Genomic DNA, 121,896 nt, shown 5'->3' with positions numbered 1-121,896 from the left:
TGCATTCTACTGGAATAATGTACATGAGTTATGTTCTGATCAGATTTCCATTTGATGTGGTCCCAGACATGAAGAAACGCCCATTTGCACTGCCCCACATTTATAGAGTTGTGCATCTTGAGTCGACATTTAGGCAGAGTAATTTGACCCAAGCCCTGAATGTGATGAACAGTGACCTTTGTCCTGTCCCAGAATCCACCTCATTTAAAGCTAGGCCATTTCTGCAACTGAGGCATGTGTAGTAAATTTGATCATTGCTCATGGGAAAAAATACAGAGAGTAGATGGGCTCATATGTGTCCTCAGTTAATGGGGATAAAGAGTTTGCTTAAACTGGGTTTGCAGAGTCTGGTGATGCCTAATAATGTTTATCCGAGCTGCTCTTAGCATTAAAAATGTCACGCCGAACTGGACAGATAACACGGCCATGTGACAGGTCTTTTCTTAGTAGCCACGTAGGTTCTTTCATCTACACGTCCTCATTTGCACATGAGGAATGATCGTAGGTAGTGATTAAAAGCAGGGTTTTCAGAGCGCTTCGCGAAGGGTCCGCTGGCAGCACACAGCGGACCTTTTCTGACCTCTCAGTTCTCTCTGCAGAGGAACAGGCAGGTGAATTCGGTCTCTGCCTCTCTTGCTATTACTCTCTTTTAATCATTATCTGATTGTATTAATTTTTCATATATAATAAATCTGTATGTTATTGATTTAAACTTCAAAGTTTGATTCCGTGTGAAATCTCTGCCGTGGTTGAAGCAACGAAAATACACGACACATGCAAACAGGAAGACATAGTAACTGAGCCTCAATGAACTAAAAGTATAATTTACCAGGTCCGGAAGTTTGTCTCTTTAAACGGAAGCTCTGTACCGGATTACACCACGATTACAGATATAATCTAATTGCATCATTTAAACCATTTGCCCAAGAATGAAGTCCACAAAAGCCGTGTCCTCTGGAACAGCTACTGTCACAGACGCTTTTCTTTGTTCACTCCTTTCTCTCACAGCTCATTACTTAATATCTTCACTTTCAACCTTATCAATCTTTCTCTTTCGCTTGTTCTCCCGCCCGAAATGCTCTGTGTTGACCTCCCAGAATCCTTCCCCTTTGTTTTCCGGGGAGGGCTGGACTGAGCAAAAAGCCAGCGCAGCCGCTGGGGGAGGGATGAGACTGGGAGCGTCTGCGGCCGAGGACACAGCTGTGGTGGATGAGTGGAGATGAGCGGGTTCTGACGGCGTTCTGTAGGAATTCATTTTCTCATCAGCTGGTTCTTGTTGAACGTGACATGTTTCCCATTTGCTCCCGTGATCATTGTTAGTGTTTTGTCTATTGATCTTCCAAGTGTGGAGATGCGGTTTGGATGAAGCAGTGCGCTGTCGTGGTAAGAGATGCCTCAATTCCTTCTTAGCCCTGCACTCTTTATTTAAACCATAGATGTTTATGATCATGTAAATATACTTGAATAACAATTATAAAGTGTAAATGGTGAACTCATCCATCATTCATCAGTTATCAGTTTGTGCCTCAGTCGTGGGTGAGACTTTGAGAGTTTAGTGATGATTAGACTGGATGATGACGATGCATACTGTATAGTACGTTAAGACTGTGTATCTACCTGTGCCAAACTCTTGCTTTGTTGGAAACAAAAACTGAAACTTTTGGAAGATAATGTTGGTCTGTGTTTTCACACCGACTCAAACAATGCCTCCCTGTTTTTAAAACTCAGTGAGGCCCAGCGGCAGTGTGTCGCTGCTCCAGCCGCTTAAGCACGAAAACCAAACACAGACTCAGAAATGGATTTAGTTCTAAGTGAAAAAGAGCAATATTTATCAGGTTCTGGTGAGAATAATGATAGTTAATAACAAGGCCTAATTAAATCTTCCCATGTGTGTTTAGGATTTATTCCTGCTGTTATCGTTTGTGTATTTAGACTTCTGCCTTGATAATACAAACACAGAAAACTGAGGTCCACAACTTCTGAAGCCCCTAGAGGTAATGGGGGAGAGTTGGGATAATTATTTGTTTTTTGATTGTTTTTTTTTTACCTCAAAATGATTTGCATCACTAGTAATTTTAATGGCACTTTTACAAGCGCTGGTGCTGAGCATCGTCGGCCTCGTGGTGGCATTCTCCCAGGGATGAAGGGACCTGGTAATAGCGAGGTTAGCTTTTAGCATCAGAGGCACTGTGAAGAAACAAACAGCTATTTGGCTAATGGCTATAATGAACCATTTACTGAATATCCCCTTTCGAGTGCAGCCCCTGCAGAAATGAAGAAAATTGATCATCAGTCATGCTAAAACATATTACCTTGGAGCCGTGAGTGGGAGCTAACCGTGCCAGTAACACTTTATTTCCTGTCATTTCCTGCTAAGATATGCCAGCGAAGCTCCTCTGTCTGTTTCAGTCTCTGTGCGACCCCTCTGCTATCACTGCATGTGTTGTCCATGCTTTGTCTGTTTTATAGGGTCGATCAACCTAAAACTGATGCTTTTGGTTTCATTCTAGTGTCACCATGAATCTCACAGCCAGCAACAGCAGCATATGCTACTCCATCAACAGCCCTCCCTTCAAGTACAACCACACCGTCACCTCCATCAAGTATTCAGTCACCTTCAGCACTCTGGGTCTCATCTCCAACCTCTTCGCCTTCATAGTTCTCCTCAAGTCCTTCCAGCGCACACACAGCCGCTCACGCTCCTTCTTCATGGTCTTCCTGGGCGGCCTGGTGGTCACCGACTTCATGGGACTCCTGGTCACGGGCTCCATCGTGGTCAGCTTTTACGCCACTCAGTTCAATTGGCGCAAAATTGACCCCGACTGCCACTTCTGCAACTTCATGGGCATGTCCATGGTCTTCTATGGACTCTGCCCCCTGCTGCTTGGTGCGGCCATGGCCCTGGAGCGCTTCATAGGCATCAACTGTCCCTTCGTGCACTCGGCCAGCGTGCCCAGGTGCCGCTCCATCTCCATGGTGCTGGCGGTGTGGCTGTTCGCCGGCTGCATTGCGCTGCTGCCGCTGACTGGCGTTGGGAGCTACCACATCCAGATGCCTGGCTCCTGGTGCTTTTTCAACATCAGCCACCGGGGGAAGGACCTGGCGTTCTCGCTGATCTTCTCGCTGGTCGGCCTGACGTGCATCTTTGTGTCGTTTCTGTTAAACACGGTGAGCGTGGTGACGCTGATCAAGGTGTGCTGCGGACCACAAAAGCACCAGCGACGACGAGACCACGAAGTGGAGATGATGGTTCAGCTCATTTTGATAATGGCCATCGCTTCTGTTTGCTGGTGCCCCCTACTGGTGAGTGTGCATTTAACACGGTGTTTTTCACTTGTAATTCACTATTATATACTAAAATATTTGAATGGTTGCTCTGATTGCTTTGAGCAAAAACTCCTAGGGGGATCGATTGCCTTGTTTTTAGCCGTATAGACGCCTTCATTCCATTAAAGCTTCACACCTTTAAATGGTGCTGTGTGATCGTATGTGCTGCATGGTAATAAGATTGTTACTCTGAATACATTCTCCACATTGTTAATAGTTGGCGGATGCCTGAATCCCCAGCTGTCCTTAAAGATATCTACAAAGAAAACTACCAATGTTGCCTTCAAATGTTTGAACCATAATGAAGCATCACAAGGTCCTAAGCTTCTTTTCCACATATGCTTCATTTCTCCTTAGCAATGCAGCCTCTTGGGCAACTGATGTGAACCCTTAAATCACTTAGTTTCGTCCAGATGAAACGCTGTCTCACGCATGAGTAAAACAGGGCCTTTAATGGAAAGCTACTGCAAGGTGGGTTTTGCAGTGTTCTCTGCAGCATGTGGTTACGACGATAATAACTGTAAATCACTGGCAAGTGTTATTGGTAAACATGTTGAACATCAGGTCCAACTAAACACAAAAGACGTTAGCTATATTTGTAAGATGAAGTTTAAAACAAAGAATAAGGTTAAAGTACATTTGCTGGGTAAAAATAGTCATATAGAGTTAAAATAGTCAAATATAGTCAAAGTAACTGGTCAAACTTTAGTAGAGAAATACAGTCGTAAACAACATGCGAGGCCACATTTCTCATTCTGTTTGAACCTGCTGCTAAAAATATTTCTAATCAAAGTATCGTGTCAATTCAATGCAGTTTAGAATAAATCACTCTGCTTCTATAACAGATGCCCTCACACACTGACTTTCAGCCTCTAAGTCAGATATTAACTATCTGATCGCTTGATTGTTTCTCTCCTCCTCCTCACGAGGGCCCTAATAAATAAGTTCAAACTCAAAAAGTGAGCAGGCCACCAGATGCAAGCGACCACGTGAGTCCCATCACTCCTAACCTCACTTGTGTGACACCCTGCACAGATCTATACTCTGACGAGCGTGCTGACTGATGTCCGTGTTCGAGCTGAAACTCTTTTGTTCTACATACGAATGGCCACCTGCAATCAGATATTTGACCCCTGGATATACATCGTGTTCCAAGAGTCTCGACTAAGGCGAGTAAAGTGGAAAACTCCCATGTTTCTGACAGTGACACGGCTTCCCTGCAGCGAGCGCTCGCCCCCATCACCTCGGTCGGCTGCATCAGCATGTCCTACGCGTCTGATCTGTACATCAGCTCAAAGCCTTGAAGCATCTCATTCATAAGCTTGTGGTGTCACTGTACATGTGTCCATTTATAGCAGCCGGCGCCTTCTGGGTCCTGCTGCTGTGTTTCATTCCACCACTAGTAACAAATATTTCTCAGTTGTTTGTTTATTGTCCTTGTGTCTGCTTTCATTCATTCTGTAGAACTAACATACATGGTTTCACGGTTTGTCATCAGTGTCTGATAAGCTAACGTTCTGTAGACGTAAGTTAAGCATAAGGGAGGGTGTTCATTAGTTACAATGGTCCTAAAGAATGCAGTCTGTCCACAGTGAGCTCCAACCTCGTGGTGCAGAGCTTGAAGCGCTAGAATTTGCCCAGTTGCTTCTCCTCCCTCACTCATGTTCTCTCCAATTTCTCCTCCACCACCAGGTCTTTACTGCAGAAACTGTGCTGTCAGAAGCCAGCCTCCGGATCAGATACCTCCTGCTGTACATACGCTTCGCCACCTGGAACCAGATTCTCGATCCGTGGGTGTACATTTTGTTCCGCCGAGCAGTTCTAAAGAGACTCTTCCCCCGCCTCAACTGGTCCCGAGAGTCCATCATGAAAAAGTACCCGTCTTTCAGCGACTCTGTCCGCAGATTCACGCGCTCCTCCCTCGGGAGCACACACGCAGGCAAACCTGAAGAGCCTGGCAGAGCACCTCCATCCTCCCTAATGCCAGCGCCCGACGCTCCGTGAGTCCTTGGATTGGAGTTGAAGGGGTGTAAGTCACAGTTACAGTGCGTGTGGAACCTTTCTCCACTCTGTTATTAAGCTAATCACAGACTGAACCTTGTTTCACGACATTATAGCACTAAAGTGTCTTGTTGTGACACGAGCATCAGTAAGTCAACGCTTCCCTATAGAGCTATACTTAGAACAGAAGTCAGCTCATAGAGATGAGTGAGAATATTGGATTTATCAATCATTTATATTAATATGACACTTCAGTGTGCACTTTGCTCAGATATCACAGGACACAAGTTTGAGGCTTATGATGAGCACCTTACAAACACAGATTTGTGTGCAAATGCTTAGGATCTGTTTCTATCTCTTTTTCTTCAGTATCTGTCTTATATAAACATTAAGAAAATCCTGATTATTCATGTCAAGTGTATATATCTGAGATGGTAGTGAAGGTGTATTACTTTTATTCTTATGTGTAAGGCATGGATGTTAATTCTCCATTTTAGAGAATAATCAAATATTTCTGACCAAATACATTTCAACTAAATTTCAAAAATGTTTTATCTTTAATTCGGTAATTATTTGGCTGGACCAACAAGGAGGGGTTTATGATAACAGAAAGCAGTTGTTGATATCTTTGTGATACATTTATTGTTACTTTTAGTTGATGTTTGCTTATCTAATCTAATACGCGATGTGCTTCGATCCAGAGTCACGCAGTTGTGTTTAAAATAAAGGTCCGTAAAATTCTGATCCTCTCTTCTGTTCACATTAAGTCACACACAACCCACAGCTATGATTTCAACCGCTTTACTTACAAGATCAAAATATTCAATAAACAGCAAATGCGCCATACAATTTTCAGGTCTTCATGCACATACAGTTCAGAACAAATTCTTGTAAGTTAGCTAGTTACTTCATTGAAAGTATGGAAAGTAGGCAATTTATTACTTTTGAAACACATGCAGTTGTTTCCGTTTCCTTCTTTCCTCTGCAAAATAATGCAGAGACACAGACACACTGTACAACTATAAATGAAGAACTGCGCTAGTACATTTACATGTTCTCTTGTGATATTTTGCTATAAGTTATTGTGAAGACCTTCATTTTTCAGGCAATATCAATCCAAGGAACTCCAGCAATATGGTTTATTTCAGTGTTTTTCATTGTGGGAGGTATGGTTTGAATATTTAAGAGTTAAGATTAACCACCAGCGAGGTTGTGTTTACTTACAATCGATTGTTCTCTCACTATTAGCAGCATCCTTTGTTTTTCACTCTGCGGTTTCATCAGAGGAAAAGAGGAAAAGCTGTTTACTGTTGCTTATCTTCCTTCCTGGATTCTTAAGATGAACGACTGATTCATTGTTGCTTTGCGTGCAAGCTTCAGAACAAACGCTGTGAATTTCCTTCAGACAATGATCTAAATGTCTTGGGTGGAACTATGAAAGACATCTGTGATTTCAGTATGGATGAAATAAAATTGAAAGTTATACAGCTTATTATAAAAACTTGTCAGAATGGAAAATATTGTGTGATGATCTGTTTCCACCTCCTTATCGAACAATGGGACTTCACGTCCATTACCTGCTTTCTAATTCGGTGCATAAATTAATGGTGGGAAGGCAACTTTAAAAGCAACTGCACACTTCTGTTTTAGTTGGATGCACAGAGCTCTCTACTCCTAATTTGTCCCCACAGAAAATGTCTACATTCGCCCATTTTTTACATCTACAATAGCTCCCCATACATCAAACAAAAAGACGTCAGGGAATGCGAAGTCTCCCAGAACTGTGTCCAAGGCCTCTGCAAAGTCGTCAGGGCTCTTCTTGTCTTTGCCCGCTTCGACAATGGTGGATGCTGCAGAGATATAAAACATAAAGTGTAAGTTATGAGTAACTAAAGGCAAATGCTGTGCTGGCTGAGTTCCTTCACCGTAAGCCATCAGCATAGCAACCGTCAGACATTCATTTAGATAAACCAGTCAGTTCATTTTTTGCTTTATAGGGTCTGAGGCAAATAAACGTCTTTGTGCTTGAAGGAAAATATTCCCTTTTATGGTTTTAGCTCTAATCCAAAGTCACACACTGAAGTGGGACAACACAGTGCAGCCCTGGTTACTTTGAATCCCTCCTTCAAGGATTGCTGACACTGCAAGAAGATAATGAGATACTGAGTGATAAATCTGATACAGACAAACTTTATTTTATGTCTATTCAATGCATTCCCAAAAGTAGGGTCTCCTATTTTTTTAAATACAAACAACTGTTTATTTTCTATAATCTTTTAGCATGAAGATCGGAAGATCACTCCCTGCACTTTGGCGGTGAGCTGGTATGACATGGGCTTTATAAAACGGCTACGGCATCTACAACAATGCATCCACCTAAATGGTGATTATGTAGAAAAATTAATAATAATAATTTAACCTTTTATATGACGCATTGTCCCGGTTCTTTGTTCGTCGTGAATTTCAGTACGAGCGGCTGTAAAGTTTCTACACCACTTCATGCATCCATGCATCCATGCATCCATGCATCCATGCATGATGTGGCGATGAGCTGGTGTGACATGGGCAAAAAACTAAAAAAACATGGGTTTGTATTTCTAAAGGAATGGGAAACCTTACTTTTGGGATTGCCCTTGTATATAAATTTGCACATACTGTATCAGTATGTTTGCCTAATGCAATGTCTCAATCCCACAGAGTCAGAGCAGCTGCATTTACAATGAAAAAATAAATAAATCGCACATTTTCAAGTTCTTCCTTTATAAACGAAAGAACTTGTTTTCATAGGATCCCTTCCAAGCAAACAACAGGATCAGCTCAAGTCTTGAATCCACTTCTATCGGGTCATTGACCTTGGCCATGAGCGAGAATTTGAAGTATGTGGTCCCCAGATCTCCTCCTTCTCCTTTTAAAATCTGTTTAAATCTGAGGGTCTGCTGGCCTTTCCTTTCATGGATGTACAGTGTGAACGGTCTTACCCAGGTCCAGGTCTCTGATTCCCATGTAGCTCTCCAGCAGATCATCCACCTTCTTAGTGGCGCGTTCTTCAAACTCGTTCTGTTGGTGCAGCAGACAAGACAACACAGAGATGTTACTGGATGCTAGTCTATGTTTATTTCTTTAGCTATGATCAGTCTGCTGTCATCATGTTATACATACGAAGGCACACTATGGCCTGTGTATGTACAGTAATGTCTCTGTAAACCATCAACAGAGCGCTTTGTAAAACAAAAGATCATTTCTACAGCTGAGTGTTTCCAGGAGTCTCACAGAAATATGCCTCGAAGTTGAAATAACATTCAAGTCTATGTTTTTTCTCTCAACATAATTAGTCTCAGATTGGTGCACTCAAATCCCAGACAGAGATGGGTAAACCATCAGGGGCCAGATTTTAAAAGGTCCTGGAGATGAATTAAAAGGCTTACGGAGATGAAGCCTTTAATATTTAATTTAACATGTTTAATTATTTCATTTAATTTTCTGAATATTAGAAATTATATTTTCACTCTGTGAATCAGGGCTGGGCTGAGAATCGATGGCTGCGCTTGGGCGTTCACATCAAACATCAGTGCACATCCTGCACTGAAGTGTAGGAAGTTAGAAGGACATTGTTGCTAAGGTGACTTCTAACACTCCAATACTCCGCCAATAATGGCTATTGTTGGGCCAAGTGTGTGCCTTTTAGTTTCTATCTGATTGGAATCATTTGAGGAGCGTCGCCTTTGACGTCTTTCATGACCCTCATTGATGATTTGAAGATCAAAGATCAAAATGAGTCAAGGGCACAGAGGTCGGTCGACTTGTTGTCCTGTCGAGCAGCAGATCGTGTGAAACTCACCACTTCCTGAACTGTAGCAGCGCCTTTGGAGCGAAGACGCAGCGTTTCCCTCCCATTCACCATCTTGCCCTCATTGGATTTTGGCGCTCTGGTCCTCATTCCAATCATGTCTAATCACACAGACAATAAACACATGGCTAATAATAACGTTTTTACAAGGAATCTTCTTCTTCTTCCCATTTAACTTGTGTGTACTGTATATTTTAGGGGGGAAAACACATACTTTAGTTGATAATCCTACTCTCAACTGCAGTTTTCTTGACAAGCACAAGGAATCAGTGTTTGAGAAAGAGGTTTCTGTGTTGATGGTGTAGCACATTGTGATGTTTTATTTCATACACTTAAGCATCTTCTTTGCATCTTCTTCATTCCTCTTGGATGAGCATCTAACGGACGTCTGGTCCGTCTGCAGCCCATGTAGCTTAGGTTGTTTGTTTTTACAGCTAAGTTGCTGACTTCTACAGGCGTTCACCGCGTCACCACCGGTGATCGCAGGCAGCTGGGAAGCAACTTTGGTGTATAAAACATCCAAACACATTTTGTAAAGATGTTCCTGATCCTGAAGAGAATTTGTCATGTTTCCTTAGTGACACAGTGCAACCGTGAAACTGAGCTTGCTCAGTCAAAAGCCCCTGAAAACAGCTCAAGTGTTACTGAAAGTTCAGTTGAAATGATTGTGTTGAAATGATCTGTTGTTCTGCTGTTTCCCAGCGTACGTTCTGGCAACAATGTACTTCTGACATGCTAACAGGATGTCAGCCTGTGGACCATGGCCTTAGGTTCCTGTCTGATAAGAGAGGCAGCTGGGCACACGCCAACACCCACCACTTTGCTCTTTCCTTTGCATGTCGCAAATCAAATGCAATAAAATAGCAACTTGTACTTTTGACAGGAAATAGATTTCTGAAATATGTGAAACAACGACCTCCTGGTGACTGTCCCTAAAAGCTGCACAGATATTTTGTTAATACAAAAGCAGATTCAGGCCATGAAACTGAAACCATCCAATCTATGTACAATCCTGGATTTAAGGTGTTTAAGAAATATTATTTGTGATGGTTTGTGTTCTATGAAGGAAACCAAAGACAAACAAGTCTTAGAGTAAATTTGAAGCTTTTTAGATTCTTGTGTCACACTGGATCCTTCACACTTCCTGTTTGGACGATGACATATGGAAGTACTAACGCACAAAAATCCATCAACCTGAGGCCAAATGAGGACAACAGCCTATTGGGAATCAACTATTAGCGCTAATACAACACAGTGATGTGCGTTTGATCCCAGCCAAAAACCTTTGAGTCAGAAGTCTGTGTTTACAACTTCCACTCTCCGTCTGTTTTGCAGCAGAAAACATGCTTCACTCACCAAAGGCTTTCTTGGGCTCGACCAGGCGCAGAGTGAAGGGAATGCCTCTGGGTTGCTCCTTCAGCATCTTGGCCACCTCATAGTGTCTACACCCAACAATACTCTGGTCGTTGATGGCCTCGATGTGATCACCAATGCATACAGTCTTCAGACGGTCGATGGTGCTGGCTTCCTTTATCCTCTAGAAAAGAAACACATGGCCTTGAACTACTGCAATCAAATTAGGATGGGGCTGAAAGCCACAGCAGCTTGTTATTCAGCCCATTGTTAGTGATGTTAAAGACATATTCACCTTGATGAAAGCGTATCCTGCGCCATTGTCTGTGATGGTGAGGCCTAGTGCGTCTTCCGTCTTTGTTACCTCCACCTCTTTGGTCTCTCCTCTAACATGAGCGAAGATGAAGTCCTCCAGTCCGATCTGCCCCCCCAGTAGCTTCTGCATGTCCACTTTATGAGAGTTGAGTGTGCAAAACAAGATCTGAGGCGGGGAAAAATGTCAGGCGATGAAATTAAGTGGAAGAACAATAGAGTTTATCATTGTTTTGTATTGTTTATCACACAATTTTCGTTTTCAGTTGTATTATATTAGAATTAAAACATAAGACACACCAATAAGGCTGGCTGTACGTTTTGCATGGGCGGAAACCTTTTTCCACTCTCTTTCTTTATTTTTCTACGAAACAACTGGGACTCTTTCTGTGCCGTATACAGATTAAACAGCAGGGGGCAGTGCAGTCAAGCTCTTCGATTTAATGTTTGGCATGTTAAGCCATAACCTTGAAACTACAGTCATGGCCAGACACTTTCCTCGTTGTCTTTAAGATTTTATGCTTCTATTTGCGGTTTGAGAATAAAATAATTAGACGCTGTTTTTCTCTACAATAGTCAATAGTAGTCAAAAGTATTTTGTGTTTGAGCAAACGAAAATTTTTATTACTCTAAAATCAGTGATTAACTTTACAACCCATATCGTAAATTCAAAAAAACTTGACTGAACCGTTATCACGCTTGAGGCAGTTGCTTGCTTCTCCAGGCAGCTGCAGGCTGACTGCAGTCCAAGGTCTCCGCTGGCATCTAGCTGGGCTGTAACCTTACACTGATGCTTGTCAGTCCACAGCAGGTCAAGGAAACTGCTGTTCTTCTCGCTATCACTAAGTAATGGGCTAACTGTTCTTACAGAATGTCCCACATGTATGAATTCGGTTCAGGTCCTGTTTGTACGGGACAGAAATTGTTAACTATCATTATTATTATTATCATTATCAGAATTACTTAGATTTGTGTCTGAAGAAAATGTCCCCAATGTGTGAACTTGCAACAGATTAAGAGAGACTTATCATATGTTCGTTTATAGTGAACTGAAGGCCTTTGGACCTTGGGTTTCTCAAGCAAGCTTTGCTTGGATGCTGTTGAAGGCATCTGCTCGTGCATCAGCGTTGTTGGTTCCATTAACAACCAGACACAACTACACAAAAGCTTCTACACAGATCAAACATGCAGCTGCCAGAAAATACAAAAAAGACAGGCTCACACTCATATTTCTTACTGTTAATAGTAAATGAGGGGGTTTAAAGAATTGACTATATATATATTGTAATTGATCTGTTTGACAGAGTTTGTAAATGGAAACGTGCAGCACACTTGGTTAGAGATAGACACAATCACAGATAGCGCAGTTACCTGATAAGATTTACAAGGTTACATTCTGTGGATTTGACATCAGCCCACGTCTTTATCACACCATCACTAGCTTTTCGTGTCCAACAGGTAGCAGATAGGAAAACCTTCACAAAGGTCTTCATGAGACTGCTGATAAGTGCTAGATAAAGTCAATGTCAAGTATGCATTCTTCTCTTACTGAGTGTGTTAACATAATATAGTGAAAAATGCTGCACAACATCGGTTTACAGTCTCCTTAAAATAATTCAGATGTTAATATGTTGTTCTAGTTTTTTATGCACTAAAGGCACCTTGCAAATAAACAGTATTACTGTTGAACCACTACTGGATACGAGCAAATACTCAAATGTGCTTTAATGTGTAACGTGTTTAGTGTTTAGTAAAACCAATTCTGACGACAGAAAGAGAATAGTGTTGCCACTTCTGGAGAGGTGTCAGGCTGCGGTGGTTAGGCCACAAGGGTTCAATAAAGATGTCACATGTATGTATACACACACACACATATGTATATATGTATATGTATATATACATATACACACACACCTAGCTCTGCAAGACTTGCGTGAGAGAATCACCACAGTGACGTAATCAGGGTATTATGTTGGATTAGCCTTTATAGAAAGCATGTGTTTCAGTTTGAGGTGTGGCCTGTATAATACGTTCTCATTATTTACAGTGTGAGGAGTGCAGGATGCAGTAATCTAAGAACCCACGGAGACTTTGTTGCACCTACATTAAGCTTTCCTTTTTTATGCTTCTGACGAATCACCTTTTTAATAAGATATCTAAAACACTGACTAGATGGAAAAAGCTTTATTCCAGTTGTTTGTTCGTTCTGTGCAATCATCAGTCAGCTTATTTCCAGTGAATGGCAAAGTGTGTGAAGTTTTCCCTTTCATCCCTATATCTCGTGGCAAACAGTATGTGTAGTGTTTACTCTCTATAGATAGCATTAGATTATTTGTTTCCTATATTGATCCTGGAAAAGGCACAGATGAGCACAAAGTCTGGCAGACGGCACAAGCATCTATTGTGCATCATGGAAAAACCCTAGGATGGAAACCTAACACGTATTTGTAGCTGACCTGTCAGACAGGAAATGCAGGAAGGTAACACAGACATGGTTTTCAGCAAAACGAGGAAAGTTTCCTGATTGTGTCCATTAGCTGGGCTTGTTTTGTACCTCTGATGGAGATATGTTGAACACCTCTGCGATCTTGGCGTACAGCTCCTTGACATTGGTGAATCCGTGGATGCGGCCTGTCGGACTGCCGTGAGCCAGCTGGGTGTGGAAGATGAGCTTGGGTCGCGGGTACTCTGGCGGCCCTGGAGGCGGCGGAGAAGGAGGAGGAAGTGGAGGCGCTGTGGGCTCTGCACATGCATGAGTCTGCTGTTGAGTCTGATCCTTCTTCGGCTCCATTTCCTCGGCCCCCGTGGCCTTGGGGTCCTGCGGGCTCATAGCCTCGCCGTTGTGCATTGGGCCCAGCTCGGGTGTGCAGCTCCTCTGGAGCTCCTCTATGCTGGCACGACAGACAAACACTGTCTTTCCCCAGGTTAAACCAAGCAACCACCAAACCACCCAGAGGTATGAGGTGAAGAGCACGCATGAATTAGTGATGAGAGCAGCCTGGTAATTGTAGCTGAGGAAGGCCAGCCAGACCCTACCAGGTAGAAACCCAATACCCTTTGAGTTGGGAATCGCATGAGTTACACCTGAGCCTCTGGCTGCTCACACATAGAGAACACAAACAAAAAGCATCGGACGAAGGTTTCTTCATAGACGTAACAGGATTAAGGCTCTATTTCCCTAGTCAGTCTGGCATTGGGACATGCTGCACGAGCCTCATACTAAATGTGTGAGCATCCTTGAGTAACTTTTCTGCAAAATGGCTTCCAACTTGGACTGAGATGCAGGTGGCTGCAGACAATGTTCCAATGTCAGCTGTAAGATGATATAATAGGGAGTAAGGCGCCCCCCCCCCCCTTTCTTTGGCCTCGTTGAATGAAACGTGGCTCTTTTGTGATGCATTGACCTTTTTGACCCACAAACACACAAGACCACTGTTTGAGCAGGTAAACAGATGTTTGAGACACATCACTGCTATAACCATAGATATAGTGTATTCTATGTACGTATGAAGACATAATATTGTATATCTTGATATTAGCCTGAGCCCTGTAACCACTCACTATAGTGAGACACGAGCCGCATACTCCAATTTTGCTCCATCGTGATGTTTCTTAGGCCAAAACTATTTCCTGAATTGACTGGTGCAAATCAGGGAAATTCCACAAAAATCCCATTTTAGCGCTTCCCTTCAACTGGGATTTTCCTCAGTGTGATTCAAAATGAATTTTATATATATTCAGGGCATTCGTCCTAATGTGTTTATATAGTTTCCTTTAATTTAAAGGTAAAATATCATTGGTGTGTGAGCAGTGCTGCTCGCTTGGCCCACTACCTATCCTGTCATTATATTGTGTAGGTGCACAGGCAGCCTTGCAATGCTCATGCTTTATAAGCATTTTTGTACACCTGTGCTATATATGCATGCTGCTGCTCTGTGCGTCACAGCCTAGTTTTTCAGGCCAAGGTGCTGCAGTGCTCTCAAGGTGCGAATGTTTACTCCAGCAGCTGATAACAGGGATCGGTCTAGTAAAACTTTCCTTTGACGATGGATAAAAAAAAATAGCCTTTCCTTTCCTTTCTTACTTGGACCCTGAGCTATCTATTAAAACAGATAGACATAGTATGTTATGCAATGATACCGCGATAACACACAGGAAATTACTTCCTAGATGTCAGTGTAAGTGTGAGAGAAAGACAGACAGACAGACAGACAGACAGACAGACAGACAGACAGGCAGGCAGGCAGGCAAAAAGGCAGACAGACAGACAGACAGACAGACAGACAGGCAGGCAGGCAGGCAGGCAGGCAGACAGAAAGGCAGACAGACAGACAGACAGACAGGCAGGCAGGCAGGCAGGCAGGCAGGCAGACAGACAGACAGACAGACAGGCAGGCAGGCAGGCAGGCAGGCAGGCAGGCAGACAGACAGACAGACAGACAGACAGACAGACAGACAGGCAGACAGGCAGGCAGGCAGGCAGGCAGGCAGGCAGGCAGAGAGACAGACAGGCTGGGTTCATGAATCACACATTCAACATTAAAGATCAAATGATGTGAAGCATTAACCATCGTGATCATGTTATTTATCATTTTATTGTGTAGATGTAGCAAATATGATTTAAGTGTATTTCGTATATTCCCTAAATACTTATTGTATCTAAGATACCGTTCATCATTCACATTACCAAACTAACCTGGGAGTAATCAGATTACCTGAAACCAGATAACACATGAAGTACATATTTAGTAAATCCTGTTTCTTGAGTAGGTTGGCAGATTCATCACCACACAATATTGTCATTACCTACACCCACAACTACCGTTACCTCATATTCTTCATCATAAAGCGTGATTTCCTCCGCTCTGTCTGCTTTGTTTCCTAGCAGAGGAGGCGGAAGGGAGGACCGGGGATGGCTGGTGTAGGCCAGATTGTATGAGGGTGGCGTGTTTGCTGTGTCATGCGGCACTACACTGCCTCGTCTGTTCCTGGTGCTGTGGTCTGCCTGGTGACAAAATAGGGCTTTCATTGCTGAGTTTTGTGCGCTGTTCTCTAAAGTGATTGGCTTTTTGTTTGTGAAGCGTGTTCAAGGTCTTCTGATCTCATCAAAGCTTAAAGGAGATAAGAGAATGTATGTATTATGTGAAACATGAGTGACATCAAATGTTCTCCCAAATGTAAAATGTAGTAAAACATAACTATATCTATCACTGTCTGACCAAATACCCTCCATATTTATGAGGTATGTGTTATAATTGTGGAAACTGCACAATACCTTAGCACTGTTCTCTTAAGATCACTTCAAATACGGGATGTTGAGAAGTCACATGTCAAATAAATCATCCTGTGTGACTACAATGTGACTTAGATGACAGTCGTAAAGCTGGGCCTTATGGCCTTGCGCTGCTGATTGTACAGTATGTGACTTTTCCATTTGTTCCTGCAGTTGTGTTTCCGTTTTCTGTGGTGGGGGGAGGGTGACAGAACAGGTCCTTTATCAGCTGGCTGAAAAGATGAGATGTTTCATGCTGTGTCGGCCACCAGCTAAGTAAGTGACTTGCCTTGTGAGTCACTGGCCTCTGCTCCCACTCATAATAATAGGAAAACATGCACATTGATTTCTCAGCTCATTGATATAAAACAATTAGAGTACTTTTTCTTTTCAACTTTATAGATTTTATTAGTATAATCTAAACATGATATTGACAGCTGACAGTGTTTTATTTGGTTGAATGCCTGCTGTTTAATATAATATATTATTTTATTATATATTCCAATATATTATAAAATATTAGATCGCAGGATTTTCTGTTTTACTTTCAGCTAGTGGATCTGAAGCAACTAGCAACCGCCCCACCCTGCTGTGCTGCCACAGTTATACGCCTGTCACATCAAAACCAGCGTGAAGTGACGGTTTGAACACTGTTGTTAAAGCTCACTGGCCATTTACTCTTTTGTTTTTGCCTAAAATGTCAACATTACATTGAAATAATAATAAAGGGCTCACTAGCAGCATAACAACACCGGCCATATACCTTGTGGTAAAGGGAGGCAATGCCCACTACCATAGAAGGTAATGGGCGGTCGTTGAAAGCCAACTACTCAATTCTGATTGGAGGGCCGGTCTGATATGACCATTTTTCCCAAGTCGTTCGCCGACGCTCATTGGTCAGCGCACTTGGTCCGATTTAAGCTCATTATCTTAAGCAGCCCTCGGAGAAGTAGAGAAAAAAAGCAGAAGCCAAACAGGAGCGGTGGAAGCTGGCGTGGAGCGTCGTTTCTACACGAACCGACCACCACTGGCTGAGGGAAGGATGCTTGAAAACAAGCGAGAGAGGCTGAAGACCTTTCTCAGGAAGATCGACGAGAAGGCCATCGTCAGAATCAAGCATTTCATGAGGGAGAGGTGAGCGGAATGAATGTAACTAGCTAAACCGCTATCTGCCGGCGAGCATCATCAGCGGGGTGGATGCTAGCGGCTAGCTGCCCTGCTGACAACAGCCTTTTCTATAAGATTGTCTTGTCGGTGCCTTAGCTAACACAGCACAAACACAGGGGTGTGATCATATAAATGTGTGTAAACGAAATGTTGGTACCGGGTGTCGTATTGTGTCGGCGGGTAACGTTAGCGAGCATCCAGTAGCCTGGCCGAACTTGGTGGCGTTTTCTTCAATTAGCGTTGCAGCCACATTCGGACATTTAAAGCATTTTCATCGTTGTCCTCATATTAAAGCACACCCATTCATTAAAAGCCTCGTTGTGCCGTTGGAAATAATAGTGTCACCACTCTAAATGGCACAGTTCTATTTTAAATTGCGGGAGATTATCGCGACGTCACTGATTGACCGCTGGCCACTAGCACCTGGCACTGATGTGTTTGGAGGCAACAGTGGTAGTGAATGGGATGTCCTCTTTGAATAATGTTGATAATGTGATTATAAAGACACTGGCAAGAGTTTAAATTGACAATATTTCTAGGAACTAAGTGATTGACCCAGTTAAATCCTACGAGCCGACTGCTGCGTGTTTTATTTACCTCTGTGCTTCTATTCCAGGCAGTAAATGAATGGCATTGCTTGAGGAAGAGCAGTAAGGAGAATTAGTCCAGATCTGGTCGGGTTCTAATCTCTCTTTTGCCTGTCTAGAATTCCTGACTTCATCATCCGCTGGCCTGCTGTATGTGGGTCACGTTGGCATTGCTGGCTGTTCTTCTACAGCCGTGTTCACTTGCACACTACCTTCCCAGTATCCCAAGGGAAAGACGTGCACATTTGTCACACATGGCACTAGGAAGTGTGTTTTCTAAGAAAATGCTATATTTAGCTCCCATGAGTTGCCCACAGGTGGTGTGTGGTGTCATATGAGCGTAGCCTGTATCTTGTTATTTCTCCTAGTCCTCAGAGCTTCGCCCTTCACTTTCCTCCCCATAGATAGCCATTTGGTGGAGCACAAGAGTCCTGCTAATCAGTCACGGCTGACTGATTGTAAGCATAGCTATGGTGTTCTGTTGTATGGTATGTGGGGTGACCTATTAGTTTCCACAACACCATCAAGCTTCAAGGGCTAATTGTCTGGCCATATAAATGCAACATCCAACCATACATAATTTGTTCAAACTATAATTTTGTGTATGTTTCATCTTTGTTTATTTTAGTAATCTTAAAGCAGGAAAAAATGAAGTAAATGTATCAAAGTAGTTAGATTTATAGAAGTGCTTTGTAAGTTGCCCTGCTCACAGTCATAATACATTTTCCCAATGTAAAAATGGTTTAAACTGGTGTCGCTGCAGTGCTTGTTGATCTGAGGAGCTTGGAATAGGCTGGGTGGGGCTCTTCTGTAGGCGTCCTGTTGGCTCCAGGAAGATACTCCGCGCACAGTGTTTTCTCTCTGCTGTGGGCAGTGACGGCTGGGTTTCTGTCAGTGCATATAGCATATTTAGTAGTTTAGACCTATGCAAACAACATCACTAATCAAGTGTTGCACCCTAACCAGATGGTCACAGTTTAATCCATGTGTTATACTTCAATGCCCTTGTCACAAAGCCAATAGAAAAAGCTGTATTTAGTTTAGCAGTTTAGTTAGTATTTTAGTTTAACAGCAGCCTGGTGGATTTCACCTGAAGTGGTGCCACAGGTTAGTCTAATTTTAGACACAAGGCTTTATTTGACCATGTCTAAATGCACAATTTATAGCTCATCACTCATGCCTTTCTAGCAAAATGTTTGGAATAAAATATTCTAAAACAATGAAAATGACTAAATTGGGAAGCTACAGAGTGTTTTGAAAAGTGGGAACTTTGTGATTGCATCAGTGTGTGTCAGGGTATATTGCTGCAGGGTGAATATCTGTTGGAAAAGAATAGAAATGGGCTGAAGCAAAAATGTACTTTTCTCTTCTGAAAAGTTTCCAGCCTCAGGAGAGTTATTCTGTCTAACACAGCACTATGCTATTCTGCTATCTATACAATGCATTAGCCATTTTTACAGAAAGAATGCAGTGGGAAATTTTTGAAGTTCTCCAGCTCACTAACAAAAGGCCAATGAAATCTTTATTTACCAGACCTAATATCTGGATGACTCGGTTATTTGAACAAGCATACAGACTCTCACCGGTTATAATGTTACTATTTTGGAGACTGTTGACACCTATTGAACTGAACCAAGGCCCTTTTTGTGATTTGGGAGGCGTACATGAAGGTTTTCAAGCGAGAAGGTTGGTCACTGACATTTTTTAAAATCAAGACCACCTTTGTCCCTGGTCAGTTCGTGTGAAGGAATATACCGGGCCTTGTGATTTCTGTCTAAAACAAATTCTCTCTCAAATGACTATAGCAACACTCTCGCTCCACTTGACAAGCTTACACATTAAATTTTTAGGGCCTTTCACTTCTCATTCTATCCTTTCATTTTTCACTTCTTGTTCTTCACTTTCTGTTGAACATTGAACTTAAAAAAAACTATGTACTTGCAAGTGTGAGATTAAAAATATGGGTCTTATTTGTTTGGTGCTGAAATCCAATTAGCATAGATGTTGTGGCTGTTTTTGTAGTCTGAGTTAAATTTCTAACTGCTGTTTTGCTCACAAGGTGCAGCTGCAGGAATCTGTTTTGTCCTTGCAATCATCTGTTTTTGATTGGGTGATGGAGAATCAGCTGTTCGTGTGATTGGTTCAACCCACCAGAAGATGGTGCTGTCACGTTGTGTTCTGCTAATTCTCAGCTGATTTCCGAGAATTTATCAATGCAACGCTTGTAAGCAATCACACGTGAATATGGGTCCCATAATACTTGCGATAAAGCATTGACATAAGCATTCTGTACGGAGGCAATCTTGTCTTGGTCAAGGTTGAACTGCAGACCAGATGACATGTGGCTGACTGCGGCCCGACTCCAGGGATCATGTCTCATTCTGGGACAGAAAATGAAAGCATCATAACTCTGTACCATGAGGAGTACTTCAACTGGAACGTTGTGCTAGAGAAGTCAAACCTCACCTGTCAGTGCTAGTTTGTAGTGAATTTAAATCTACTCGAAGCCGTCCACTGTGTGAAAGTATTACATAAGATGTCATTTATTTTATTAATAGTGAAGTTGGCTACTTTGAATGTGGTTACTGCCCTTGCACCACCTCAGAAGCATTGAGTCTTATCTGTAGATAAAATAGTGTGACAAATACACTTATCACAGAGATGCACGCAATGTGACTGAATAAATACCACTGGTTCAGTCTGTTTTTTTTTTTTTATAATCGCTAATTATCTATGGTGAAATGAGGGATAAATATTCTTTTGAGTAAATGCATGGATGTGATGGCTCTCGCTAAAGACGTGCAGGATGACCATCAAGAGCTTCACATAAGGTGCGGTTGACTATGGATGATGTCAGATTGGAATTCCGCACAGGCGCTAAGTGGGGATATAAGGTAGCTATGATATCACGACTGCAGCTAGACTTTATCCAGTTGAGTGTTCTTAATGATGAGCTCATGGCTATGGAAATAGCCTAATGGGGCACAGCTCCAAGTAGACATTTGCTTCATTTACAGTACAATACATTAATCCTTTGGCTGTTTTGCGGTTACCTTCTAAGTTTTTCTGCAGTTTTTTTCAAACACAAACGCCTAAAGTATGTGTGATGGCCCCATTTACTCACCCACAAAGCCAGTGGGCTAACTATTGTCATGTGTATTGAGTGGGCACTTTTCAAACCTGTGACCTTGTTGTTATTGAGAACAAGCTGCTTACAACATTGTTGTAAAGCTTTTTAAACTGAAAGAAACCTGGCTGTTTTTTTTTTTCTCACCCCCTCCCACATTTCCATTGTAACACCTACTGTTAACTGTTACCAACAACAGTGGCTCAGACCGCCATGGGGGGCTGGCTTGGGAGGGAACTTTTGGCACTAAAAGCCAACTACTCCTTTTTTCTTTCTTGGGCTCCTTCTCAGTCCCTTTCCTGCTAGCTCTGACATTGTCTTCGTGTTGATCCATTCAAGGCTGTAAAACAGACCTTTAGACCCTTTTTGATTTGGCAGTCAAGGCTGAGGTTCTAAGTGCAAAGGGACCTTCATGTGACTGTCTCAACCAGTGGTGACTGGAAGCTTTCAAAGACAAGAAGTGAGAATTTGACCATGGAGAAAAATAAATTGTTGAAAAAAGGGGATGCTGAGGTTGATCCTCACTGCTGTGAGGACTTGGAAAGGTAAGCCCAGCAAATCTGTAGCGATTCTGATCTTTTTCTTCAGCTGTCTGAAAAAAACAAAAGCTTTGTTTAACTGTATTTAATCCAAGGCCTGCTGTTTTCCACCAACATATGGGCAAGAATGTTAAGTTTTCAGAAGATATTCGTTACCGTTGGATACGAGACTTGATATACACACATCTGTAAGTCTAGGAAAAGATGGAACTAAGGCAAATGTGAGCTAATGATGTCATTGATCATAATTCTGCATGAATGTGATTTGTCTGAACCCACATAATGATGGTAAAACAAATCCAGGTACAGAATTGCATCAAATAGTTACTTATACTTCATAACACATTCACAAAATCTGGAGCGAGTCCAGACAAATCCTAATCCAAGTGGTTGTTTTGATATGACATGGGGGCTGAATCTAAGCAAAAGATTGATTTTTGTCAGGCGGTGTTTAACGTGCTGTCCAAAAAACAACTAAGGCACAAGTCAAGGCCTCTGTGTAGACTTTACACAGTCTCACGTAGGCCACCTCCTGTTTCATCATTGTAAGTGGGAAAACTTCTTCTGTTTTAGTTAAGGCTTTTAAAACTGTAGAGAGTTGTCCTAATGGTATTTGATGTTTCTAGGAAGCAGCGTCATCATGACTATGTTAATGGTTACGGTCAGTGCTGATTAAAGAGAGGAAGTTGTACAGAAATTATCTATAGTCTATATTGCCCTGTCATTATAGCCTGTACTGTGTGGAAATAGGTCAGGTGAGCAAACATGAGCACACAAACATCTGGTCATTGGAGGAATATCCTACAACTGTGCTCAGTGTTGTCTAACCCCAAACACGGTAGTTTGTTTGGCTAGAAGTTTAAAGGGGGTTTGTTTCTTAGAATGTCGTTGTAAGGATACAAACTTGTTAATATAAAGGGGAAAAGAGAGAAGCTCACAGCTACAGTGTCGTTTACATACAATGGTTAATAATTTTACATTCAAAGCAGGCTTAAGCTCCCTTCACACTTAAGAATGTAAATAAATTTTACTATGTAAACAGGAAAATCTCTTCTGAATGGCTTTTAAAGCTCTTTTTACAGTGAGGTTTACCGGTAGTTCACTGTGCCTCATTAATGGTTATTCAAGACCAATGACTGTTTGCATCAAGCTGCAGCTGCATTTCATGTATTCCTTTTACCCTCTGACCCGGAGTCCAAATGATTAATCGATCTTGCCATCAAGTATGAGATGGTTGATAAAAAATTTTATTGAATCTTTGAGTAGGAGGACTGTGTTTATCTAAACTTTCACAAAATATGGATAATGTCCTCTAAGTACCAGTTATTGGTGGTTTTTTTTTTTTGTTTTTTTTTTTTTTGTTTTTTTTTTGGAAGAGTTTTATCAAAGGTCACTCTTTGTGTGAAGACGTTCTATACTGATGTGTTGCCTGAAGGAAGATGTGGATAATGTGCTGGTACCACGTCTGGGTGGAGCTGGTTCAGTGCTCATGAGCCAATCATTTACTATTGGTCACACACTGAAGTCGTCCTGCTTTGCTTCAGCCAAACAACTGGGGGTTTTGGTACTTGTTAAACTTCGTTAGTGGAAGCCTGTGTGTGTGTGTGTGTGATGGGATTGTCTTAAACATGCCAGCGCTTGCCTTGCGCTTGACTGGCTCTGTGTGTGTGAATCTATTTTTCTTTCACGCTTGTTTGGCTCTGGGGGAGTGGCCCAGTTTGACGTCAAGACTACGGAGTGTCACACCATTCTCAGTTGCATACTCAGTGGCTTCCTCTTAAACGAGCACATTCAAATGGCAGGGTTTTTTCTAGCAGGATGTGGTGACGGCCCAAAAACTTAGCGTGGATATTTACATTATTGAGAGCAGTTGAAAAAAGAAACGTGGGATTATTTATATTTTTTTCCTACTTTCCAGTTTTGAAGGCTTGAGACCAGTGGCTGTAGTTAAGTGACTTGTGCTTTTGATTTTTTTTTTCCTTCTAAAGACAGAGAAATGCCTACTGTCAGTAGATATATGAGCTTTCGCTCATCAGCCCGGTTGAAATTTACCCGGTAGGTGTTCTTTGCTGTTTATTTCAGTAATTTTGAGTAAACAAACAAACAAACCGCACAGTAAATGTCGGTGGTTGGTGCCACTGACCTGCCATTAGAAATGAGCAGAAACGGTGTTGTCTTGAAATGAATTTGTTTGTTGTTTACCCTCTTGGTCAAGGACATGCAGCAGCCCTTGAAAAGGACACAATGACTGTAGTAAATCTGTAACTTTTACAAGTGCATTTTTTATATACTTCATCGGAATAATATATTTGTCAAGGCTCGTCATTTCTGGGGCATGAGCCTGTGTTGAATAGCTTGTAAAATGCCGGAAGGTTTGTTTGCACAGCCACAGTCTGGGTGCTGATGGAACACACATCTATAAAACTTTTATTTTTGAAAAAGGCAACTGTTCCAGCACATCATAAAGATGTTACAGCTGCAAAACGTGAATTGAATATTTTTGTATCCAAGCAATGATTGTGGTAAAACTGTTCACAATAACCCAGAACCTCAAATCTAATGTTCTTTGGTGCAACTACACTTTAAATATACTGGTAGCAAACTCTATTCTGCTTTTATTAAAAATGGAGAAAAAAAAGAGTTTTACCTGCTTTATTTTAAAGTTAACATTAGTTTGTTTGTGTTGTCTATTTGTGATCTTTATTGCATTCTTGTAACTTGTAGAAATGAAAAATCTCATTAAGCCGACTGAAACATGTATATGCTGCACATTGCTGAGTGTTTTCTTTTATTTTTATATTTCAGCAGCTACCCTGTTGACAGTAATGGCGTCGGGCTGCCAGCCAAGGTGAAGAAAAGCAGGAGCAGCTTAAGCAATGGCAGCATCAAAAAGTTAGAGGCCAGGAAAGCCTTGAGCCTGGAGGCAGCACAGCTTGAGCTCCAGCACCAGCACAAGACCCTCAGCAGACAAGTAGCCATCAGGTAGGTAACTCATAGGGGACCAGTATACCAACTCCTATATTATTAAATGGCATTTAATAATTTATATACCCACACACACACACACTATACATGCCAGATTTGGTGTGACAGTGACTCTGTGCTATTCTGAACATGCATCACAAGACTTGACTTGACCTAGCCCTCAGCTGTTGTTCAGCCGTGATACACACATGACTGCATAGCTGTTTTGAACCGACAGACTTCTCACATGATTTAAATGTTTCAGATGGATTTGTGCTATTTGTTTGCTTTCGGAATGTGTTACTTATGAGATACTTATTGTACCGTGTGATAGTAACTGGTTTATCAGATAACTCGCAAACCTGTGCCTCGTTCTCTACAGTATACTGTATTTCCACCTCCTCTATATTTCTCACATCACTGACATTCATGTTAGAAATACATAAACCTTCAGTTTTTAGCACATGAAGGTTTTGAAAAAATTTTATCCTCTAGTGAGCACTACAGACGTTCTTTTAACTGATGCCTTTTATTTTTTTAGATCACAAACGTTTGATGATGACAACGGAGGCTTTGAAAAGACTGAACGAACAGGCACACAAAGTGTAAGTCCACCAGAATGTTTAGCTTCTAATATCTGAAAAAGCAGACTATGGTGATGGCAATGATTACTGGCTAACGCCCATGTGTTTGTCGAAGGTCCACATCAAGAAAACAAAATCTTATTTTTGCGCTGATTTTAATTTGAATTGTAATTTATTTATTTATTTAATTTTTTTAGAGTTTTCTGAAGCACAACAAGACATTCCACAGATTGTTCCCAGACATTCCTGAGAGTGAAGACTTGATACACGGTGGGTAAACTAGAGTGGGGGAAAAAAAAAAATGACAGAAATCTCCGCCAGGAAGAAGCATATAAAACTAAGGTGTCATTGTTTTTGCAGCATACCTCTGTGCCCTGCAGAAGGAAGTGCCCTACCATGGTCGTCTGTATATCACAGACACCCACGCCTGCTTCTACTCCTCAGTTCTGCTCAAGGATACCAAGGTAGGCAGCGGCTCCGCTTTTGCTGTGAATGCCATTTAATTTGAATAATTTGTGCGTCTGACACCTCCTGTTGTTTCTTTTTACAGGTAGTGATTCCAGTGTCCTGCATTCACAGAGTGAAGAAGCAGAACACTGCGCTGCTGGTCCCCAACGCCTTGTCAATCCGCACAAGAGAGGGAGAAAAGGTCAGCCTGCGCTTACACAGCCATTAATTAACTCCTGATAAGGACTCACAGCCTTTTACCTAGAGGTGTTTAAAGCCTATTGTAAGCCTGGCTCGCAAACACTGAAGCTTTAACTGTAATTGAATCAATAAGTGAGTTTCTTTATGGTTCAGCTGTGCCAGCGGGGGAGATGGCTAATAATCCCCTCTTTGTTTCCTGTCTTTTGTTCAGTACTTGTTTGTTTCGCTGCGTAACAGAGAATCGTGCTTTCAGCTCCTGCGTTCAGTGTCTCCTCAGCTGGAGGTGAGTGTTTCAACATATAAAGTAGACCAACATGTGGTAAAACTGTACTTAAACAATGTTTGTAGTTATTAGTGAAAAACAAATTAGTTACTGTTGATGAAACTATGTACTTCTAAAGGTATTGCTAAAGTCTGTGCTCTTTCCTATTGCAAAATCTCAAGTACGGGGATAAAAGCACTTGTGAAGTCTAATTTGGATCTATGTATTTATCCTTTTTACAGGACGGCAGCACAAACAGTAGCCCTCTTTTCTCTTCAGCTGACCATAGCTTTGATAAGAGCAAACTGGTGGTAAGAGACTGCATCTGCTTCAAAAATGCAATATCACATCCTGTTAGTCGAAGCTCTGCTGTAACACTTTTATTCACCACACAAAATGCCTGAGTAAGGTCACTAAAACAGTTTTATTTTTTTAATTATAGAATTCTAGCCAATCCAGTCTCGACGACAGCTTGGACCAGTTTGATGGTTCTGAGTCCCAGTCTTTACAGGACCAGCTGCTGCATAGACCAGACAGAGGTAAGAATTCAACACAAGATCTTAGTGGTTTTACCTTAGTTTGATAAAGGTTTATATATAAATGTTGGGCACTACTAAAATGTATGTATGATTAGGACAAACAAGACTGATTTTACCTCTTGCTTGTTTTTGCAGATGAAGTGCCTGATAGAAACAGTTCTGCTTTTAGGAGCTTGCACCACATGCCACAGAGTGACAGCTCCTCTTCAGACGACTTGTCTATTTCAGGTAGGACACATTCACACACGTATAGGCATCGTGAGTCACCAGCTCATTATAGATACTTTGGAAACTTGAGTGTACATTGATGCATGTTTTACGGTTAAAAACACCAATTACAGTGGTAAATGTTACCATTTCCTTCCATGGACCTAAAATATGTGTGCAGTTTAGACAGTACCTTAACCTTGTCGTCTTTATTCAGGTGGGTCGTGGGTTTGGAATGTGACAGAAAAAGCCAAGTCCCTGCTGGTTCAGAGAGAGGCCAGCACCCTTAACACCCTGCTCTTCATTTACTTAATTTTGTGAGTAACTCCTTACTCATAATTGTCTTTTGAATTGAAAACATTTATCTTCAAAATCTCCCCTTGCCTTGAAGTAAGAAATGTCAGAAACCTTCCTCAATGGTTCTAATTGATTTTTAAAAAACAGGCTCCAAAATCAATAAATGTTGCTTTTTGTTGGTCACAGGGTTGTGCTGTTGCTGCTGTCATCTGGCTACATTGGTTTGCGTATAGTGGCCCTTGAGGAACAGCTGACATCTCTCGGGGCACTGCCTGAGTTTACGTTACAGAGCGGGTAAGAAGACTTTAACTTTCAGTTCTGTTTTCATTCATACATTTTTTTTTTTGTAATCTTTTGCTGGTAACTCATTTGCATATTAGATAAAATACCAGTTTAGGAGTCAGTTCTTTTTAATTCTGTTGTGAAATGAGGAAATTAATACCTATGATAGGCGTAACCTCAGCGCTAAGTCACTAAGTGCACCAGTGTAGAGTTAGGCGTGTGTTCCTATTGCTATTGAATGCACCTCTCACCTCATGTCCTCTCCACTCTTTCTAGGTACCAAGACACATAACACTCACTGACTGGAGGAGAGATTGGTTGACTTATGATTGCAGGATTATTTTACCTCTATCCAGCAAATACCCAGCGGGACTACTCTACTCAGACTGGGCTCCCTACATGGTTTGTCCTGTTGGCTCAAGGAAGAGTAGGCAATTTGTGCAATTTCAGACATCGCATCAACTTGAAGGGCTAAACTTCTTCCTAGTGCAGTAAACAAAAGAACTTGCCTCGATTTTTCCATTTTGACGTATGCACAACTGCCCGGTTGCAGCATCTGATGTTCACACCAAAGCCAAACGGCTCTGACTTTGCAAGGTGCCATGCTAGCCAGGTTTGCAGGCGCTGTCTTGAGAATCTGTTCCACATCTGAACTGATGTTCTTCATACATTCTATTCTCCTTGAGCATGCAGTGCAAACAGGGCTACAACCATCAGCATTAGCCTCCTGTTGTGTCGAGAGGCAGTGCTAGCCAAAGATGCTCACTGTGCACATCTTTTGCATGAGTGCCCAGCTTTGACTTTATAATCGATTTGTCTCTTTCATACCCAGGTTTCTCAAATCACTTGTTCTTTGGATTAAGTCCTTTTTTTGGTACGTCTTTGAATGTTTTTCTTTTCTATCAGCTGTGGGTTTGAAATGTAGATGGCTGAATTGTCAAACTTAGTTCAGCCCATCAAGGCTTGATACACTCCAGATGGTCTTATACCTTCTCTTTCTCCAATCAGCATTGATTGCAGTATTACTTTCCTCGTCTTTGGTATGATTTAAACCTGTTTAATGATCAATGCTCAGAGGTTATTCTCTTCCAGTGTCAGCTGGATGAATGCATTATCAATGCACAAGTGTTTAGTACAATAGGACATGGTGAGATTATTTAAAATGTGTCTGTTTTTGTGTATGGCTTTCCTGTCACTGGTCTTCTGATTGATCTGGTTCCTATGTCTCATGTCCCAGGAAAAACTGACCACATTGTGTAAAATGTAGATCTCTTATAACTGGACTGTTAAAGACCAAGTGGTGTTTATAACATTTTCAGGTTATTTAAAGTAGCACTGCTAATGTAGTTCTGCTGTTAATGCATGTGTCTGCAGTACTGACACTTGACTGAAACTGTATATGCATTCTCACCTTTCTCACCCAAAGAGGAGAAATTACAACCTTGCTTGCTTGAAGGTCCAAGATTCCAACAGCAAAAAAGTGGTCCCAAAAAGAAATTTCAATATGCAAAAAATGATTGTGCATGTCAAAATATAGTTTATCATTGTGTGCTGTTTTTAAATGAAAGGAGTAAGGGTAGAAGAAAGCCCAGGGTTGGAAGAGTAGCTCATGCAAGTGAGCGCACTTTAAACAGAGAGTTGTGACTGACACCATTTGTGTGGATTGAAAAGAAATGTTTTTGTGGTATGTGATGGTGCTAAGATTTTTTTTCTTTTTTTTAAATTAATTTCACTCAGGGGTGGTGGTCAAAACCTTCCACGTGGTTTTAGGATTTCACCTTTTTGTCATTTCAAAGTAAAATGCTCATTGTGTCCACTGTACATTTTTGCTTGGTGGCTTATCAGATGTTTACCTTTTTAGCATCGTTCCATCAACATTAATCTTGCTAATGAACATAACCGTATGCAGCTTTTTTGTCCCTCCAAATCTTAACTAATCTAACAATGCATATCCATCCAACATTTCAGCTATGTGACATTACGCTTGTTGTGGAATGTGTTCTTAAACTGGTGTAGTGATTGTCTTTGATTTTTGCTACATCCCTTTTTATAAGTCACATTCAAATTTGTTTTTGTTTTTTTTTTGGTCAATATCCCATGTACTCTCAGTACTCTCAATCCCCACCAGGGGGCACCACACTGTCCACTGAATGGACTCTGTTAAAGAATTTCAATGAAGAGGGCAGTATATGTGTTGCATTGCACTATTCGCTAAGTCTTGTAAATAATTTTGTATGGGTTGTTAATGTCTTTAATTGTCATATCCTATTTATTTGCATTCTGTGTAATTCAGAGTAGTCTCTGTGAGATGGCTTTGCTAATGTTAATAAAATAAATCAAAGTTTACGAAGTAAAATATATTTTTGTCTTTTACTTTGCACTATTCTACATGTCTCTTCAGAGGTTTATAGGACAATGTTTGATTCCCCTGAAAATCTTTGATTTCTCTATTAAATTAAATTTAAATAAAGGGTTTAATTCACCAAACTTTTGACTGGAAAACCACCATGCTAAGACAAAGTAGAACGGTTGTGGCGCTAGACCCCCATCTAGTGGACGGTGTGTGTATTTGTCTTCTATTTGGCTAAATTATAATCAATCTATCAAAAATTATGTCAAGTAATGCTTCTCAAATCCTCTTGGTCATTTTTTTGTTACTGATGTTGAGACCCTCTGCAGTTTAGATTAGTTCCTTTTTGGCAAAACGATGGAAACGCACACGTTCTATCATTTCTATTTATTCTATTCCAGGTACTGAAAAGCAGCAGCAAATGTGTATTGGAACAGTCTTGGAGCCGATCAGGATTAGTGCATTACGTTCAGCTGTCAGGGTTATTTGAAGGAGCGGGTTCTGCATTGGTCCGCTGGTAAGCACAGAGCTGGAACACGCCTACGGGGAACATAAAGAACGTTTACAAGTAAGAAAAGGAAGCTTTGCACTTCTAATCTATTCTATGTCTATTCTAACTTCTGATGACAAAAATATATTGTATGTTTCTACCACAGTTAAAGATTTAAACTAAAGCAAAATATGCAAATCTCAATGATGAACACGTTTTAAATAAAATACAATAAATACCTGCTGCAAAAGCCAGGATCACGGCCACCCAACCAATGATGTAGGACCAAGAGAAGCGCCAGTCCAGGAAGCGTTTGCCAAAGAAAGTCACAGTCACACCTGTGTAGATGGCCAAAGCCAGCAGAGCCAGGAAACCTGAGGAGCAGTCAGAATGTGAGTAGGTCCCAGATCAAATGAAGCCTGTAACATGTCTGTCTAAGCAGCAGTGATGCTGTTACCTGACAGGACCAGGGCGATGCCGCCGGTACGGACCCTTCTGTTCTTTGTGCCGTTAGTGAAGGCGCTCAGGCCGAGCACCACGCCGGCGAAACAGCTCAACACGGCCAGCAGCATGAAGGCGCGCGTGGCGTCCCAGAAAGCTGCACGCAGCAGGGTCAGAGAGAGGCCACGCTTCAACAGTGCACTCAGTGCTGCGCTCCCATCATAGCGGCCTGCGCGGCACCGCGACACTCACCTACAGTTATGGTGTGGGCGTGGCATTTGTGGTTAATGCAGAACCTCCAGAGCCCCTGATTGGCCGAGCTCCCCGAGTATCGGTACTGCATCCAGAAATCGGTGGCCGTGGACACGATGAGCAGCACGAGGGCGGCCACGCCGCACAGCGTCCCTCCACCCGCTAGAGTGTAGAGCATCCTAGAGAAGGCAGCGGAAGAACGGTCCTGCAAAGAAACATTCAGCAACTAGACAGCAGGAGAAGGGCCCATTAGAGACTTTTCACAAAGAAAGGATGACATTATGATTATGTAAATTCAATTTAGCTCATTCATGTAATAAAAGGTCGGCGGTTTATTTGCAGATTCATATGTTGTTTCAGAAAATACAAAAAACATAAAATACGTTATAATATAAACATCATGACTGAAACTATAAGAAAGTGATGTTCAGTCTTTTAAAGCCATTTAAACCTTTCGTGTACTTTTTAGATTAGTAGTTCTGTAAATCGCTGTGAAATCGTGAACAGGCAGCACCTGACGGAACCCGACCCAAACCGCTACATGACAATGAGCCTGCCTATCTGGCAGTTCAGAGCTATTGTTCGCTAATTCCCCTTCATGTGCCACGAACTAATCTTCCGGCACCAAACTGCTGAACTGTCAGCACTGTGGCTCTGTCAGCCGGCCAGAACCCGCTGGCTTCATAAACCCATGCAACCCCTCAGCTCAGAACCGACAGACAGACAATCCCAACCAGGTGCCACGAACAGACGCCCCCACGAACGTGAAAAACAAAGACGTCCGCATCATGTCATCGTTTGTGTCGAAGGTCAAATCTCTCCTCCAAAGCCGCAAATGTAGTTTCTGGAGCCATAAGAAAAGTCCGCAAGCGTGTTCCTGGCGGTGCAGTAAATACGTGATCAGTTAATTCCCAGTTGCTCGATACCTCTGGTTTGGCTGGTGTGTGTCCAGGTCTGCTGGCTAAAAGCGACTGCGTTTCCTTTTTAAACCCTGCACCCCTGGCTGCCTTTGTGCGCCTCACAAAAGAGGGAATGATCGAGTGCAGCATGTGAGTGATGCTAAATCCCCCTCTTGGTCCCGTCCCGGCAGTTACCTCCATGCCGCTATCACCCGTTCGCTCTCCAACCTCCAGCTCCTGCTCCACCTCATTGTCTCTCTCATGACCTTTTGTGTTCTTACATGTAGCTGCTAAGACCTGGCACCCAGAGTTAGTGTGTCATGAGATTTCTTTCGGACAATGTCCTAAACTCCTAAATTTCGCTTAGTCAGATCTGAGCATGCAAGCGTCCGCCTTGAGCCTTTGTGCACTTGACCTGCAGATGTTTGTGTGCTGCATCACAAAGTAACCTGCTTTTAGAGATATGTGAAGTAATGTAAAGACCATTTGCTTCCACTTCTGTCCTGCAAAGTGGGGGATGTAAAGAAAACGAAATACTTTTTTCTATAATTATTTTATCTCTTATTTGGTCCGAGCAGGTCTTACCACTATAACAGGCCCAGTTAAACTGGGATGGACACGGATCTCCACGGATTGGACAACTGGCCTCGAAGACGTCTCCTGGGATTTATCGCTTGTCTATGACCACCTCCTCTGTCTGTTACTCTCTCGCTCCCTTTTGCTCTCTGTCTGTCTCACTGTCTGTCTGTCTGTCTCTATCAGTCTCTCTCTTCTTGTGTCTCTGTCACTGTCTTTTTCTGTGTCTCTTTCTGTCTCGTTTTTTGTTTCTTTTACTGTCTGTCTCACTATCCGTGTCTTTTTCTCCTTTCCTGTTTTTGTGTCTCACTCTGTGTCCCTCTCTCCCTGTCTGTCTCTTTCTCTCACTCAGTCTGTCGGTATCTCTGTTTGTATAGTATCTGTGTCTCTCTTTGCTTGTGTCTTTGTCACTGTTTGACTCTATATCACACTCTGTCTGTCGTCTGACTGTCTCTTTCCATGTCTCTCTGACAGTCTATTGGGGAGTCTACAGATGTGGAGGTGGTTGCTACCACAAATGTCTTATAGAGGGAGGCCTATTGTCATAAGCAGCCTGGTGGCCAGGGGACTATGGCCTCGTTTGGCCTGTATGGAGGTTTATCACAGCAGGTCTGCAGGGGGGCAGACCTTCTGTGATGAACCTCTTCTGGGATCAGCTACACTTGGTGCCACTGTCTGTCCTCCTTCTACCCAAAGAACAAGGAGGCCAAGGTGTAGTCTAGCTGTGCAGCAGAGTCACTGCCTTCAGATTACAGTGTGTTTCAAGACTCTTGACTGGACCAGATGATGTGGTCTGGAGACCTCTGGCCTCTAGATTTTAAAGAGTCGATAGGCTGAACCTTTTAATGGACTCTAGTGCTCTTAATGTGCCAGATTTACCTGTGTTTTATCAAAGTATTTTAGGAACATGAAGGTTATTTAAGTGGCACAGACTGGAGCCTTCAGTCTCCCGACACTGGCTACTGGCACAACTAGTAATACATGGATCCAGGCTGGACATCCAACATGGCTCCACTCCAGGCCTGACACTGATATCCTCAGGAGTAAGTACTTTCTGGTGTGTGTAGCAGCGATTGATCTGAAAAAAACAGGCTGTGAGCTCTACGCTGGACCTCCAGTCAACACAGGTTTCTAAAAGAACTTTAAAGACGTTCCCAAAGAAGCTGACGACTAAGGAGCAAACAGGAATAGTACAATGGTTCGGAAAGTGCAGATGAATTGGGTTTTAATCTAGTTTTTAGAGACTGCAGCACTTTATTTGTCCTGTACACAATAAGAGGAAAAGCTCTCTATATGCATAGAACTGAACAAGGCACAGATTAACACATGGAGTGTTGGTCTTCAGTAGAGTTTTGATTTACCCGGGGAATAAAATGTTATTACACACATGTTTAGGATAAGTGATGATGATAGGTTGCACGGTGGCCTTGACAGAAACGAAGTTTGTTTTTGTCTCAACAACATTGAATAACTCAGCTACAAAACAAACCTATGATTGCACCCAGGCTAACAAAGCTGGACGTGGACTAGTGGCCAAAGCAGGCAGAAGGACAGATGAGGGGACAGACGAGCAGGCAAACAAGGAAAAAAGAAACTATCCACATGACAAAAACACCAGTCATGAGAATGGCAGCCTCACTGGGAGGTTAGAGAAAGGGCCGGTTCTGTTCTCCTCCTCTCTCTGTAAGGGTTGATCTTCATCCATGCAATAACAAGTACCTCCAACTGTGACAGCGATCAAAGTGCAAAATTATTTTCCTCTGGGATTGATTCTTAAATAAAGAAACCAAGGCAAAGCACTTTTAATTGTAACAAGCAAAGTAAAGATGGCAGAGTTATGGCACAGCAGCCAAGAATAAACAAATAAATAGCTTACAGTTTGTAGATCTACCTGAAAAAAGAGGTGTTAACATGACTAATATGTCGACATGGCAACTTAAATGGCAATAGGTGTTTATAGCTTTCTGGTTACCTGTAAACCAGATTCTGAGCCAATCTTGGAGAAGCGTTTCTCTGATGAGGCCATCCCAAAAAAGATTACAGTCCCATATTACACACTGGTGGAGGTAAGCAGGCCTTTGTTTTTAACATCCACGGCTTCCAGCTGTACATCCCTAAGGGCCTCCGTCTCTAACACAACTAAAAGACTCAGCGTGGCCGTTGGCGCCACTGCGAGGCCACCGATGTGCACAGATTTTGGCATGTGACATCAAAAGCATTCATTGACACCGTGGTGCGTTGAAGGCTAACAGAAAAGCTGGGAAAGAGCTAACACTTAGCATTAGCTGTATTACTAGCCCAGTTTATAGCCTGAAACTAAAAAAATAGAGCTATAATGATTAGAATTTATACACACTATTTCTTTTCTATATCATCACGCAAAAAAAGCATTACCAGCATGTAATAATAGTCTTTTTTATTGAACAGTTTAGACTCCATGAACCCTGTGGTTGTTCCATTACTGCACAGGCTTTGTAGAAAACCACACAGGTGGATAATGACTGTTTTGTCACTGAACTACAGGCAGAAAAACGTGATGCACATTACGACGTCACGGCACAGTTCTCCCTCTCTCCTCCTCTGTGTCACATCCATCGGGTGTCTGCATAGTTATTTGAGTCAGGATGAAATCAGATCCTTGCTTTTAAAGTTTAATGACTTTTATTCATCATTCTATCAATACAACTACTTTTAAAGTGCATCATTTTGCACAGGGATACATTTTGTCATCCTAAAACCCATTACACATATGTTTGAAAGTTTATGCTACATAAAATTCCAAACTTCATAAACCACATCTGTTACCTTTGTTTTTAAATGGTGAGTGACTTTGGACATTGTAATTATCAAAGGATTGTTTACGTACTGTGCCAGTGGTAAAATTCATCCTAATATTTTTATTCTCCAAATTCATCTATTTACTGTATTTATTTATTTATTTATTTATTTTTCAGAAATGTCAGGTGCTATTTAATAACAAAAAGGGAAAAAGATTTTCTTACAGGTGTGTACAAAACACAAGTGGGTGATTAATTGCGGCATGTATGCATGAAAAGATGCATTGAAAAATATAATAAAGCTGCAAATAAATGCATTAATCTCTCGATCAAAAAATATTCAAAAATATTTAAATGTTACAAAAAGGCACATTATGATATGCATAACCAATAAGATTCTAGGTCACCAGTTCATGTGGAAACAGTGGTGCTATAGAGTCATTTAATGAAGCCTGATGTGTCTTGCACCAAATATCCCATCTCCTCTAAGTGACCTTCCTGTGTTCTACCTCCTTCATTTAAATAGTATGTTTGGCAATTTAAGAAAAGACATAAACTAACTTGCAAGTGTGCTCCCTTATGAACTCAGTCGTGCCTACTAGAGGCACTGATAATCATTTGTTTTATTCTTTCCTTCTTTAATCTTTGTTTCCTGCTCATGAAAGCCATACACGTTATATGGGTTTAAGCAAACTAAAGTATTTCTTATTTGTTCTTTTCATGGCATTTGTAAAATGTTTTTTACTTCATTTTAACCTTAAGTTCACAAATTGCAAAGCCAAGTACACAATAATGAATATTTCTACAATGCCATGTTGCTGGTTGACACATTGGCACATCCTCACATATGTAGTAGTTAATGTAAACTCTCTTAAACACACGCGAGTCATTTTTTAGTGCATTGACTTTTGGCTTCTAATGTAAACACTTTAAACACACTCACCCAGTTAAACATTTAATATGTGTCCACATACGTATGTGTGCAGGTTCCTGTGATTGCTGCTGCTGCAGTCGTTGGTGGTGTGGTGTTCCGGGCATGGAGTTTCAGGGGCCTGGGGCCCAGAGGACAACAGTTCGATCTGCAGATGAGGAGAGGAAGGTCCGGTCATGCGGGTGCCACCTACACTGGATCACCTTGTCCCCGTGCTCCCCTGCCACGGTCTGAGGAAGGGACTTTGTTAGGTCACCTGAGGTGAGAGAAAATGAAAATATCATGAAGCAACTAGCAAACACTTGCTTCAGATAGAATGTGACACCAGTTCAGAATTCAGTTACTGTTAAACAGCACCTCTGAGGCTCGATGAGCAACAGTGCTGGTACCTGTCAGGTCGCTGATGATGATTTTGTTGTCATAGGAGCCGGTGAGAAGGTGATGAGCCCCAGGTGAGAAGCGCACAGAGCGAATGTCACTGCCGTGGGGGCGGTACGTCTGGACCATGCGCCCCCCCCGGATGTCATACAGCATGCAGGTACTGTCCTCCTGCCCGGTGGCCAGCAGCCGGCCACTGGGATCCACTGCCACCGAGGCCACAGCGCTTCCTGCGTGAGTCAACGGGGTGAGAACTCGCCGGTGTGCTGCTGAATCAAACGATACGCCGCCGCCAGAGCCCCGAGGCGCCTCACCTGAGCCGTGCAGAGTGGTGCCCACCACCCTGACGCAGCTGGGCACGCGCAGGTCCCAGAAGCGGACCGTTTTGTCCTGTGAACCGGAGGCGATCATCCATCCTCCCCACGTGTACAGAGTCAAAATATGACCTGTTAAAAAGTCAAATACGTGAAAACAGTGCTGCTTTGTTTCCAGTATATTCTATATATTTAACAGTACTGCTGCACACGGTGGGAAACTCATGTGAAAGAAAGGTCTGCTGTGCATGTGACAGCGTCATCAAACTCAGTGTCCTTACAGGTTCCATGGCACCGTTCCCTTCACCCACCTGTGTGCCCACTTAGAGCATGGAGACCTTGTCCTCTCTGGCAATCGGTGGTGTAGATGTTGCAGTCTCCAGCCCCAGCACTGATCAAAATGGACCCCCCACTCTCGGGGCCCTCCATGAAGGCCAGGTCCCTGATGGTGCCATCGTGCATGCTGAACTCCAGGTCTGGGCCTGAAACCGGGGGTGTAGGTTCAGAGGCTCAGTTAAAGAGGTAAACTGGTATGTGACTTGAGCCGAGCCCCATAATCGCAGATGCTACCTGTGGCGTTACAGCTGTCTGCATGGAAAGGGAGCACTTTGACAAATTTATCATTGGAGCCGGTGGCCAGCAGTTGTCCACAGTGGCTCCAGGCTACACAGTAGATGGAGCCCTTGTGGTGTTTGTTCCTCCTGAAGCGCACAGCCGGCTGCCTGACTGCACCAGAGCCACTAAAAGCAAAGAAATACAAAGTCAGAACTACTCCACAGGGCAAGTGCTTCAAGTTGAATGATTCTCAGCGACTGCGGACGCCTCCTACCTGGTGCTCAGGGTTTCTGGGTAGGCGCACACTCTCAGGGTTTTGGAGTTGGAGCCGACAGCATAGAGTGCCCCCGACGGGTGGAAGGCCACCGCGCGCACTGCCTGCGTGTCCTCGAGGCTGCTCACCCTCACAAACTGTGTTTTGGACTTCGCCGGCTGTTCAAGTAGCCACATATATTGCTTAGAAATATGACTTTCTGTTTTAAATTAAAACATGACGAGAAACTAACTAAGAGCCCATGGAGGTCTGAGGACTCATTGTTTGCTTTACCTCATGTGCGCTGCGCGTCACAGAGCAGCTGGAATCATCTCGAGCTGTGGGACAGGATGCTTTGATCTTCTCAGTGCTGGCATCCAAAACGACACAGAGTCACTGTTAACCAGAATCCAGCTGTCTAACTCTTATGAGTTGAAATGTCTTTCAGAAAAACTGAAACTTTTTTTAGCATAAGCAGTCATGACTCTCTGAAAGGTGGATGTTGGATGGGGTGCTACCTCTGACTGGTTGGAACTGGAGACTCGCTGAGAGAAGGCAGGCCATTCCTGCCGGTCTTTAACGGGGTGCTGCTGCTCACCGCGCCTGCCTTGTCCCTCTGTGACACCGTCTCCGGTGTGTGGCGGCCGTTGCTCCCAGTCAGTTCATTCCACTGCTGGCCCAGATGTGCAATTACCTCATCGCCTCTGGGATCAATGCCCACATTCATTTCCTCCAATTTCTGAATGGATCTAGACAAAGACGAGGCCTCTTTGGTTACAGGGTCATGCGTTACACCCGCCCAAACACTGCTGTTGACTGTTTTACCTGCTGAGGAACGTCTCAGTGAGGTTGTGCTGGGCTCCGTCCTGGAGCTTCACCCCTCCCTCCAGCAGCATCTGGTTGTAAAGCTGCCTCTGCTGCTGCTTCTGCTCCAGGTGCTGCTGCACGCGAAGTCGCTGCCTGTAATACTCCTGGACGTGCTCTGTGGAGCCTCGGCGCTTGACAAACACACAAGTACAATGCATATATAGACACAATAAAATCAGGGTCAAAAAAGTCCCGAATTGGCTCAACCTCCAAAAAAAAAAATTACAATAGAATGTTTTTTAACTCAACAGCCTGTGTAACGCCTTTTTATTCTTATCTACCATCATAAATTATAAATTTGATGTTAGATGTTTGTGACCTCAGGGTGAGGACACCCGTTGGACAGTTGTAGTAGAGAATAAGGGTAGGATTTATGAGGCACTGGGGGTCTGGAGCCATTCAGGGAGACAGGCTATTTTAAATCTATTAAACATTGATTCCCTAAGTCTGACTGACAAAACAACAACCCTTTGATTTTTCTAACTGACTTTTCAAGACATTAAACCAAAAGTTTTTGTACTTATCATTGGTCTATAATGACTGACCGCCCACAAATAGGACCCATATTACCTCATTTGTGTCAGCGCTGCATGGTGGCCCTCCATCCTGTCCAGGAGTCAGGGGTGTGCGTACGGTGTTGGGACCATGCGGCCCTTGTGGGTGTTTCCTACGCAAAAAATTAACATGACGTAAAAAACAACGCAGAGTCTCAAGTAAATTAATAAAAAAAAACTTAAGCATAAGATAGAGATGAGGACTTATTATAATATAGAAAATTGTGATCTTGCTTTGTAGCACTTGTGTCATACATACATAAACACGGGGTGGCAGCAATGCACAACGGGCCCATAGACACACACCCATAGAAACAGTAAAACTATTTTAGCTTCAGCCCAACATTTCCATGAAAAAATAAAATCATTAATATTTTAAGGCCCATCTTCTCTGCCCTGGCTTGAATATCTACTGCAGTCCCACCCACAGTGAGAGACTGCAGAGGGAGCATCCTATTATCCTACTGGATAATGTTGGGGTGTCTTCTCCACAAGCTGAAGCTCAGAAGATCTTGAATGATGACAGTCACATAATTGACCTGTTGATGCAGTCTGCCAGAGCCCAGGACTCATCCCAATAGAAACACTATGACCTCAAGAGAGCTTTAAGAGTTTATATATTTTAAGAACGGTTCTGGACATGATCGGCTCAGATATTTTGTTAATTGTGCCTTTGGTGAACTAAAATCTTCTAAATTGTCTGATAATTAGAGCTGAGCTGTTACCTTTCAGGCGAATCATCCTGCTGATGCAGGTTATTCTCCACCAGGCTCCGGCTGAGAGCAGACTTCGCACTGGTCTCCATCCCCCGCTTGTCCTGTGCCGCCAGACCGTGAGACAAGCCGTCCAGGGCCGGATTGAGGGACCGCGACATGTAGGTGTCGGCAGAATGAGGCCTCTCTCGGAAGGGGGAGGTGGGGCAGGGGGACAGGCGGTTGATGAGCGGAGTGAGCAGGTCGGCGTGGCCGGCCTTGTTGGGCTTCACCAGCCGGTCCACGTGGATGCTGAGGGTCTTCTGCTGGAAGGCGCACGAGAAGGCGCCGGGCGAGAGGTTCTGCAGCCAGGACAGCAGCGACAGGTCCAGTTCATCGCAGCCGTTGCCGCTGAGCAGATCCACACCGAGCAGCACCTCGCCCTCCGTGATCTCCTCGCCAGTGGCTTTACTCTGGAAGACAAGACGCGCGATCCAGCCCTCACGCCTGCATCCGAGCGAGCCTCGAGATACTGTGCACGCGCTTGTCTGGTCTTTACCTGACAGAACTCCACACAGCACTCGTACAGGATGCCTTTGATGAGCAGCTGGAACAGGCGGTTGCGGCTCGCCCTGAAGCCCGCCTCGCTCAGCTTCCTGTCCGCCGGGATGAACTCGGCGACCATGGCGCAGGCCTCCTCGAAGCAGTGGACGCGCGCCGTGCTGGGATTCCAGTCTTTGAACTCGGCGTGGTGGGTGAGGCGCGGCAGCGTGAGCAGGAGACACAGCTGGCTGTAGTCGTCCTTGGACGGGCAGAACGCCTCCAGACTGTGGAGGCACTTGACCGCCTCCTGCATGGTGAGCTCCAGCTACGTGACGTGCAAAAAGGTTCGTTAAAGGCTGCCCTTGAAGGAATGAGAGACCTTCATTCATTTACAGGCTTTTGATCAATGGACCTCCTCTCATTTTAAAAGAATATGGAAATATTCGTACATTTTGAGGGTCTTCAGCAGCAGACATCGCATTATTCACACAAAGAGCTTCAAGGAACTTTTGCTTCAGAATGATGTAGCGGAACCTGGGAACACAAATCTCTGTTAGGAAACCTGTCACAGCTCTGACCCCATTGACTCTCATTTATGATGATATTTCCAGGACTTAAACATTTCTCTCACCTTTTCTTGTCAAACTTGTCCATTCCTTCTAGCGGCTGAATGAACTGCATCACCTCCTCCCATTCCCCGTCCAGAATGAGCTGCCTGTTGAGAGCGTTACATGGTAAATGGTGAGTGCTGTGGCAACGCGCACACGCTGGGCCGTGCGTTGTACCTGAGGAAGAGCATGTCGTCAGAGTACAGCCCATTGATGACGCCGCTCTCCTTCTCCAAGGCCAGCATGCTGATGTGCAGCTTCCTGGAGTTGAGGAAGTCCAGGATCAGCTTGATCACCTCGGCCTCCTTGATGTTGATCGTCTCCTCTGCCGTCATGTTCACAGGTAAGCGGTGGCGGCTCGTAGTTGGCTGGAACACAAAGAGGCCGGTTCTGGTCCTACTTCATGGTCCACATTTGTATACACAAACGTGTGTGTGGTTCTCATTGGGTTTAGTGAGTTTATTCGACTCTGGGGAGCTGCCTTACCAATTCATGGGATTTCTATAATAGTCCTGTAGAGACTTGAACGTGTTAAATATTGGCATTTTGTATGATCCTATTACATGACAGCATCCAGTATGTGGTGCGTGAGCCTAACGCTGCTCGCGGGCCCGTGTGCCTGAGGATGAGCCGAGTGATGCCTTCGCGTGTCTGCGCAGCCGGTGGCACCGCCCTGGCGTCCAGCATCCAGCATCCAGCTCCGGTCCCCGGCCCAGCGCGAACCCCACCGGTCCGGATACGCCTCGTCTACTTGAGCACGAGCGGCGCGCAGACAGCGCACGCGGGCACTGATTCAGGCGCAGTACGGCAGAAACAAACGCCGCTCGTCACCCCCGCCTCCCCCCACTATAATGGCGCAAAGCCTCACGCGCCGCCGTGCATCGGTGCCAGCTCCTCACCTGTCAGTCCGAGGCGGCCGCATTAAAGCAGCTCCGAGGCTCGTGGCGGCTCGCCGTCGACGCGGATGACACGCGCTTATGTGAGCGTTAGTTTCCAGGCACCTGCGCCTTCACCTTCTTCCTCGTAAACAGCCTGAGGTTGCCATGCGGACGCTGCCGCAAACCGCCGATCAACTGTAGTGATGACGCCCAGTGGTCACAACTGCTGCGCGACACACACTGAAGTTTAGCAATTAATTGCTAATTATGGCACCGATGGTGGTTATGGTAAAAACTAAACATACATGATTATTATTATTACTGTTAATGTATATGGAAAAAAAACACCCCTGGCCAATTTTGGCCAATTAACAACAAAGATTTTTTATTTCTTCTTATTTACAGTATTAAATCAAATAATTTAGTTAAAATTGGTTTAATTCTAACATTAAAGCTTAAAAATGTTTGTTTTTTGTACAAATTATATCGTTTACAAACATTTGGTCAAGGAAGCAGTAAATTGCATTTACTAGTATTCTTAGTTTCCAATAGGGGAGTATGATGGCTTACTGCCTCCAATGGAGCCAGTGAATGGCTTGTGTCTGTCATCAGATGTCCTGATTTGTTGTTTCTGTGTGAAAAAAATGTCGCCAGTGTGTGAAGTTGCAGCACAAATATGTATTTGCAAGACAGAGTATATAGTCAATTACAGTGAATTTGTGACAATTTTAAACTTTCCCAGGCAAACTTGGCTTGGATGCACATGTTGAAGGCATCTGTAGTATGTTTGAATGAAAGTTAACTGAAAATAGAAATGTATTGGCCTGCAAAAACAAGACAGTCTAACAAGTGTTTTGTATAAAAATTATTTTATTTACAGTTTGCAAGCAGATGCAATTGTGGCAACTCTCAAGTGTCACAGTCCTCAATATGCGCCCACCTCTTGAAGGAAATCAGCTTTAACTAATACAAAAATAAAAAAAATCAGTCTCCACTTGTTTTGTCTGTGAGCCGCTACTGAAGATGGTCATGTACTTCAGACTTGAGAATACAAATGGTGTTATCACGATGACCAGTATGCCATTATGATTAACCATGTCAGTGGAATCCATAGTTGGTTGGCTGAGCAGACTTGTTTTTAAAAGGCCAGTTTCTTCATGAGGAGGTAAACCCTTGAGTCCACCTCAAAGCCGTGAAGATTGTTGGCATCTCCCTGCAGCCTCATGAGAAGTCCCCCATAAGACACATAGGCAGACCTGAAAGAAAGAGCCCGTTCATGTCACTGGATTAAAGCTAAGAAAGGACAGAATGAAATTAATTTAAATTATTTGCTAGAAATCCTTCGCAATAATATAATAATGTTCTAATTGTTTGTTATTTAGTGTTTTTTTCTGGAAATTGATATTCCACTAAGAGTAAATAAGGATCACTCACAGACGTGTAGCTGCTTCTGTCGATGTCTCATCACCCTCAATCTTATAAACCTTTCCATACATCACGTAATCAAATTGGTCTGCTCTGTAAATGTAAGCAAAGTCAAATAAAAGCGTGCATGCACACATTACATTACACAGAGAGAGAGAGAGAGAGAGAGAGAGACTTTATTAAGCACACAGCGTGGCATAATTCGAGTTTGTGCATACAGGATATATTTGATAAGTAAAGCTAGTACCTAGATGGTCGGTCATCCTGAGGATTATACTCTCCATCATCTGGTGTTCCATCTTCATATAATGTGCTAGCAATAACCAGTCTGAACTTGTCACCTTAATAAAACAAACACACACACTAGGCTCAACACATGTCCTTCTAGCTCTCTAACTAAACCAGTGCCCAGTCCATGAAGTCTGGTGTACTCTATAAATATTTTAACATCAGTAAATAAGGAAGTCACCTACATGTCTGTAATAAAGGTAAATATGGTGGGGTTTTCAAGTTATTTAGTTAAAAATTAATCCAATGAAGCATGAAACAAAAAATGGTTTGGCCAATTATTCTAGCTGTACTATATATTCTGAACAAATTGAGTTTATTTCTTACCAAGATCAACAGGATAGATTTGAATGTTTACATCCAGGATAAGGTCCATCTTGAACGATTCACTTTCACAATGTAAACGAGACACTGTAACAAATATGTACCATTGACATAAATTGATCACTAGAAGCTCTAAATTTATGAACACTATACATGAACTACACATCGCCAATGCCAAGAGTTTTACCGATCTTTCTTTTCAACTAATAAATAATAATAATAATAATAAATAATAATAAAAAATAATAATAATAATAATAAATATTTGGGTGCCAAGATTGCATGAACCACCAGCATGAACAATCATCACCATACTAAAAATTAAAGCACTTTACAAAACACAGACATTTAGCTGGTGCTACTGCTTCAAACAGTCAGTCATTTCACACACCTCTATCAAACTTTTTTCCATCTGGATCAATGTCTTTAACATCAAAGATATCTTCAAAGAGGATTCCAGCCATTGCACCTTCAGTCTATGAACCTGGAAAAGACAAAGAGGCAGTGTGAGAACAATTGGTAAAACTTTATGATTAGGAAGGTAAAAGACTAATAAAATGCTTTATTCAATGGGAAATTTCTAAGTACACATTTATCAAGGAAGACAAAGATGAGACTGTTAAATTAATGTTTAAGGCTTGATGTGTCGTAATTTCTTTTCCTGTGTGAGAGAAGCTTACGAAATGCTAGATATAAAAACGAGACAGTTAGAAGAAGAATATTATAAAGACAAAAAAGAGCTTGAAGTGTCACTAAATGTTTAGATCATAGTGTAACATTTAATACAAAAACTGTATTTAATTTAAATCAGCATAAGATTATAACGAGCTTTAAGCATTGTCAACATATATGTTAACAACAAAATAACTTATTACCACTAGATACATTTGTCTTTTACTTGTGACTGGGCTTCATTAGATCCGGCCAATATGGTACAAAGAACTCGACATGGAACTCAATGAGAAAGGAGGCCACAGGCATTTATAGAGAAAATCACAGCTATTACGGTGCATCGCAGAATTAGATAAAGTTTAAGTTTAATGTTCTTGACATCAGTATTACTGTGGGTTGCAGTAGGTTCAGTTTCTGCAGTGGAACCTATTCAGCTAGTTGTTAGCTTTAGCATGTTGCTCACAACTTCCGAAGCTTACCTTAAATATGTTGTTGTGGGTCCTGTGTTACACTATACACACACCAACGTCGCCGTTCGCCAGCTTCGCTTTATCTCACGCTGTAGAGAAACAATGTGCACTTAACGTGGAAGAGTTACAGAAGTAATGCCTCATTCATCATACGAAACTGACCGCGCCGGAACAATGTGCTCGTACCTTGACATCCAAAGTACTTCCGGTTCAACAGTAACACCAGAAACAAAAATAAAAGACATAATATAAACATACAGACTGCCAAGTCATAAAATATATAAGATATTAAGATTATACTGTTTAGCAAGTATGTGATATAAAGTATTATAAATAAAAATATATAAATAGTAAATTTCACGACAGTCTGCAGGGCTTTACATGTCGTTTGTGTCAAACAAAGGACAATACCCTCGCATGGTACATTAACCATTTCAGATTAAAATTCAAGCTTAATCAGAACCACCGAGCCTGCTTCCATTGAGAGCAACTTTTTCTGCTATCGACGGAGTTTGCGACATAAGCCTGCACTTTACAGCCGGCGCTTCTCTGCTATTTGGTTGCTAGGTAATTTAGCGTCCTTTCTAGGAACGGTTGCTAGCTAATGAATAGCTAACCGTTAGCTATAGCAGTAAGTGCAAAGAAACCACATAAGCCTTATCGAAAATGGATCTTATACAATTCAGCTGTAGATCAGCCATTTTCACGAAGTGAATAATGCGCGAATAAGGTGAGAATGACGCCCTCTCACTAAATTAGCCATGTTAGCTAGTTTTCAATGCTTTACTACTCGTTAACTAATGTGGCAGAAGTAACGCAGACTTAGATTATACTGTCATTTTACAATGGCAGAGTGCTAGTAAATAACAGATCTATGTCAGTTGTTTAAGAATGTTAGTTTCACTAAAACAGCGGCAGCAGCAGTTGATGTTACGTTATTAAAAATGACTCGCTGAAACAAAACGCTTCTTTGTTTACACTGTCTCGAGTATTTATATAAAGCGGGTCAAGTGGTGTGTGCACCCTTGCAGGTAATTAGTAAGTGCTCACCGTAAGTTACGTTGCACACGTTATTTAGGGAAACCAGAGGTGTTTGCTGACGACTGGGTGTTGTAAAAGTTGTGGGCGCTCACATGAGTTCCAGGAGGGCATCAAAGATGGGTGACATCTTGGCAACTGAAGCCGACCTTCTTGCGATGATAAAGGAGGTAATGCATGCATGTATTTAAAATATACACACATGTATATGCAATATGACATATATCTCCAGTATGCAGCCTGTTTATTTTATATTAGTTGAAGCACAGCTCCAACCTGCACAGTTTAATCTGGTTTCAATGGTTTGTATCCTTTGTAGTACCTTAAGTTTGAGGAATTTGAGGAGACCGTTAATTGCTTTGACAAGGAGTGCAAAAGCAAAGGCAAGCTCGTCCCAAAGCCACAAGGAAGTTTTCTGAGAGACTCCAAGATTCGCGAGGTTGAGGTAAAAGATTGACATTTAAGTTTGTTAGACTTGACTTAATGAGTTGACTTCTGAGCCTCAATAGAGCATTGGCCTCCAAAGCCGATGACTCTGATATTCCAGGATGGCAAACACATAAGACTGACAAACTCACTTGTTTTAAAATTAAGCTTGTCAGTTGTTCTATTATAATTTAATTTCCAAAAATTGATGTTTGGCAACTGATCATAAAATAAGCAAATTCCTGCTGGTAGATATCTATTCAGAGTGCCCATTTCCTCACAGTCCCTTTTTTTTTCTATCTCTGACATTTGTAGAAAGACCTCCTTAGGTCTTTTGACGATGGAGACCATAAGGTATTTTTTGAACTGTGGACAGAGAATATTCCCCCTGGGGTCATAAACACGGATGCCGAGTGTCAGAGCTTGGAGTTCTACCTCCACATTCATTTCACTATTTACCCCCTGAGAAGACACACTGGTAGACACGTATGTATGTCCAAGTTATTTTTAATTGTTAAGGCAATTTTTGTATTTGTATTATCTTAAAAACAAATAATAGCTAAGCCCTCAACATAATAAATATTATTGTCTGCTTTTCCATGAATGTCCACTAAGCTGTGCTATAGGCCACAATTATATATTAGGTGCTGTTTATGGGTTTATTTATGAATTTATAGTTAAAATTATCATGTCGTAGGCCAAAATAAAGTACAACATTAAAGCACACAGTGCAATTATAATAATACACCACACAGTTATGTCATCATTTGTTTGTTGTCCAATAATAAAAACTCTTTATCTCTAGGACCAAGCTGAGTTTCAGGACAGGATTTCCTACTTCAGGCAGTACCTGGAGACTCGGGGAGCAGCACTAAGCCAGACCACAGAGTTTCTCCCCTACTATGCCTTACCTTTTGTCCCTAATCCCACTGTCCACCAGTCCTTCAAAAGACTTTTTCAGGTGCTCATAGAATATTCTATGAGAAATGAGAACATTCTATGAAACATTCCATAACATATCCACCAAAGATGTAGTCATTACATAGAGACTAGCTCACCATTTCTTCAGAGTAAATATAACCTATATTATGTTATTTCAGGAGTCCTGGGTACCACGTTTGAAGCATAACCTGGAGCAGTTTCTTTCAGTAACACTAAAGCTGTCGAGCTCCCCAAGGCTTCTGAATTTGTATGTATCCTTTACCTGAGCAAGTTCCAGTGTGATCATGAGAGTACACATAGGTACTATCTTGTTTTCATTCTAAGCCAACATTAGTTTTCGTGATTTTTCGTGTTTTTTTATGCTGTTGATGCTACAGATATCACAGCCAGCAGCTTTTATTTGTTAAAATGGACAAAAAGGTTTTATGTATAAAATACTTAATTAGACTTTTAACACTGATATAATTTGGTTTTTAGCAAATAAAAAATATCATTTGACAGTGGTTATCTCTCTAGAACAGTATTCATACGTATCTTACAGCCCTCAAGGTGGCTGCTTATAAAACTGTGAAACATTAGGAGGAGAGTCTTCAAATCAGGCAAGTGTCTCCAAAATTACCATTTAGAAAATGGTATTTTCTTATTGGGACAAAAATGCAACTAAAACTAGAAGAAACTTATCAAGTCATTTAAAACACCCCAGTAGAAATGTCTCCAATTTCATATTCTGACTGAATTTCACATTTAAATTGCAAATAAAAAAACTTTTTGGCAATTTTTATAGCTATACTGTTGCACAACCTACTAGTTTCATATTCTGCAACCAAATCCTGTGTGATTTGCATTTATAAATGCCTGTGTGATAGGCAGCAAGCAAAACCTGAAACAAACTCACATCTCTCTTACTGTGGGAGTAGGAGGGCAAGTGAAGGGTAATTCACTTCAAGACTTGCTGCCTTTACTGGAAACCCAGTGGATCAACTTTCCTTCTGGCACACTCACGATACTAAATCCTATCCCTGCTGGACAAAGATCAAAGCATATAGATTAACTTAAAACTACTAAAGGAAACATTGGACGTGGACATACAAACATAAAAATACAAGCTTACCTAATATGTAAATTCTTTGAATGAGCAAACTATTTACTGTAGCAGCTAAAATAACATTGTCAGGGAAAATCAACCGAGGTGTGAAGACACTTACCTGACATTTAACAAAGCAGTTTTGTGTAGAATTCTGACATAACACCAGTATTTCAGTCATTCTCCATGATAGCTACAGTGTAAATATTGATCTGATATCACCTGTGTTTATATCTGCTTAACTTAAAATCAACACACACTAGCTTTTACAGTCACAATGACACTGTTTACACATTTTTAACAGCAGTGGAAAGATAAATGTTATAAATGTTAATTTCCAGTTAGTCTGTTTCCTTTAACAGACTTCATGCAGAAGGAAGGTGGGAAGAGTACCAAAGGTACTGTAATATCAACCTAAAAAGTCTAACCCTATCCCAGAACAAGTATTCACGCCCTGATTAACCCACACTGATGGACCAAGATAACAATGTCCTTCATGACTAATTTATTGCTTCATTTTTATGTAGTATATCTGTCAGTCACTTGTGACTAAGTGACAGCTCACAATAAATGAATGACATGCCTGCTGAATGTACAGTATGACAGCTTTACCTTTGAGATAAGTTGGATCATTGGTACATTGGTAGATAGAGATTGGTAAATCATTGAATCATTGTCCTCTTGAATGCATATGTGCTGTGACTTTACTTTGTTTTTTACAATCTTTGTCTGTGTGGGTACAGAGGCCATGCAGCTGTTGGAGCTGCAGCTGAATGAGTCAGAACGACGAATTGCCAGCCATGCACGAAAGTTCCACAAGATGCAGTCCGACTACCACAACCTTATAGGTATCACTGCTGAGCTGGTTGACTCCTTGGAGGCCACTGTCAGTGGAAAAATGGTGAGAGGGCTTGACTGTGGCACAAACACTCATTCTTGACACATAGAGATGTCAATGTTCAGAGACAAATTAACAAGTAGCACATTCGCTTAGCTGATATTATCTGGAAGTAGCTAAATTGGCATGCTGTTCTTTTCCAGATCTCTCCAGAGTACCTGCAGAGTGTGTGTATTCGCCTGTTCAGCAACCAGATGAGGCAGAGTGTGGTGCAGAGCACTGACTTCACCAGACCTGGCACTGTGAGTGAGAGCACACAGCCCATTCTCTTCACCATTGTCCCCTCTCCCAGCCTGTTGGCAGAAGGGCAAGACAACGCTTAAGCCAAAGTGATTTCAATAAAAGAATGGAATGAATGTCAGCTGGACCATCAGGAGCCACAGTCTAACTCAAAAGAGTAGCAGAAACCTGGTTTCAATGAGAGTTTGGCTCTGTGGTCTCTGTCTGCACATTGGGTAGTAATCATGTACTTTGTTTTCAGGCATTCTAAACATACACATTCAAATTTGAATAAAAAAACTAAAATGACATGATGCACTCACCCATGTATTTATAATGACTAGAACTCAAATGATGCTCTGTCTCTTGGGCACACTGGCTGGTGCAGTGGGAATATTCAAATTAGATGGGACTTCTATGGGAGAGAAATTTCAATATCCGTGTTGGCAGTATTTAATAGCTGTACCATATAAAACAGATACACAAAGCGACATTCTAGGCTTAAAACTATCCTCACTCATCTATCAGCAGACATTCTTCACTGTCAGTGGCCTTCATTTTGAACTCTGGCTTTTGAAATCTTTCTGTTTTGAACTGAACAGCTTCTTTCTGTGTGTTTGTGCGTGTGTGATGCTTTTGTCCACAAAGGGATATTGCTCTGTGAGTCCTTATGATGATGGCTATGTAAGTTTTACATGTTTTCATCCTCACTTCTTGTCAGCAATCAGGTCCTATCCTCTCATTTTGCTTGCGCCCCACCATGTTCCCTTCAATTCTTCTCCTCCTTGTTTCTGCCTTCCCTTCCTTTACTACACTTAGGGTTTTCTTGGCCTAGCATTGTGACAGTGTTCCCTAACTCTTGAATTAGGTGCCAACTAGATCGTCTAAAATTGAGGAGATGTTTTGGGTGTTTGTATTATGAATGACCATGTTTTGTCTGGTCACAGTGAGTCAAACAAGAATATCTTCAGTACCCGTTCAGGATATACCTCATCACTACATTCTTCAGGTTACCTGGAGTCAGTGTTACACTCTGTTGTATATGAAAGAGTAGTCCATGTTTTCAGACTGGGTTAAACCAGAAAAGCCACAGAATCTGGTTACGCTTATCATATACTTCTTGCCTCTACAATAGGAACTAAACACACAGACAATGAGTTTAATACCTGTACAAAAACACCATTTTTGTTTAAAATTATTAATTATTATTATATTTCTTTTAATTCTTCTTGTCTTTTAGCTTTCTTAGATTGAACTTAAATACTCTATCTTGAGAAAGGGAAGCTTGAGAAAGGATCAGTCTATCAGTGTTCACCTCTGCTTACGGATTACTACAGCACACCAAAGCTAAAATGTGGCCAAACCACTTGATACCTGGGACTAAAAGAACCCTGCTCCCACTGGGGGCTACAGCTACTTCACTGTGCACAGGCCTCTAACTGCATGCCAGCCCACAGTACGATTGAAGTGGTATGAGATGTGGCAAACGAAGGGATGGGAGTTTCACACTACTTGTTAATTGTTGAACTACCTTAGCATTATTATACCATTGACTGCATGGGTGATACTGTCACACAGTACTTTACTATTACTACTTATGTATTCAGCATGTACAGTACCAACAGCATGATGGCGGCATGTCCAAAACTAACCCCCGGTTACCATGATGTAAGAAAAAAATGTCAACATAAAAGCATTTGTTTCTTACGTTTTTAAATAATTTTCTAAACATTCTCTGTTCCTTCCTTCCCTGTTTTTTCTTGGTTTTGCTTTCAATTGCAGGCGTCTTCGATGCTACGAGCATCTATTGCACCACAGTAAGTATTAGAATGTAAAGTGGTGTTCTACTAACATGACCGTCTGTATATCTATAAAACATGAGTGAGTTTTTTTGGGGGTTATTAATCTCCAGGAGGACTAAGGAGGTACCAATGCTGCCCTCACTAGACTATGAAAAGCTGAAGAAAGACCTGGTTGAAGGCCCAGACAGACTAAGGTCACTGCTGCTTCAGGCACTGCGCTGGGTGAATATTCATAATGTTATGTACAATATCTCCTATTTAATTATTTACACTATATTTGTCATTATAGAGACATGTATGTGTTTTGCAGCGAGATCCCTAAGTACAGCAGTTTTATGCTGCAAATATAGGCAAGCACCCATTGAATACAAGTTTTTCGAGTCTTTTTCTTGTGACTTTTTTAGAGACTGACTCGTTCACTTCCTGGTGAACAGAGAGACACTGTTCTTCAGGCTTATATCAGCAATGATCTGCTAGAATGCTACAGTGCTAAACAGGTAGGCGCTAAAGCCCTTTTGTAATCATATTCTGTTGGTGTGTTCAGAATTATCAGAATAATTATTATATAATTCTATTATTATTTGCATTATTTGCAGTGTGTCCTCTTACATGAAACTGTTCCTGGTATATAAACATGTGTTTAATTATCTCTGTGACCTACTGATATGAGGCACAAGGTTGTAATTAAATACTTAGCAACAAATGCAAAAGAACTTTCTAAAATTGTGAGAAACATAAAATGGACAAAACAGTGCCTTTACTAAAAAATAGCAATCCTCAATTCACAGCCTGAATCCTTTGTCAGCTCTTCAACCCACCCAATCAGAATAGCACTAAAGTCATTTAGAGTTTTGGTTTCTTCTAACCAATCTGTGAACATAAATCATCTGTGTTTGACAGTTGCTACAAGCATAAGTGACTTAACATGAGGAGAAGTGAGTTTTAAAAGTGTGTGGGTCAGCTTGTGGCCTAGTGGTCACGAGCATTTAGTGTCATCCTGTATAAAATATGAAGCTCTCTGAGTGGATTTTGAACAGCTCACCTTCGCCTGTCACTGTTGTGTGTGTTGGTATATGCCATAATGCAAAGATACTGTAATATTTTAAATGTTTCAATTTGCAAAGAAAACCAAGCTTTTTATTTTTTTAATTAATTATTTTATTTTACATCATTTGATTTACCTATTCTGTAATTTGTGCTTTCCTTAGGCAACTGTTCTTCATTTATTGAAGTCAAAAAATGAGATTGTCAGGCAGTACATGGCTCGTCTTATCAATGCGTTCGCCTCCCTTGCAGAGGGTAAGTGCTCAGCCATTAGATTTGCTTAAACATTATCGTATACAATGAGACTGTATTCGGCCTTTAAACATTTAACATAAAAGAAAGGTCTTCTACAACAGAATGATTCTAACTCTGTGTTGCATCAATGATCTCAGGTCGGGTTTATCTCTCCCAAATTCCCATTCTAATGAAGCTCCTGACAGAGACACTCAGGAAGGAGGAAAAAGACTCTCTCACTAGAGAAAATGTGCTGGTGGCCCTGCAGAAACTAAGCCTAAGGTACATTTAAAATGTGTACACACACACACACACACGCACGCACGCACGCACGCACGCACGCACGCACGCACGCACACACACACACACACACACACACACACACACACACACACACACACTGGGGGGCGCTTTGGATCTGTCATTTATCATTATGTTTTGGCAGGAGGAATCAGCAGACAGCCATGATAGGAGACAACCTAATCGAGTGGTTGGTGGATGAACTGCAGGATTCAGATTGTTTGAGTGACTATAGCCTGGAGTATTCTGCAGCTCTGCTTATGAACCTGTGTCTGCGAACTAAAGGTAAAGCCACAGAATGTGAAAATGTGAAATGTTTTATGTGTCTTTGTTGACAGTGGTCAACAGAAACATTGCAGACAGTTACTGGCTCTATGATCAGGTCTACTTGGCAACTGACTGTAAAATGCATTTCTAATATTGATATGCTACCTGTACTTTTGCTTAAATGCCACAGTACAATGCTGCACAGATTTAGTTTTGCAGGGGATTTAATACATAATATAGTGGTATAAAATAAAAGTAAAAACTGAGATGGGGGGAATAATCAATCATTCATTTGAATTAAAAAAAATACTCTGTTTTAGTCCTGTGCGATAGGCTTATCACAATTGCAATGTCAGTCTCTGTGGCCCTAATAAAGGCCTAATAAATGACCAGGCAGTCTCTTTTTAGGCACTCATATTGATGTATCATGTGACCCTTTGAACGTGAATATTGAAATACAACGTGTGTGTTGGGCGGCTGTCTGAATGTCTTTTTGCAGGAAAAAGGAAGTGTGCAGAGAACGCCAAGCATGTACTAAAGGTTCTTACTGACCTTCTTGGACATGAGACCCACGAGGTGATCATCATGAAATGAATAATACAAAACCTTGTATTGTACTATACTAACGTTATTTTTTGTTAGCACCCTATGTATACATACATCAATGTGACTGAGAACTCAAATATAAAGATTGTGTGTCTGGGTCACTTTGCTTCCCTCAGATTCGACCATATGTGAATGGAGCCCTGTACAGTATCCTGAGTATTCCCTCTGTGAGACAGGAAGCCAAAGAGATGGTAAGATAGCAGAAATGTCTTCACCTGCTTTGAGGAAACAGACGCAGTTTGTATTTGACTCTCAATTTGTCTCTCTTCTTGTCACCGCACAGCCTGTGCAGAGTGAAAACAACAGTTGTTCAGTAACTCAGGAAAAGCACTAATATACTGGTTCTGTCCTGGTTGTATTTGTGTCAAAGCTTCCTACTTACTCACCACAGAATGTTATAAAATACAAATTTTTCCATCCTGTCTAACAAGTATCACATTTAAACAGATACCTCAGACAAATTCCTTATTATTCTCAACTTTCTGCTATAAAGTTATGTCACCACAACATGTGCTTTCCTCACACGTGTAGAGCGTAGATGAAATTCTCCATTGCTACAGCAAAGAGGAGAACCCAGACCTCAACAGGCAGATTGACTTCATTATTAAACAGCTGAACTCAGGTCAGTTCATCCTTCCATGCAGCATGTCCTGACACTTTATTTCAATTTGTAAGGGACTGCCCTAAATGACATCTGAAACTTTGGTTGTGTCTTTTGAATTTAGCTGAGGAAGAGGGGCCAGAATCAGATGATGAAGAGGAAGAGGACGACAATGATGTAAGCCTTACCCACAACATAGATAGTTATTATTAATAGTTTGAGCGTAAACTTGCCCATTTTATATATATATATATATATATATCTCCTGACAGGAGGATTTAATGGAGACAGATCTTGACAAAGAAGAAGTTCTACTGCCACAGCCTAGAGAATTGTCTGGAGAGAGTCTGCTCACAACTGAGTATCTGGGAGTACGTATTAATGTCCAGGTTAACGCCATGTGTTGTTCAAACATTTTTTTTTTACAACATATGTACATATATGTTTCATATGTTTCTTAGTGAAAAGTGATTTGTCCCCACTAACGCAATGCTACAGCTAAAAGTAAAAAGGGAATTGTAAACATTTATACATTGTGAGATGCAATTGCGGCAATGAATGAGGTCATGCAATGTCTGCTACTGCACACTGTGCAGTAGATGTCATAGTTAAACTTTTGATATCTTGACACTTAATTAGTAACCAACTTACTGTTGGTAAGTATTACAGCATTTACTACACAAAATGAATGCACTAATTCCATATACGAACTGATTTTTGTACACGTTTTCCTACTGTTGGACTCATGCTCAACCAGTGACACAGAAACCTGAATTGTTTCCTGTCGATAACTAGTTGCCTGATGATTTGTTACTGAGGCCCAACTCAAAATTCCCCTTTATGACATCATCACTTCAGTCTGGCGGCATGTTTACTACATACAGTTAATTTGTGCAATCTATAGACTGTAACATACAATAAATAGTCTTCTTTGTGTTTGTAGATTATGACAAACATGGCAAAAGTGAAGCGGAAGCCTACCCCTCTGCAGCAACCCAGTGCTGATGAGCCCCTACAGCGGCCAGTCACCCCAGGCTCACAGCGCAGTCTCACTGCTGTGTAAGTTACATGCCCATTCAAAAAATGTGTGATGATAGTAAACCCTAAAACGTCACAGTTGACCTCATTGTTTGTCAACAATAGAGTGTTAAAAAGATTTTGTTTCTTCCTCAAGGGAAATTTCATAGAACATAATACATTTAATATTTGGCTGTCAGTAGCACCTGATTATTGAACTCAACCACTTGATAATATAAATTTTTTATAGCCAATAGTTGTGTCGTGGTTCAAATTAAATGGGTTAATATATGTTTCACAAAGCATGATCAAATTCTTTAAGAACAGAATTTAGCCTGTAGGAAGGCACTTAAACTGGGATCACTGTGTCCTGAAAGTCATATCATTGTCAGTACATAATGTAAACTTGACAAAAGGGATAAAGGAGGAGTAACAACATGGAGCAAAGCATGATGAAGCATGTTGATGTTAAACCTTCCTTACTGGAACCAAGCACAATGCTGTTTTAAGATGTGATGCAAAAGACAATGGTAACCACCTCTTATTCTCACCCAAGCAATCAGCGCGAGGAACGAAGTCTGCCTGGTTCCCGATTCAACTCCCGACCTCCAACACGCTCTGGCAGCCGTCCCAGCACCGCAGATTCCCTACGTCACAGCATTGGTGGGTAGACCTGTGTGTTTAGATGTAGTCTTTGTATCTTCTAAATGACCCATTTCAGTAGTTCAATCCTACATGAACATAAAAAAGATGATTAAAAATCCTTTTTTATATATTTTCTGGCTGTTCATCAGATTTTTCACATACATGCACCTTGTGCAAACTGTAAATCAACAGTATAAGTGAAGAACATTTTGTTTTATTATATCTGTTTTCAAGTCAGATTGTTTGGTGTGAATTCATATTAGTTTAATTTAATCTTTTTTTCCTTCCAAATACAAACAAAAACACCACTCAGACTCGGAGTGTGGCCAGTTGTCCCAGGAGTCGGAGTTGGACAGGCCGTATGAAGAGCGAACCACAAAAGGACATTCCCAGATGGAACACAATGGACACTCTGCCAGGTAAACCAATACCCAAACAATGTCTGCACACACACACACACACACACACACACACACACACTCTGACACACACACACACACACACACACACACACACACACACACACACACACACACACACACACACACACACACACACACACACACACACACACACATAATAAATCTATTTTAAAAAATGAACCGATCTGTTCATCAGCGGCCAACAATAATAAAAGTCAGGTGAAAAGTTGTAAAAGTTAGGGATGTGTAACAGTGTAATGGTGTGCGTGAAGCGCTTTTGCAAGAGTGTTATTTGACACCAGATGGTGACTCAGCACTGCCAAGCTGGTCTGTGAGACTGTGACATGCGTTTAAACGAGCTGTGCCTACAAAGGGACCTATTCAATCAATGCTCCCCTGCTACTTCTCTCCTTTAAATCCCAGAGGAACTTGACTCCTCAGCCCCACTAGCAGTTACAAGTCCTGAAATACTGCTTACGTGGGTTATCTTTTATTTTACTCTCCAAGAACGTAAAACACCTTGACAATAGAGCCGGGCCAGCTCTGACTTCATTAGCCTTGTTTCACCCCAGTTTGGAGGAAGGCTTCCACTGAAAATTTAATGCCGGAAAGCAGGAAGCTGATAGAGATGTAAAACAACTCTGAGCAACACAGCAAGTTGGCAAATAATACATGAGCAGGTGCATATTTGAGCATTTGCGTAAAGCTATTGATAGAACAGCTATGTTTGAGCTCATTAAACCTAGATTGGTCATATGAACTTAATGAGTGTAAGGGGGAATAAATGACCAATGACCATCTATCCATCCATCTTCCACCGCTTATCCATCTTCTACCACTAGACAAAAGAGATGTGTCACCCTATGATTTATAAAGAGATGCCCCAGAAATCAAACCCAGGACCTTCTCACTGTGAGCTGACAGTGCTGCACAATGCACCACCATGCTGCCCTGACCAATGACCAATCACTAAAATTTCAGGCACGCTGCCTCCCTGAGGTTTTATCTAGTTTAGTAGCACACCTGTCATTCATAACATACATTAAAGTTGAGTTAAATGTGTAACCAAGGAGGACTATGGACTGAAAAGAGTGAAATAGGTGCTATCAAGTGTCATGGGAAACAGGTCTATGCAAAGTCACGATTCCTTTACATATGACGCTTTCTCTGAAATAAGATCTGTCTATGATTGTTGTGCATTATGACGTCCATGCAGAGAAAAAACAAAAGACCTTTCTGGGAATGGCCATTTTAACTGTAACTGACCTCCTTATAGGTGAGAAATATGAGAATAGCAAAGCAGGTTTATTAGCTATTGTGCATCTATTCTGTACCTGGTTTAAATGTAGAATTTGTTTCTAAATTCTAAAGTATTTATTCAAGTAGATAATGTTATTTCTCTAAATCAAATGCCATTTTTTCTTGTCCCTGTCAACTAGTGGTGATTATATCCCAGCTTTTGTGAGCCAGCCCAAGATTCCCCGTACTCCTGACACAGTCAACAACAGTGGTGCTCGCAGGGGTAGAGGTCCGGTTCCCCAGTGTTCCCAGTCGGAGCCACGGCTGAGCAGCCGACCAGGATCTGCCACCTCCACTGGAGGAGGACGACAAATTGGGAGTAAGTATGTTAAAAGTGGGAAATCAACACTGGCCGTCACTCAGTCCAGGTTGTTTCTACCTTCAGACTTTGAAGGGCAACAGCCATGATACTGACATTCAGTGGTTGTTCAGAACGACACTTTAGTTAAGTCCAGGGTAGGCAAAAGAGATGTGTCACCCTGTGATTTTTAAAACTGTAGCAAATAAAAGCGCTAACGTTTACGTTAACGTTTACCCCTCGTCTTGTGTTGGTCTCCTGTTAGCATCCCTTTTATTAACAGGTCGTTTTTGACCCATGTCCTAAAAACACTAAATACACTAAAAACAATGATTTCATGTTTTTTTTGGTATTTTAAATCTATGTTACCTTGTTAAGCTTCCTTATCCATAAAAATGTTGGTTTTATTATTTTTGGTTTTATTTAAGCCTTCTGTTTGTCATCATAACCTTAAATTTTAATAAAAAAAATGGTAAAATGAACCTCAAGAGATTCATATAAAAAGGCTGTTGTGTTAACTTGCTATTACTGATTGACATTAGAACACATCTCTATTTTTCCTTTTACTATTATTAACAATAGTAACATCTGTGGTGTTATAGGTCAGTTTCGACCCATATACATTTGCCTAAAGAAAATAGCTAAAAAGTTATTTTTTTCTGCATTTGGGTCCACAACACAAATGCACCACATGGAGACCAACAAGGATGTTGTAAAACATAAATATTGGCAATCTCCTGGTCATTTGCTGGGAAGTGTAGGTGGCCATCCGCTTTGTCCATGTTATACAGTCCTACACTATGAGGAAGATGGAACCCTGTCCTTCACCTGCATGACTCCAGCAGGCAGTTTAAGAGGTTACTGGTCATAACTTGTAACTGGTTGCAGGTCATATAGTGACCTTGCCATCCAGTAGTCATATCTGACCACACATTTTCCTTTTCCCGGTTCTTTGGGGTGCCACTATCAGCTTTGCCCGTGTAAAGCTATAGATTCCAGTCATAGCATACTTATCAACCTATTTCCTGGCTTACTGGGTCTGTTTTGATGGAGGGGGCGTTTTCCTTTAGCCAGTGACAGGGTGTTCATCCACTGTTACCTCTGGCAACAGTGGATGTGGATAATGGATACCTCTGGGTTCAACATTAACTGAAGGAGCTGCACCCACCTCTTGCAGACACCCCTGATGAAAGGGAGAGATAGGTGCAGCTCGTCAGATTAGATAATTGACTTATCAGATGTGTTTCCAGAACTTTGCCCACTGGCTCAAAACTTATTCTTATTTTAACATGCTGCAAATTGGAGATGTTCACTCTGCAATTTCTCAGTTTTTACTGAATTCACACCCAGCTTTGTGTTGTTGATGATTGGTGGGAGGACTTGGCTCTCAGTGTTTAGGCCTACAATGCACGTATGATTTAAGTTTCACTCTAATTTTTGCTTTGTACTCTTATTTTTATAACTGGACTGAGACCGACCCTGACAACACAAACATTATATTATATTTTATTATGTTATATTATATTTCAATAAGACCATTTTATAATATAGTGAGATTTTTTTTGTTTTATTTTGTTGAAATAGAGGTCACAGACAAAAGAGGAAAAAGGAGCCTTGATGCACTAAACACATTTATATATGCATTTAAAACTGAAAATAGGTTGGTGGCAACCAAGATGAGGGATAAACTGTTCCATTGTTTGTTGGCAAAGCAGAGGTGTGTGAGCCACTATAATGATTGCGTTGTCTGCTACTCAACACAATGAAGGCTGTTCCAACAATACAACAAGGTGGAAGAACGCCCATTACTGTTGCACACTACTTTAAGAAATGACTCATCATTGAGCCAATAATTGACTCAGCCCAGCCCAGCCATGTCCACATTTTTATTTGCCGTCAACTTCACATCTCAGTCAGAGAACTTGAGTGGCTGTGGGGAAGATGGCCGGATCACTGATCCGTTACTCTGGTGCATTTAGCTGGGCGATAACATCTCCAGATGCTCTCGTGCATCTCAAATGCATTCGATTTGCAGTTGCCTCCGGCTCCTACACCAGGCGACTTTACTGTAAAGCCTGTAATAGCTCCTAATGGTCAGTGCACGGTCTACTTTGTGCTTCTGAGGTCTGGCAAGTGTCAAGTATCTGTAGATTTATAAGGAAGTCACTTAATAATAGTTATGACCTGGCAAACACGTCAAGTCCAGGTTCAATGTGACTTCTGTAGCTTTTATTGGAATATTTTTTTTCCAACGCTTTTCAATTAATTTTCTCATAAATGTAGCTTCTGCTGATGGTCAAGCATATTATATCTAATACGTTGTGCATGGTGACTCTGGCCACATGAAGACAACACAAAGTACATGCTGGAGTGGATCAACCTTAGGTCCACTTTTAATAAACTGATTGACTGATTGATTGGTGGACTGGCCCACCCACACAGCCCAGCAAGTTTAGACACTGCTCCCCTGGATGGGAAAAAATGCACTATTCTACCCAAGCCCTGACAACACAAACTGCACATGATGACAGACTCCCATTGTGTTGCCATTTGGCTGAGAAGGTATGTAGTAGTGGAAGGATTGCACCTGACAAAACGTTAAGTTCAAAGATGAAGAATAGACAAGGAAACACAACATCTAGTTGTGTTGGGTAAAGTTTGTGTTAAACATGACTAGAGGGGAGCTTTTCCACCCCAGCTCTCCTTAATTACCTAACCAACCCGCCCGCATCCCCCTCCCTCTCCTCTCCTCGTCTTTAGGCAGCCAGTCAAAGCGGAGGTGAAGAGGGAGCTGTCAACATGGAGTAGCTCTATCTTCTCTGGAGCATCGGGCTTCCTGTAACATCATCCCCCCAGGTTGTAATCAGGGTCAGGGCAACAGAGATGGTCGAGGATCAGCAGCAGGAGGAGGAGGAGGGGCTGAAACAATGTGAAGGATTGTTGCTTTTTTCCCTCCTCAGTTTTAGCACAGACTTGTTCTGTAACACAATATGAGGTCAGACAATAGTCACAACTTCCAGCCACCTAAACCTGTGCACCTTCTACCCACAGTCAGCCACACTTTCTGCCACTTCCTACCAATATACAGCATAGCTGGTAAATATGTCCAACATCTGGAAGCCATGACTCTCTCCACCAGCTTTCTGGCTCCTGAAATGTTTGTTAACCTTTGTTTGATGGTCACAGACTGAATTAATGTTGTAAACTAAATGTATGTAAAGGACAGACTTTAGAGCAGCTCATTTTCTTATTTTCAAGTAATCTTGATTCCTGAATTCTCGCTATGAATTGTATATATAGATTTTTGACCATGGTGTATAATTTCCATCTACATGAATAAATAATTGTACTGGTTGTACTTCATATATGAAACATCCCATATCAAAGTAGCTGCTCATGTTTAATGTTTACAGGAATGACCAAGGTTCTTATCTGGGCTGTCACATCCTAGACTTGTTTGTAAGCGATATTAAGATCTGCTCCATTGCTACTGATAGCATACACTGCCACAAACACAACACAACATCTGGCAGAAAACTTGAATATATATATGAATGTCTTATGTCCACTTTGCACTATGTTGATGTGTATTTATATAATAACTGCATTATTATTTTAATTGATTTTGATTGACATTGGAATGTGATTGTTTTGTCAGTGGTTTTAAATAAATGTGTGACATTTGATCTTTACAATCATATTCTAATTAGTTTCCTTTCTGTGTCTTTTTAAATAAATGAACCATGCATTCACCATGAAATAATGGTGGCCATCTGTCATCTTTCCTCTAGTGTATAAATGCTACAGAAATGGCACCAGTAGTTCTCAGATGCAATGCACAGACGTGACATATTTAGTAACACGCTCCCACTGAGCAGCAGCACAATGTGAGGAAACAGACTGCACATGACAGACTGACGCACTTACAGCCAGGTGGCTGTGTAACCCTGAGCTCCAGCCAGTACAGCTGGAAGCACCACAGAGCGGAAGCTGGCGCTTTCTACCAAAACAAAAGTGTGACTAACGGCTCAGGGATGAACCGAACGGCTCAGGAAAAACACCACAGCTTTGCTGCAGTCACAGCCCTCAACTTGTTGTAATTTCCTGTAATAGACTCCCCACAGCCTTATGGATCTAAATGGAACGACAACTTGTCCAACCACTGGAGTCAGGAGGCCGCTGCTGACTGACTCCAGGACTGACACCCTTTCAGGACGTCTTATCAGTAGGCAACCACGTGGACCACGATAAGTGGGTTGTGCCGTCTGGACCTCCTGTTTCCCCCTCACCATTCCTCCTGAAAACACAAGCTTGACCCTCACATCTGGCCTTTGAGGTAAACATCTAGAGCTTTCAGTTTTGGTGAGCTCTTTACTCTAATAAAAAGGAGGAAACGCATAGTTACATATTGACTGAAGGATTCTTGCCACAGCTTGGTAAAGGTCAGGCATCAAACAGAACAAGAACTGGGTGGAAATGGAATTTACCTTTTACGTTTACAGGCGTCTCAGGAATGTCCTCACAAACCAACCACTAACCCTAGTGTGAATGACACTTCTAGTGCTTCAGAGGTTTAGATTTGAGTTATAAACAGATAAAAACAAAGCTCCAGAAAAGTGGGAGGCTGAGACAGGTGTTTACCCTTATCCACAGCTGACATTCACAGCACAGTGGGACCGTGTCTCCTTTGTTCTGTCAGGCTGTTTAGAGAACAACATGGCTGAGGGGCAAAGATGGGGGGGGGGGGAGGTAAAACATCCTCAAGCTACATTTTTTAGCAGTAAATTCTTTCAGGCTGATGGAGAAGGTCCCATCACTCAACCAAAAGGATGGATAGATGGCTTGTCAGGCAGCCCACAGGTAATCCTCCCCCGTGTCTGTAAGGTGTCTTACACCCAAAGAGGGATTAGTAGAAAATTCCTCTAAACCACAATTAACGTCAGGAACAGCTCACTGTTCTTTCAGCAACGTCCAGTCGCAGCTCCTGAAAACTTCCTTGTCCCTGCTTGAACTACAACAAAAGAAGTGAACAGAGGTGCGGTTTAGAACAGTTCCAGGCCAGATTTAACAAAGGCGGGGCATTTTACCTGCTGAGAAAAAAGATTTCCTCCGCTACCGTTTCCAGCAAATGAAGTCATAGAGGTTTCACAAGAACTCTAAGAAGTCAGTAATAATTAATCACCTGCTACTGTACTGTGGTTTGATTAAAGAATTATACCCGAGCTGTTCTCACCTCAGTGCTGTGCAGATATTAGCATCAAAGACAAAGGTCATGCAAGCTTTAATGTTGATTATTATGTGGTACTATTATTATTAGTGTTGAGCTTACAGTAGCTCAAAGGTTCCCATCCTGACGTTAACCACGTTGCGGTGACTTTCTATTCTCTGACTGAGCTAAACATCAGATGAAAGCTGGTGGGACCATGCGCTGTACGTCACCGCTGCACTGTAGAGCCACAAAGTCCACAAACGGCGGGTGGAAAAGCTGAACGGGAAAAAACATCAGGCACAGGATGCACATGGCCCAGAGAAGGATGAGTGGCTGGGGGAAGGAAATGGAGATGGACGAGAGGAAGTGTCGTTTGGATCACAGCTGTCTGTCTTCATCAATAGCTCTGTTCTTCTTTGTCCGCTATTTGGGATTCGAAATCGACATCAGAGTGAATTTCACAGGGCATTAACCTTATGACATGATTGTTGGGAAAGGTCTGAGCTGATAGGAGGCTGTGGAGTTTGCTCTGTGACAGCTCATTAACAGGATGACGTCATAACGTGAGACTCGGACTTTTTGACCATGCGAATATGAATGGCGCCTCGGACTTAGAGCTTATATTCACATTATAAAAGTGAAAAAAAATGAAGAAACAAAGGCGTAGTGTTGAACAAACTGCTATATAAGGGTTTTATAGAACATTAGCAAACCGTTGGTTGACGAACGTTAAAAATGTTTAAATGTAAAAGTATTTAAAAAGTAAAGTTTTTTTGTAATTAAAAAAGCAAATTTGGTGCCGAAAAGACTGATGACGGAGAGGGTTGTTGCTCACACCGCCCTCTTTCTGGCCGTCTTTTACCTGCCAGAGCTGAAACGAAGGAAGATGCGTTTCTTCTCCTCGTAAATTAAAACAAAAGGAAGACGCGTTTGGGTGCGCGTCCTCTGCGACAAGTGGATCGTTAAATTATGGCAAGCCTAAAGGGTCACAGAAACGGCGTTTCCTAAACGCGTCATGTTCGTTTGTGACGCGTCACGTCCGTTGGTGACGCGTCATGTCCGGTCGTGACGCGTAACGAGACGCGTCTCGTTTTGTCTATGCTAATCTTCCCCGTCCATGTTTTCCCACCAATACATTCAAAGTGACTTGATGATCACTGATGACTTGGAACAGTGAAAAGTAGTAGGTGACTTCTACTCACAGACAATGCTTCCGCTTCCTTTGCTATTAAAGAACATATTTATCGAGTGCTGTAGTTAGGGACACAGCAAGATAATAAAGTAAAGCTAAAAACATTAAGTACATACTATTTCTGCTCTATAGCACCCATCTTCTGTGCTTAAAAAACATAATATCCCATGGCTACCATGATCACTGTTAGGTGAGTGGTGAAGCTGAGAAACTCTAGTACAGATGGTGCAGGTCAACCCTGTGTTTTTATTATGACAGAAACAGTTTTAACATTTTTAACAATTAAAAAATGAATGCTATTGCTATTGTAATTACTGTGTTTCCCTTTTTACACAGAATTGATGGACAGTGCTAATTTTTGAATTACTGTTCCAAATTATCTCTGTCCTTGCCCATGTGAAGTTACCTGCAAGTTCCCACGTGGTAACTGGACCGGACGTCAACAGTTCTGGACAGAAGCAGATGACAACAAAGGGCACAGGGACTTAAGTGGACCTACCTGAATCTATGGCTTGAATTTTCTTCACAGTTTTCATAAGTGTCACTATTAGGCTCTTAGTATGTATCGCATGCATGTCATAGTGCACTAATAAAGTGACAATGACAGTATCATAAATTAGCTGTATGCTTTGATAATAAAACATAAAAACACATGATTTACTGCTCAGAGGCATTCATTGACCTCTCTTGAATTTTTGGACATGTAGCTCTCAACATAATAAATACACTGTACTAGAACTGTGTCTTTACTCTGAGCACAATAACTTTCCCACCAGATGTGCAAACCAGCAAAACGAAAAGCTTCAAAGTCTGAACTCTCTCTCATTAGTATTAACCTTAATGTTTGATCAAACGTTTAATGATTTATCTGCACACTCTTTAGAAAGTTATGAGAGACATTTTCAAAGCAAATCTATAGAAAGGACCACATTAGCAGCAGAAAGCTACAGTTGAAGCTGCTTAATTGAAGAGACCGCCATCAGATCAGAACAAGACTTGTGTTGAACGGTCATCTGCCTTTGCCAGTTGTGGTAAGTGGAGTGGGGGGAGGGGGTGGAAGAGGAAAACAGGTTGGAAACTAAAAAACGTCCGGGTCAATTTGTGCGATAACATAACAGGAGGTTTAAGTTACACTGTGTATCAAAGAGGCTCTTCTAAAATCTACCTTTATCTCTGCAACCGTCCCTTGTTATTCTTTATCCAACCCACTTTATTTATACAGGTCATTAAAAAAAACAGGTTGACTAAAGTGCTTTAACGAGGCAGTGAAAACCATATCAGCAACCACTTACTAATTAAAATATAAATTAACATATATAAATATATATTTTTTAAATAAATAAGTAAAGACATTGTAAAATGAACAATAATAAAGCAAGAAGTGCAGTGGAGTGGTGGAAGGACTGGGATACCCAGTGGTGTAGCTGGTCAAGGAAAAAAACTGTTGGTTGATGACATTGGAAAGGTGGCAAAGGGGGCAGTCCCCGGTGGCAGATCCTCACAGCCAAGAACTATATCAGGGACATTCCCAGTCCCCTACTCGAGCACCCTTCACTTGCCTGTGAGAGAACCTGCTAAACACAGACTGTTGTTAGGCGCTTCATCTTACATTAAAACAAGACTTGCAGCGCAGTAAAACAAAACGTGTTATTTTTTTCAGTACTCACCAATGGGACACAGCCACCTGTGTCCCATTGGTGAGTACTGAAAAAATGACAGAGCCTCAATGCTGCTCAGCTTTGCCTCTCTGATAGCCACGCAATCCGAGGGATGACTGATCAGAGTGTATCTGCTTGTGTACCCTCTTGCCCTGAAGCCCCTGCAGGTTTGTAATTTCTAAAAAGGGACCAGGCCAGCTTCAGGACATTTTGGTATCCTTAACTGCTCCTATTCCTAAGATGAGAAACAAGAGAGAAACAAGAGAGGAGGTGAAAAATTGAGTTGTTAAACTCAAGCACATACATATATATTAAGTTACATGTAATAATCAAGACATTTAGTCAGCTATAATTAATACTGCCCATTCTTTATCTTTGTAAAAACAAAAAAATCTATATAGGAGGACAAACAAGATCTCAGTAACTGACTTACCACTTATTTCATTATAAATAAATAGAGGTATTTGAATCACTTCACATATGTGTCATTTTAGAAACAAAAGCGCTCACTGTGTGCCCAGTGTTATGAATCCGACATGGTCCCATTTCAATCTAAATACAGTGTAAGAAATCTGTAGAAAGAAAGACATATTTGTTTCAGTCACAGAATACAAACACAGAATGTAACATAAATATACGAAAAGCACGCCTTGCGTAGAGCCTCGTGTTATTAGTTTGCTGTCTGTCTAGCTGCACAGGCTCTTGCTGTGACACCGGTCTTAATTGACAGTGTGGTCCTATGGGGTGCCGAATGTAAAAGAAGCACCTATAACTAGTTTTCTTACATTTAACTAAATGTTTTCTCACATTTAGTTAAATGTGCAAAAGTCTAAATGTAAATGTTAAATATAAATGTAAATGTTAAATATAAATATAAATATAAATGTAAATGTAAATGTAAATGTAAATGTAAATGTTAAGTGTTAAATCTAAATTTTAAATGTTAAATGTAAATGTTAAATCTAAATGTAAACGTTAAATATTAAATGTTAATGTTAAATGTAAATGTTAAATGATCGAACTGAATATTTAAGTATACTCCACCCCCTATTATTCTAGATCAGTGACGCGGACTCAAACACGTCAAACAGTACGCATAGCTCCGCCCACATCTGAATCGGTGCACGAAAATACTGAAGTAGAAGCCATCATGGCCGCCAGCTCCCACTCACTCCAGTTAGCAGAGATTGAACGGGCTGTAACGGCAGGTGTGCGGGCTGAGGCTCCGCTTCAAACTGCTGTTCTGTCGTAAACACCATTAATGGGGAGTTAAGTAGGTTTAAATAGAATATTTCTGTGGCGCCGGTGGCGAATTAGTTAGCTAACTATACTAGCTAGCCGAAGTTACGTCCAGGCTAAAAACAAAAGTTTCCAGATCAGATGTGGGCGGGGTTTGCGCGCAATGTTGGAGGTGCTTGAGTTTGCGTCTCTGATCTGAGACCAGCGCTGTTTGAGGGTAGGGGTGGAGTCTACTTGCACATTCATGAATATTCACTTTACACAGGCTATGAGAGAAGCCAAAAGAAGTGTTACAAGACTGAAAAGTACTTGTGTTTTGGATTAGCACAGTGTCAATGGTCAGGACTATAAATAATATGCTCACCACAAAAACTGAGTCCATGACATGAAGAAGCTTGTTTGTCAATCTGCAATAACAAAACCACAATAAAAATAACAGAATATTATTTTAGCTAAGCAAAATGCAGATGGAACCATCAACATTCATACAAACGTTATGCACAATGAAAAACAACTAATGACTCTGATGAGAAATTACAATAGAAATAGATATAAGCATTCAAAGAATAAGAGTACTTAGAAAAAGGTGCATGAAGTGTCTCACCACAGAACAAGTCTTCGCTGAGGCAATGTGGTGTAAAACGCGGTTCTGCAGCAGAAGCAGTAGAGATGTTTGAGTAGCACACAAACATTACGGCTTAGTTTCACAGAAAAATGGCCGGAGCCCTTTTAGCGGGCTCATCACGCGCTCGCTCAAAGAACACGTCCTCACCAGCAGTGACTGACCAACTAAAGCCCAAGCCAGATAAAGTAAACCCCTGTCTGAAACCGACCGCAGCTACGTACTGGTACCGCTCCTTGATAAAGTAAACCCCTGTCTGAAACCGACCGCAGCTACGTACTGGTACCGCTCCTTGATAAAGTAAACCCCTGTCTAAAACCGACCGCAGCTACATACTGGTAGCGCTCCTTGATAAAGTAAACCCCTGTCTGAAACTAGCTACGTACTGGTACCTCTCCTTGATTAAAAAAAAAGCAGAAAACCTTGCTAGTCTTGCTAGCATGCACCTGCGTCCACTTTTTCCAATAGATACAATTTTACAGTCTAATAAGTTTAAGTCTGGGACGTTTACAAAACATTTGAGCACAAACCGAACCTATAGTGTATTCTTTCTGTATTAGTTTCTGCTTACCACTACGAATAATGCTGTGGTGGAAATTTTGCAATAAAGGCAGATGAGAGAGTTGTCCTTTTGTGCGATTTATTGAAATAATAAAGAAAATAAAAATAATGGGGAAAGCAAATAAAAAGCATGGATGTTGATCGTGCACATCAACAAACCAAAAACCAGCTGGGGAGATCAGTGCACACACCACGAAGGTGTGATGCAAAGAGCCCACGATCCTAAAGTTGCTTCTGCCTTTTAGCTTCTCTGTCCGACTAGGGTGGAATGTCTTTCTAACCCAATCAAATTACATGCACCATCTCCTCCCTGTCACAGTGTGTGTGAAGATGTTTACATTCTCACACCTGCATTGCTGACGTCCAACTATCTGTGAGAAAGGAGCACCAAGTCTCAACAGACAGAGACACAACTCCCCGACCTTGGGTTTGGGAGCTAGAGTTGAGAGTCTATCAGGCAGAGACAACCATTGAACAATCTAGGTGAAATGTCAAATGCATACAGTAAGACAAAACATAAGATATTAATTGCAGAACATAAGTCATAAATCATATAATAACTGCATAGAAGTAAGGAAGACACATAGAAATAAGGAAGAGACAATTTTTGCCATAACACTCCCCCCTTTTGATTACACATTAATCAAACAAGATCCTTGCAAATGAAACAATAAGTGTATTAAGTCAAAATTCAAAAATACACCTTCACATAAAATGCAAGTAACTTAGGGATAAAAGGTTGGGAGCTGTTTTTGGTGGGTAGTTATACAAGAATAACTTCTGTATCGGCATGTGAAGAAAATAAGCCCATAATCATATTCGTATCAGATTATATTTCGTGGTCAGATAGCCTAAGACCATCGTCAAAGTCATTAAGTGAATTAGAGTTGGGGTTTTTGAACATAGTGCATTGTGTCATTTGATACGAGAGTGTTGCTGGGGTCGCACGCATGATGAGACCTCTAACCAGTGTGATAACGCAAAAACCAAACAAGAGAATCACAGCCATCTCAATTATAAGGGAAACAGCTGCGGACATGAGAACAGATTTCCATTTTCCAGACATTTCGTCTAGCCAATTCCAAGGGAAAAAAAACCTATACCAGAGTTAGCTGAGATTCTGAAGGCCGTGGAGCGCCTTCGCCACAATACCATTAGAATCAGTGTTATTCAGGATGTAAGTACAACATGCGTCTCCAAACATAACACAAACGCCTCTTTTCTCTGCTAACAACGTGTCTACGGCCATTCAATCGTAATGTAATAAATACAATTAATGTATGATAGCCATAGGTTTCCGGTGGGGTTCTGTATCATATAATCTTAAGATAGATTTCATGCTTTCGGATCTTTAATTGTACATTTGCGTCTAGAGCAAATAGGAGATTCAGGGATTTAACCAGAATGATGATGCATATTGCCGCTTGTGTTGTCTTTCATCTGTAGATGAAGGATGAAAATTTTTGTAGCAGTGAATAAGTGATTGTGAGCAAATTAAACACCAAGTCAACTTCAGGATATTTAAACTCAGTGTTGTGAAATTTTCTTCTTCAAAAGTAGTGTGTGAAGTTACATGGAAACATCATATGATAAAGGCAATATTCAGAGTAACATAAAATGTCTAACGCAACGATGTTACAATTGATGTCTCGTAACAATCTGCTTCGTCCTGTTGAACAGTAGCGTTAGATTGTTTCCAACCTGTGTGTTGAAGTATTGCCAGTTCGTTGGAGTTCTTCAGGTAGTGATCAGCTGATCACAGAGACACTTGGGATTCGTTATCACCGCCAGGTTTCCTCCCAATGTCGTCTGAGTCACTGTCACTCCCGTGATGTGAAGAGTCTACACGTCGTCCAGCGTTGGCAACTCAAGGCTGCTCGTGTGTGTGTTTTCTCAGGAGCGTGTGTGTAGATGTATGGTCTGATAGTGTGATTCACCGGCGCAGCTTCAGGCGGCGCTTGGCTCACACCTTTAGCTGAACGGTCAACGCAGCCTCGCCTCAGTGCATGTGTGAGCACAGCGAGGGTCGACCTTCTCAGTTCTTTTCGTCAGTGGTGGTTTCTCGTGTGGTGTAGATATAGATGGAGGGTCGTCTGTCGGATCCGGGACCTTCCTGCAGTGGCTGGAGTGGATCCAAGTCGCTCTTTCTGCGATCTTCACAGCCGTGTTGGTCGTCAGAAGGACCTGGAAGGGACCTTGCCACCGCTTTGAGTTCCAGTGCTTCCTGCGAAGCTCCTTAATGATCACCCAGTCTCCTGGTTGAATGATGTGCAGTGGTTCTGTCGCCTGTTTGGGCAGAGCCGCTTTCACCTGCTTGGAGATTTGGGACAGAACAGAGGATAAGTTCTTACAGTACTGTAGCATTGCGTCTTCGCACATTTCAGTAGGTGGTAAAATCCTAGTCTCGGTCTCAGGGTGGAGTCCCATCATAGGAGGTCTACCAAATAGGATCTCATACGGGCTGAGGTTTGTTCTCATCCTTCTCCTCATTCTCATGTATGAGAGCACAATGGGAAGAGCCTGAGTCCACTTGAGACCAGTCTCTGAGCAGCATTTAGCCAGTTTGTTTTTCAAAGTGCCATTCTTTCTCTCTACCGCCCCTCCGCTTTGAGGGTGGTAAGAGCAGTGCTTTCTGATGTCGATGTTCAGAAACTTTCCCACTTCCTCGAGGGCTTGGTTTGCGAAGTGTGAGCCGTTGTCACTGCTGATTTTAGATGGAATTCCCCATCTGGGAATTATTTCTGTCAGCAAGGCTTTGGTAACTGCATGGCTGTTAGCATGTTTAGCTGGGAAGGCCTCCACCCATTTTGACCACATATCAACAATCACTAAACAATACTTTTTACCTCCTGCCGGCGTTAGTTCGATGAAGTCCAGCATTAAATGGTCAAACGCCTGTTCCGGTGGTGGGTGAGCTGCCAGTGGTTTGGCAGTCGTCTTACCTGGGTTGTGTTGGGCGCATGTCATACATGCTTCACAGTATTTTTGCGCATAGATTGAAAATCCCTTAGTGTACCAATGTTTTAGAGCATCTAACATTCCCCCCTTTGATACATGGTCTAATCCATGTGTCAACTTCGCGAAATGAGGGAAAAAGTGTTTAGGCAGGCAAGGTTTGCCGTCGGGCCCATACCAAACGCCATGGCTACTGGTGGCGCCATTCGTCAGCCAGAGCTTGCGTTCCTGTGGGGTAGAGAATGTCTGAAGATCAGGGAGAGCAGAGGGAGGAGAGGGAGGTTGGGTAGAGGTGGAGGATAAGAGGCAGGGAGCAAAGGGAAGGGAATGTCGAGCAGCTGCCTTCGCAGCAGCATCAGCACGTGTGTTTCCAGCAGAGATGGGATCAGTGCCCCCAGTGTGTGCGGGACACTTACATACAGCAATTGCAGCTGGTAACAGAATTGCGTCGAGCAGATCAGCAACCTTATCATGATGCAAGATAGGTTTGCCATCAGATTTCAAAAACCTTCTGTGTTTCCACAGAGCACCAAAGTCATGTGTGACGCCAAAAGCGTATCTGGAGTCTGTGTAGATAGTAGCAGACTTCCCTTCAGCCAATTTACAGGCTTCGGTCAGTGCGATCAACTCTGCAGCCTGAGCAGAGTAATGTCCTGGCAAAGCGCCAGACTGTAAAACAGTATGAGAGGTGCAGACTGCATATCCAACCTGACAGCGGCCCGAAGCAGGGTCTCTAGAGGCGGAGCCATCAACAAAGAGAACGAGGTCACAGTTAGGAATTGGCACCTCCGACAGATCTGGGCGCGGAGTGCAGACCTGGTTCAACACCGAAACACAGTTGTGAGGCTCGCCATCGTCAGGGCCTGGAAACAAAGTGGCTGGATTAAGCACATTGCACCTTTTGACAGTAATGTTTGGCATTTCCAGTAAGATGGTGTTGTATCTAAGCCATCGGGCTGTAGAAAGATGTGATGTTTTTTTTGTTCCAGAAGGATCAAAGACACGGCATGAGGAACCAGCAGGGTGACACCAGAATAGCCAACAATGTCACGTGATGCCAGCACGGCTTTCTCTGCCGCAGCCACTGCTCGGAGGCATCGGGAGCCCCGCAGCGACTGGGTCAAGCTTAGCAGAGAAATAGGCTACAGGGCGCGGACGTCCTCCGTGATCCTGTAAAAGGACAGAGGTCATACAACCTGATTTCTCATCCACTGTTTGGGTGAAAGGTCGCATAGGGTCAGGTAGACCCAAAGTAGGAGCCGACTGAAGAGCAAGTTTGAGGTCGGTGAACGCCTGTTCAGCCTCAGACGTCCACGTGAGACAAGAAGTGGACGATGAAGACATCTGCATCAGAACCCTGAGTGGGGCCTCAAACAGTAAAGTTAGGAATGAAGTTCCTACAATAAGAACGAAGACCTAGAAAAAACATCAGCTGTTTATACGTGCACGGTTTAGGCAGGTTTCAAATTGCTTTAACTCTGTTGGGTGAGATGGATTTGCCATCAGCTGTAATTACAATGACCCAGAAAATAACCTTTGTCTGAACAAACTGTAATTTAGACAGGCTCTCTTTGTGGCCTGTAGCATCCAATGATTCAGTAGATTAGTGGTGTCTGCAGTAACGCTGTCTATGGCTTCCTTTCAGAGGGTGTTGTTGTTTACATGGTCTGTGGTCAAATTTAGGTGTGATGACCACTGGTTCACATCCTCTGATCAAACCTACATCATGTCTGTGTGTGAGCCACAGGGAAGCAGGGCTTCCTGTAAGGCTGAGTGTTGGGTCAGAGCGTCCTCTGAAAAATGAAAATAAAAACAAAAGCATGTAGTGTGTCATTAGAATGTGGAGGTACCAAGTTCACTGTTTGCTGCACATAACAGGCAGAATAAAAAGAAGTTTTCTAAAAGTATGCAAAGTAGGTGAATACGTCACATGGGGTCAGAAGTCGTTCACCAGTCTCTACCCCGTTGACATCTGTTCACGAAAGGACCCACGTCCTGCATCTGTCTCCATCATGTTTTCACAGAGGGACGTGTGGAACTGTAAAATAAACATCAAAAATCTTTTTTGTTCGTTAGTAAAAGAAATCGCAAGCGCAGACCTGTGTTCATCCCAAAAGAGGGAAGTTGAGGTCAGTTTGAGTGTGTGTGTGAAATCATAAACAAGCTGTGAAGCAGCCTGTGTGAGGGCCTCAGTTACAGCCCCCCCTCAGCAGCCAATGATAGGAGCACAGCTGAGCTGAAGTTAACACCAACAAAAGAGGGATTATTTAGAATGTCTGTAGATGTAACCTGCACTTCGTCTGGAGTGGAAATCAATCAAATACCTAAACTACACATGAGATCTCTTCCTAAAAATTTAACCTGGGCATAAGTTTGAAAGCAAAAATGAATGTTACGGTGTCTTGCTGTCAGATGTTGCACAAGACAGTGAAAGAATAGGTTTTTCTTTAATAGTCTGGTACGTACAGTAATTATTATTACTTCTCTCTAATAGTCGTCTTCCCTTTAATAGTCATTGATAGTCTGTTTCAGTCAGTTTGAGTCTTCCTATGGTCTGGTTTTGTTTTCTACAGTCTTCTAGTCTGGCCAGACAAACCTATATTGTGCACAAGTATTTTTAGAAACATGAAGGATTTTATTACTGAATTTGTTGCAAGTTAAAATAGTTTAAACCCATCAGACTGTAAAGTCATGCAGCAGTTGTCATTTAGCTGTTTGTCATATTTTTAAAATCACTCTGTGGGATTTTTTTTTGAGCAAAAAGCGATTCTTCATTGCAAGCAGATAAGCATGAACATGAATTTGAGCGTGTATCAGCTGTAAGCGTGTTTCTTCATTGCGTGTATGAATATGTGTGTGTTTTTGCGGTACCGTCTTGTACGTCACGTGAAAAGGAACCGTCACCTTCCTCCTTCCCCAACCATCAGTCTGATGTGAGCGCCAGTGGGTGAAGCATTTCAATGGGACAGTTGTTCCTCGATGACAGACCTTTCCTGGATCCTCGGTTGCAGCTCTTTTGGGCCGATCACGTCTGAAGCCTCTCCTGTTGTTTCAACCAGTGTCTGTGTCAGAGCACGTCTTTTCTGCTGTTGCTCTGTCCTTGTTTTCCTTTGCTGATTGTCATAAGCAGGTGTCTGTCAGACACACACGCTTGTAAGACAGTTTCCTCTGAAGCTTCAGACACAGTCCTTTCATGCTGGTGCGGGGTCTGTAGTAGCTGGTTCATCTGATGAGCCCAGAACGTGATGGCTGCAGACGTTGTGTGAGTCGGTGAGGCGTCCATGCTGTGGTCTGTGTCCTCCAGCTGCTGTGGTGTCAGAGCTTCCACCCTGTTCTGGTTGTTGGTCGGCGCTTCTTCTCCTTCGGTTCTTCTGCTGATGGTGGGAAAGGAGTCCAGATCCGGATTTACCCTCATCGCGCTCAGTTCTGCATTAGAATAGAGAGCAGAAAGAATGGGAGCATTTGCTCTTGGCATGACATGTGTGTGTGTGGTGTGGTGTATGTGTGTGTGTGGCGAGTGCAAACAATTCTTCCCCAGAGTTGTTATCTCCTTTTTTCCTGTTACTCTCATCACTCTTTTGTTTCTTTTAGGGCTTTAGTTTTGATAGTTTTGCTTTTTCAAATTTCATCTTTTTGTATCTAATTTTTCTTTTAAAGGTGCATATGTCTTTTACACAAGCGATTCTCCTTTTGAACCCATAACCAGTTTCCCACTCATGGAAACATGAAACGCACTAATAACCATATTTACTTTTTACTTTTAATTACCTTTAGTTTTGTAATGCTGCAGTCTGGTGGTGGAGACTTAGATCGCCCCGAACCCATCTTTCAGAGTCCCGGCGGTTTTCTGCCTTAGATTTTTATGTGTTCCGGCCGGAACCTTCCCAAAATGCCTTTTTATCGGACGTCTCCGTAAAAAGGGAACCAACCCGATCTGGCGACAGAGTCTTTCACGAAGTACTTCCTCAACGTTAGGCCCCTCTAGGCCCGGGGCCCTCGTCTCTTGAAAATACTTCACTCTGCAAACGCACTCCCTCTTTCAGAAGCCGTCTTTTATACTCAGTCCCCCACGTGTGGACCACGCACAGATCAGAAAAACATGTCTGTATCCTCAGTACAGACGGAAGCTCGGTTCCACGAGCCAACCCTTAGCAACCACCGTCTCGACCACCAGGGCACACTTTGACCTAATTAATTTTACCCGAATATTAAGTTTTTTAATTAAAAAAAAATTGTTTGGTCCTAATTATTATATTTTAGATGTTTTCAGCCACATAGTCGTTTTAGAAATATTATCTCTTTTCCTAGTTATATTTTCTTTTTGTTTTTTCCCAAATTAAAAGGAATCTCTCTCACCGAGCTGAGCCAAATTAGGATTTGAGTTTGAATCTGAGTTCGTGGATCTCGTCAGAGGCGATCCAGACGGGTGAGCAGTCCTCCCAGCTCTGAATGTCTGTAGAGGTTCGGAGGCTGAGCGACCCTAGTCCTCAGGACTATCGTCCCTGGTCACACCGTCCAGACGACCTGCTGCGGGATCCTGCCGACAACGCCAATTTCTGTGGTGGAAATTTTGCAATAAAGGCAGATGAGAGAGTTGTCCTTTTGTGCGATTTATTGAAATAATAAAGAAAATAAAAATAATGGGGAAAGCAAATAAAAAGCATGGATGTTGATCGTGCACATCAACAAACCAAAAACCAGCTGGGGAGATCAGTGCACACACCACGAAGGTGTGATGCAAAGAGCCCACGATCCTAAAGTTGCTTCTGCCTTTTAGCTTCTCTGTCCGACTAGGGTGGAATGTCTTTCTAACCCAATCAAATTACATGCACCATCTCCTCCCTGTCACAGTGTGTGTGAAGATGTTTACATTCTCACACCTGCATTGCTGACGTCCAACTATCTGTGAGAAAGGAGCACCAAGTCTCAACAGACAGAGACACAACTCCCCGACCTTGGGTTTGGGAGCTAGAGTTGAGAGTCTATCAGGCAGAGACAACCATTGAACAATCTAGGTGAAATGTCAAATGCATACAGTAAGACAAAACATAAGATATTAATTGCAGAACATAAGTCATAAATCATATAATAACTGCATAGAAGTAAGGAAGACACATAGAAATAAGGAAGAGACAATTTTTGCCATAACAAATGCAAAATAACTTAGCTGCGTAGTAACAGTAATGGCGCCTGCTTGGACTTTTTTCATTAGTGTAGCTGAAGTTAACGCAGCACGAGAGCAAATGTCAGTTGATGAACACATGCTGACTAATCCAATGACAATATAAAGCATATACTTATGAATTAATTAATATACGAATTATTTTAGGTAAGAATACCTATTCTATTATTCTTCTTCTTCAAATAATAGCGCGAAATTCGCTACATATCACGAGAAACTTCATGACGATATATGAACTTGATTGATTCACTTCACTCCAAATTCAGAGACTTGTGTTGAACCAAATGCGTTTATGTACTTTCTCTGCACATGGCTTAAAGTCTACACAATACTATTACCTTTTTCCTTTAAAACACAAAACATTTGATTAAAATTCACACAAGATGTTCATTTAAATCCTACAGATGCATGGCTTCCTTTTTTTCAGTGTGCAATATAAACCATAGCATTTTGGAATCTGCATTTATCTTTTGAGTGTTATGTCTTAGAGGTTTTACACTCTACCATAAGCTGTCCAGGTGACATTTTTATTTAACTAGCTTTTAATGCAGACAGTTATTTGCTTTTGAACAATGTCTTTACTAATTTTTTAAAAAATATTTTGTTATTTATGTTTTAATTAGTGGTTGCTGATATGGTTTTCACTGCCCAGTTAACTATTTATATAAATTTTTTTAATGACCTATATAAATGAAGTGGGTTGAATTGCATAGCAATATATCATAACCAGGGGCAGTGAAGATTGATACATTTTGAATTAAATACAATCACAGAAATAATAATGAACAAGGGACGTTGCACAGATAAGCCAGGTATACTGTAAGTCCAGCACATTCCATGACAGGGATTTGCTTGTTGCTTCAATGATAATCTTCTCCCAGTTTTCTAACCATATCACTGCCATTTGTTCTGTTTCAGTAACAGCAACAGGACCCTCCTCTCCCACCGCATGCACTGTGTCCAGAGCAAGACCCAGGACAGAGCTGGACTTTATGGCGACCCTGTCCAGCATCTTTCAGTGATGCATCTGCTGTGTAAAAACATGAAAGAATAGGCAAGTATACATGTCTGTGATGCTGGCCTGCTGGTTATAGCCTGCAGTGGGGTCCTTATTCTCCTTCCTGATGGTAGCAGACTAAGCAAGCTGTGGCACGGGTGGTGAGATCTCCTGCATACAGATGACTTGAACATTTGTATGCTGCTATAGGTTTGATAGATTTTAGAAGAGCCTCCTTGATACACAGAGCGTCGCTTAACCCTCCTGTTATGTTATCGCACAAATTGACTCATTTCAAAATGTAAAACTTTTTTATATAGTCAACTATGTTTTGGGGATAAAACCTCTTCTGCTTGGATTATTGAGGGCAATCAAAATAAAAATTGTTTATATCACATATGTGCCCCCCCTTCTACATGTTTATATCATCTTGTGTGTGGTTGTTGTTTCTCATCTGTGTTTGTCTCTTGTGCATATATTTTTTACTAACTTCTGCCTGTCTGCCCCTGTCTGCAGGTGACTCCATTCCCCCCCCACACACACACACACTCCACTCACCACAACTAGCCAAGGCAGATGACCTTTCAACATGAGTCTTGTTCTGATCTGATGGCAGTCTCTTTCATTAAGCAGATTCAACTGTAGCTTTCTGCTGCTAATGTGGTCCTTTCTGTAGATTTGCTTTGAGAATGTCTCTCATAACTTTTAAACGTATTTATGTAACAGACAAAAGAGTGTGCAGATAAATCATTAAACTTTTGGTCAAACATTAAAGGGCTCATATCATGCAAAATCCACTTTTTAGACATTTTGGAGCGTCCCTATGACTCTATGGGTCACATATACACACACTGAGCACGGTAGAAATGCATTTCCTGCTTTTTTCACATTTTGAAAACGTAAATTTTCTCATCCAATGGAGAGAGATATCTACTGTTCTGAGGCCGTTCCCCAGGTTTCGTCATACTGGTTGAAAGTTCTCCCTGCAAATCCTGAACCACCACCCCCACAATGATCCCGAACCAAAACTGGACTTCCTCCATTTCCCCCTCTCACTCACCGTGAACAGACGAGCACGGCAGCGCCCAAGTCCTCCCATAGAAATAGTTCGGTTCTTAGGTGTTCTAACCAACACCAAAGTCTCTTCACTTTACCAAGGGATCAACAAGTGAGGATTTGTGGGTCACTTTTATTTTTAACGGACCGGTGCCAGAAACACTGCCTCAGCATTTATACGTATGTGCATTTCAAACGAGGGTGCGTACAATGCTGGATTTGTTTCACGGCTCCTGTTGGAAAAAAAGGACCTATTTCTAAAGTCCGTCATCCACTCACTGCAGTAAGTACATGCTTGATATTTATAATGTTTTAAAATGTTAGTTTGTCCGTTTAAATGTAGTAACCTATGTGTGGGGCAAGTTACTAGCTAGCTATGCTAACGGCTACAGCCAGTCGACCGAGCCTTTGTCCCCTTCAAATGTGCTCATGTGGGCTCCTGCAGCCACACACCTGTGTGGAGAAAAGCTAATGATTATCGTAACGGCACCGAGCGGCTACAGGCAGGGAGCGGTGGGTCTAGCGTCTGTCCTTTTTCTGTAATCACATACACCTGCGGGGAACAGCTGATCGTTATCGCCCTTCCAGCGGTGAGAGACAGGAAGCGGTGGATCTAGCTCGCTGTAGTAAGTTTGTGCTTGATACTTGTGATATCTAAATATGTTAGTTATGTCTGTTTAAAATGCAGTTACCCACATGTGAGACAAGCTAATCGCTAGCGTCGCTAACGGCTACTGTGAGTCAACCGAGCATTTGTCCCTTTCAAATGTGCTACTCTGAGTTGGCGCAGTTACACACCTGTGTGGGGAACAGCTAATAGCGATGGGCCTTCGATCGGCGACAGGCAGGAAGCGGTGGATCAAGCTTTTGTCCTGTTGACGTGCTGCCGCTCCTGTTTGTGTTGCGTTAGCCGTTAGCATGCCTTTAGGCCTTTGCACTTTAGAGCTACAGCTGGTCGATCGCTACAAAAAGAACCTGCAGATGAACGCGGTTATGTTTATTACACCGTCCTGTGTCACAGCCTAAATCAACTTGTGATTTTGGGTTATGTCATTGTTCTATCAAATTCTAACATGATTAGTTGGAATGATTACTGTGTTGTGTTTCAAGCTTAGTTGCTAATTAGTCACATCTCTACAATACCTGCTGCTTATCTGGTCAGCTACCTATAGCTTGTACCATAGCCATTATATTTGTAGGACCAATACAATTTACAGTAAATGTAACAGTCTTATCTATACTGTAGGAGGGCAAATCCCAGTTACCTACATGCAAGGAGGCTGTCAAACAGAGAAATCACTGCAGACTGTTGGTACACGGACATCTGCTGCTCAGCTCAGGAGTAAAGGTATGTAAGTTTGTATGTACCAACAGTAAGATAGGTAATAGAAGATTTTAATTGGTATATACTGTTTAGATTTTTATATTTGAATTGTAACAACTGTTTATCTGTTGTTTTACCACAGACAGGCCTGTCCTTTTGTTTGGTTTAATTTTTTGTCTGGTATTGTGTGTTCTTACATTAGAGAAGGTTTTGACCTACATAATAATGAACATTTCACTAATCTACAATTCTGATTGCAGTACCTTTTGTTTTGATGAGGTGATGGTGAGGACAGCCACAGCTTCCATCTGGTAGAGGACTGCTTCCGCTCAGTCTTCCAAATAGTGATGAGAACAAGGATCACCACATCTCCCTGTTTACCCTACTTTCATGCATTTCGTCTGCAGGGCCCTGCAAAAGCTTCTGACCTCAAACCCCCAGACCTCTTAATTAACTCAGTAACCTATACATTGCACATTGGAGTGTGAAGGTAACAGTTTGTTCTAGCTTTGGAGTAGTGGTGTATTTTTTTGGTTTACAATAAAGTTGGCTTTAACTATTATGTATTTCACTAAACTCTGTTTCTGAAGGTAAAACACTTTTATTTAGGAAATCATAGTATTGAAGCGGCCATAAATAAAAAGCATATAAATTATATATAAACAAAATAAAAAAATTCTTAATGAGTGTTGCACTCACAAAAAACACATTTTTACTCAAATGGTAAAGGAGTTATTCCACAGGTGGTCTACATCAATCATACTATAAGCGTTTTAGTGTTTTATCCATCAGGAAACTGCCTTCATCTACAACCCAAGCATGAAGAAGCATGAAGAGATGGCAACTCAGATTCTTCACCCCAGGAATCCTCAGCACCAGCTCACTAGCCTCTGTAGACTAGATACCTGTAACAACTTCAGATACAGAGACATATTACTGTCAGATTTATCAAGAATGACAAAAAACATAATTAAAAGCAGTAAAAATACGTTAGGTCAATATATAATTTGAACCAATGCTTTTTGTTCCCAGGTAGGTCATGCAGTGATTGCTCTAAATATTAATGCACATTTTTTTAAATAAAATTGTCAGAGCAGCAGCACAAGTAAGACAAAAACAGTGAAATGTGTAAATGTAAAATGTATTTATATTATTTCAGCTATGCTCTCAAACTTATTTATTTGAATAATGTAAGCTAAAGTAGTGTTATCTATTAACGAGAGTTTTCCAGGTAAGTCGTGTTGTGAATATTCAAGCTGCACACGCCATTTAGCATACGCATTAGCAACCGCTAGTCGCTTTGCAAATTACATAAATCAATTAAAGTAAATGCGACATTACCAATGAGACACATCTTGCATCAGCCGAAATGTGGCGACTTCAACAGCCTCTTCTTCAGCTTCAGGGTCAGATTCGGGATCGTAGACGTATGGTTCTACAACGCTACGAATCAGCTGGCTAATGTTGTGCAGTTCTGTAGTGGGTCTTCTTCTTCTGTGGAGGATTGCGGTGGATTGCGTTCTCAATGTCGCACTACTGCCACCTATTGTATCGTAACCGTGCGGTGGCTCGTATCCATGGAGCCAATTTAAAAAAAAAAAAAAACAACAAAAAAGGTATGCGCTTCCGCACAGAGGTGTGGTGAGCAGCTTCGCTTGCGACATGCCCAGAAAACACAGCGTTTGCTGATGGGGAGTGAGAACCACATATTCACAGGGGCAGTGTGGACGATCTAAAGGGTTTTATGGGATGAAAATTTACAGAGACCTTACTGAGACATTAAAGTCTAATATTTTTTAGAATGAAAAGTATGATATGACTCCTTTAAGGTTAATACTAATGAGAGTTTGGACTTTGAAGCTTTTCTTTTTGCTGGTTTACACATCTGGTGGGTTTGAATTACACATGGTTCATCTGGAAATATTTTGGAATTTTGCACTGCAATTTATGATAAGTTATTGTGCTCAGAGTAAAGACACATAACAGTTCTAGTACAGTGTCTGAAAATTCTATTATGTTGAGAGCTACATGTTTGAAAATTCAGGAGAGGTCGATGAATGCCTCTGAGCAGTAAATCATGTGTTTTATTTGCAATCTCTAATGTTTGTCATGTTCTTTTTATCAAAGCATAAAGCAAATTTATGATACTGTCATTGTCACTTTATTAGTGCCCTATGGCATGCATGCGATACATACTAAGTGCTTAATAGTGACACTTATGAAAACTGTGAAAAAAAAATTAAGCTATGGATTCAGGTAGGTCCACTCAAGTCCTTGTGCTCTTTGTTGTCATCTGCTGCTGTCCAGAACGGGTTCAAGTCCGGTCCAGTTACCGCGTGGAAACTTGCAGGTAACTTCACCTGGGTAAGAGTGTACAGAGAATATTTGGAACAGTAATTTAAAAAGTAGCCCTGTCCATCAATTCTGTATACAAGGAGAAACACAGTAATTATAATTGCAATAGCATTTTTTTATTGTTAAAAACGTAAAACTGTTTCTGTAATAACAAAAAAAAAACTATACTTACTATATCTTGAACACTGCACCTTCTGTGCTGGAGTCTCTTAGCTGCACCACTCTCCAATTACTGACTATGGTCCGTGCATGAAGTGCAATTCATTATTCATGTGTAAAATGAAAATTGAATAACGTCATTTCATGCTGTGTTTCGCTTCCGTAAATCGGTAAAACGCATTTGCGATATACTGATTTACCCATTCTCCTTTTCTCCACTTTCAAAACGAAATAAGAAAAAAGGAAACCGGGGGGCGGGGCCAGTCATCAAACTTTCACAATAAAACACCCAAGAGCATTGGAAGCGCAACATCGGCAAATATTTGTAGCTCTTGAATGATTGCGGTCGTGTTTTGACACACAATGAGACCCACATTGTTAACATTAATCAACGTAACAATTATTTATTTAGCCCGTCTCTGCTGACAACTGTCGATTACGTTACGACAGATAACGTAATGACAGATGACAGATTTTTCGGTTTATGATGAGACTGAAATCGCGTCCTCCTGCTTGGCCGGTTGATGCTCTTATGCCCAGGAAGACACTCCTGAACCTGGCTAACGGCTTGTAGCGCTTGCACATTGTTTTTGTTACACACTGTTAAGACATTGTTTTATACTGTCAATAGATTTTAAGATGGATAGCTGGGGAGATTGTTTTATACTGTTAATAGATTTTAAGATAGAAAAATATTAAATGTTCTATAATGTTCAGCCTTGAAGATGTTAAAGATTTTGTGATTTGGCAGATGCTTTTACCAAAGTGACTTGGAAAGCTGTATTATAAAATTGTGTAAAAGAATATTTGTTGAAATTATCTTAAGAAAAAATGGATTTAAACTTGGAAAATAAACATAGGTTAGAAAAAACATATGGGCAGTTGTGACTACAAGTGTTTTGTGTGGAAAAAAATGATTACTGCTTTAATATCATAAGACCATGTACGCAAGATGTTCAATGCAAGGTATGATGACTACTAAACCAATACCAAAGGTAGGTGGTGGAAAATAAAAAGATCCCCTGCAAGCACTCATCTGCTCTGTACATACAGTAACACCTGGATGTTGCGTGACGGATCATCTGATCACACACACTTTGCCTCAGAATCTGCCTCACAAAGATGATGTGATGCACATTAGGGCAGTCATGGCTCACAATTAGTTCAGTTTTTGTGAGGCAGGTTGAGTTGCTGTTATTCTCCCGCAGGTAAAGCAGGCTCTGAGACAGGAAGTCCAATAATGGAGCATACCTAAACAGCCACAATAACCTAATAAATCACTGTTTAGAATACTTGCAAAGACCGCCACAACATTAGAGTGTCTTCCTGGGCATAAGAGCATCAACCGGCCAAGCAGGAGGACGCGATTTCAGTCTCATCATAAATTGAAAAATCACCGGAACACCGCAGATGCGCCAAATTCTTCCTCATCAGGTGTCGACAAGGTCGTGATATCGCTGCAGTCTAATGAAGCAGGATGTCCCGAAAACTTAGCTTTGTTGGCAGGTGATTCTGTAAGTGACCCAACGGTGGCGAGCTGACGGACCTGTCATTCCTTTAGCAAACGCCATGTGTCGTAACGTAATCGACAGTTGTCAGCAGAGACGGGCTAAATAAATAATTGTTACGTTGATTAATGTTAACAATGTGGGTCTCATTGTGTGTCAAAACACAACCGCAATCATTCAAGAGCTACAAATATTTGCCGATGTTGCGCTTCCAATGCTCTTGGGTGTTTTATTGTGAAAGTTCGACGACTGGCCCGCCCCCCGGTTTCCTTTTTTCTTATTTCGTTTTGAAAGTGGAGAAAAGGAGAATGGGTAAATCAGTATATCGCAAATGTGTTTTACCAATTTACGGAAGCGAAACACAGCATGTAAAGACGTTATTCAATTTTCATTTTACACATGAATAATGAATTGCACTTCATGCACGGACCGACTATGGTAGCTATCAGATATTAGTGGTTTGATTAGTATTAGTTTTAAATGGGGGCGCTATGGAGCAGAAATAGTATGTGCTTAATGTTTTTAGCTTTATTATCTTGCTGTGTCCCTATCTACAGCATTTGGTGAATATGTTCTTTCATAGCCAAGGAAGGGGCCATTTTGAGTTCTATGTTGCTGTGTTTACACATTGTATGTGAGTATCGGTAATCTACTACTTTTGACTTTTCCAAGTCATCAGTGATTATCAAGTCACTTTGAATGTTTTGGTGGTTGGAAAGCGTGGGCGAACTCAAACGGACATGACGCGTTTTGGAAGCGCCATTTGTGTGGCCCCGGGGCCTGCCATACCTTCATTGATCGCCCGAGCTCCGTGCGTCCACGTAACTGCGCCGGAGGCTTTAAAAGCGGAGCTCAGCGTGGGAGTGGACGCAGTTCAGGAGCATCAGCAGACACAGAAGGGCCAAAGCGTTTCGCTATTTATCAGAACTCGGTATGTTGGACTAGGAATTGGGATGGAACCGGTTTTTATCGGTTTCTTCTAAAGATTAACGAGTCCCTCCTTCTGGGCTGGATAATCAGCATTTGTTTGGCCCGGGCAATTCTCTGAAGTGGGACGAACACGTTAAACACGTAAGTAAGTTTTTCTCTTTACTTTTCATCGCTGTCAACTTCATTTTCTACTGTGAGACTTAAGATCAAGGTGCCTCGAAGTCCGTGTGCGCAAATAGTGAAATCTTAAAAGACTGAGGACAAAGACCAGGATTTGAAGACCATTGTATTTTGGAATACATGTGAATTCTCCTGCCTTGTTTGTAGTAATTTGGGTGAAGGGGCCCACAGAGGAGCGTCTCAGGGGTCTGCAACGAGCCCTGGCATGATGGAAATATGAGAATCTTAAGTGCAGCGATTATTTCCGAACATTCCACGTGTTCCTCCAGATGTAACAGTGTTTTTTTTTCAGCGCAACTGTGCCTTTTTTGCATTTATGTGACCGGTGTCCGCTGTGTTTCTATGTCACGATATTCTGTATGCAATAAGCTCACGTATTTTACGTGAAATGCTATGATGATCCCTGCACCTCTGCTGGCTAAGAATTAAACAGAAAACCGGTCTCCCACCCATGCAAACACCGCTGACAATCTGCCCTTGTTTGTTTTACTGACTGTACAACAGCAAACATGACTAATGCAAATATGTGGTATTATAAAGGTTCTGGCTTATTGCTTTGCGTTTTTGAACAAATTTCATTGTGTCTATTTTATTTTATTTTATATTTTATTAATTATTTTATTCTTTAATGCTGAACAAAATGTTTCGTAGTAAGTAGTAGTGTAGTATGAAGTGTGTATTTTGCCTTCTCTGACCCATATCTGTGATCTTTGCCTCTTTCCAGAATGAACAATAGAGATCGCTGGAAGGTGTACAAGGGCATGAGCGTCATGTGCTTCCTGGCTGTGGTGGCGCTGACTGTAGTCCAGAGAGGGAGCATCAACATCGGGGCTCCCTTCGTGCTCAGTAGGCAAGCTCGCATGGATGGCTTTGGGGGAGTGGAGCCGGAGGCTGCGCTGGATAAGAAAAGAACTCCATCCTTCTGGAAGGTTGGCAAACAGCAGTCTAAAGTGAAAGTTTCAGCCCGCAGACAGCAGCCCATAGACAACGAGCAGAGCAGACACAGGACATGGGATGTAACCAGCTCCAACTGCAGCGCCAACCTCAACCTCACCAGACAGAGCTGGTTCACCAGCCTGGGGGACAACTTCAAGCAGTTCATGCTCTACCGACACTGCCGCTACTTCCCCATAACCTTCAATCACCCAGAGAAGTGCAACGGGGAGGTGTATTTACTCATGGTCATTAAATCTGTTGCCACCCAGCACGACCGCAGAGAAGTCATACGGAAAACTTGGGGCAAGGAGCAGGTGGTGGATGGGAAGAAGATAAAAACGCTCTTCCTGCTTGGGAAGCCCCTCAACGAGGCAGAGAGAGCAAATCACCAGAAGCTGGTGGAGTACGAGGACTACATCTATGGAGACATCCTCCAGTGGGACTTCTTGGATAGCTTCTTCAACCTCACCCTCAAGGAGACTCACTTCCTCAAGTGGTTCAACATTTACTGCCCCAGTGTGCGCTTCGTCTTCAAGGGGGACGACGACGTCTTCGTCAACGTGAAGAACATCGTCGAGTACCTAGATAGCAGCAGCCAGGAAAAGAACCTGTTTGTGGGCGACGTGATATTCAACGCCAGGCCCATTCGTCGAAAAGAAAATAAATACTACGTCCCTGAGGCCCTGTATAATAAAAACGCCTACCCTCCATATGCGGGCGGAGGGGGCTTTCTGATGGACGGGGCCCTGGCCAGGAGGCTTCACTGGGTCGCCGGCACCCTGGAGCTCTACCCCATTGACGACGTCTTCTTGGGCATGTGTCTGGAAGCGCTCCAGGTCACACCCGTTAAACACAACGCCTTCAAGACATTCGGCCTGGTGAGAGATCAGAACAGCAGGTTGAACCGAGAACCGTGTTTCTTCAAGAGCATGATTGTGGTTCACAAGTTGCTGCCGTCGGACCTGATCCACATGTGGAATCTGATCAACGGGGAGCTGGTTTGTGCTCAGAGAGTGGAGCTGCTATAGCTCCATGGGGAGAAATAGCAAAACGCCTGAAGGCAGCACAATGAAGCTGAGCGAGAACAGAGCAGAGCATGAGAGTCCGTTTCCTGTAAGCTCTCCTTTATGTGGAGAGGGCAATGGATCGGTTTAGATCCATGTAAATGATACAGATTTACAGTAGTGACCGTATAAAGGCCTGACATGGATAGCATGCCACCATAGAGGCTGTAACCAAAGTTAAACCACTGCATCAGCATACATGCTAGGGACCGTGCCTTGATCTATGTGCATTTTATTTGAATACATAACATGTTGCTCTGATGCACATTCTTTTGCGCCGTTCCTCTTTTTCCATGTTTGTGGTTGACAATACTGTCGTTCTTGTTTCAGCTTTAACCTGGATTTTTTTTTTTTTTTTTTAAACCACATCTGTCACTGAATCATTAGCGATAGCAAATGTCACAATGTGAGTATAATCTTTTGGGAGGGAAAGTGGTTTTCCTGAAACTAGTTTAATCTAATAAGGATATAAATGTAATTTGCATCAGCGTGAGCTATTAGAAGCTCGGGTTTAACAGTGGTTGCAGCTGTAAATTGTACCAATGTGGCTCATATGGCTTAAAGCAAGAGAAAGAAACAACTGGCTCTACCTCAGTAATCCATTTCCACATCTGTGGCCTTTAGCTGTCACAATAATAATAATCTGCATGCAGAGCGCGAGGCCCGGGTCCCTTGTTGTACCATAGCAAACCTTGCACTCGTTGTTTAGGTGAGTAAACATGGACTTCTCCTACTTAGAAACTACTGAAACCCACAAAAGATGTTTCGTGTTTAGTGTCTGTAGATGTGAATGTACTGATATACTTGACTTGAAATTCGCAGAGGGTTTACAATGAGACTGTGATCTGAATCTATTGCTGGTACAAACCTTTGACATGTTCGTTTTTATCATTCCCCAGTTAAATGGGGGGCATGTTAGTGGGATCTTTAATCAGCAACATTGTAGGATTAGTGGGTGCTGATCATGTCGGGGGTCATGGTCATTTAAATAAATGTAAATATAGAATATGTGTGTCTTTTGTAAATAAACTTCTTAAAACTTGTTTCTTTGATGGTCTGTTTCTGAATCTGCTCCGATTTTATGTTTTCTTAACAACATCTGTAAGATGTTTTGAGTAAACCAGAGTTTCTGTTGGTGACGTCCAGGTCTCACTGATGGAAATGTCAGTTTAAATACAAAAATGGTTTACAAATATATGCAATATATTATTGTTGTTGTCAGTTTAATTATTGTTCATGCTATTATTATTTTGCTACATTTCAGCCTTCCTGTAGTGATTTTTATACATGCTTTATTCCGACAGACTGATGCTTCATAGATTATTCTAGATGCCGTTGTTGTACTAGTCACATTTAGTGCTTTTCAGATGGTCTGATATTGTGTCAGTTGACCACAGTTGCTCACTGTAAAACCAGAGTTAAATAAAATTAAATACAATAATACATTAAATTTGGCCCAAAGCGACAGAAAGACCATCAACACAAAGCAAACACCTCCCTGTACTTCTTTACAATCTCCTGCGGAACAAAAGTCTCAACAGCTCCACAGAAACTGGATCTTCTAGATTACGTTTCATGCAGGTCACACTTGCCAATACAGTGTAAGAGGGTGTATTACCAACAAACATCCTCCTTTGTTATCATGATGTGTCACTAGCGGTTTGTGTTTTTCATGTTTTAAAACTGGTGTCAGTCATTGGGGGCAACGCAACCAAGTGAATGCTTGTCTATAATTCATTGTAAATCTAAACTATGGGGCTGGTACACAAAATTTTTATTTCCTTACGTTTAATGATTTTTATCAGAAGTGGTAACGTGCATTATAAATTTGAGCATGAGACTCATTTTATCCTCTGCTTTGTAACAACTGATCTAGAGACACCCCAACAGCGAGAACTCATTTGCCTGAAAAACTGCTTTTGAGGGTTTGTGGAAAAATGTGCTTATTGACGACAAACCAGGTTTTACTGTAGGAAAAATGTCCCACCAGAGTGAAGATGTTTGAGTCAATACAACCAGCTTTGCAACCTGCCTGCAGACCACAAGCTGCATGTTTGCTGACACTAATTGGAGGGTGCTTTAGATGTCAGGATGATCTATGGGTCAGCTGGAAGGAGCCGAAAGCCTTCACACTAACCCTCTATTTTCTTCAAAGGCCTCTGGAGCAGCATTAAAGATGGGAACACTGGTGCTAGGGCTTAAATTAAAAAGACATTTTACAGTCTGCTGGCTCTCGTATTTACTTTAAAGACATACAGAGATGTGTTCATGCAACTCTTTGACTAAAGAGGCACAGAGTGACACTCGATGGTGATGAAATAAAATTCAGTAATGGTGTGTGCACACAAGACACAGCACTGAGCTGAATCAACGGAACCACATAGGGCCTCGAAGTCGCATATCATAAACCCAGGGTTTATATCAAGACTGAAACCACCATAGTGTAGAGTCCACGTCATCAAGACTCACATGTAAATCACTTGCTAATTGACATGTAAGCTCTCAGTCTAATTGGGGGAAAAACTTATTCCCAGTGCTGAGATGTTATACAAATGCAAAAATTACCTTACAGCTCATCTCTACTGTGCAACATCTAACACAAATTGGACAGGGACATGAAAACCTAGCCTCCCTCTAGGATTTTGTTCAATCAGGAGCATGTTAACACCTGAATTATGAGTGGAAGTACTCATGGTTTTGGTAAAGATTCATTATTGGTTTTGAAAAATGGTTGAACCATGCTCATTGTGTTGCTCTGGTTCATCTGTCCACTGTCCAGCACAAGCGGATCATTCTGGACATAGCGACAGAGCGCCGCTAGCATGACCTCTGTCGCTGTCACCATCTGTAACTGGAGGCATTCAGGGGCTGCCGTACAACAATAATCCCTGTTCAGCTGGGAGGATCAGGGGATGACAGCCCACTCCTGTCCCCTGTCAGGTGGTGTCACTGATGGCACAAATGTGCCAGGCAGCTCAGGGTAAGCGTTCATCAACTCCCTCTGAATCACAAAAAAGCTCTACTAAGGTCAGCTTCAGCAGCCAAACAATGCTCTCTTTGGTGGAAGTTCCTCAACACAATTCAAAATGATTCCTACAATAGCTGGACATGCTCCTGATGAGGAGACGGATGTTCTCCGAAGGATCCCCCGCCAGACCAGGGTCAGAGAATCAGTCAACTCCCGGACAGTCCGTAGACTCGACATTGCAGCGGTGGGCGGAATGAGACACGATGTCGCAGAGGTGCTCGATTTGATTCAGGTCTAGGGAAAGGGTGGGCCAGGCCATAGCATTGATGCCTTCACCATGCAGGAAGGTCTGTGCAGCTCTTCAAGAGACCTCCTAGACCATCACCGACCCACTACCAAGCCAGTCATGCTGGAGGATGTTGCAGGAAGCACGACGCATGCATCTCTGGACTCTGTGAGGAGCATGATACAACACTGATGAATCTGCCAGTGCTGGTGTTTCCTGGCAAACGTGAAATGCTGAAAATGGCACTAAACGCACATCCATACACAGTCTGCGGGGATTCGGATCTCATCTATTCCTCACAGGCTCAAACATGAGGACTGCACGCGAGTTCGGGGAGGGAGTAGGTTTGATCCTTCCTGTGCTTCAATAGTCGTCATAGTCATAATGAGGTGTTTCTCAGCTTGACCTGTCAGCTTGGTTTTCACAAAACATTCAAGACAAAGGACTGATTTCATTTCGAATTCACTTTGCTCCATAGCCATGAGAATACTTAAAGAAATATTTGTATGTAAATATCTATATATAAATGTTACTGATCCAATGACGAAAAAGGCCTCACTTAATTAAAAAGCTTGTATAAACGGCCAATGTGTGCACAGTTCCACACAAAGTCATTGTCATTTCATGGTTACAGGTTACCGGTCAGGGCCTGACACCTAGTGGACAAATGGGGGTTTGGTATCCAATTCATCTGTAGAAACACAAAAACAGACAGTCATTGTTATCAATATGCATTTGTTAGTGTTGTGTGTAATGTTAGAGCATTAGATAGCCTACCTTATTCAGTATGAGGAACTTTAGCTCAGCACAAATAAAAGGCCTAAATCAAAACCAAATGCATTCATTCTAAAATCAAGTATCTGACTTCCCATGTCTTTTTAGAGCGTCCCCTTTTATAGCCACTGTGGCCCTCCGTTCCCACAAGCCTGATGATTTTTGGAAGACAGAAACTCACATCCAACTATTGAAGCAAAATTCCAGACATGACATGAACTGTATATATAAATGCTTCTAATGTGTATAATCATAAAAGTTTTGTTTCTGAAGTCCTTATAATTTTACAGGTATGCTACACAAGCGACTAAGTGAGATTTCACGTTTTAAGGGCCATATGTATTGTTCACTTTCTCCACCTTCATATTAAAAAAAAAAAAAAAAGTCTGTAAAAATACAGCATTCAGCCATTTTTCAAGCATTAATTTTATATCTAAACAGTGATGGCTACCACATTATTTTGGTTATGGCATTAGTACGTGAGATCATTGGCTATGGCCCTAGCAAAACATTGTGTGCATGACCCAAAAAAACCCAGCAAAGTCAACAAGGCATTAAAAAAAAAAAAAAAAAAAAAGTGTGCCTTCAGCATGTACATAAAAGGAACTGTAACATTAGATCTTGACTGGGCCAATTACCCCATTAAGAATTAAAAGTTAAGAATGACAACATTTAAAAATCACCCTACAAGTTTTATTGAATAACATGAAAATCTTTAGATTCTGAGATGGGGAAAGATAAATGGACAATGCACTACAAATATGTTACAGTTACGAGTCACTCCGTGACCCCACCAAACAGGAACATCTTTGCTCACTCAACGCTCTCAAATCTACCAAAATATGCTTTGCACATTACAGTAAAACTTGGCACCTAAAGCAAACTAAAACGAAATAAAAACACAATACGAGTTTTTTTTTACAAAAAAAAAAAAAAAAAGTAAAATAAAACAAAGTTTAAATTTACACGATGTATCTGACAGACTTGTTTTTCCACAGCAAACTTGTTTGATAGACTCATTCCATTTCTTCGGAAAACCAAGTCAGCTAATGAGGGCAGGAGGTGCAAGTTTGCATTCAGGACATTCAGTTTTCACACATAGCACATGAACTGAGAGGGTCAAAAGTACCATTCCGGCAAACAAGTGGCCAAAAGGGCAAGGTTGAGTGAAATAAAGGGCTAAAATGCCCATAAACAGTTAAATACATATCAATGATGCTTTCTGGAATGTCCAAAAGCTCTGAAAACTGATGAAACCAGAGTCCATTCAAAGAGTAAAATAGACTAAGAGTTAGTCATCAAACTTAATTTTCTTCCCCTGGGGTTTGGCTCCAAATCCTCCGCCACCTCTTCCTCCTGTAATTAAAAACAAAAGCAACTTTGTTAACCAGGCTGAAGAACCAACCTCACTGTCAGATTCATTCTTGGTTTAGACTTTTCATAGTAAAAATTACTTCCCAACTGGTCTTAGTTCAAATGAACAAACATACCCATGAAGCCACCACGTCCTCGTCCACCTCCACGAGGGCCTCCTCTTCCTCTGCCTCCCCCACGGCCACCGAAACCACCACGACCACCTCTGCCTCCCCCACGACCACCAAATCCTCCACGGCCGCCGAATCCGCCACCAAATCCGCCGCCGAATCCACCGCCGAATCCACCACCTCCGCGGCCTCCACGGAAACCTCCTTCACCTTTGGGCTTGGCATAGTCTAAGGTCACCTTGGTGCCATCAATTTCACCATCATCCATTGCCTCCTTGGCTGCTTTGCAATCATCCTCATTGTCGAAATCCACAAAGCCAAACCTGTAGGGAGGGTATAGGTACAGCTCTTTAGGAGAAACACAGGGATGCTTTACACAAGGTTCAGCAGCTGAAAAATTGTTCAACAGGAAGAAGAACAAGAAAATAAAACTGTTTCACAGCAGACATGGGCAACTCCCACCAAGGTAGCTGCCTGTATAAACTGCGAGTTTTCTCTACTTCTCATGCGAATCCATTTGCCGTCACTGTTTGACAGGGAGGTGCTCATGAGAAGAGCATAAACAAACTTTAAAATTCCAACTGGCTTACCCTTTAGACGACCCAGTCTCTCGGTCTGTGACTATTCTGGCTCCTACGGCACTCTCAAATGCATCCTTAAGGGTCTGATCAGTTGTGTCCTCAGACAGGCCCTTTACAAAGAGGGTTTTTGTTGGACCTGGGAGCAAAGAAGTAATTGATAAATTAAGGTTGCCCTAGAGTTTGTCTTACAGAATGGTCACTTTGATAATGCCTGACAGCTGAAAACTCTAGACCAGATCAGCACTTGACTATCCTTGAATCTTCACGTGGTTTCAGGAGGTTATTTTGTCATCATATCTGGCCAGGGCTACATCAGACCAATGCTTGCCCACTTTAGACACCTACCTGCATTTCCTCTGCCACCATCTCTGCCGCCACCATTTTGGCTGTACTCCAGTCGGACTGTTCGGCCATCAATTTCTGTGTTGTTCAAGTTATCCAAAGCCTCCTTGGCGTCTTCTTCATTCTCAAATTCTACAAAAGCATAACTAAAAAGGAAGAAGGCCAAAATCAGAACATTACTTTGTGTACTTTAACGTCACCTTAGTGTAGGCACCAACAAATACACGTACCCTTTGGCTCTGCCATCTCTTTGTGGCATCCTTATAGCAACTGCCTTCTCAAATGTGGACTGCAAGGTATCCTCTGTAGCACTATAAGCAAGATTGTTCACTACCAGGGTTTTACAAGGTGCTCCTGCTGCTGTTAGGCGAAAGACAAAGAAAATATTGTGACCCAGGGCTAAAAAGGTTTAATACATACAGTAGATCAGTACAGTAATATTTACCTCCTACTTTAGGCCCCTTCTGGCTTTTTCCTCCAACATAGTCAACAATAATAGACCTTCCCTGTACATCAGCTCCCTGGGCCTCCTCCATCATCTTCTCAGCATCAGCTTCAGTTTGGAACTCTACAAAGGCAATTCTGTCAAAGAGAGTTACAGTTACGAAACAATCATTTGAAATGCTGTCAGCTGGAGTGCAGGGGAAATATACTTTAAGAATATACATAGAAATGTTCGTTAACACAGACTGGCCTTGTAGAATTTAAAGAAAAGGTTGGTCCTTACCCCCTGTTTGAACCATTCTGGCCTACAGGTAACCTGACGTCAACTGCATTTTCAAAGACTTCCTTGAGGTCATCAGCCGTTGCAGAATATGGAAGGTTTTTAACAAACAGAGTCCGCGCATCCTTTTCTGTGGAGGAAACAAAAAGGTATGATTCCTTTAAATGGCTACTGCATGAATGCTACACATCAGACAGACAATACACTGGAAATAGAACAGCATACCTTTCTTGCCCTCCTGTGAGCTCTCCTTGCTTCTGGCCTTGTCCAACTTTAGCTCCTGCCCCATGAACTTCTTGCCATTGAGCTCCAGTGCCTTCTGCATTTCCTCCTCAGATGCAAAGTCCACATAGCCAAACTTCCTTTGGGTCATGCAAATAAAATGAGTCTTTTGAATGCATAAACACTTTCAACAGAATTAAGTTTGCCAATAGCCAGTATCAGCTACATGCATTCAAATCTCCATTCTAGAGCCAACATCAGAACAGAGCACAACAGGTAACTCCGTTATCTAATGACTTACTTGGATCCACCCAAGCGAATGTCAGCAATCTCAAGGCTGTTCTTTGAAAAGAACTTCTTAAGGGATGATTTGATTTCTTCGAAGTCCTTATTTGAATTCAAGTTGCCAACAAATAGACAGAAACCTGTTGAAAAAAAAATATTTTTACTGAGCTTAATTTTGATAAAAAAAATTGTCCATTCATTATTTGGTTTATTTTTATTCATGACAAATTCAGAAAAAGATTCAGGTGACATCACACATCAGTATTAAGTCCCTTACTCATCATCATTATTGCCATCATAGAACTTGGCTGGGCTAGTAATTTAATTCTGACCTGTGCCTTCTGACTTTGCCTTTTTGGCAGGAGGTGTAGCCTTTTTGCTCTCTGCCTTCCTCTTGCCAAGGGTCACTGCAGCGTCTGAAAAAAAAAAAAGGGAAAAAAAAAAACGTTTAAAATTTAAATTATTTCGCCAAGACAGCTTGCAGGGGGAGGGGCAATAAATTAACATGAGCTTCAACAGTTGTGACAGTAATCTTGTAAACTAAACACCCATAAAAGTGCAACATACATTGAGTTTGTCAATGAAACCAAAACATACCCTCTTCCTCGTCATCCTCCTCCTCTTCCTCCTCATCGTCGTCGTCGTCCTCCTCCTCCTCCTCTGACTCTTCCTTTGCCTTAACCATGCCTGCTTTCTTTGCCTTTGTGGCAGGAGTTGTGTCCATCTCTTCTTCTGAGTCTTAAAGCATAATCAAAATTTACATTTACAACATTCAACCTACATTTCAGTCTATTGCAATGCAACATCAGACAAGGCAATAAGGTGACATCCTACATGATCAGTATTTACTTTCTAATAACCATAAAAGCAGGTACAACATGTAACATGTACAACAGTAAGCCGCACAGATTAGAATTAACCTTCATCATCGTCATCATCATCCTCCTCCTCTTCCTCAGCGGGCTTTGCTTTTACAGGTTGTTTGGATTTTGGTTTGACGGGAGCAGCCTTCTTAGGGGGTGGGGCCTCTTCCTCTGATTCCTCATCTAGAGATTATACAAGAATTGTAAATACAAGTAGTGCCAAGTAGTTGATCTTAACACAAAACATTTATATAATTGTCACAAATGTCACAGCGATTGAGGATAGAACCAGTAGACGATGAAACACACTGGCACCGAAGACATAGCACTGTGCTTTCTTTTCCTCCGTACATTACACACATGAGTACTTAGCAACCACATGTATGCCAAGAAATGGAGGGTGTGTGGGATTGTCAGTTAAAAAAAAGGCACAAAATAAAGCTATGGTAAGTTTATGGAACTTTAATTTTACCATCGTCATCCTCGTCGTCGTCTTCATCGTCGTCGTCCTCCTCCTCCTCCTCCTCCGCTGCCGCAGGGGCAGCCTTGGCTGTTTTTTTTACTGGGGTTTTCTTTGGTGGGGGTGCTTCTTCTTCAGATGACTCTTCTATAGGTAATTGACAAAGCATTGGCCGAGTTTCTAAGTCAGCATTTCTACTGATGATGCACCTTGAACTGCTAGTTTTACATAGGCTAAAGTGAGTACATTTCAGCATATTTTACAGAATTTGGTAAATTTAAAAAATATTCACATTCTAGTTGTGAAATTACAGCTTAAATTGCTAACCAAATATTTGGAAAACAAATCTAAAGCCTGGTGAAAAGGTTTATTCCTTTAAGTCTATAATATTTTAGATGACTGCAGTCAAGCCATTTTACATTTTTTTGACATTTTCTAGAATTATTTGGGCACACTTAATTGTTTACCAGAATCATCCTCTTCCTCATCTTCACTTTCTGCTTTTTTTGCTGCACTGCCATTCTTAACAGCTGGGGTTGCCTTAGCTGGTGTGGCCTTCTTGCTTTTAGGTGGAGGGGTCTGCAAATCCAAGAGAGATCTATTAAAATCTTTGAATGTACAAAACGTTTCACAAAGCTAAAAATTACAATGAGAAGTACTGTACCTCCTCTTCACTGTTTTCCTCTTCACTAGATTCCTCCTCTACTTCTTTAGGAGGTGGTGGAGCCTTTTTCTTTTGGGTTGCTTGCTTTGCTGCTGCCTGTAAAGAAAAAAAAAACTTTTACACTAGCCATGACAAATTTGGCTGCAGATTAAAATCCACATATGATCATCCAGACATTCTGCAGCATGTTTGCCAACATGGAGGATGGCAACACGTGGTACCTTTAGAGAGTTAAAAACAACCCGAACATGTCCCTATTCTAATTAAAAAAAAAACTTAAAATACATTTTCATATATTAGCAGACTGATCTAGGGCACTTTTAAATGACCCTGTTCTGAGCTGGCGTTTGCAGGTCTTCCATCTCGTGTGAAACGTCGAGCAGACGTAAAACCCACGTGGAGAGCAGGAGGTCGGGCAGCTAGCATGTTGGCTAACTACGGTCTCAACACATGCACGTAAACGCAACTAAAATGCAATCGAAGGCGGCAGCAGAGCAAAAGCAGTGTAGCATTTAAACGAAACTGATAATCGCCGATTTACAAGTATCTGGCAATTAACCAAACTATAGCGTGTAACAATCGTGCTAATGCTACCGGTGATCAAATTACACGCTTGTCTGGTCAACAGTAGTTGATTTGAATAAATAAAAATAATAATTTAAAAAACGTTTATTAAAGCTTGTAGTTTGATTTCACGTCTATGCGTCCAGATAAAGTCCATGTTGATGTCGAGAGCGCGCATGAATGCCATCTTGAGAAGCCTGCTAGCGTTAGCAGGCCAGAAAACCAAGAGGACGGCACAAACATGGCCGATCTCGAACGACATATAGAACGAATGTAGTCTCGCTATAATATCCGGGCCAAGCGATTTGCTAAAAACACGATGCAACATAAGGAGTAGCAAACGTAAGCTATGTTGCATGTACATACATTTACTCTAGATACCAGCTTCCTACTACGCACGCACGCAGTAACTCCGGTAAAGGCCGCGTGCCTCAACGCAGCTTCGTGTTTATAGTAAATGCGCAATAAAATAGACGACTCTCTGTCTTACCTTTGCTAGTTTGACCATGATGATGCCGTATGCTTCACTGGAACACAAAAAACTGGACCTTTGTGGCGAAGTAATGAAATAGCCTGTAAATGCACGTGGCTTAACCTACTCCGTGGGACATTAGGCAGGAAAGACAGATATGTTCAAGATGCGCCCGTTAGTCTCTCGCTCTGCGCGTTCACGACGACCCGCCCACATGACGCTGTCGACCAATCACAGGTTGCACAGTGCCCGCGGCTTTCTACGTAGGCAATCGTCACGGAGGCTACAGAAACCGGGCATAGTGTGTTACCTGCACTCTAATGCTCATTCAGGAAATCAATGATTAATCATATATATCTGACAAGACCCTTTGACATAATTCCACTCTATTGAAAACGATAGCAGCGACGCTGAATTCATTACAGTGAGTGTGTAAAGCAATTTAATCACACTACTCATTTCACCTATTTAATCTTAGGTGAAAAAATCCCCACACGTGCTCATTCAGTGGAGACAAACTTTACTAGTACTTCCTGTCACAGCAGCTGTTTAAAGGGTATCGACCACGTGTTCTGGGACAGTAGCCATCGACCACATGTTAGACCCCACCACGTGTTACCAACTGTAGGCTCAAAAGGAAGACTACAATTTACTACACTGTGTCCGTGTTACATAAACTTTATACTGTCTTTGCGAATTCATTTTTTAATTATCACAACACTGTACAAATTGCCATAACACAAAGGAATTTTAAAAAGGAAGTATAGTTCTTAATAATAACATCTTTGTAAAGTTTTGTCTTATTTTGTTTTATAATACACTTTTGGTCATGTTATCAAAAAAACATTATGATTTTTCTAGTTTTTCTAAAGTTTTGTCCCACTTCTGAAGAGTGAGATATGAAGACGTTAATGCCAAATCAGCAGTAATTAACCCTGAACACCACACAGAGGCAGCATTGCATTTTCCATTCTGCTTATTTCACAGATCACTAAGCCAACCAGTCCCACCCTGCTAGTCCCTCTTATATGAAGTGTTACTGCTGACAACTATTCTGTGCCATGGAGCTGGAGTCGTGAGCTGGGAAAGCTTCTCAAGCAGAGCAATTGTACAGGCTACATTTTGAAAATTAAATAATGTTGATTATTGACTAATGTACTTACATTTAAGTCCACTTAAATTTACACATTTATCTTATCAAATATGGATGTAACTAAACTGTCATGGAAACTGTCTGCCATCTCCTGACAAACTGTCTCAACCTGCTCCTCAAAAATGAAAAAAAAAAAACAAGAACAAACAAAGGCATATGTTATAATCCTAGCCCTAACTTCTGGAAAACACAATACAGAAATGGTTGTCCATCCATGCATCTATTCATCAATACACACTCACACTTCAATAGACAATATTTGGTGATAGGTGTGTTTTTAAAGTGGACATTTCTGTGATGCAGTGCTTGATTATTTGTGACAAAAACCTTGTGTTTTTGTTTTCCTCGGAGGGAAATTAATTTATTCATTTTTTAATATAACCTTAATTCTATTCATAAAGTGTATGAAATCTTACGTTTGTAATATGAAGATTTTAATTTTTGTTGTTCAACACAAGGGACAACATTAATTAGGTTTAAAAAGCATCAATCGACTAACTCAAGCTTTATGATTTAGGTTTAGGTTTTAAAAGTTGTCTAAATTATAGAGCCATGGTATTTTTGTAACAGGTGTCACTTCTTTCTTCCCGTTGCTTCAGCTCTGTGCTGCCCTCTAGCATGAAATAGTATAAGTGCTATACATCAATATTAATCCCAAGTTGTTCAGTACCTCTTTGGATTCTGTGTATGGGACGACTTTATTTCTAAGGCAGTTCTCACAGTTATGCAACTGTTCCTCATGGACACAGTGTGTACAGGTCTTGGATGATTTTAAATATTTCAATCTATTGGCGACAATGGTAACTTACATCTGTCTCAGCGTCAGTCAATGGCAACCTTTAACCCTGTCTGTCTAAAGTGTGACTTGGAAAGTCACCCACTAGTTGCTTTTATATGTTTCCCTCTGAGATTTTTTGTTTAGCTCACATTTTCTTGTCCTGTTTTACAAATAGCTGATTATTGTAGGTTTTTTACATTTTTGGTGCAACATAATGCTCAGGCTACTGCACTTAAGCATACTCAGAGACCTCTAAATCTAATAAATTCAGATCCACTAGCATGATATTACAATTGCCCTTCTGCTTTGTTATACTTTGTAATAACGAAACAAGGAGAACTTTTTCCTTTGGCAGCTCTTGACCAGCAGTTCACCTTCCCCCAAGATGTTCAGAAACCCCCCATTGGCTACGACACAAAACCCTGAGAAGATACATGTAAGTGCACATGGAATGTTCTCTTTATCGTTTCTGAAAACATTTACAATTATATGAGACAAAAGAAAAACGTAACAAACAGAATTGACCTGCATTTTTCATCCATTTTCAAAATGTTACATAAATAAAACTCATATTTATAAATATCTCTTTTATAAACATATAAATAGTTTTTAAACATAAATACATTTATGCAGGGGAAGATGAAGTACATGAATGTACAGCAGCAGCAAACAATATACAGCTTTGCAGTTTGTAGTTTTTACACCATTGTCCGCCATTTTGTAATATGCATCTGTGTCTGTACGGTATAGATACGTACATGTATATATACCTGCATATCTGTTATATATTTATATATACTTATATGAGGGTTTTGTAGCAATGTCATCTCAGTCTTTGTTTATGCTGGTCGCAGTGAAATTCGTACCAAAAATCTGCCACTTGGTGAGTTTTCCCTTTTTCCCGCTCACAAGCGAGAGAAAAGTGAACCTCCTCTTGACCAAACACATCGTCCAGATATCTAGGAAAAAAAGAAGACGTTCAGACCAAACATTTATTGACAGCTTCATATTTTGATCTGAGGAGGGATTTTATTTGCCTCATTGTTTGTTGTTCATCACTTTCCCCCTAAGCACAGAATTTGAGCCCAGACAAACACATGTCTAACAGAGTTTCACAGGTTTAAGACGTTGCCGCCTATTGGAGGAATGACGGGTGTCAACTGATGAAAAACACACCGGTGTTAGTCACGAAAACAACACTCCCCCATAAGGATTTCACAGTTTGCTACAACCACAAAAGGCCCGAAGCCTCAGGACTAATTGTGCGTCACCTATAGCTTCCTTGTTACTTTATTCACCACCACATCCCCTTTGTTGTTTTGGGTAAAATCACTTGAGGAAAGCGAATGGGTTTCCCAGAAAGACTCCGGCCACCACAGGGTGCTGTGTTTTCATGTCGGTGTGTGGGTTTGCCCATCCCTATCCCCTGTTCCCTCCTCCAATCTGTCCTGTTTTCTTCTTAAACCTGATGAATTCCTTTTCTTGATTAAGCGGACGGAATCATTCACAAGGATGTGCGACACAAGAATAAACTTCCTAAATACTCAGTGTATTGTTTCCCATCCATCAGTTTACATCAGCGTAAATGGGCTTTCCTGCTGTCTTCAAGGAGGTTCCTGTAATAAGGAGGGAACGCCGCTAGACATTGGATGATGTCACTGCTTTAACCAAGCTTCCTGATGTGACTTATCATCATTGCTTGTATCAGTGGGAGTCGGGTTATGCTCGTTTCGGCATTTATGGTGATTTCTTTTATTAAGATGATGTATGACCCTGAATTTACTGGCATAAACAGCCATGCACTGTCATCACAGCACTTGGTTGGTCTGGTGTGTTGATGCCTTTTTTCTGTCTTGTTCCCTTGGTCTACCTATTTCTCTTGTCATCTTCTTTCTATTTTCTAGGCTACATGACCACATATCTAGTTCCTCTCCTATTCCCCACTATTGGCTATTCCTATTTCTTCTTCAGCCTCAAATCATGCGCTCATCAGCGGCCACTCACCATCGCAGCGCCGCTCCAAGCCTAGCAACCCATGCCGCTGATGGTTCCTATCCTGTCCATCTTGTGTCCGAAGCAGCCACTCCGTGACGTGGAACCCCCCTTCTTGTTTCCCGCTTTGTGCTTCCTCGGGGCGGGTTGGTCGTTAAGGAGGCGAGCCCACATCCCTCTGGCCCGGGTGTCCATGCGTAAATCTCGAAGTAACCGTATCCGAGAGCGCACATCTTCTAGTCGCCGCTCCCTCTCCTCCGACTCCAAAAACTCCGCCAGCTCCTCGCCCAACAAACTTCTGAGAGACTGGAGGAAAGATCGGGGGAATAAATAAACCATTACTCCCTCAGGCAACCGCATTATGATACATTTGAAATACAAGCTTGCTACTTGTTTGAGCAGAGCATAATATTTGATCTGATAGGATATATATTGCATAATATTTGATTTACAGCGGTGGTAAACCTCAGCGTGGCGCAAACAAACACGATGTGCACTGGCCAGGAAAGAAACTGTAATTTGCGCAGCTTTTACGCACAGAGCTGTGGGGTGAATGGTGATAAATATTGGCAGTATCCGTCCAAAAATGGACTTTTAAATACATTTTGCAGTATATTTGAGAGTTCTGCGTATTCATTTTCTACTCGCGTTCGTTCATCTCCGTCCCATTGCAGAAACAGGTGCCTATGGTCTGAAGTCAGGTTGCTCATCATTTCGAAGACGTTCATAATTCTAGTGGCTAGATAAAATATCATTCGGATGTGCCTTGGCCGATCCTTCATCATTAAATTGTATTCATCAAGCATATTTCAGATAAGTTTATACTTGAAGATTTTAGCTGATTTGACTTTGAGTGCTTGTCGAATATATGTCTCATATTAAAAACACGATCAAAGGAAAGCTTCAGACTCACAATGTGGATAAAAATGTAAACCCTGACTACAATTACAAAACTATGATGCGCAAAACACTTGTCATGATGCGTACTAATAGTTTTAGGCACCAAGACCGCAGAATATAATTTACTCCTGAGGCTTTATTCATCTCCCAACAACAAATGGCCTGAATAACATATCCGAAGTATTAAGTAATGAGACCATAGATACCTTATTCTTACCTTCTGCTGCGCCGGAGATAAAGGCTTTGCTCCTATTCGCACTGAAAGCAGGGTGACCATAAGTCCACAGGCGACCAAGTAGGACAAGTTCATTTTGACAAGTGTTCGGTTCTTCCTCTGCGCTGAAGTTCAAAAAGAGGGGCGGTAGCAGCAGTCAATCAGCTGTTAAGCGCAAGAGACGGTCTTTTACTCCAAAGCTCCTCAAGTGCTCTGACTCTCTGTATTAGCCCTCGCCGCTTTATAGCCAGCCTATGGTGATGTCATGGCAACGTGCGTAATGGTCCTGCTTCGCCAACTCCCTGTTTTCTGTACCTGTCTCCGAGCGTGGCAGGGATTAATTAAATGATACCACCTCCGGTCATCGGGGCTTTGCAGGAAATACGAACCGCTGTGATCTATCAAAATGTGGCGTTTTTTAACTTTTAGACCTCTGGCACCGCTGCAGCTCCTGAAACCGAAGGTGGTTTCAAAGGCTGAGCGTTTAGAGCTGAAGAGCGACTTTGGCTGAGGAATGACGTGGAAGATGCCAGCCGCCTGCGCTGCGAAACATCTTAACAAGTCATATATTCTTTTGGGAGAGTGGGAATGACACATTTCCAAGTGGTGCCACTGGAATTAAACGATTTAACTTATCTCAGACAGGTTCCAGGAGCCGAGTATGATCAAGTGGACCCTTTCTTAATCGAAGCACTTTGAACGCATCTTAACCACATGAATTGTGCTGGTAACAAGTGTATGTCTTCACCTCTCTTTGACTATTATCAATATATATTTTAAAAGTTAGACCTTAAACCTAATAGAATACATGTAGTTATGCTGATAAAGAAATCATTTTCAAGATTTACTTCACTTATTGTCATTAGGAGAATACATGGTGTCACCTTGTCTCACATCACACCAGATGTGTATTGTAGAACACCAACACACAACAGACACATGCTGAGGTCTCACAGGGATGCAGGCTTTGGCTGGATGTGTGCGTTTCATGTTTAACCCACCACCTGGCTACATTCAGAAAGACGCTTGATTAACACTCCTTTAGTAATTATCTTCTATTAGTCGGACTCCTTCAAACAACACACAACACACTGATGAAGTCAGCCATGACCCAATAGTCTAGAACAGAACCTGCTTAGAGTTGGATCAAAGAGCGTTTCTGACAATTCTTAACGGATGCTAACGCAACAAAAAGAGCTCGCAGGTCGTTTACCGTAGATTTTCTATTTCAACAAAACTCGTTACATCAACAGCTTTTTGTTGCACCACAGAGGACCATTAAAGGAGAAATTAAACTCAGAGCACCGACAGTTTTACCGAGCAAGAAGGTGCACCTCTAATGAGCTCAATGCAGCGATGACCCAAACCTGAATGCGGCCATAAATCCTTGCATGGATCAATAGGAGTCATAAAACAACACTTTAAGTTTGCATTTCACAATTGTACTGATTAATGTTTAAAGCTTCACCCAAAACAGGAAAACAGTGTTGAAATACAGCATGTTCTGACTGACACCAACCAATGAGTCAGAGACTGACTGAATAAATATAATTGGAGAGAAACCATGTGACACAGAATCATTTATTCTGAGAAAACAATGCAATCGTCAGTTTCCAGCGTTTTTCAGCGTGGACTGATTTTTAGAGCAGAGTTGTAAAGTCAGGCGGCACTGTCTGTTTTGGAACACAGAGTGGCAGTATTCGCTGTGCCGAAAAGTGAAGCGTGTTTACTGGATCAATACCATCCTGCAGAACTATGCCATTCACAGCACCATCGAATGGAAGCAGCAAAAAGGCAATGACGATGACACGCAGCTTCTGAAATGTGATGAAGGAAAGTCCACAGTTCTCTGAATTTGTGTGCAGTCACATTCATTTATGTGCAGCTAACGTGTTCAGGTGCTGCAGGGAGATGAGCTGAGCTGAGCAACGTGACAACTAAAGCAACTTGCAAAGATGTAAGAGCTGTTTGCAATGACAGTATTCATAATCTTTACCCACTATCAAAGCTAAGACTTGAACCATGAACAACATGCAACAGGCCAATATTCTGATATTTGACGTAACAAGAGCCATAAAATCCTTCAACTAAACTGAATTGAATATTATTGATGTACACAAAGACACTCAATAGAAGAATCCATCTCATCCACCAGCTTTGTGCAGTGTTCTCAGTTACACTGTACAGAAGCCAAATATCTGTTTGCAGCATGGCCTAATGACAATGACTAAGTCCTGTTCAGTCACTACTGCAGGTGATGTTTATGTGTCCATGCAGCCTGGACACAAAACACAAACGCATTTAAACAAGATAAAGATAAAACAAAATAAACTACAACCCCAAAGGCCTAAAACCTCTAGTTTTAATAAACCTAGTGGACATTCATCCATTCTTCTTCGATTGAGTAAAACATTTATTTGTGAAATCTTTTTCATCTCTGAAATTTTTTTTGTCACTCTCAAACTCCCATGCACCATTTTCTTCCTCTTCCTAATAGTGTTTCTGCACCTCACAGGCCCAAATTCTGAATGAAACAGTGTGACACCTTTATTTATAATTCCTTCATTAATTTTAAATATTTGTGGTGGCGGCTATTTTCCTCTGCTTCTGCTGGGCCATGGTGATTATCATAACACATGCCAACTACCCAGCTCTTCTATTCATTACTCTATGCCTAGGAATAAATAGAAGAATTGCTGGGCAGAATTTTCCCAGGAAAGCGCAACCAGAGACTAAAACAACAGAAGCAGAACCTCGTGTGCACTGGGTATAATATGTGTTATTTCACCAAGCAACAGTGCAAAGCAGTTATTTACTGATATGAGCTTTGTTATGGATTGTGCGGCAAACGTGCATCTTTGAAAACTGCAAATATGTTTGTTCTCTCACTGGGTCTGTAAGGTCACAGTGTTCACACCACTATGCAGAGTAGAGATGAGTTGGTTGAGGACTTTAACTGGTTCCTGTGCTCACTGGTTTTGCAGATTCTCATTTCATCCAGCAATTGATATGAACTTATCAAAAACGACTGCCCAAATAGACTGAAGTCAAACAAGCACTTGATAATGAATGGATCTTACATAGACTTAATGATCAGCACGACTAGGGTGAAAAGAGTGAGAGGCAGAATTATGATGTCATTAAGTATGAGCTTTAATCGAAGAATGAGCCGTACTGTAAGCGTGACCATAACATCCACAAATCCACAGACTGTTCCTTACTTTGTATAAAAAGCTTATAAACTTATTAAAAGACAAATGTTTCCCCAGTCACCAACCACACGTAGTCGTCTGAGTCATATTCCTACTTTGGTGACACACGTTGGCCTCACTTTGCTATGACAAGTATTTCACTGGTATAGACACACACTTGTAGTTATGGCACAGTTCCTGGTATTTTGGAGCATAATGAATTTTCTTTAGGTAATACAGAGTCTAATAACCTCTATTATTGACATGACGCATACATTTATTGCACCTACTGGGGCTTGTGTTGTATGGTGAGCTGGGAAAGTTGGGTGAAAATGATAGTTTTTGATATGCAAGTTTCCAGACCTGGACCTGCTCTGTCATCAAGATCTTGTCCAAAAATGACAGTGTGCGCTTTTTGCGGCGCCCCGCCGCTGCAATGCCAGCTATCGTCAGGAGAAATGCTTTTGTTTCCCATACTTCAGACGAAAAGAAGTCTCATCCAGCTTTCTCTATGAACTAATTGAGGGTTTGCCCCTTTCAGAAGCCGAAGCTGGAAAAATCCCACTCACACTCGAAGGTACCTGTAGTGGAACAAAGACGATGCTGCGTCTCCTGTTTCACGGTCACCTACACTTTCACATCAACGACTGTAGCTGCTGAACTCTGCTGACCTTGTGTCCTTGATGACTTTTCTGTTTGGGCACATATTTTAGTCATTGCGAAGTCCTTTATTTTGAATTTTAACGAGTGTGTCCCACATTTTTCCTAAATGACGCAAGTGCTATGTCACAAATTTGTCTCCTTTTGTGTAGTTTAACAATGTTACACACTTTTCCCGATTACGTCACGCGGGTTGCTGAAAGCACCTATGTTGGATGGTTCCCATACTTTCTTGCTTCTCCCTTTGCTGCGGGATGTTATTGGTCTAATTTTGATTAATTTTTAAACATTTTACGCATCTGAAAAAAAAACAATTAAGCAACTAGACTGGTTTGCATCAGGAAACGATGGAAACCGCTGGAGGGGCCATGTGTTGCAGTGGCCTTCAGCTAGTGTCTATGTCAGGCTCAAGTGTCCTCTGGGGTTTGTGGAAGACAAACTACAAGGCTGTTACAGTCCTATAAATAACGTTTTATTGCATGGGGAATTTTAATGCCTTTTACACAAGTGCTCTGAAGGCTTTCACATGTGCCAACAACGGACGAGCCTTCAGTGGCAGGGAAGTGATACATACAGTGAAACTCACGTACTGCATATACATACAAGGTGTAACACTTTGGTGGTCACTTGGTTAAACAGCAGCCTTAATGAAACACTATATACAATAAGTTACATTTGTTGTAAACTGGAGAAAAAAGTTATTAAAGAGAAATTATTTATACCAATTATATACAGTATTTAATGATTCACATTTTTGGACAAATCGCTCAGTGAATTAAAAGCCTTATCTTAATTCAAAGCCATATGCACATATTTTCTTAAATTTCTTCTCAGATATGGGTAAAAAAACAAATAAAAAATTGAATTGTTATGACAAAAAGCACAGACCTGCAAATATTGGGTAGAGATGAGATGGTTGAGGATTAGTTCATATGGTTTAGATATAAAACATTGCAAAAATAATATACACTAATAAAGTTACAATGTCTATTTCAATGTCCTATTTAAAATCACAGTGTATTATGTTGGATCCTCTCCGCCAGAGACCATGATGCCTGTGGAACAGGCTTGATAATGGTTGAACACGAGGTCAAATAGAAAGAAGTGGATACAGTCGTATGGTTTTACTGCCCACTCCAGCACACGCACATGTCTTTTATTGGTATTCCATAACACAATACACTGATGTTTTTGAGCAGACAATGAAATGACTAAAAGGGGGAAAAGTTCAGTCATCCACAAATTGCACAAATTATTTTAGACCATCCCAATATTTAAATAGAATAATTCAGTGTGACCATTTCATTAAGAATAGTTTGCACTGCTATGACACAAAAGAATATTTGGTCACAAATTTAGCTCCAGTTTATGTTTTGTTCCAAAGTAAGGTTATAGTAGTACTTTTTGCCTTTTGGCATTTTGCCTCAGTCAGAAAAACATTCCAATGTGGAGGCACGAGGAAAGAACATATGAGAGACACTGTTAGGTCAGAAGCTATTCTTGTACTTATTTTGTGTTTGAGATGCTGTCTGGCTCTGATTTTATTGGAGTTGTGTTTAGCACTTGCACATACTAACACTGATCAACATTAACACAATATCATCACTGCATGTTTGTCCTGATGGGATCAATGTTACTTGGATTTTAAATTCACTTCAGCTATTATTGATGTCAATGACCAAGCATTCCTACAGTATTACTATCAAAGTTGCATACATACTTGGTGGCAGAAATGTCTCTCAGCCACTCCAACACTTGTGTGTCACTCGTGTTTTTTTTTTAAACCATGCGGAAAAGTGCGTGTTTGAGGTTTGAGTAGCAAGCTGTCACAAAACCACACAGAAACAGGACATTTCATCGCAGATTCGAAGCCTTGGAGCGGGGTGTTTTAAATAATTAGCCTGATGGTAAACACAGTAACATTGCTTTCAACCGATGAGTCAGTCCAGTGAATCACATGGATGTGAAACATGTTGTGGAGTTAGGATTCCAGCTGCCACTTGGGGCTGTGGTAGGCACAGGCACTCCAGTACAAGTCAAACCAGATGAAGCGTTTGACAAGGGATGAGGTGGCCATGTGAGGTCTAAGCCCAATAAGGCAAATCCAGCTTGTTTGGCAATGGACTTTACACAATAACCCTGTCTCACTTGAGTTCCCATGTGCCTCCTATTTAGTGGGTGATCTCTGACGTCAAGTTAGGTGGACCTGCGCAAAGGCCACACAGGTCTTTAACGAGCAAATAAGCGCAGAGCAAAATACAGACTCTTTATATTTACATTATTTCTGTGATTTGCAAATTCGGTAACTTTTGTGGAGCGACTGTTTGTGTTGGTGAGTACAACACATCTCAAGTGCTTCTTGATTTGGCTCCTGCTCTCATATTGCTTCAGGTCTCATTTCATACGCACGGATTTCATTTTGTATGATCTCGCAGACGTGACGTTGTTTAATGTTGTTTATTTGATTCAATTGTACAATTTACACAAGTGAGCGCTTCATTTACTTCGTGTGCGACTGCACATGAAGGCCCTGCGCAAGGACGAGGCCGAGTTCTGGCATCTCAGCAGATTAAAGGAAACCTTCTGGCTGGAGAACTGAGAAAATGTCCCTTGCATGACGGCAATTACCTTTACAGTCAGGAGCTAATTTAATAAAGGTCTCTTTTCGCTCAGTAAGTCTCTGCAACTGAGCTCACGGCGAGAGCGGATGGGAGACAGTAACCGAAGTGCTGTGAAAGGGTCACTGACTCGGATGCTGTCAAGCTGCATTGAGCATCGCTCTCATAATCGTTACATTGGTTGTAAATGAGTTGCATCATATCCTTTATGTGACCTCCTTTCTACTGTAATGCTGAGGTCAATGACAGTTCCAGACACGATTTGTAGATATTGTAGAATGAATATTTTATGATTAAACTCACCTTTTTCGTTGCACAGGTAATGACGGGGTGAAACCAGCAGGGGGCGTTGAGTTCAAAACCGCTCCTGACTCAACACACGCTTTGACTGGACGGTTTGTCTGATACTGTATGTCTCAATGAATGTTTATCGGGGTATTCAGATGGAGCTATTATTAAATCAATTAACAACACACGTGCTTTCCCTGTTATGACAACGGGCATTTGAAGAGCTGTGAGTTATTCTCTGTAACTAGCTTTTGCTGCCTTGGAGCTGGTTCTAGCTAGCAAAGTATGATAGCAAACCTGGCTAATCTTAACTGTTAGCTAATATTACTGTCTTTACTCTAGACCGTGAGTCAAACTGTTAATTAACTGTGTATTTAGCTGTTGTACTGTAAGAGTAGATGTGTTTTTATAGGTTGTGGTAAGTTTTATGAGTTTTATATGTGGTTTATATTTTTATTCTTAAATAAGTCAACAGTCCAGCTAACGGACGCTACTAGCTAGATGGATTTCTGAGCAACTCCAGATGTGTGTTTATTTAATAATGTCCTAGCAGATTCAAACAGACAAGATAGACATAGTTGTTATAATGTTCAGCGTTTATAACCATTATGCTGGTTTCATTATCTCTCATAATTTGCACAGGGAGCTAACATGTGGAATAAGGTCCCTGAACAGAGACTAACAACCCCAGGTAAGATAAATCGTTGACCTTATGTTACTGTTAATAATAATAATAATAATGATAATAATAATAATCACATTATAATGTAATTTCACAAATTGTGCCACTCAGAGAACAGTAAGTTTTCCTAACACTACTACTTAACTACTACGACGTATATATGCTACCTTTTAGAAACCTTTTAGACTTAATGCTTCAGAAATACTAAGTGAAGCACAAAGTTGGTATCAGCTTGGAGGTGCAGTGTCTAGGGCTGCCTGGATAGCCAGGTCTGACGCCTGACCAGGATTTTACAGTAGGAAGGAGTGAAGCACACGAGGGGTTTAGCGCCATGCAGGGGTCACCAGCTTTATGGAGGTTGCCCTCGCTCGTATTCAATCTCTTGGCTCCCTTCTGGCAGTTCGAGTGTACTGGGGAGCACTCCAATGGAAAAGCTGTTAAACAGGCCCCCATAGTGAGGACGGAACAAATCATGTTCGAGCTAGCAAGAAAGATATTCAGATATTACAGGGGCAGCCTCTTATCTGAGATAGGCCTTTCAGTTTGGATGTCGTCAGATTTCAGTGGCAGCTGGTTATACTATCATCCCTTTTCTATTGTGGCAGCTACAGGTGTGTGTGTTGCCAGGTCTTTTTCATCATGATACTTTTGAGCCTTGGGTCCAAGCAAATTTGGTTTTGCCCACCTAGTACACCACCACCCACATTTCTTTTTGTTCCTGCTTCTGAGAGGGGACGCAAATAGGAACTGTGCTTTTTTCATTACTTAATTAATAGTTAACCAGGAGGATTTGGATCTGAAGAGGGGTGTTTCTTAAATCATTTATAATACTTGTGGTATCCTGAATTGGCCCCATAGTTGTTTGTAAGATTCAATAATGTCTAAATCACTATGATTTAAGATACTCTGTGCGTATGTGTTTGCGTTTTACTGCATTTAACAACTTAAACGCACTTATAAATCTTTTCCCATCTAATCACTTTATCTGTGTTATCATGTCAGAGAAAAAAGCTTAAATATGTAAACAGTAGCCACCATTTAATAACTTATTACTAACTGTTGACTGTGACTGGTTTATTTATCCTAAATCTTCCTCCCTTGTGGGCATGTCAAGTCTAAATTGTTGTTTGCTTTAAATATCAGTTATTAAAAAGAGTAAACCAAATATGAAATGCTTCCAAAATTCTGCTTCTTTATTGCTGGAACCTGTCCTGTTATCATTACTTTTTACACTATGTTCTGTTTTCTGTGCAGGACCCTTAGGCTTTGAAATTATACTGTGGCATTTTGCCTGCATATTGGTAACAAGCTGATAACAATCTCACATTTCTAAAATAGTAAACCCCACTTCTCCTTTGCTTTTGATGTGTATAATTGCACTGAAATGAGTATGCTGTTGCTCAACACCTGTCAATGTAGTTTAGCCTCTCACATATCCTGACTTGCAGAATTCTTTTGATTTAATCTTTGCTGATTTTGCAACAGCTGAGTCAGTGTCTCTTGCGTTTAATGTCTGTCTGAAGACATGATGACAGCAGGAATAATTCAGAACTTACACTGCAATTACCGTATTTTCACTTTCACTAGAAGTAACACACAAATATCAGGAAAGCACAAGTGTATCATTGATCATTTTAATTGCCATTTTATAAACAGTTTTTTGGTTTGTTGTGTTATTAATACACCTGATCCACAGTCATGATCATGTTGGGATTCGAGTTCATAGAGGACACGTCCATGAAGCAACAGGGTCAAGGGTCTGTCCTGCAGTGTTAGGGAAAATGTGCATATATACAAGAGTACCTGCCGACATAAATGTTGTCATCTGCAAGTCTGCAAGTGTCGTGACAGTCTGTGCGAACTCTGTGCAATGCTAGCATGCTGGCTACACATGCGCTAGCTAGTCAAATAAACCAAATCCTCATTTTATGCACCATAAGTACGTATTATTTAGTTTAAAGTTTTTGGCGCTGTTCTTGCTAAACATTTACACGTACCGTTTTTCCCCCACTTTTTCATGTTGTTTGGCCAACTCTACAAACAAAGAAGGTCTTGTTCTTTCTGCCAATGGTTGTCATTGTGTTTTGTTTTGTAAATGTGTGGAAAGTGTCCGTATATGCATACCCAACTGTAGCACGATTAGAAGTGTCGGTAATTGAATGTATTTATCTGGGGCGAAGAGACACTATGAATGAGTACAATGAAAATAATATATATCACATACCTACTTCATAATTCAGTAACCTCAAGGTTGCCTCTGTTCTTGATTAAACATCCCATTTAACAGGACATATTGCTGCGAAACGAGCTGTGTGATTGCAATGTTTTCTTTCCTACATGCACTTGAAACATTTATATAAAAGTTAGGGTGGGATGATAAACACAGACATCATTTGAAATAGAGTCAGGCATTTTTATCCAAAGTGCCTTACAAGTTAAAATTACACACACAGTTTGTAAGATACTTCGTGGCTTTACCAGCTAAACCACAACTGTCTTACAAGTTGGCCTGCATAAAGTGTATGTGTAGCTGTCAGTCAGTCTGGTAAATTCCAATAGGTAGGAAACAGGGTGTCCTTCTTCTACAACATTTAAAAACCTTCAGTGCAACAAATAGAGGCACTTTATTCTGTTTTGCGGACAAATGAGCAGAGTAGTACTTCTCAACCATTATCAAAAAAAATGCAGTCAGCCTGTACCACCACACACAGGCTGAGATGGCTATTGTCATTTGTTACTTTGTGTGCATATCAGCCCTGTCCTCTACAGAGACACCACTGCCAATGGGCATTGCTGTGTATTGCATATTCAGATGCTGTGCAGGATGGTGTGCATATACATGGTGTTTGAGCAGTAAGCAGTCATACTGTACTCAGACTGCTTTTCAGTGACTGAGTGGTTTCAGCATCTTCCTGAAGGGCTTCTGGCCAGGATATACGGCTGTTACTGCAATTGAACCCATGTCCTCTACTTGATGTTATGGTCACTGTAACCACTAGGCCACTCTGCCACCCTTAATAATCATTATTAGGTTCTCCAAATAAGTAATAGACTTGTGGAACGGAAGGGAAACCTTTTGGCAGACACTGAGTGGTTGTAAAAGCAAGACTTATTCAATTTATAAGCCCTGAAGCTGCCCTCACATCTGGGAGGGGCTTTTCCTTAAATTATTGCCATCATTTGTCACTGCACTTGAAGCTGGCAGTAAGCGTAGGAAGTAGACGTTTGTTTCCTAAAACAGCGTGGCACCGGATGGTGGTGTCAAGCATGGACTGGTCAAGTAATTAGCCGTGAAGCAGTTGGTGACAACATTACTCTTTTGTCACTGTGAGTTAATTTTAGCTTGTCCTTACCGCACTGGCAAACTATCCATGTCACCTTTAGCTAACTTCTCTAGCAAAAGGTCAATTAGTAGCCACCATATCTTGGAGTTTATTCACTGAGTCTATTCTATTCGCTTACATACTTATCCTTGTTAATGGTTATATGTGAGAAATATCTCTACCCAAGTCTGGATGTCAGTCAGTCACTGTGCAGATGTGTTGTTGCTGCATTCACATACCTCTATAAGGTTTATCAGGAGTTGTAGGTTGGCAGATGTTCTGCACATTATTATTATATCTAATTTGTCAGCATATGGTAATGTGTAATGAGTTTGTTCCATCTGTATTCAGTCAATACTACAGGGTTTATGTATATATTTATGAATATTTTGTACAGTGAATTATTAATACTGCACTATCTGGCAGTTGAAAATCTATGTATTACATGGAATGCTGCCTTAGAAAGCTCAGTATAGGCTTTCTAAGAATGCATGTGCATATTATCTCTCTGACTTCATCCAGTCTTGACTTGTGTTCTGTTTGCATACGTAAGGTGAGAGAAGGTTGTTCCAGTGCAAAGGCCTCAACCAAAGGGAGCTTGTGTGGCCGCAGCATTGAAGTGCTGTGTCAGCCGAGGTCTGCCAGCCTACTCTTGGTGGGCTGCCATGCTCATGCTGCCTTTACTGTGTTGGATCATGCCCTGCTGTATCCTTCCTGAGGGAGACTTTCCTGTTCCATTTCACTTGCTTTTCCTTCAATAGATCTTTAGTCACCAATGTTCAGTGACAAGTTGTAGTTTTACAGTGCTGCATCTATAACAAATTACCTTGTTAGGCCAGAGAATGTTTGGTGAAGTAGTGTAAATTTCATTCATACAGTACAGTCAGTTAACTAATCCAATCAGTCATATTATTTTCATTTGTCTATTAACTTAACAACCTCTATAACTAAACAGAAATTCTTGAGAAGTATTAATAGTTAAGTGCAAGTTGAAAGATAACTTCAACTGTTAACCTGCTTAGGCAGTTAAATAATTATTTATGAGCCACAGGCTACGTAATTATTTAATATCCAATGTTACTGTTTCCACCACAGAACTGATATATCATTTACCATTTTCACTCATTTTGGGTCAAAGTCATTTGTTCTGACTGGACAGGAAAGACAGCAGAGCAAAACATGAAAATGTTTAATCCACCTTTGATGTGTTGAACACATGATAAAGAGAGGCTCCTCTGAGGGCTATCAAAGGTTATAGGAAACCCAGTTGGAGACCTCAGCTCATCCTGTGTGATCTATTTTGAGAGTCATCGGAGCTAGACCATTTGTTCTGGGTGGGGATGTTGATTTGAACTAAATAAATGGCAAGAAACCCAATAGCGGTGGTGCCTTGAGTAGAAGGAAACATCCGAAAGGCGTCTGACTGGTAGTCAGTCTGGCAGTTTGGCTCAGAATAAAAGGACTGGTGTCATTAAAGGCAAGCCTGTTAGTTTAGATAAAGTATTTCTGGACTGCTCTGCATAAACATTTGTCTGAAAGCCATTGTTAAGTTGGAAATGATTGCTGCCATAATTTGGATTTATCTCAATACATAGCAGGTGAAGGAATCTGCTGCACAGTTTGTCTCTCTGATGATGATATTTTACGTCATCCTATCACATATGAAGAAAAGCATTGCGTAATAAATCAAATTACACCTATTAGACACATACACATATTAGATAAACGGCCAAAAAAATTCATTAAAGGATGTATCCTATTATGTTGTCTGTCAACCAAAGACTTAAACAGCATTTCTTTAAAGTATGTCATATTTAGAGTTAGTGGAAAAAGGAAAGAGACAGTAAAGACTTCAGCTGTTGTATATCTTCATTTTGTCATTTGTTGTTTGATTGCAAAAGTGGAAATTCAATAATTGTCTGTTTCCACAAAAGCAAATTAAACATTTAGGCTATAGAGGAGGAGCCTGAGGATGGGGTTGCAACATGCGTCAAGATGAACAATTAAAAGTTTATCTAAACAACATTTGCTCGCCAATGCTGTTTAGAAGTCTTTGGCAGGGGGCTTATTGTATACAGGAAAAAAAAAGTTGGCTTGATTTCACTACGCTTATTTGTTTGTGGACATCTGTTATTCTTTTACCGATTAAGACTAGGATGTCTGTTCATTTAACAGCCAGATGATCTACTGTTGTTTAGATGTTTTGGTCTTGAGGTAAGCATCTAAAGTGCCTGCTGTTTGTCTGGTGACATCTGTTTTTTACAGAGTGTACGCTTATGCGCTTATGTCGAGTTAGTTAGACAGTATATGTATATATAACCAGAATATTCAAAGTCTACATGGATCTGTGAGGTTTAATTTTCTCCGCAACTGCGGTGGTTCCACAAACATCTGTGAAGTTCTGACCAACACTGACATTAGCAAAGTAAAAAAAGAGTTTCAATTTTGGTTGAACTTTCCTTCTAAAATTATTACCAAGGTAAATACGATTCCTTTAAGTACATTTGTAATTCAAGAAAGTCTATTTTAGCACGCCTGCACACCAGAACATATTTCTTCAGTACACACTCAGATGAGTATGTCAGCCTGCATCACCTCACTTCACTTCAGTGCCTGTCGCAAAGAAATTAAAATCTCTTGTCCCACCCACTTTGGTGAACCACAACCTTTAGGCAGGGAAATGTACAGCAGAAAAAAGCTCTTAACATCTGTGGAAACTGTTACTCAGACAATGATATTAGACTAATCCTACTTCACCGTCATCCAGGAGGTAAACATACACCAGACAGTTTCAACAGTCATTCTGTGAAGACATGGCTGCGTAAGCTTCAAATCCTCTGCTGTGACAATAACTATACTTGGCACAATGACCTCAGTGAAACTGGTATGAATACCAGAAGGACTAGGCACAAGAGGCAATGGCATGAGCCTAATTGCTACCACATGTGTGTAATCAAATGTATGCTTTACTCTTTTTTTTCACGAGAATAGAATTATGATGTGATGATGATGAAAGAAATACACTTCATTTGATTTTTATTCATCTGGTCAAAACATTTAAATGCTAATTCACAACAGTTGAATGTTGTAATGTTAGCAGCATTTCTCATGTGAAGTGTTTACTTTTGGGGTTTTGCTTCTCAGAGGTCAACTGTCAATAGAACACCAGTTTCTCTAGTGAGGTTTTTTGCTCATATTTTGTTAAAGCAACTGTAGCGTCTCTCTACATGGATGTGGGAGAGTGGCTCTCTACTGGGGTGGTTGTTGCAGGGATGCACGATAAAGATCAGTATCAGCTGTTCACTACAACTGCACGTCAGGGTTTAACGTCTAGGTGTTTAACATCTAGGTGAATATGATTTTCTACACTATTTTGTTATTAGAATTTGGTGCAACTTGATTTACAGAACGTAGTTCGTGGATGCTATTTACAGAGCTTTTGTTTTTGGTTTTTTATTTGAGAAGAATAAAAAATCTAATGATTTATACAGTATGTGGGAAAACCAGGCTGTACATTGGGCTAACTACAACCTGACATGGCATGACAGGAGAACCACAGTTATTTGGTTATCATAGTGGATTATTTGATAATGTTCTTCACCTGAATAGCCCTAATTGTGTACATTATCACGTGTATGAAAAAGGACGTTTAAATGCCTAGAGGAAGTTATTATAACTACCATCCATCTTTTTTAACACTTAAAATGAAATGAAAGTCAAATCAAGCAGATTTACTACATGGTGACACTTCATACACCATTGAGGCACAGAAAAAACAAAAGATTGGGCTGTCACTATTTCTCTTGTCTCATTAAAGTTGAGGGATCTTTTGTTGTCCTAGTAGCTGTACTAGTTCCTTAGTAGTAGCACAGAAATTGTACGTAGCATACTGACTTTCCTACAATCCCCCACCCCACATTGTTGTTCCATACAGACTCTTCTGTTTCATATCAGCTTGGTTTTCCATGTACCTGCTTTTGCACAGCTGTGTTGTCCTCTGTGGGACCTGCTACACTGTGGGCTCTGTGCTAATGTGCTTCAGAGAACCTTACCCAACTCCAATTATGTTCATGTTCCTAGCCACAAAAAAAACACAAAAACAAACACTCACACAGAGGCAGAAGTAGCGGTGGTGTGGTCAGTATCGTTGAGGCTTTGAGTGTGTTAATAAACAGTATGTGTCATCTTTTGGGAACTCACTGGTTACTCTGTTAGTAACTTTGGAAAAGCACAGGAATTATAATTAATGACAAGAGCATTTGGAAATTTGTAACAGTGCACAACTGCTATATCAAATAAATATAATAACATATATATTAATAACAACTTTTCAATCTAAATGATTTATAAATATTAATTTATATGTCATTACTAAGTATCGTTGCGGTCATATTTTAATAGGTTGCGCGGAAATTACATAACATCCGCAGGAAAAGTGGTGACGTAAACATCAGACCTGGATAAATATTCGCTTTCTCATAGGGAGTGGTAGGGATTTAATTCTAGAAACAATGGACATGAGTTGTGTTCCTGTTGAGTCTTAAATGAGGCATAAGTAGAGGGAAATACAAACTTGAGCATGAGTAAGGATCTAGGCTTACTAGAAACATCTCATTGTACTTATTTAGAGGAAATTACAGTATTTCAAAAAAGAGATTGACTCATTCAGGTCTCAGCCATTTGTTTGGTTTAAATGAATTTCAGTTATCTCCAATTAGCAACTAGATTGTTCTCAAGTGTCTTACAAGTAGCAAATGTTGATGTTTGCTTCTTTGCCTGATTTCTGATTTAGGTTTGCAAGGCTGACTATGAAAATAATTTTTCTTCTTTAAAGAATATGTCTCTGTTCACTGTTAGAGACTGTTGATCATAGCCTGCTGAGTCATGCCTGAGTAAGAGGAAGTAGATGTGGTTTTCATTTTTAAAAGATAGAGAACAGGAAAAACCCCACCAAATCCTTACACACCGGGAACATTACTAATGCTGAGGAGGTGGGGACGGTGACCCCTTTGATAACACCCACCCAAAGCCCTTTTCCTTATCCTGACCCACCTAGTTTTTTCTCCTTTTTTCCTCCTCGATAACCTACTCTTGTTAGATTGTTTGAAGTGACACTACACCATAAGGGAGTAAGTCATGTATAAAAGGTATGGGGATTAATGTTCAACAGGCTTCAAAATGCAATCAAACCATAAAAAACTATTTACATAGCATTAAAAGCAACGGCCTGCACAGATTGGATAAATGAAAAAAAGCAATAGCACCTTTTTGGACACCGAGTCTGAATTCAATCTGTGGATTTGAATATTATGTATGCTATTACTTGTTCACTTGCTACTTGTTGAAATATGTGCAAGCATTGTAATAACAAACTACACTATTCAACATACAATCTGTATAAGAGATGAGAAAGTTTAATGGATAGTCGCCTTTTACTTCAGGATATAAGCCAAGAAGACATAATGTTTTTCCTCCTTTGCTATAAATGCAGAATAATGGCAAAAACTCACTTGGACACCATTCTACTCCTGTGGCTTGACACTGAATATTGGAAAAGCAATGAAATGGAGGGTTTGCAAATCACATCATAATGGTTGTTGCTTGATCTAAAATGCAGATGCCTCATAGTTTTGTGTTATTTTTTGTATATAGTTTTTATTTTAAAATTTTATTTTAAAATTTTAAAATTTTATATTTATTACATAGTTGTAATATCATACGTGTTCATGTACTTACTACCAAAATATTTATGACTATTTTTTATATTTTTACTAGTGACTATTTCCTTTATGACTTGACATTTGTGCTTTTATGGGTCATATTGGATGCTGCAATTTTTTTTACATTAAATGCAGTTAATGCATTTCTAAAAATACCCCACAATCAATTGAGGTGTGTAACACTATACTTTTTTCACAGGTCATGGAAAGAACAGAGCTATAGAAAGAATATTTGGAAAACATATACATACATACAGTATATATACATACTGTAAGGCATACCTTGCAACAAGTGGTCAAACATGACTTGTTCAGCACTAGGCTTAACATATATGAATAATAAAAGTAATATGACATATAATGTACATGTACAGTATCAAGATGTCAAATTAAGGACATTGTTATCATCCTTCACAAAGGAAACAATCTGAAAGGAAGTTGGAAAGGGGGGGGGGGTCTCAGTAGACTGGTGGATTTTCTGAAAATTTGAATTGCTTTCTTTGGCATAGGACTATTTCCTTTAGTGGTGTGTCTGCTGTGTCCCAGGTGTGCTGTTCTCAACCTCAGAGCTTCGTATTAAAACACATGCGGCACACCACGCAGGGCAACAGTTACTATTCACTTAAAAGCTCAGAATCATTGCATTGTTTTTTTTCTTCTTTCTTTCTTTTTATCTTCTGTTAATGTTCAAAGGCAATATCTTACATCAGTGAACTGGTGTTATTTTTAGCACTACTCTGCACCGATAGTATGGAGTTTCTCCTACAGCTGAATTGCAAATCTGACTTTAGGTTTTTCCGTTATGCCGGAGCTTATTCCAGTGTTTGTTTGGATGAAAGGCGGGGAACACCCTGGATAGGTTTCCAGTCCATCACAGGGCCACTCATAGATAATTATCCATGCTCGCTCTCACACCTAAAGGCAAATAAGAGTCTCTAGTTAAGATTTGACTGGCTGCATGTCTTTGGACTGTAAAAAGAAGCCAGGATACTTGGAAAAAAACAATGCAAACACAGGGATTGCATGCTGCTGTGGGAAAACTTTACTAAAAAATGTTTTACTTAAGGGGCTGTAAACAGGCCTATTATCACTTTAGTTTGAGGGACTACAGTTACCATCCATTCATCCATCTTCATCCGCTTATCCGGGGCCGGGTCGCGGTGTCAGCAGTCTGAGCAGAGAGTTCCAGACTTCCTTCTCCCTGGACACTTCCTCCAGCTCTTCCAGTGGGACCCAAAGATGTTCCCAGGCCAGCCGAGAGACGTCGTCTCTCCAGCGGTTCCTGGGTCTTCCTTGGGGCCTCCTACAGGTGGGACATGCCCGGAACACCTCCCCAGGGAGGCGTGCAGGAGGCATCCGAACCAGATGTCCGAGCCACCTCAACTCCTCCACCTCGATGTGGAGGAGCAGCGACTCTACTCTGAGCTCCTCCCGGGTGACAGAGCTCCTCACCTTATCTCTAAGGAAGTGCCAAGCCACCCTGCGGAGAAAGCTCATTTCAGTCGCTTGTATCAGTGACCTTGCCCTTTCGGTCATGACCCAAAGCTCATGACTATAGGTGAGGGTAGGAACGTAGATTGACCGGTAAATGGAGAGCTTTGCATTTCGACTCAGCTCCCGCTTCTACAGTTACATTTTTGGCAAAATTATATTAATTGTTTAAAAAAGTAAAGGAATCAGCCTGTGATGGGAATTGATGATTATTGTCCATGCTGGAAATTCAAGCAGTTACATCGAACAACAGACAAGTGACAACCTATTCAGGAACTACCCAGAAGGGTCAATATTATATTTTTTTGAATATACAATAATTTAAATTAAAATTAGATAGGTTTATAATTTTTGCTTTTTATTGTTTTAGAAGACCGTGTAAGAATGGCGAACATTTCTAAAATAGGAGCATTGATAAGCAAAGACAACCCACCCCCTGTTTATGGTTACCACTTTTACAAAACATGACCCTATGTTACAATCAAAGCCCCAGCTCACCATGAAACCAGTGGGGTGTGGCGTTGGATAAAGCAGCTTTGTTTTGGGGTTACACGTTGTTATTTTACTTTCCTAGCCTGTTGTTGTTACTTATTTAAGCCCTGTGCGTGTAAATGGGTAAAGTTAAAATATGATGAAGCCTGAAATGACCAAATATTCTCAGACATCTGCTGATAAATGATTCTAATAGTAAACCAACGTAGTAGAACACAAGCACAACAACAATCCTAAACCCCCTGACCTCCTAATGATAAAGTACTTTGAAAAAAGTCTTGATAATTACTTCCATACCTTCCGTTATTCTTAGCATTGTTAGCAAAGAACCTACACTCTAAAAAGTTGCAATAGCTATTCAGATAAATGTATATGTAAGACAAACAATAAGGTAGTTAGTATTAAAATGTCTGTTGTATAAAGGCATTAGTAAACTGCTAATTGCCACTTAAAGATGCCACCAAATATCACTCAGCAAACTCGTGTAATGTGAAACACTTATTCTGATTCCCAGTTCAGGTTTTTAGAGTGTATTGACAAGTCTTCCCAAGTATCAGGAGTTCAGCGTAAATTACAGGCCAGAT

The 121,896-nt window shown here is 41.4% G+C and overlaps 11 protein-coding genes, 2 long non-coding RNA genes and 3 other non-coding genes across 33 annotated transcripts; 5 read left to right on the top strand and 11 right to left on the bottom strand.

Annotated features, from left to right (window-relative positions):
* The first annotated feature begins 1,151 nt into the window (after positions 1 to 1,151).
* Positions 1,152 to 6,069, top strand: tbxa2r (thromboxane A2 receptor). 2 transcript variants are annotated; one of them, XM_029147584.3, is made up of 4 exons: positions 1,152 to 1,383; positions 2,511 to 3,303; positions 4,363 to 4,496; positions 5,020 to 5,291. In XM_029147584.3, exons 2-4 carry the CDS (start codon positions 2,518 to 2,520, stop codon positions 5,150 to 5,152), a joined length of 1,053 nt encoding a protein of 350 aa, XP_029003417.1. In that variant the 5' UTR covers positions 1,152 to 1,383; positions 2,511 to 2,517; the 3' UTR covers positions 5,153 to 5,291. The 2 variants fall into 2 exon arrangements, with proteins under 2 accessions (XP_029003417.1, XP_029003416.1); XM_029147583.3 differs by lacking the exon at positions 4,363 to 4,496 and having other exon boundaries at positions 1,154 to 1,383; positions 5,020 to 6,069.
* Positions 6,070 to 6,113: 44 nt separating this feature from the next.
* On the bottom strand, positions 6,114 to 14,153 carry gipc3 (GIPC PDZ domain containing family, member 3). The gene is made up of 6 exons (XM_029147585.3): positions 13,395 to 14,153; positions 10,824 to 11,009; positions 10,532 to 10,712; positions 9,167 to 9,276; positions 8,307 to 8,385; positions 6,114 to 7,178 (listed from the first exon to the last, which is right to left on the bottom strand). Exons 1-6 carry the CDS (start codon positions 13,686 to 13,688, stop codon positions 7,027 to 7,029), a joined length of 1,002 nt encoding a protein of 333 aa, XP_029003418.1. The 5' UTR covers positions 13,689 to 14,153; the 3' UTR covers positions 6,114 to 7,026.
* Positions 14,154 to 15,212: 1,059 nt separating this feature from the next.
* Positions 15,213 to 18,000, bottom strand: LOC129603998 (uncharacterized). The gene is made up of 3 exons (XR_008694510.1): positions 17,877 to 18,000; positions 15,669 to 15,845; positions 15,213 to 15,555 (listed from the first exon to the last, which is right to left on the bottom strand). It is a non-coding gene; the product is annotated as an uncharacterized LOC129603998 (long non-coding RNA).
* Positions 17,031 to 29,671, top strand: si:zfos-943e10.1 (GRAM domain-containing protein 2B). Of its 6 annotated transcripts, XM_055508250.1 has the most exons (14): positions 21,321 to 21,538; positions 21,628 to 21,720; positions 24,338 to 24,514; positions 25,038 to 25,101; positions 25,278 to 25,350; positions 25,441 to 25,544; positions 25,631 to 25,729; positions 25,940 to 26,011; positions 26,233 to 26,301; positions 26,433 to 26,529; positions 26,665 to 26,757; positions 26,954 to 27,053; positions 27,220 to 27,327; positions 27,592 to 29,671. In XM_055508250.1, the coding sequence occupies exons 1-14, from the start codon at positions 21,468 to 21,470 to the stop codon at positions 27,605 to 27,607; spliced, it is 1,236 nt and encodes a 411-aa protein (XP_055364225.1). In that variant the 5' UTR covers positions 21,321 to 21,467; the 3' UTR covers positions 27,608 to 29,671. The 6 variants fall into 6 exon arrangements, with proteins under 6 accessions (XP_040926433.1, XP_029003413.1, XP_055364225.1 ...); XM_041070499.2 differs by lacking the exons at positions 21,321 to 21,538; positions 21,628 to 21,720 and adding an exon at positions 17,031 to 17,246 and having other exon boundaries at positions 24,341 to 24,514; XM_029147580.3 differs by lacking the exons at positions 21,321 to 21,538; positions 21,628 to 21,720 and adding an exon at positions 17,033 to 17,246.
* A 366-nt stretch (positions 29,672 to 30,037) lies between these two features.
* On the bottom strand, positions 30,038 to 34,820 carry lim2.2 (lens intrinsic membrane protein 2.2). Of its 4 annotated transcripts, none has more exons than XM_029148496.3 (5): positions 34,296 to 34,820; positions 30,849 to 31,074; positions 30,613 to 30,753; positions 30,395 to 30,529; positions 30,038 to 30,205 (listed from the first exon to the last, which is right to left on the bottom strand). In XM_029148496.3, the coding sequence occupies exons 1-5, from the start codon at positions 34,347 to 34,349 to the stop codon at positions 30,135 to 30,137; spliced, it is 627 nt and encodes a 208-aa protein (XP_029004329.1). In that variant the 5' UTR covers positions 34,350 to 34,820; the 3' UTR covers positions 30,038 to 30,134. The 4 variants fall into 4 exon arrangements, with proteins under 4 accessions (XP_029004329.1, XP_055364152.1, XP_055364151.1 ...); XM_055508177.1 differs by having other exon boundaries at positions 30,849 to 31,053; XM_055508176.1 differs by lacking the exon at positions 34,296 to 34,820 and adding an exon at positions 31,775 to 33,018 and having other exon boundaries at positions 30,849 to 31,053.
* A 145-nt stretch (positions 34,821 to 34,965) lies between these two features.
* LOC114854254 (WD repeat-containing protein 47-like) lies at positions 34,966 to 41,892 on the bottom strand. Of its 3 annotated transcripts, none has more exons than XM_029148490.3 (16): positions 41,695 to 41,892; positions 40,973 to 41,163; positions 40,819 to 40,902; positions 40,637 to 40,721; positions 40,204 to 40,512; positions 39,678 to 40,117; positions 38,969 to 39,065; positions 38,357 to 38,529; positions 38,050 to 38,280; positions 37,826 to 37,901; positions 37,553 to 37,710; positions 37,294 to 37,463; positions 37,035 to 37,205; positions 36,724 to 36,855; positions 36,421 to 36,639; positions 34,966 to 36,287 (listed from the first exon to the last, which is right to left on the bottom strand). In XM_029148490.3, the coding sequence occupies exons 2-16, from the start codon at positions 41,128 to 41,130 to the stop codon at positions 36,145 to 36,147; spliced, it is 2,646 nt and encodes an 881-aa protein (XP_029004323.1). In that variant the 5' UTR covers positions 41,131 to 41,163; positions 41,695 to 41,892; the 3' UTR covers positions 34,966 to 36,144. The 3 variants fall into 3 exon arrangements, with proteins under 3 accessions (XP_029004323.1, XP_029004325.1, XP_029004324.1); XM_029148492.3 differs by having other exon boundaries at positions 37,553 to 37,705; positions 37,827 to 37,901; XM_029148491.3 differs by lacking the exon at positions 41,695 to 41,892 and adding an exon at positions 41,282 to 41,645.
* A 633-nt stretch (positions 41,893 to 42,525) lies between these two features.
* On the bottom strand, positions 42,526 to 45,065 carry polr2h (RNA polymerase II, I and III subunit H). Of its 2 annotated transcripts, XM_029148032.3 has the most exons (7): positions 45,039 to 45,065; positions 44,862 to 44,941; positions 44,102 to 44,194; positions 43,714 to 43,797; positions 43,346 to 43,439; positions 43,108 to 43,191; positions 42,526 to 42,929 (listed from the first exon to the last, which is right to left on the bottom strand). In XM_029148032.3, exons 3-7 carry the CDS (start codon positions 44,172 to 44,174, stop codon positions 42,812 to 42,814), a joined length of 453 nt encoding a protein of 150 aa, XP_029003865.1. In that variant the 5' UTR covers positions 44,175 to 44,194; positions 44,862 to 44,941; positions 45,039 to 45,065; the 3' UTR covers positions 42,526 to 42,811. The 2 variants fall into 2 exon arrangements, with proteins under 2 accessions (XP_029003865.1, XP_029003864.1); XM_029148031.3 differs by lacking the exon at positions 45,039 to 45,065 and having other exon boundaries at positions 44,862 to 45,032.
* Positions 45,066 to 45,263: 198 nt separating this feature from the next.
* LOC114854010 (lisH domain-containing protein ARMC9) lies at positions 45,264 to 61,689 on the top strand. Of its 5 annotated transcripts, none has more exons than XM_041070447.2 (26): positions 45,264 to 45,419; positions 45,931 to 46,060; positions 46,210 to 46,335; positions 46,632 to 46,802; positions 47,122 to 47,277; positions 47,417 to 47,509; positions 48,716 to 48,740; positions 49,086 to 49,243; positions 49,384 to 49,482; positions 50,108 to 50,143; positions 51,242 to 51,276; positions 51,372 to 51,483; positions 51,666 to 51,758; positions 52,470 to 52,560; positions 52,698 to 52,821; positions 52,985 to 53,124; positions 53,606 to 53,682; positions 53,829 to 53,903; positions 54,244 to 54,334; positions 54,438 to 54,490; positions 54,586 to 54,684; positions 55,257 to 55,372; positions 55,887 to 55,993; positions 56,289 to 56,394; positions 57,837 to 58,015; positions 60,755 to 61,689. In XM_041070447.2, the coding sequence occupies exons 2-26, from the start codon at positions 45,986 to 45,988 to the stop codon at positions 60,775 to 60,777; spliced, it is 2,460 nt and encodes an 819-aa protein (XP_040926381.1). In that variant the 5' UTR covers positions 45,264 to 45,419; positions 45,931 to 45,985; the 3' UTR covers positions 60,778 to 61,689. The 5 variants fall into 5 exon arrangements, with proteins under 5 accessions (XP_040926381.1, XP_029003859.1, XP_029003860.1 ...); XM_029148026.3 differs by lacking the exon at positions 45,264 to 45,419 and adding an exon at positions 45,426 to 45,582; XM_029148027.3 differs by lacking the exons at positions 45,264 to 45,419; positions 50,108 to 50,143 and adding an exon at positions 45,426 to 45,582.
* A 6,848-nt stretch (positions 61,690 to 68,537) lies between these two features.
* LOC129604010 (uncharacterized) lies at positions 68,538 to 76,584 on the bottom strand. Its single transcript, XM_055508319.1, has 2 exons — positions 75,199 to 76,584; positions 68,538 to 74,856 (listed from the first exon to the last, which is right to left on the bottom strand). Exon 2 carries the CDS (start codon positions 72,349 to 72,351, stop codon positions 70,459 to 70,461), a length of 1,893 nt encoding a protein of 630 aa, XP_055364294.1. The 5' UTR covers positions 72,352 to 74,856; positions 75,199 to 76,584; the 3' UTR covers positions 68,538 to 70,458.
* Positions 76,585 to 78,664: 2,080 nt separating this feature from the next.
* On the top strand, positions 78,665 to 80,464 carry LOC129604055 (uncharacterized). The gene is made up of 3 exons (XR_008694610.1): positions 78,665 to 78,948; positions 79,912 to 80,013; positions 80,250 to 80,464. It is a non-coding gene; the product is annotated as an uncharacterized LOC129604055 (long non-coding RNA).
* A 4,303-nt stretch (positions 80,465 to 84,767) lies between these two features.
* Positions 84,768 to 88,164, top strand: b3gnt7 (UDP-GlcNAc:betaGal beta-1,3-N-acetylglucosaminyltransferase 7). 2 transcript variants are annotated; one of them, XM_029149013.3, is made up of 2 exons: positions 84,768 to 85,086; positions 85,846 to 88,164. In XM_029149013.3, the coding sequence occupies exon 2, from the start codon at positions 85,847 to 85,849 to the stop codon at positions 87,083 to 87,085; it is 1,239 nt and encodes a 412-aa protein (XP_029004846.1). In that variant the 5' UTR covers positions 84,768 to 85,086; position 85,846; the 3' UTR covers positions 87,086 to 88,164. The 2 variants fall into 2 exon arrangements, with proteins under 2 accessions (XP_029004846.1, XP_029004844.1); XM_029149011.3 differs by having other exon boundaries at positions 84,775 to 85,082.
* A 3,656-nt stretch (positions 88,165 to 91,820) lies between these two features.
* On the bottom strand, positions 91,821 to 98,000 carry ncl (nucleolin). The gene is made up of 16 exons (XM_029148349.3): positions 97,829 to 98,000; positions 96,775 to 96,870; positions 96,578 to 96,689; positions 96,123 to 96,257; positions 95,708 to 95,833; positions 95,385 to 95,525; positions 95,120 to 95,203; positions 94,804 to 94,927; positions 94,506 to 94,642; positions 94,284 to 94,410; positions 94,002 to 94,138; positions 93,787 to 93,916; positions 93,560 to 93,702; positions 93,224 to 93,350; positions 92,640 to 92,956; positions 91,821 to 92,505 (listed from the first exon to the last, which is right to left on the bottom strand). Exons 1-16 carry the CDS (start codon positions 97,844 to 97,846, stop codon positions 92,441 to 92,443), a joined length of 2,019 nt encoding a protein of 672 aa, XP_029004182.1. The 5' UTR covers positions 97,847 to 98,000; the 3' UTR covers positions 91,821 to 92,440.
* LOC114854867 (small nucleolar RNA SNORA75) lies at positions 93,063 to 93,190 on the bottom strand. The gene has a single exon (XR_003785845.1). It is a non-coding gene; the product is annotated as a small nucleolar RNA SNORA75 (small nucleolar RNA).
* Positions 95,011 to 95,081, bottom strand: LOC114854873 (small nucleolar RNA SNORD82). The gene has a single exon (XR_003785851.1). It is a non-coding gene; the product is annotated as a small nucleolar RNA SNORD82 (small nucleolar RNA).
* Positions 95,913 to 96,050, bottom strand: LOC114854874 (small nucleolar RNA SNORA57). The gene has a single exon (XR_003785852.1). It is a non-coding gene; the product is annotated as a small nucleolar RNA SNORA57 (small nucleolar RNA).
* Positions 98,001 to 100,178: 2,178 nt separating the features above from the next.
* On the bottom strand, positions 100,179 to 103,153 carry nppc (natriuretic peptide C). The gene is made up of 3 exons (XM_029149530.3): positions 102,851 to 103,153; positions 101,746 to 102,039; positions 100,179 to 100,700 (listed from the first exon to the last, which is right to left on the bottom strand). The coding sequence occupies exons 1-2, from the start codon at positions 102,941 to 102,943 to the stop codon at positions 101,767 to 101,769; spliced, it is 366 nt and encodes a 121-aa protein (XP_029005363.1). The 5' UTR covers positions 102,944 to 103,153; the 3' UTR covers positions 100,179 to 100,700; positions 101,746 to 101,766.
* Positions 103,154 to 121,896: the final 18,743 nt, after the last annotated feature.

This window comes from Betta splendens, chromosome 4, assembly GCF_900634795.4.
Source record: "Betta splendens chromosome 4, fBetSpl5.4, whole genome shotgun sequence".
In the NCBI taxonomy this organism is placed as follows: Eukaryota; Metazoa; Chordata; class Actinopteri; order Anabantiformes; family Osphronemidae; genus Betta; species Betta splendens.
The sequence above is the reverse complement of the archived record's forward strand: the minus strand, read 5'-3'. Positions and strand labels throughout refer to the sequence as shown.

Coding starts and splice junctions, on each gene's coding strand:
- tbxa2r (XM_029147583.3), top strand. CDS start 2,518: ATGAATCTCACAGCCAGCAACAGCAGCATATGCTACTCCATCAACAGC. Junction 3,304..5,019: donor TTTGCTGGTGCCCCCTACTG/GTGAGTGTGCAT, acceptor CTCCACCACCAG/GTCTTTACTGCAGAAACTGT.
- gipc3 (XM_029147585.3), bottom strand. CDS start 13,688: ATGCACAACGGCGAGGCTATGAGCCCGCAGGACCCCAAGGCCACGGGG. Junction 10,713..10,823: donor CAGGATACGCTTTCATCAAG/GTGAATATGTCT, acceptor TTTCTTTTCTAG/AGGATAAAGGAAGCCAGCAC. Junction 7,179..8,306: donor AATCAGAGACCTGGACCTGG/GTAAGACCGTTC, acceptor ATATCTCTGCAG/CATCCACCATTGTCGAAGCG.
- si:zfos-943e10.1 (XM_055508250.1), top strand. CDS start 21,468: ATGGAGAAAAATAAATTGTTGAAAAAAGGGGATGCTGAGGTTGATCCT. Junction 25,730..25,939: donor GCACAAGAGAGGGAGAAAAG/GTCAGCCTGCGC, acceptor TCTTTTGTTCAG/TACTTGTTTGTTTCGCTGCG. Junction 27,054..27,219: donor CTCTTCATTTACTTAATTTT/GTGAGTAACTCC, acceptor TGTTGGTCACAG/GGTTGTGCTGTTGCTGCTGT.
- lim2.2 (XM_029148493.3), bottom strand. CDS start 31,948: ATGGAGGTAACTGCCGGGACGGGACCAAGAGGGGGATTTAGCATCACT. Junction 30,754..30,848: donor CGCCCACACCATAACTGTAG/GTGAGTGTCGCG, acceptor TGCTGCGTGCAG/CTTTCTGGGACGCCACGCGC. Junction 30,530..30,612: donor CATCGCCCTGGTCCTGTCAG/GTAACAGCATCA, acceptor ACTGCTCCTCAG/GTTTCCTGGCTCTGCTGGCT.
- LOC114854254 (XM_029148490.3), bottom strand. CDS start 41,130: ATGACGGCAGAGGAGACGATCAACATCAAGGAGGCCGAGGTGATCAAG. Junction 38,530..38,968: donor GCAGCGCTGACACAAATGAG/GTAATATGGGTC, acceptor GTGTTTGTCAAG/CGCCGAGGCTCCACAGAGCA. Junction 37,711..37,825: donor TGACGCGCAGCGCACATGAG/GTAAAGCAAACA, acceptor CTACTTGAACAG/CCGGCGAAGTCCAAAACACA.
- polr2h (XM_029148032.3), bottom strand. CDS start 44,174: ATGGCTGGAATCCTCTTTGAAGATATCTTTGATGTTAAAGACATTGAT. Junction 43,440..43,713: donor AATCTATCCTGTTGATCTTG/GTAAGAAATAAA, acceptor TGTTTTATTAAG/GTGACAAGTTCAGACTGGTT. Junction 43,192..43,345: donor CAGGATGACCGACCATCTAG/GTACTAGCTTTA, acceptor TTACATTTACAG/AGCAGACCAATTTGATTACG.
- LOC114854010 (XM_041070447.2), top strand. CDS start 45,986: ATGAGTTCCAGGAGGGCATCAAAGATGGGTGACATCTTGGCAACTGAA. Junction 47,510..48,715: donor CAAGGCTTCTGAATTTGTAT/GTATCCTTTACC, acceptor GACTTCATGCAG/AAGGAAGGTGGGAAGAGTAC. Junction 51,484..51,665: donor TGCTTCAGGCACTGCGCTGG/GTGAATATTCAT, acceptor TGACTTTTTTAG/AGACTGACTCGTTCACTTCC.
- LOC129604010 (XM_055508319.1), bottom strand. CDS start 72,351: ATGCCAAACATTACTGTCAAAAGGTGCAATGTGCTTAATCCAGCCACT.
- b3gnt7 (XM_029149013.3), top strand. CDS start 85,847: ATGAACAATAGAGATCGCTGGAAGGTGTACAAGGGCATGAGCGTCATG.
- ncl (XM_029148349.3), bottom strand. Junction 93,917..94,001: donor GAAGGGGCCTAAAGTAGGAG/GTAAATATTACT, acceptor TTCGCCTAACAG/CAGCAGGAGCACCTTGTAAA. Junction 92,506..92,639: donor AGGACGTGGTGGCTTCATGG/GTATGTTTGTTC, acceptor TTTTAATTACAG/GAGGAAGAGGTGGCGGAGGA.
- nppc (XM_029149530.3), bottom strand. CDS start 102,943: ATGAACTTGTCCTACTTGGTCGCCTGTGGACTTATGGTCACCCTGCTT. Junction 102,040..102,850: donor TATCTCCGGCGCAGCAGAAG/GTAAGAATAAGG, acceptor TCTTTCCTCCAG/TCTCTCAGAAGTTTGTTGGG.